Here is a 144,179-nt window from a genome sequence, read left to right on the forward strand (position 1 = left end):
GTCACACCATCCATTATCAATAAGTACATGATAGTTGTATTGTCACACCATCCAGATATCAATAAGTACATGATAGTTGTATTGTCACACCATGCATTATGAATAAGTACATGATAGTTGTATTGTCTCACCATCCATTATCACTAAGTACATGATAGTTGTATTGTCACACCATCCATTATCAATAAGTACATTATAGTTGTATTGCCACTCCATCTATTATCAATAAGTACATCATAGTTTTATTGTCACACCATCCATTATCAATAAGTACATCATAGTTGTATTGTCACACCATCCATTATCAATAAGTACATGATAGCTGTATTGTCACACCATCCATTATAAATAAGTACATGATAGTTGTATTGTCACACCATCCATTATCAATAAGTACATGGTAGTTGTATTGTCACACCATCCACATATCAATAAGTACATGATAGTTGTATTGTCACACCACCCATTATAAATAGGTACATGATAGTTATATGGTCACACCGTCCATTATCAATTAGTACATGATAGTTGTATTGTCACACCATCCATTATCAATAAGTACATGATAGGTGTATTGTCACAAAATCCATTATCAATAAGTACATCATAGTTGTATTGTCAAACCATCCATTATCAATAAGTACATCATAGCTGTATTGTCACACCATCCATTATCAATAAGTACATCATAGTTGTATTGTCACACCATCCATTATCAATAAGTACATCATAGCTGTATTGTCAAAACATCCATTATAAATAAGTACATGGTAGTTGTATTGTCACACGATCCATTATAAATAAGTACATGATAGTTGTATTGTCACACCATCCGTTATCAATAAGTACATGGTAGTTGTATTGTCATACCATCCATTATCAATAAGTACATGATAGTTGAATTGTCACACCATCCATTATCAATAAGTACATGAGAGTTGTGTTGTCATACCATCCACATATCAATAAGTACATGATAGTTGTATTGTCACACCATCCTTTATCAATAAGTACATGACAGTTGTATTGTCACAGCATCCATTATCAATAAGTACATCATAGCTGTATTGTCACCCCATTCATTATAAATAAGTACATGATAGTTGTATTGTCACACCATACATTATCAATAAGTAGATGGTAGTTGTATTGTCACACTATCTATTATCAATAAGTACATCATAGTTGTATTGTCACACCATCTATCATCAATAAGTATATTGTAGTTGTATTGTCACACCATCCATTATGAATAAGTGCATCATAGCTGTATTGTCACACCATCCATTATAAATAAGTACATGATATCTGTATTGTCACACCATCCATTATCAATAAGTACATGGTAGTTGTATTGTCACACCATCCACATATCAATAAGTGCATGATAGTTGTATTCTCACACCATTCATTATGAATAAGTACACGATAGTTGTATTGTCACACCATCCACATATCAATAAGTACATGATAGTTGTATTCTCACACCATCCATTATGAATAAGTACATGGTAGTTGTATTGTCACACCATCCATTATCAATAAGTGCATGATAGTTGTATTGTCACACCATCCATTATCAATAAGTACATCATAGCTGTATTGTCAGACCATCCATTATAAATAAGTACATCATAGTTGTATTGTCACACCATCTATCATCAATAAGTATATTGTAGTTGTATTGTCACACCATCCATTATGAATAAGAACATCATAGCTGTATTGTCACACCATCCATTATAAATAAGTACATGATATCTGTATTGTCACACCATCCATTATTAATAAGTACATGGTAGTTGTATTGTCACACCATCCACATATCAATAAGTACATGATAGTTGTATTCTCACACCATCCTTTATGAATAAGTACACGATAGTTGTATTGTCACACCATCCACATATCAATAAGTACATGGTAGTTGTATTGTCACACCATCCACATATCAATAAGTACATGGTAGTTGTATTGTCACACCATCCACATATCAATAAGTACATGGTAGTTGTATTGTCACACCATCTATTATCAATAAGTACATGGTAGTAGTGTACTCACTCCATCTATTATAGATAAGTACATCATAGTTGTATTGTCACACCATCCACATATCAATAAGTACATGATAGTTGTATTGTCACACCATCCATTATCAATAAGTACATCATAGCTGTATTGTCAGACCATCCATTATAAATAAGTACATGATAGTTGTATTGTCACACCATCCATTATCAATAAGTACATGATAGTTGTATTGTCACACCACCCATTATAAATAGGTACATGATAGTTATATGGTCACACCGTCCATTATCAATTAGTACATGATAGTTGTATTGTCACACCATCCATTATCTATAAGTACATGATAGTTGTATTGTCACACCATCCATTATCAATAAGTACATGATACTTGTATTGTCACACCATCCATTATCAATAAGTACATCGTAGCTGTATTGTCACACCATCCACATATCAATAAATACATGATATTTGTATTGTCACACCATCCATTATCAATAAGTACGTCATAGCTGTATTGTCACACCATCCATTATCAATAAGGACATCATAGTTGTATTATCACACTATCCATTATCAATAAGTACATGATAGTTGTATTGTCACACCATCCACATATCAATAAGTACATGATAGTTGTATTGTCACACCATCCACATATCAATAAGTACATGAGAGTTGTATTGTCACACCATCCATTATCAATAAGTACATGATATTTGTATTGTCACACCATCCATATGAATAAGTACATGATAGTTGTATTGTTACACCATCCACATATCAATAAGTACATTATATTTGTATTGTCACACCATCCATTATGAACAAGTACATGGTAGTTGTATTGTCACACCATCCACATATCAATAAGTACATGATAGTTGTATTGTCACAGCATCCATTATCAATAAGTACATGGCAGTTGTATTGTCACGCCATCCATTATGAATAAGTACATCATAGCTGTATTGTTACACCATCCATTATCAATAAGTACATGGTAGTTGTATTGTCACACCATCCATTATCAATAAGTACATCATAGTTGTATTGTCACACCATCCATTATCAATAAGTACATGATAGTTGTATTGTCACACCATCCACATATCAATAAGTACATGATAGTTGTATTGTCACACCATGCATTATGAATAAGTACATGATAGTTGTATTGTCTCACCATCCATTATCAATAAGTACATGGTAGTTGTATTGTCACTCCATCTATTATCAATAAGAACATCATAGTTTTATTGTCACACCATCCATTATCAATAAGTACATCATAGTTGTATTGTCACACCATCCACATATCAATAGGTACATGAGAGTTGTATTGTCGCACCATCCATTATCAATAAGTACATGATAGTTGTATTGTCACACCATCCATTATCAATAAGTACATGATAGCTGTATTGTCGCACCATCCATTATAAATAAGTACATGATAGTTGTATTGTCACACCATCCATTATCAATAAAGACATGGTAGTTGTATTGTCACACCATCCACATATCAATAAGAACATGATAGTTGTATTGTCACACCACCCATTACAAATAGGTACATGATAGTTATATGGTCACACCGTCCATTATCAATTAGTACATGATAGTTGTATTGTCACACCATCCATTATCAATAAGTACATGATAGTTGTATTGTCACAAAATCCATTATCAATAAGTACATCATAGTTGTATTGTCAAACCATCCATTATCAATAAGTACATCATAGCTGTATTGTCACACCATCCATTATCAATAAGTACATCATAGTTGTATTGTCACACCATCCATTATCAATAAGTACATCATAGCTGTATTGTCACACCATCCATTATCAATAAGTACATGATAGCTGTATTGTCACACCATCCATTATCAATAAGTACATGATACTTGTTTTGTCACACCATCCATTCTCAATAAGTACATGGTAGTTGTATTGTCACACCATCCACATATCAATAAGTACATGATAGTTGTATTGTCAGACCACCCATTATAAATAGGTACATGATAGTTATACGGTCACACCGTCCATTATCAATTAGTACATGATAGTTGTATTGTCACACCATCCATTATCAATAAGCACATGATAGTTGTATTGTCACATCATCCATTATCAATAAGTACATCATAGTTGTATTGTCAAACCATCCATTATCAATAAGTACATCATAGTTGTATTGTCACACCATCCATTATAAATAAGTACATGATAGCTGTATTGTCACACCATCCGTTATTAATAAGTACATGATAGTTGTATTGTCACACCATCCACATATCAATAAGTACATGATAGTTGTATTGTCACACCATCCATTATCAATAAGTACATGATAGTTGTATTGTAACACCATCCGTTATCAATAAGTACATGGTAGTTGTATTGTCATACCATCCATTATCAATAAGTATATGATAGTTGTATTGTCACACCATCCATTATCAATAAGTACATGATAGTTGTATTGTCATACCATCCACATATCAATAAGTACATGATAGTTGTATTGTCACACCATCCATTATCAATAAGTACATGGTAGTTGTATTGTCACACCATCCATTATCAATAAGTACATGATAGTTGTATTGTCACACCATGGATTAAAAATAAGTACATGATAGTTATATGGTCACACCGTCCATTATCAATTAGTACATGATAGTTGTAATGTCACACCATCCATTATCAATAAGTACATGATACTTGTATTGTCACACCATCCATTATCAATAAGTACATCGTAGCTGTATTGTCACACCATCCACATATCAATAAATACATGATAGTTGTATTGTCACACCATCCATTATCAATAAGTACATCATAGCTGTATTGTCACACCATCCATTATCAATAAGGACATCATAGTTGTATTATCACACCATCCATTATCAATAAGTACATGGTAGTTGTATTGTCACACCATCCATTATCAATAAGTACATGATATTTGTATTGTCACGCCATCCATTATGAATAAGTACATGATAGTTGTATTGTCACACCATCCACATAGCAATAAGTACATTATATTTGTATTGTCACACCATCCATTATGAAGAAGTACATGGTAGTTGTATTGTCACACCATCCACATATCAATAAGTACATGATAGTTGTATTGTCACAGCATCCATTATCAATAAGTACATGGCAGTTGTATTGTCACGCCATCCATTATGAATAAGTACATCATAGCTGTATTGTTACACCATCCATTATCAATAAGTACATGGTAGTTGTATTTTCACACCATCCATTATCAATAAGTACATCATAGCTGTATTGTCACACCATCCATTATCAATAAGTACATGATAGTTGTATTGTCACACCATCCAGATATCAATAAGTACATGATAGTTGTATTGTCACACCATGCATTATGAATAAGTACATGATAGTTGTATTGTCTCACCATCCATTATCACTAAGTACATGATAGTTGTATTGTCACACCATCCATTATCAATAAGTACATTATAGTTGTATTGCCACTCCATCTATTATCAATAAGTACATCATAGTTTTATTGTCACACCATCCATTATCAATAAGTACATCATAGTTGTATTGTCACACCATCCATTATCAATAAGTACATGATAGCTGTATTGTCACACCATCCATTATAAATAAGTACATGATAGTTGTATTGTCACACCATCCATTATCAATAAGTACATGGTAGTTGTATTGTCACACCATCCACATATCAATAAGTACATGATAGTTGTATTGTCACACCACCCATTATAAATAGGTACATGATAGTTATATGGTCACACCGTCCATTATCAATTAGTACATGATAGTTGTATTGTCACACCATCCATTATCAATAAGTACATGATAGGTGTATTGTCACAAAATCCATTATCAATAAGTACATCATAGTTGTATTGTCAAACCATCCATTATCAATAAGTACATCATAGCTGTATTGTCACACCATCCATTATCAATAAGTACATCATAGTTGTATTGTCACACCATCCATTATCAATAAGTACATCATAGCTGTATTGTCAAAACATCCATTATAAATAAGTACATGGTAGTTGTATTGTCACACGATCCATTATAAATAAGTACATGATAGTTGTATTGTCACACCATCCGTTATCAATAAGTACATGGTAGTTGTATTGTCATACCATCCATTATCAATAAGTACATGATAGTTGAATTGTCACACCATCCATTATCAATAAGTACATGAGAGTTGTGTTGTCATACCATCCACATATCAATAAGTACATGATAGTTGTATTGTCACACCATCCTTTATCAATAAGTACATGACAGTTGTATTGTCACAGCATCCATTATCAATAAGTACATCATAGCTGTATTGTCACCCCATTCATTATAAATAAGTACATGATAGTTGTATTGTCACACCATACATTATCAATAAGTAGATGGTAGTTGTATTGTCACACTATCTATTATCAATAAGTACATCATAGTTGTATTGTCACACCATCTATCATCAATAAGTATATTGTAGTTGTATTGTCACACCATCCATTATGAATAAGTGCATCATAGCTGTATTGTCACACCATCCATTATAAATAAGTACATGATATCTGTATTGTCACACCATCCATTATCAATAAGTACATGGTAGTTGTATTGTCACACCATCCACATATCAATAAGTGCATGATAGTTGTATTCTCACACCATTCATTATGAATAAGTACACGATAGTTGTATTGTCACACCATCCACATATCAATAAGTACATGATAGTTGTATTCTCACACCATCCATTATGAATAAGTACATGGTAGTTGTATTGTCACACCATCCATTATCAATAAGTGCATGATAGTTGTATTGTCACACCATCCATTATCAATAAGTACATCATAGCTGTATTGTCAGACCATCCATTATAAATAAGTACATCATAGTTGTATTGTCACACCATCTATCATCAATAAGTATATTGTAGTTGTATTGTCACACCATCCATTATGAATAAGAACATCATAGCTGTATTGTCACACCATCCATTATAAATAAGTACATGATATCTGTATTGTCACACCATCCATTATTAATAAGTACATGGTAGTTGTATTGTCACACCATCCACATATCAATAAGTACATGATAGTTGTATTCTCACACCATCCTTTATGAATAAGTACACGATAGTTGTATTGTCACACCATCCACATATCAATAAGTACATGGTAGTTGTATTGTCACACCATCCACATATCAATAAGTACATGGTAGTTGTATTGTCACACCATCCACATATCAATAAGTACATGGTAGTTGTATTGTCACACCATCTATTATCAATAAGTACATGGTAGTAGTGTACTCACTCCATCTATTATAGATAAGTACATCATAGTTGTATTGTCACACCATCCACATATCAATAAGTACATGATAGTTGTATTGTCACACCATCCATTATCAATAAGTACATCATAGCTGTATTGTCAGACCATCCATTATAAATAAGTACATGATAGTTGTATTGTCACACCATCCATTATCAATAAGTACATGATAGTTGTATTGTCACACCACCCATTATAAATAGGTACATGATAGTTATATGGTCACACCGTCCATTATCAATTAGTACATGATAGTTGTATTGTCACACCATCCATTATCTATAAGTACATGATAGTTGTATTGTCACACCATCCATTATCAATAAGTACATGATACTTGTATTGTCACACCATCCATTATCAATAAGTACATCGTAGCTGTATTGTCACACCATCCACATATCAATAAATACATGATATTTGTATTGTCACACCATCCATTATCAATAAGTACGTCATAGCTGTATTGTCACACCATCCATTATCAATAAGGACATCATAGTTGTATTATCACACTATCCATTATCAATAAGTACATGATAGTTGTATTGTCACACCATCCACATATCAATAAGTACATGATAGTTGTATTGTCACACCATCCACATATCAATAAGTACATGAGAGTTGTATTGTCACACCATCCATTATCAATAAGTACATGATATTTGTATTGTCACACCATCCATATGAATAAGTACATGATAGTTGTATTGTTACACCATCCACATATCAATAAGTACATTATATTTGTATTGTCACACCATCCATTATGAACAAGTACATGGTAGTTGTATTGTCACACCATCCACATATCAATAAGTACATGATAGTTGTATTGTCACAGCATCCATTATCAATAAGTACATGGCAGTTGTATTGTCACGCCATCCATTATGAATAAGTACATCATAGCTGTATTGTTACACCATCCATTATCAATAAGTACATGGTAGTTGTATTGTCACACCATCCATTATCAATAAGTACATCATAGTTGTATTGTCACACCATCCATTATCAATAAGTACATGATAGTTGTATTGTCACACCATCCACATATCAATAAGTACATGATAGTTGTATTGTCACACCATGCATTATGAATAAGTACATGATAGTTGTATTGTCTCACCATCCATTATCAATAAGTACATGGTAGTTGTATTGTCACTCCATCTATTATCAATAAGAACATCATAGTTTTATTGTCACACCATCCATTATCAATAAGTACATCATAGTTGTATTGTCACACCATCCACATATCAATAGGTACATGAGAGTTGTATTGTCGCACCATCCATTATCAATAAGTACATGATAGTTGTATTGTCACACCATCCATTATCAATAAGTACATGATAGCTGTATTGTCGCACCATCCATTATAAATAAGTACATGATAGTTGTATTGTCACACCATCCATTATCAATAAAGACATGGTAGTTGTATTGTCACACCATCCACATATCAATAAGAACATGATAGTTGTATTGTCACACCACCCATTACAAATAGGTACATGATAGTTATATGGTCACACCGTCCATTATCAATTAGTACATGATAGTTGTATTGTCACACCATCCATTATCAATAAGTACATGATAGTTGTATTGTCACAAAATCCATTATCAATAAGTACATCATAGTTGTATTGTCAAACCATCCATTATCAATAAGTACATCATAGCTGTATTGTCACACCATCCATTATCAATAAGTACATCATAGTTGTATTGTCACACCATCCATTATCAATAAGTACATCATAGCTGTATTGTCACAACATCCATTATAAATAAGTACATGATAGTTGTATTGTCTCACCATCCATTATCAATAAGTACATGATAGTTGTATTGTCACACCATCCACATATCAATAAGTACATGGTAGTTGTATTGTCACACCATCCACATATCAATAAGTACATGATAGTTGTATTGTCACACCATCTATTATCAATAAGTACATGGTAGTTGTGTACTCACTCCATCTATTATAGATAAGTACATCATAGTTGTATTGTCACACCATCCACATATCAATAAGTACATGAGAGTTGTATTGTCACACCATCCATTATCAATAAGTGCATGATAGTTGTATTGTCACACCATCCATTATCAATAAGTACATCATAGCTGTATTGTCAGACCATCCATTATAAATAAGTACATCATAGTTGTATTGTCACACCATCTATCATCAATAAGTATATTGTAGTTGTATTGTCACACCATCCATTATGAATAAGAACATCATAGCTGTATTGTCACACCATCCATTATAAATAAGTACATGATATCTGTATTGTCACACCATCCATTATTAATAAGTACATGGTAGTTGTATTGTCACACCATCCACATATCAATAAGTACATGATAGTTGTATTCTCACACCATCCATTATGAATAAGTACACGATAGTTGTATTGTCACACCATCCACATATCAATAAGTACATGGTAGTTGTATTGTCACACCATCTATTATCAATAAGTACATGGTAGTTGTGTACTCACTCCATCTATTATAGATAAGTACATCATAGTTGTATTGTCACACCATCCACATATCAATAAGTACATGAGAGTTGTATTGTCACACCATCCATTATCAATAAGTACATGATAGTTGTATTGTCACACCATCCATTATCAATAAGTACATCATAGCTGTATTGTCAGACCATCCATTATAAATAAGTACATGATAGTTGTATTGTCACACCATCCATTATCAATAAGTACATGATAGTTGTATTGTCACACCACCCATTATAAATAGGTACATGATAGTTATATGGTCACACCGTCCATTATCAATTAGTACATGATAGTTGTATTGTCACACCATCCATTATCTATAAGTACATGATAGTTGTATTGTCACACCATCCATTATCAATAAGTACATCATAGTTGTATTGTCAAGCCATCCATTATCAATAAGTATATCATAGCTGTATTGTCACACCATCCATTATCAATAAATACATCATAGTTGTATTGTCAAACCATCCATTATCAATAAGTACATCACAGCTGTATTGTCACAACATCCATTATAAATAAGTACATGATAGCTGTATTGTCACACGATCCATTATAAATAAGTACATGATAGTTGTATTGTCACACCATCCGTTATCAATAAGTACATGGTAGTTGTATTGTCATACCATCCATTATCAATAAGTACATGATAGTTGTATTGGCACACCATCCATTATCAATAAGTACATGATAGTTGTATTGTCATACCATCCACATATCAATAAGTACATGATAGTTGTATTGTCACACCATCCGTTATCAATAAGTACAGGACAGTTGTATTGTCACAGCATCCATTATCAATAAGTACATCATAGCTGTATTGACACCTCATTCATTATAAATAAGTACATGATAGTTGTATTGTCACACCATCCATTATCAATAAGTACATGGTAGTTGTATTGTCACACCATCCATTATCAATAAGTACATGATAGTTGTATTGTCACACCATGCATTAAAAATAAGTGCATGATAGTTATATGGTCACACCGTCCATTATCAATTAGTACATGATAGTTGTATTGTCACACTATCCATTATCAATAAGTACATGATACTTGTATTGTCACACCATAAATTATCAATAAATACATCGTAGCTGTATTGTCACACCATCCACATATCAATAAATACATGATAGTTGTATTGTCACACCATCCATTATCAATAAGTACATCATACCTGTATTGTCACACCATCCATTATCAATAAGTACATCATGGTTGTATTGTCACACCATCCATTATCAATAAGTACATGGTAGTTGTATTGTCACACCATCCATTATCAATAAGTACATGATAGTTGTATTGTCACACCATCCATTATCAATAAGTACATGATAGTTGTATTGCCACACCATCCACATATCAATATATACATGATAGTTGTATTGTCACACCATGCATTATCAATAAGTACATGATAGTTGTATTGTCACACTATCTATTATCAATAAGTACATCATAGTTGTATTGTCACACCATCTATCATCAATAAGTTTATTGTAGTTGTATTGTCACACCATCCATTATCAATAAGTATATCATAGCTGTATTGTCACACCATCCATTATAATTAAGTACATGATAGCTGTATTGTCACACCATCCATTATTAATAAGTACATGGTAGTTGTATTGTCACACCATCCACATATCAATAAGTACATGATAGTTGTATTGTCACACCATCCATTATGAATAAGTACATGATAGTTGTATTGTCACACCATCCATTATCAATAAGTACATGGTATTTGTGTACTCACTCCATCCATTATCAATAAGTACATCATAGCTGTATTGTCACACCATCCATTATAAATAAGTATATGATAGTTGTATTGTCACACCATCCATTATCAATAAGTACATGGTAGTTGTATTGTCACGCAATCCACATATCAATAAGTACATGATAGTTGTATTGTCACACGATCCATTATAAATAGGTAGATGATAGTTTATGGTCACACCATCCATTATCAATTAGTACATGATAGTTGTATTGTCACACCATCCATTATCAATAAGTACATGATAGTTGTATTGTCATACCATCCACATATCAATAAGTACATGATAGTTGTATTGTCAAGCCATCCATTATCAATAAGTACATGACAGTTGTATTGTCACAGCATCCATTATCAATAAGTACATCATAGCTGTATTGTCACCCCCTTCATTATAAATAAGTACATGATAGTTGTATTGTCACACCATCCATTATCAATAAGTACATGCTAGTTGTATTGTCACACCATCCTTTATCAATAAATACATGATAGTTGTATTGTCACACCATGCATTATAAATAAGTACATGATAGTTATATGGTCACACCGTCCATTATCAATTAGTACATGATAGTTCTATTGTCACACCATCCATTATCAATAAGTACATGATACTTGTAATGTCACACCATCCATTATCAATAAGTACATCGTAGCTGTATTGTCACACCATCCATTATCAATAAGTACATGATAGTTGTATTGTCACACAATCCATTATCAATAAGTACATCATAGCTGTATTGTTACACCATCCATTATCAATAAGTACATCATAGTTGTATTGTCACACCATCCATTATCAATAAGTACATCATAGTTGTATTGTCACCCCATCCATTATCAATAAATACATGGTAGTTGTATTGTCATACCATCCATTATCAATAAGTACATGATAGTTGTATTGTCACACGATCCACATGTCAATAAGTACATGATAGTTGTATTGTCACACCATCCACATATCAATAAATACATGATAGTTGTATTGTCACACCATGCATTATCAATAAGTACATGATAGTTGTATTGTCACACCATCTATCATCAATGAGTATATTGTAGTTGTATTGTCACAAATCCATTATCAATAAGTACATCATAGCTGTATTGTCACACCATCCACATATCAATAAATACACGATAGTTGTATTGTCACACCATCCATTATCAATAAGTACATCATAGCTGTATTGTCACACCATCCATTATCAATAAGCACATGATAGTTGTATTGTCACACCATCCATTATCAATAAGTACATGGTAGTTGTATTGTCACACCATCCATTATCAATAAGTGCATGATAGTTGTATTGTCACACCATCCATTATCAATACGTTCATGATAGTTGTATTGTCACACCATCCACATATCAATAAGTACATGATAGTTGTACTGTCACACCATCCACATATCAATAAGTACATGATAGTTGTATTGTCACACCATCCACATATCAATAAATACATGATAGTTGTATTGTCACACCATGCATTATCAATAGTACATGATAGTTGTATTGTCACACTATCTATTATCAATAAGTACATCATAGTTGTATTGTCACACCATCTATCATCAATAAGTATTTTGTAGTTGTATTGTCACACCATCCATTATCAATTAGTACATGACAGTTGTATTGTCACACTATCTATTATCAATAAGAATATTGTAGTTGTACTGTCACACCATCCACATATCAATAAGTACATGATAGTTGTATTGTCACACCATCCATTATCAATAAGTACATGGTAGTTGTATTGTCACACCATCCATTATCAATAAGTACATCATAGTTGTATTGTCATAATGTCCACATATCAATGTATATAACTTTTACTAACTAAAAGGTATGTTTGCTCATAATCCAGAGTACAAAGTATGTCAAGATCCGATAGGAATAATTAGAGAAAATTATGATAGAAAAAAAGTATTTTTAGTGCATTATATGTAATACCGGTACTTAAATATTTTTAAAATTATTTTATTGTTATTATTATGTATAGTGTACGCAGTGTTTTTGCTAAAATTTAGATTTTTTAAAAAAAAAACATTTTATGCTTGTAAAAAGATCAGGTTTTTCACTGATATTCGGTACAGTATTTCTCCAGAGATAATCCCATACTGAAAAGTACCTCACCCCCCTTTTTTTTAAACATGTAGCAAAGGGGGGAGTCTCACAAAATAGGCCTACCATATTTCTGACCCAAGTATAAGCAGGAATGTCAGCAAACATTTATGATATTTTGCAAAAGATTGGACATTTTATTTTCTATTTTTATCATCTCAACAGCTTGAAAAATGTCATTCATTCAAAAATCCTTCATACTATTCTTACAATTTTGTTTTTTAAAGTTAAGTTTGGTTGCTCAGTGAAAATCAGTTATTAATGGATATTAATTCAGAACCTTTAAATTGTCCAGGATTTCTAAAAATTGAATGAAATATTGATTACTATTAAAAAAAATTCTGGAGAAGAGTAATGTGTCAGACTAAACCCATATTGCTGTGCCAGCAAAAGTTCAGCATCATTTCCAGTTCAAGCAGGAATTGAAGAATCACACAAACTTAACAATTCTTGCAGTCAGATAGTGTAAGCTTTTTTTGAAGAATAGTTTTAAAAAAAATGTTTCCCCATGTGTAGAATGTCAGATCGATACAATTGCTAGGTGTAACGACTTTGAGAACACTGTTTTCATGGTTAATATGCTGTCCTGTACTATGGAGTTGGAATGTTTGTTGAGAACACTGTTTTCATTGTTACTATGCTATCCTGTTCTATGGAGTTGGAATGTTTGTTGAGAACACTGTTTTCATGGTTACTATGCTATCCTGTTCTATGGAGTTGGAATGTTTGATGAGAACACTGTTTTCATGGTTACTATGCTATCCTGTTCTATGGAGATGGAATGTTTGTTGAGAACACTGTTTTCATGGTTAATATGCTATCCTGTTCTATGGAGTTGGAATGTTTGTTGAGAACACTGTTTTCATGGTAACTATGCTATCCTGTTCTATGGAGTTGGAATGTTTGTTGAGAACACTGTTTTCATGGTTACTATGCTATCCTGTTCTATGGAGTTGGAATGTTTGTTGAGAACACTGTTTTCATGGTCAATATGCTATCCTGTTCTATGGAGATGGAATGTTTGTTGAGAACAATGTTTTCATGGTTACTATGCTATCCTGTTCTATGGAGTTGGAATGTTTGTTGAGAACACTGTTCTCATGGTGAATATGCTATCCTGTTCTATGGAGTTGGAATGTTTGTTGAGAACACTGTTTTCATGGTTAATATGCTATCCTGTTCTATGGAGTTGGAATGTTTGTTGAGAACACTGTTTTCATGGTTAATATGCTCATAATCCTGTTCTGTGGAGTTGGAATGTTTGATGAGAACACTGTTTTCATGGTTAATATGCTATCCTGTTCTATGGAGTTGGAATGTTTGTTGAGAACACTGTTTTCATGGTTAATATGCTATCCTGTTCTATGGAGTTGGAATGTTTGTTGAGAACACTGTTTTCATGGTTAATATGCTATCCTGTTCTATGGAGTTGGAATGTTTGTTGAGAACACTGTTTTCATGGTGAATATGCTATCTTGTTCTATGGAGTTGGAATGTTTGTTGAGAACACTACTTTCATGGTCAATATGCTATCCTGTTCTATGGAGTTGGAATGTTTGTTGAGAATACTGTTCTCATGGTTAATATGATATCCTGTTCTATGGAGTTGGAATGTTTGTTGAGAATACTGTTTTCATGGTTACTATGCTATCCTGTTCTATGGAGTTGGAATGTTTGTTGAGAATACTGTTTTCATGGTTACTATGCTATCCTGTTCTATGGAGTTGGAATGTTTGTTGAGAATACTGTTTTCATGGTTAATATGATATCCTGTTCTATGGAGTTGGAATGTTTGTTGAGAATACTGTTTTCATGGTTACTATGCTATCCTGTTCTATGGAGTTGGAATGTTTGTTGAGAACACTGTTTTCATGGTTAATATGCTATCTTGTTCTATGGAGTTGGAATGTTTGTTGAAAACACTGTTTTCATGGTCAATATGCTATCCTGTTCTATGGAGTTGGAATGTGTGTTGAGAACACTGTTTTCATGGTTACTATGCAATCATGTTCTATGGAGTTGGAATGTTTGTTGAGAACACTGTTTTCATGGTTAATATGTTATCCTGTTCTATGCAGTTGGAATGTATGTTGAAAACACTGCTTTCATGGTCAATATGCTATCCTGTTCTATGGAGTTGGAATGTTTGTTGAGAACACTCTTTTCATGGTTACTATGCTATCATGTTCTATGGAGTTGGAATGTTTGTTGAGAATACTGTTTTCATGGTTACTATGCTATCCTGTTTTATGGAGTTGGAATGTTTGTTGAGAACACTGTTTTCATGGTTAATATGCTATCCTGTTCTGTGGAGTTGGAATGTTTGTTGAAAACACTGTTTTCATGGTTAATATGCTTATGATCCTGTTCTATGGAGCTGGAATGTTTGTTGAGAACACTGTTTTCATGGTTAATATGCTTATGATCCTGTTCTATGGAGCTGGAATGTTTGTTGAGAACACTGTTTTCATGGTTAATATGCTATCCTGTTCTATGGAGTTGGAATGTTTGTTGAAAACACTGTTTTCATGGTTAATATGCTTATGATCCTGTTCTATGGAGCTGGAATGTTTGTTGAGAATACTGTTTTCATGGTTAATATGCTATCCTGTTCTATGGAGTTGGAATGTTTGTTGAGAACACTGTTTTCATGGTTAATATGCTATCCTGTTCTATGGAGTTGGAATGTTTGTTGAAAACACTGTTTTCATGGTTAATATGCTTATGATCCTGTTCTATGGAGTTGGAATGTTTGTTGAGAATACTGTTTTCATGGTTAATATGCTATCCTGTTCTATGGAGTTGGAATGTTTGTTGAGAACACTGTTTTCATGGTTAATATGCTATCCTGTTCTATGGAGTTGGAATGTTTGTTGAGAATACTGTTTTCATGGTTAATATGCTATCTTGTTCTATGGAGTTGGAATGTTTGTTGATAACACTGTTTTCATGTTTAATATGCTATCTTGTTCTATGGAGTTGGAATGTTTGTTGAGAATACTGTTTTCATGGTTAATATGCTATCTTGTTCTATGGAGTTGGATTGTTTGTTGAGAACACTGTTTTCATGGTTAATATGCTATCTTGTTCTATGGAATTGGAATATTTGTTGAAAACACTGTTTTCATGGTGAATATGCTATCCTATTCTATGGAGTTCGAATGTTTGTTGACAACACTGTTTTCATGTTTAATATGCTATCCTGTTCTATGGAGTTGGAATGTTTGTTGAGAATACTGTTTTCATGGTTAATATGCTATCTTGTTCTATGGAGTTGGATTGTTTGTTGAGAACACTGTTTTCATGGTTAATATGCTATCTTGTTCTATGGAATTGGAATATTTGTTGAAAACACTGTTTTCATGGTGAATATGCTATCCTATTCTATGGAGTTCGAATGTTTGTTGACAACACTGTTTTCATGGTTAATATGCTATCTTGTTCTATGGAGTTGGAATGTTTGTTGAAAACACTGTTTTCATGGTCAACATGCTATCCTGTTCTGTGGAGTTGGAATGTTTGTTGAGAACACTGTTTTCATGGTTAATATGCTATCCTGTTCTATGGAGTTGGAATGTTTGTTGAGAACACTGTTTTCATGGTTAATATGCTATCTTGTCCTATGGAGTTGGAATGTTTGTTGAGAACACTGTTTTCATGGTTAATATGCTATCTTGTTCTATGGAGTTGGAATGTTTGTTGAGAACACTGTTTTCATGGTTAATATGCTATCTTGTTCTATGGAGTTGGAATGTTTGTTGAGAATACTGTTTTCATGGTTAATATTCTATCTTGCTCTACTGAGTTGGAATGTTTGTTGAGAACACTGTTTTCATGGTTAATATTCTATCTTGCTCTATGGAGTTGGAATGTTTGTTGAGAACACTGTTTTCATGGTTAATATGCTATCCTGTTCTATGGAGTTGGAATGTTTGTTGAGAACACTGTTTTCATGGTTAATATGCTATCCTGTTCTGTGGAGCTGGAATGTCTGATGAGAACACTGTTTTCATGGTTAATATGCTATCACGTTCTATGGAGTTGGAATGTTTGTTGAGAACACTGTTTTCATGGTTAATATGCTATCCTGTTCTATGGAGTTGGAATGTTTGTTGAGAACACTGTTTTCATAGTTAATATGCTATCCTGTTCTGTGGAGTTGGAATGTTTGATGAGAACACTGTTTTCATGGTTAATATGCTATCCTGTTCTATGGAGTTGGAATGTTTGTTGAGAACACTGTTTTTATGGTTAATATGCTATCCTGTTCTATGGAGTTGGAATGTTTGTTGAGAACACTGTTTTCATGGTTACTATGCTATCCTGTTCTATGGAGTTGGAATGTTTGTTGAGAATACTGTTTTCATGGTTAATATGCTATCCTGTTCTATGGAGTTGGAATGTTTGTTGAGAACACTGTTCTCATGGTGAATATGCTATCCTGTTCTATGGAGTTGGAATGTTTGTTGAGAACACTGTTTTCATGGTTAATATGCTATCCTGTTCTATGGAGTTGGAATGTTTGTTGAGAACACTGTTTTCATGGTCAATATGCTATCCTGTTCTATGGAGTTGGAATGTTTGTTGAGAATACTGTTTTCATGGTTAATATGCTATCCTGTTCTATGGAGTTGGAATGTTTGATGAGAACACTGTTTTCACGGTCAATATGCTATCCTGTTCTATGGAGTTGGAATGTTTGTTGAGAGCACTGTTTTCATGGTGAATATGCTATCTTCCTCTATGGAGTTGGAATGTTTGTTGAGAACACTATTTTCATGGTCAATATGTTATCCTGTTCTATGGAGTTGGAATGTTTGTTGAGAACACTGTTTTCATGGTTACTATGCTATCCTGTTCTATGGAGTTGGAATGTTTGTTGAGAACACTGTTTTCATGGTTAATATGCTATCCTGTTCTATGGAGTTGGAATGTTTGTTGAGAACACTGTTTTCATGGTTAATATGCTATCCTGTTCTATGGAGTTGGAATGTTTGTTGAGAACACTGTTTTCATGGTTAATATGCTATCCTGTTCTATGGAGTTGGAATGTTTGTTGAGAACACTGTTTTCATGGTTAATATGCTATCTTGTTCTATGGAGTTGGAATGTTTGTTGAGAACACTGTTTTCATGGTTAATATGCTATCCTGTTCTATGGAGTTGGAATGTTTGTTGAGAACACTGTTTTCATGGTTAATATGCTTATAATCCTGTTCTATGGAGTTGGAATGTTTGTTGAGAACACTGTTTTCATGGTTAATATGCTTATAATCCTGTTCTATGGAGTTGGAATGTTTGTTGAGAACACTGTTTTCATGGTTAATATGCTATCCTGTTCTATGGAGTTGGAATGTTTGTTGAGAACACTGTTTTCATGGTTAATATGCTATCTTGTTCTATGGAGTTGGAATGTTTGTTGAGAACACTGTTTTCATGGTTAATACGCTATCTTGTTCTATGGAGTTGGAATGTTTGTTGAGAACACTGTTTTCATGGTTCATATGCTATCTTGTTCTATGGAGTTGGAATGTTTGTTGAAAACACTGTTTTCATGGTCAATATGCTATCCTGTTCTGTGGAGTTGGAATGTTTGTTGAGAACACTGTTTTCATGGTTAATATGCTATCATGATCTATGGAGTTGGAATGTTTGTTGAGAACACTGTTTTCATGGTTAATATGCTATCTTGTTCTATGGAGTTGGAATGTTTGTTGAGAACACTGTTTTCATGGTTAATATGCTATCTTGTTCTATGGAGTTGGAATGTTTGTTGAGAACACTGTTTTCATGGTTAATATGCTATCTTGTTCTATGGAGTTGGAATGTTTGTTGAGAACACTGTTTTCATGGTTAATATGCTATCTTGTTCTATGGAGTTGGAATGTTTGTTGAGAACACTGTTTTCATAGTGAATATGCTATCTTGTTCTATGGAGTTGGAATGTTTGTTGAGAACACTATTTTCATGGTCAATATGTTATCCTGTTCTATGGAGTTGGAATGTTTGTTGAGAACACTGTTTTCATGGTTAATATGCTATCCTGTTCTGTGGAGTTGGAATGTTTGTTGAGAACACTGTTTTCATGGTGAATATGCTATCTTGCTCTATGGAGTTGGAATGTTAGTTGAGAACACTGTTTTCATGGTTAATATGCTATCCTGTTCTATGGAGTTGGAATGTTTGTTGAGAACACTGTTTTCATTGTTAATATGCTATCTTGTTCTATGGATTTGGAATGTTTGTTGAGAACACTGTTTTCATGGTTAATATGCTATCTTGTTCTATGGAGTTGGAATGTGTGTTGAGAACACTGTTTTCATAGTGAATATGCTATCTTGTTTTATGGAGTTGGAATGTTTGTTGAGAACACTATTTTCATGGTCAATATGTTATCCTGTTCTATGGAGTTGGAATGTTTGTTGAGAACACTGTTTTCATGGTTAATATGCTATCCTGTTCTGTGGAGTTGGAATGTTTGATGAGAACACTGTTTTCATGGTTAATATGCTATTATGTTCTATGGAGTTGGAATGTTTGTTGAGAACACTGTTTTCATGGTGAATATGCTATCTTGCTCTATGGAGTTGGAATGTTTGTTGAGAACACTGTTTTCATGGTTACTATGCTATCCTGTTCTATGGAGTTGGAATGTTTGTTGAGAACACTGTTTTCATGGTTAATATGCTATCCTGTTCTATGGAGTTGGAATGTTTTCTGAGAACACTGTTTTCATGGTTAATATGCTATCCTGTTCTATGGAGTTGGAATGTTTGTTGAGAACACTGTTTTCATGGTTAATATTCTATCTTGCTCTACTGAGTTGGAATGTTTGTTGAGAACACTGTTTTCATGGTTAATATTCTATCTTGCTCTATGGAGTTGGAATGTTTGTTGAGAACACTGTTTTCATGGTTAATATGCTATCCTGTTCTATGGAGTTGGAATGTTTTTGAGAACACTGTTTTCATAGTTACTATGCTATCCTGTTCTGTGGAGTTGGAATGTTTGATGAGAACACTGTTTTCATGGTTAATATGCTATCCTGTTCTATGGAGTTGGAATGTTTGTTGAGAACACTGGTTTCATGGTTAATATGTTATCCTGTTCTATGGAGTTGGAATGTTTGTTGAGAACACTGTTTTCATGGTTACTATGCTATCCTGTTCTATGGAGTTGGAATGTTTGTTGAAAACACTGTTTTCATGGTCAATATGCTATCCTGTTCTGTGGAGTTGGAATGTTTGTTGAGAACACTGTTTTCATGGTTAATATGCTATCCTGTTCTATGGAGTTGGAATCTTTGTTGAGAACACTGTTTTCATGGTTACTATGCTATCCTGTTCTATGGAGTTGGAATGTTTGTTGAGAACACTGTTTTCATGGTTAATATGCTATTCTGTTCTATGGAGTTGGAATCTTTGTTGAGAACACTGTTTTCATGGTTTCATGGTGAATATGCTATCCTGTTCTATGGAGTTGGAATGTTTGTTGAGAACAATGTTTTCATGGTTAATATGCTATCCTGTTCTGTGGAGTTGGAATGTTTGTTGAGAACAATGTTTTCATGGTTAATATGCTATCCTGTTCTGTGGAGTTGGAATGTTTGTTGAGAACACTGTTTTCATGGTTAATATGCTATCCTGTTCTATGGAGTTGGAATGTTTGTTGAGAACACTGTTTTCATGGTTAATATGCTATCTTGTTCTATGGAGTTGGAATGTTTGTTGAGAACACTGTTTTCATGATGAATATGCTATCTTGTTCTATGGAGTTGGAATGTTTGTTGAGAACACTATTTTCATGGTCAATATGTTATCCTGTTCTATGGAGTTGGAATGTTTGTTGAGAACACTGTTTTCATGGTTACTATGCTATCCTGTTCTATGGAGTTGGAATGTTTGTTGAGAACACTGTTTTCATGGTTAATATGCTATCCTGTTCTGTGGATTTGGAATGTTTGATGAGAACACTGTTTTCATGGTTAATATGCTATCCTGTTCTATGGAGTTGGAATGTTTGTTGAGAACACTGTTTTCATGGTGAATATGCTATCTTGCTCTATGGAGTTGGAATGTTAGTTGAGAACACTGTTTTCATGGTTACTATGCTATCCTGTTCTATGGAGTTGGAATGTTTGCTGAGAACACTGTTTTCATGGTTAATATGCTATCCTGTTCTATGGAGTTGGAATGTTTGTTGAGAACACTGTTTTCATGGTTAATATTCTATCTTGCTCTACTGAGTTGGAATGTTTGTTGAGAACACTGTTTTCATGGTTAATATTCTATCTTGCTCTATGGAGTTGGAATGTTTGTTGAGAACACTGTTTTCATGGTTAATATTCTATCCTGTTCTATGGAGTTGGAATGTTTGATGAGAACACTGTTTTCATGGTTAATATGCTATCCTGTTCTGTGGAGTTGGAATGTTTGTTGAGAACACTGTTTTCATGGTTGATATGCTATCCTGTTCTATGGAGTTGGAATGTTTGATGAGAACACTGTTTTCATGGTTAATATGCTATCCTGTTCTGTGGAGTTGGAATGTTTGATGAGAACACTGTTTTCATGGTTAATATGCTATCCTGTTCTATGGAGTTGGAATGTTTGTTGAGAAAAATGTTTTCATGGTTAATATGCTATCCTGTTCTATGGAGTTGGAATGTTTGTTGAGAACACTGTTTTCATGGTTAATATGCTATCCTGTTCTGTGGGGTTGGAATGTTTGATGAGAACACTGTTTTCATGGTTAATATGCTATCCTGTTCTATGGAGTTGGAATGTTTGTTGAGAACACTGTTTTCATGGTTAATATGCTATCCTGTTCTGTGGAGTTGGAATGTTTGATGAGAACACTGTTTTCATGGTTAATATGCTATCCTGTTCTATGGAGTTGGAATGTTTGTTGAGAACACTGTTTTCATGGTTAATATGCTATCCTGTTCTATGGAGTTGGAATGTTTGTTGAGAACACTGTTTTCATGGTTACTATGCTATCCTGTTCTATGGAGTTGGAATGTTTGTTGAAAACACTGTTTTCATGGTTAATATGCTATCCTGTTGTATGGAGTTGGAATGTTTGTTGAGAACACTGTTTTCATGGTTAATATGCTATCCTGTTCTATGGAGTTGGATTGTTTGTTGAAAACACTGTTTTCATGGTTAATATTCTATCCTGTTCTATGGAGTTGGAATGTTTGTTGAAAACACTGTTTTCATGGTTAATATGCTATCCTGTTCTATGGAGTTGGAATGTTTGTTGAGAACACTGTTTTCATGGTTAATATGCTATCCTGTTCTGTGGAGTTGGAATGTTTGATGAGAACACTGTTTTCATGGTTAATATGCTATCCTGTTCTATGGAGTTGGAATGTTTGTTGAGAACACTGTTTTCATGGTTACTATGCTATCCTGTTCTATGGAGTTGGAATGTTTGTTGAAAACACTGTTTTCATGGTTAATATGCTATCCTGTTCTATGGAGTTGGAATGTTTGTTGAGAACACTGTTTTCATGGTTAATATGCTATCCTGTTCTATGGAGTTGGAATGTTTGTTGAGAACACTGTTTTCATGGTTACTATGCTATCCTGTTCTGTGGAGTTGGAATGTTTGATGAGAACACTGTTTTCATGGTTAATATGCTATCCTGTTCTATGGAGTTGGAATGTTTGTTGAGAACACTGTTTTCATGGTTAATATGCTATCCTGTTCTGTGGAGTTGGAATGTTTGATGAGAACACTGTTTTCATGGTTAATATGCTATCCTGTTCTATGGAGTTGGAATGTTTGTTGAGAACACTGTTTTCATGGTTAATATGCTATCCTGTTCTATGGAGTTGGAATGTTTGTTGAGAACACTGTTTTCATGGTTACTATGCTATCCTGTTCTATGGAGTTGGAATGTTTGTTGAAAACACTGTTTTCATGGTTAATATGCTATCCTGTTGTATGGAGTTGGAATGTTTGTTGAGAACACTGTTTTCATGGTTAATATGCTATCCTGTTCTATGGAGTTGGAATGTTTGTTGAGAATACTGTTTTCATGGTTAATATTCTATCCTGTTCTATGGAGTTGGAATGTTTGTTGAGAACACTGTTTTCATGGTTAATATTCTATCCTGTTCTGTGGAGTTGGAATGTTTGTTGAGAACACTGTTTTCATGGTTAATATGCTTATAATCCTGTTCTATGGAGTTGGAATGTTTGTTGAGAACACTGTTTTCATGGTTACTATGCTATCCTGTTGTATGGAGTTGGAATGTTTGTTGAGAACACTGTTTTCATGGTCAATATGCTATCCTGTTCTATGGAGTTGGAATGTTTGTAACAATAAGTAAACTGATTTCAATTTGTTTGGTCCAATGCTGAAAACTTGCATAAAAATCCCACAACAGAACATTAAAAAAACAATGCAATGAATATATACAAATGTAACTCGACTCCCTATTATATAAACATACATTAAATGAGAATATTTTCCTAATTTATTAAAAGATCATTTTCAGGTGACTTGTTTGTTTTCATCCAGCCTTCCTTGAAATAGACTCTTATTAATAAATAAATAAATCTTCAAAACATGCCACCCTACAAACTAACAAACAGACACCAATACAAATAAATAAAAGATCAATAAAAGAAGAAGCCATTTTTAAACAATGATTAAATAATGTCTAAACATCAAATAGTCCTTGAAGAAAATTTAGAACTGCAGACATCACGTAGCGTCAACAATACCTACGTTAAATCACTGGCGTTATTTGTCACCAGGAAGAAACCAGTGAGTGTAAACGACTTCAGTCAAGCGCTAAATCCTTTCCTACTTAATTTTCAATTTATCCTTTTGATAATCATAAAGTAGAAAAGATTGCGATGGCTTTCCAACTTAAAAAAGTTTGTTAGGTATAATCACTGCTGGTGGATCAGGAAAACGAATGAACTGAAGCAAGAGATTGACATAAAAATTGAATTAAGTTAATATGTACCTTTGTGTGTGTGTGTGTGTGTGTGTGTGTGTGTGTGTGTGTTTGAGAGAGAGATCTTATTATTCTATTATATATTTTCTCACAATGAATTTATGAAGTGGTGTTAATCATTAAAACCAGGCTATTATATCAAAAGCCACACGGGAGAAATCTATCAAAAGCCCCATTATTCAGGATTAGTGACTTATTAAAGACACAAAACTCACGACAGAGCTAAAATCTCGACAATACTGCTATTATTATTATTAGTATTAGTAGTCGTAGTAGCAGCAGTATTGTTGTCGTTCTCTTTTCTAGATAAATACAGGGTTTTCCCGTACCAACATAGTTCAAATCAAGATGATAGTTTAAATTATTTTAATTCTTAAATACACTGCTTAGTTACATACTTAAATCTGTTATTGTTTATCATGATTAAATTAGCTTTGCAATAAACTGAGGAACATAAAATCAGAGTTTGTTTATTCAATTAATTTTAAGATTCGTATGCACACACACACACACACACACACACACGCATGCCTTCATTTGTAAGCAATACAGTTAGAAATAATCACATACATCCACAATATTGGCAGTCAGTTATACACACGCCACCCGAAGGACGTCACATTACCATCACATAATAATTCCACATGTACTTACTGGGATTTTTCTTTTTACCGAGTTCCACTTACAGATAATGGATTCACGGTTTCAGTCATTTACCTCATTTCAGCAGATAATGGGCTCACGTGTGTAGTGCTTTTTACCTCATTCCGATAACACTGGACAACAAATTTTTACAAAAGTCATGTTACTGAAATAAAATTAGTCAATTCTTATCAATTTTTATGTGCTGAACACGAATATGACAGTCAAATTGCAAAATTGGCTCTAGTTTTTTTGTAATCTGCAAGAAATTAATGTTTACATAACGAAATGCATTCCAATAGTAAAAGGTCAACTGTAATAGCCTACCTATAAAAAATCAAGTCATTGACTACATCTTAGATTTCTTCGCCTGTCTCTTGTACAGCTGTTCGGGAGCATCTCTGAGGAGTGTCCAGCAGTAGTCAGCCAGCATTGTAGTGGACCATTTTCCCTGGTATCTTTGTTCCATTGTTGCGATATCTTGATGAAAACGTTCGCCGTGTTCATCACTAACAATACCACAGTTGCTAGGAAAGAAATCCAAATGGGAATGAAGGAAGTGAATCTTTAGAGACATATTGCAGCCAAGTTTCTTATACTTCATCAACATGTCTTCTACTAGTTCCTTACAGTTTTCTGCCCTAACATTTCCGAGGAAGTTTGTAGAAACTAGGCGAAAAGCATTCCATGCTTGTTTTGCGTCACCTTCCAGCAAGTTGTTGAACCGGTCATCTTTGAAAAGCTCTCGAATCTGAGGACCCACAAAAACTCCCTCTTTAATCTTTGCTTCGCTGAGTCGAGGGAATTTTTCATGCAGGTATCGGAATGCTGGCAAAGTCCGGTCAATGGCTTTCACGAAGTTCTTCATCAAACCTAGTTTGATGTGAAGGGGTGGTAGCAAGATTTTCTGAGCCTCAACCAGAGCTGGGTGTTGGATATTCTTCTCTCCAATGGCTACATTCTGCCTGTGAGTCCATTCCTTCCTCATGTAGTGCATTTCCCTTGCTCGGCTATCCCACTCGCATAAGAAACACATGTATTTTGTATATCCTTGCTGCAGTCCCATTAAAAGGGCAACTACCTTCAAATCACCACAGAGGTGCCAGCTGTACTTGTTATACTCAATGGAATTCAGTAGCTGCCTTAAGTTATCGTATGTCTCTTTCATGTGGACAGCATACGCTACTGGAATAGATGGAAGAATGTTTCCATTGTGCAAAAGCACAGCCTTGAGACTCAGTTTCGAAGAGTCCACAAATAGTCTCCATTCTTGTGGGTCATGAGTGATTTTTAAAGCATTCATGAGGCCCTCAATATCGGAACAGAATATCAGATTACTTTCCTTTCTGAAGAAAGGCTCCAATTGCTGGTGGCGCTTTCGATATGCAGTAATTGTGACATCTTCTTCTAGAAGATTCCATTGTTGGAGTCTTGATCCTAGCAATTCTGCCTTGTTCTTTGATAAGTCCAAATCACGAATCAGGTCATTTAGTTCTTCCTGTGTTATTCTGTGTGGGGTTGATGATGCACCACAGTGAAAATCTGGATCACTGCATGCTGATGGACCAGGAGAAGAACAGGTCGACTCACCTTTGTCTTTGTCAGATGAATCAAGAGAATATTCTGCTGGAGGTTCTGGAATAGGAAGTCCCTCACCATGTGGAACTGGTCTCAATGCAGACGGAATGTTTGGGTAGACTATTCTCGACTTCTTTCGCTTCGTTATTCCGCCGGAAAGAGGAGGAACCAAGCAGAAGTAACAGTCATTTAGGTGGTTGCTTGGCTCTCTCCACACCATTGGGACTGCAAACGGCATTGATGACCTTTTGCAATTCAACCACTGTGAAAGCTGTGTTGTACATGTAGCACAGCATATATGCGGAGCCCAAGGCTTGTCTTGGTCACCAACCTTGCATCCGAAGTAAAGATGATATGCCTTCTTCACTTGAGAATTGATACTTTTCTTCTGGTTGGCAAATGTCACTTCCCCACAAATATAGCAAAAATTGTCCGCGGTATTAACACACTTTCGAGGCATTACTGTTCTTTATTGTACGTAAATGGATAAAATAATAAGTTTTATGTAACAGTAGCTTGTACTGTCTCGCACAACGTCTAAAATATTTTAAATGCTGAACCTATCTGATTGGGCTTTATATAGTACACTGCTTACGTCAGCTTCAGCAGCCGCCTGGCATTAGTATAATAGGCCTACACATGTATAGTACACTGCTGACGTCAACTTACTTCAGCAGCCGCATGGCATTAGTATTGCATTGCATCAGAAAATGATGCAATCAACTGTGGATGATGTGAGCATGATGGTATTATGCAATGTTACATCATTATTCCGGATGTTGCTGCAGTCCTACTGGAGAAATTTACACAGTGAAACATAGAAAATGAGGTATATGAATATCTTCAAAACGAGAGCCAATACAAATTTTTCACGGTTATATTCGTGTTCGGCACACCAAAATACTACAGATTAGGGCCTTTTCAAGTCAGTAATGATTTCACTGTTGACCAGTGTAATGGGAGCTACATTGAGTCCTCAACACTAGAAAATTCTTGGATACAGTTTACTTTCTTTCTTCAGGGATTTTATCTGAAAAAGTTGTATTACATATAAGGATATTATGTTCTTGACTGACTTACTGGTTTGTTCTTGTTTCTTTTCTAGGTTACTGATGGTAGCATTTGGAAAAAGGCGAGCTGAGAGTTTTTAAAAATACTGATTTACCTTCCATGTTGAATTCGAAAACTGTTTCTCAGATAGAAAATATAAACACAGATGTATCCTTTGCAGAAGAATAGAAAGGCGTCCATGTGTATAGTAGATTGATTGATTTCTTTTAGCAAGGAATGAACGTTTGATGAGACTTTACTGGAAGATGAAAATATACTGTCCACGAACATTTACATTGGATCTGTTTAACACAAAAACATACAATGCTTAAATCTTAACAGGTAATGTCAAATCCAATCGCTTCCTACCCGCAGGAATCTGTTTTTCATATCCTTCTTCTTACACATGAAAGTCCATAAGGCAGACCAAAAGAGCTATGACATGGTGCTGCGTCCAATGAGTGTCATCCATCCATCTGTCCATTATCATTTACTATTTTCGAATTGTCTCCAAACCCAAGGAGTCAGTTTCAAGTAATTTTAAAAGGAGAGTCATGTCCTACATGCCTTTTGAATTCTTTGCAAATTATGCCGCTCCGCCATTAAACATGGTCGAAGTTACTAAAAATACCAAAATCTTTCAGCAAGAGTCCCTCGAAAGGATTAATGCTCTACTGTCTGAAAGAATTTACAGGAATTCAATATTATATAAGATCATGTTTTCCATTTAGCCGCTCAGTTTTGACACATCTGATATTCTTGACTGATAAGACTTTCCACTTAGTTGCTGTCCCTGACATATTGAATATAAGACAGCACCATTTTCATTTGAGACAAATTATGCATCATTAAAGGACTATTGGTGAAATCCCCATCCCAATAGGACAATATATTCTGAAGGAGTGGCAGTAAGATTTTTATGATGGCCTTCGTCACAGCCATAATGAATGTCCACAAGGCATCATTTTCTCTTAAATACAAAACATCATACAATGTTCTCTGGTGAAAACTCCATGTCAATGTGACTTTTCATTCAGAAGGAGTAGTGATAACAAGATTTGAAATGGCGTCTGTATTACATGTCAGACTGCCACAATTTTCATTAAGGATCAATTTGATGATATCCGAAGTCTTTTCCTGAAAATTCCATATTGATGTGACCATCATTCAGGCGAAATAGCGATCATTTTGACATAACACCCACAGATTTTTAAAGATAATTCAAAAATAATCTTCCATCAAATATATCTGCCACTACTAAAAAGTAAACGTTTTAAAGCGTAATAAAAATGCGCAATTTAATTTGACAGAAAGTGTCCTGGCATAAAGATTTTTCAATCACGTGCAAAATATAACTAAGCCTCTACTAAGTATGACCCCCTTTACTAACCAATATAAAACCTAAAATTGGTATTTGTTTGAAAGAACTGGTCGGCAAATCCGACCTACTTTTACCGAAAATGTTCTCAAAAGAAACTTTTTCAGTTGGAATAAATAATACAAGTGGTTCTATCTGTGACCCTGTATGGTTGTCATGGCTAAGATACAAAAATAAAATCTAAGTTACTTTGCCTCTAACACCGTTCAATTAAAATCTTATGAAGAATTTGATGTGAAGTGTTCTTGTAAGAAAGCGTTAATTTGTAAGAATAATATAAAATCTGGTATTCAATATTATTTCTAAAGATCGATTATCTCTTTAAATGACTTCTTATGACTGCAGGCAGCCAGTCTAAGAGAAGGAAAACTCTGACTCCAAACCTGGGCAGATGGAGCTCGTTAACCTTGTCAGGTAGTTCATCTAGGAGAAGGAAACACTGATTCCAAACCCACCAAGTCCCATCCACTGGATGATGGCTCCGCTGCCTTGTGAATATCTTCGGGAGAAGGAAAGGCTACGGGAGTAAACCCAGACAGAAAATCCGGAGTGGAGCCCCTAAAGCGGCTGGGTGCTAATTACGACTTCCTTCCGGCAGTTCCTGCATCCGAACTGGTACCAAATGTCATGCTCAGCATTCCTTTGGACCCCACCAGCAAGAACAAGAGGAAGAGCCTGACGTCTGGGCAACCCAGGATCTCCATACTCCACGCCAAGGCTTGCGCCCTGGAGAGGTCAATCCAGTCTCGCTACTGAGTGAGGAAACAACACGGAAGCTGGCAGTTTACGGGTTATAAGTCCCACCCGATTGGCGTAGGGAAGGGGCACCACAGGTCACCTTCGACGGTGGGAGGGATCATCGTGTCCCACTGACCGACTACTGCCCGCCTCAAGCCGGGCAGCCCCGTCAGCAAGGTATTGACCCGCCATCGTCTGCCTGCTCCAGTGGGTGTCTGCAGTTCAGTGTGTTGCTCAGCATGACAAGCAGATGGTAATTCCACACCAGACAAAAGAAACAAGAAACCAATAAAGAAGACTTCAGCTCTTCGATTCGCAAGCTGGAACGTGCGCACCATGTGCACAGGCATATCTGACAACCTCAGGGAGGTGGACGACACCAGGAAGACGGCCAGCAGAGATAGAGAACTCACCAGACTAAATATCAGCATAGCTGCAGGAAACCAGGCTCGCCTGCAGCAGCTCCCTCAGAAAGGAAAAAATACACCTAATGGAAGGGTCGAGAACCTGAGGATCCCTGCCAGCACGGAGTGGGGTTTGCCATCAAAATCAACCTCCTGTCCTCGGTTGAGCCTCCCACATGGGGAACTTAGCGTCTCTTGTGTATCCGCCTCACCACTGCTGCAGGTCCTGTCGACATCCTCAGTGTCTACGCCCCAACTCTCACATCTTTAGAGGACACAAAGGATCAGTTCTATGGGCAACTGGATGAACAGATCAAAGCACGCCCCAAAGACGAACCACTATTCCTCCTCGGCAACTTTAATGTCAGAGTAGGTGCGGACCACGAGTCATGGCCTACCTGCCTCGGACATCATGGCACTGGAAAGACCAACGAAAACGGTCCGAGACTGCTTGAGCTGTGCACCTACCATGACCTGTGCGTCACAAACACCTTTAATTGTAAGCCACAACAGAAAGTGTCATGGAAACACCCCAGATCTCATCGCTGGCACCAGCTTGACTTGGTCATCACCAGGCGCTCTGCCCATCATCTCCACCAGAACATACCACAGTGCATACTGCGACTCCGACCACGCCCTCATGAGAAGCAGGGTGCGCCTACAGCCACACACACTACACCGCTCAAAATTAAAAGGACGCCCCTTCGCATAAACACTGCGTAGATGTCGGTCTCCTCCAAGGTGAAGGAGTAGGCGTCCACCCTGGACCAGGCTCTCCAGGACCTGCCAGAGCACGATGCCACAGCCAAGTGGAACATCATGAAGGTTGCCGCACAGCCATGTCCACCTTTGGCAAGAAGGAACGGCCCAGCCAGGACTGGTTCAACGCACACCTATCAAGGATGGAACCAATAATCGAGGACAAACGAAAAGCCTTCATAGCTTACAAAAAAATGCTCTAATAAATGGACGCTTGCTGCTTTCATTAGTGCCCGAAGCAACACCCAACGCATCGTTAGACAGTGCGCGAATGAGTACTGGCAACAACTGTGTGAAGGAATCCAGCGCAGCGCCGAGTCCGGAAACATCCAAGGTATGTACAGTGGCATCAAGAAGGCTCTAGGCCATACAGTGGATTGGGTTGCCCCGCTGAAACCTCTGACGCGAGAGAAGATCACTGACCGTGAGCAACAGATGGCCAGATGGGTGGAGCACTAATCAGAGCTATACTCCCGGGAAACGTCAGTCACCGATACGGCCCTTAGCAGCATAAAGAAACTGCTCACCATGGAGAAGCTTGACAAAGTGCCCATCTTAGAGGAGCTCAGCAAAGCAACTGACTCCCTCCCAAACGACAAAGCACCAGGTAGTGACAGCATCCCGCCCGAAGCTATCAAATGTGGGAAACCAACAATGCCTCAGCCGCTACATGAGCTACTTTGCCTCTGCTGGGAGGAAGAAGCAGTCCCCCAAGACATGCGCAATGCCACAATTGTGTCCCTTTACAAAAACAAGGACAACCGCAGTGACTGTAATAATTACAGAGGGATCTGCAGCTACTGGCGGACCGTGTGTACCCGGAATCCCAGTGCGGCTTCAGAGCAGGCATGTCGACGACAGGTATGATCTTCTCCCTACAACTCCAAGAGAAGAGCAGAGAGCAAGGTCAACCACTCTACATGATGTTCATCAACCTCACCAAGGCCTTGACCTGGTCAGCAGGAAGGACCTTTTTGAACTTCTCAGTAAGATCGGTTGGCCCCCAAAACTCCACAGCATGATAATCTCTTTCCATGTCGATATGAAGGGAACAGTCCTGTATGATGGATCCTCCTCAGCCTCCTTCCAAATCAACAGTGGCGTGAAGCAGGGCTGCGTGCTAGCGCCAACCCTTTTCGGGATTTTCTTCTCCCTGTTCCTGTCCCACGCCTTCGACTTGTCCACTGATGACGTATATCTACACACTAGGTCCGACGGAAGGCTGTTCAACCTGGCACGACTGCGCTCTAAGACCAAAGTGACGTCGGTGCTCCTCAGGGAGATTCCTTTTGCAGATGATGCGGCTCTTGTGACCCACATCGAGGATGCCCTCCAGAGACTGGGAGGCCGTTTCGCTGATGCCTGCAAGCAGTCTGGGCTCACCATCAGCCTGGAAAAGACAAACGTCAGCGTTCAAGATACCACCATTGCCCCTTCCATCAAAATTGATAGTGTCACTCTGGAAGCAGTCAACAACTTTATGTACCTGGGGTCAACCATCAGCAAAACTCTCTCGCTTGTCGTGGAGCTGGACAGAAGGCTTGGAAAGGCAAACACCATCATGGCACAACTAACGAAGAATGTGGGGGAAAACAACATGCTGACAGAGCACACCAAGATCCAAGTCTACCAGGCCTGTGTTCTCAGCACCCTTCTATATGGAAGTGAGACCTGGAGCACTTACATAAGGCAAGAATGGCGGCTCAACTCCTTCCATATACGGTGCCTAAAACGCATCCTGAAAATCAACTGGTAAGACTGTGTCCCACACAGCGAAATCCTGCAGTGTGCAAGTACCCCCAGCATGTACTCCCTGCTGAGCAAACACCGCCTTCGATGACTGGGACACGTCCGATGCATGGAGGATGGGAGGCTGCCAAAGGACATCCTATATGGACAGCAGACCACTGGCACTAGAAGAGTTGGCCGCCCCACATTCCGTTTCAAGGATGTGTGCAAGAGGGACATGAAGTAATGCGACATTTCATCCGATGGCTGGGAAGTGCTGGCCGAGGACCAAGGCACCTGGAGACTGATGTTAAGCAAGGGCATAGCAGTTGCTGATGCGAGGAGAGGCCAGTTGGCAGCAGAGAAATGTGAGAGAAAGAAGAGCATGGCAGCAATCCCAGTAACTCAGACTTCCCAGTATGTCTGCACCAACTGCAATAGGGACTGTTATTCATGCATAGGCCTGCACAGCCACAGCAGAGGATGCCAACACCCCAGAGACAGACAACACTTCAAGGGCGCTATTCGCATGGTCTCTCGAGACTGAGCCACCAATGATGATATAACTGCCTAAAAGAAACTGGACCAAATCTGACACCAGTCTTTGAACGTCAAGCACATGGTGCTGTTCTAACATCAAATTTGGATGTGAACTGCAAAAGAAAACCGTCAACAATTTATTTCACAAATTAAAATATATGAAGAAATTTGGAAAGAAACCAACAGTTATTCCAGATTTCTTTGCCACCCGATTTTTACCTGGCAGATACATGTCAGCCAGATGAACGATCTCAGGCCCCTATAGGTTTCCTTATAATAACAAATTTGCATTTTCAAATTTTTTCATTTGCAGTTGTAATATACTATAAATCAGTTACTGTTTAAGTTATTACTAGCTTTCATTAAAGTCTCTTTTCTCTGTCTACTCATTCATATACTTTGTAATTTTAATAAACACTTATCTACTTCATAAGCTTAGTTCAATGTGTCTGATGCCATGCCCCTTGCTTTCAGCGACCAAAATATGGAAATCCTGCAAGTGTCATTAGTCTTACTAAATGTGTGCATAGGTGAATATATATGAAAATTATCATTGGGTGCTATGATAATTGTGCCACTGAATGGAGTTTAAATAACTTGCATGGAGATAATTTTAGACTTGATGTTTGTTATTAAGCATGTACATACTTAAGTATACATGTTACAGTATTCTTCGATGAAAATTATCAATTAAAACCCATACACATACATACAGTAATCAATGCAGCCTCTAAGTGAAAGGATCAACAATTATATAAAAATGTTAATAACATATATCCGTGATGACGTTCTCTTACTTTAACAATTTGTATAAATTTGGATAATTTATATGTCGCCGTTTGTACAACCAGTGCAAAAGATTATGTTGTCCACATATAAATCTGAAAGTATGTGTATGTACTTCAATTCATATGAGAGAGAGAGAGAGAGAATTGAATTACTATTCAAAACATACTGCTGTGTTTCCAGTTCTTAACTATGAAGTGTGTGTGAACAGAACATGCAATACTGTTCTCCATGAATTTTATGTAATTAAATCATTGGAAAGTTTTTCGAAGGAGAGAAAATAGTTTGATAAGTGTTGTGAAGGACATTTGTCAAGTGATATGAACCAAGAAATGCTGAGTTCTATGCTTGACCACATAACTAACTGCAGGTATCGTATTGCATACTCACTTCCACGCATTTATAGCTGATGAAATGTTTAAGAAAAATGAATTAATTTGATATATTTAAATATCTGCACTGAAATATATCTTGCATTCTACATTCGGGGTTGGTTTTCAAATTGAAGGTCACCCAGATATCTTTCATAAATGCTTTTCTTTCACATTCCATCTTAACAGCTGTTTGATGTCTACAGCTGAACCATGGTACATTTATGTGCATCAAATTTATGCCAGCTATAATGTACCACAGTGAAAATTTTTTCTTGAGGCTAATGTCGCCCATCAGTTCCATTTCCTGCAATTTGACTGTAATACACTTCAAAATTCAGACATGAAACTTACTTTTCTTGTCTGCCTGCTCTGTCATAAGTGTCATGGTCAGATATCATCTGATGATCTCAAGCGTCATGGTCAGATATGATCATTGTATACCTCTGATGATCTCAAGAGTCATGGTCAGATATCATCATTGTATACCTCTGATGATCTCAAGAGTCATGGTCAGATATCATCATTGTATACCTCTGATGATCTCAAGAGTCATGGTCAGATATCATCATTGTATACCTCTGATGATCTCAACAGAGTAGGTGAAGGACCAATATATTTTATTTTAGCAATAGAAATAGCACAAACCATTTTTACATTTTGTTTTAGATACAGTGCTATAGTCATTGCAACACCTTAGCTAATTGTGGTTACTTCTACCTGGATGGTTTTAAATAACTATCCATTTAATGTAGAATGCAAATACCAAAGTAATGAAAAACTTGTTTTGGTGAATCTGGTTGTTGGATTGTGTGCGTGTGATTTGGATTTTTAACATAGCTTTCAAAAACATTCAGTGATGTGTAATTTTCTACAGCAAATAGGTAATCTTTTGCCATGGCAATATTTTTCAGAAGGATCTTGATTTTCAGGGACAAGTGCGGACATTTAAGAATACTGTAGTTACTTCATTTGGTAAATATGATACAGTCAGTTTCCTAATATTGAAGTGAATCAGTATCTAACATTTACTTGCATGTATATCAGTATATATGTTTCATTATCGGTAGGTTTGTAGCTGCATTTTCATCTGTATATGACGATCTTTTTCAACACCCAGAAATGCATTAACCTAACAAATCATAGAAAACATTATTCTTTATCTTTTCAATTAAAGTTAAAAATCATCATGCAGATTTGGTTATACATCCAGGTGTTAAACAAAGTAAAAATAAGTCCATCACTAAAATAGTCACAAAATTGTGAATGATTTCACTATATCATGTTCTTTTGAGGTTTGTCTGCTTTCGCTTAATTGTCCATTATGGAAAATGGATTTGCTATTCTGGTTTACCCTTTAGCAGTTTTGGGATATTTTATTTTTATTTTTCTTCATCCTTAGATATAATTAAAATATGCAATAAAGAATAGAATCAGTATCACACCCTACTTTGACTTCAAAGAATAAATTCCTGCTTTTAAATATGAAATATTACTGCATATGATACCATTTTCTATATATGAGCTCAAATGATATACACAATACAGGTCAAAATATACTAAATGCTATTTATGTCACACAAAAAATATGTCAGTACACTTTACTACATTTTTACATTAGGAAATGAAATTGGAGTTTGTGAAATAAATATACCTGTTTAATTTAGATATCTAATCAGTAAGTGGAATGAAATGAGATTTAATCACTGTATAGTATCTTCTTTTTATTAAGTAAGGATATTATAATATTTGACAGGTACAATTTTAAAAATATATCATTATCTACTTTAAAAATGGAGAAAAATGAAACCTAATGACATACATAATTTATAAGTCGTATAAATATGTAAAGAAATAAATCATTTCCAATCAGATCCACTCTTACCTGTTGTTATAATATCAAAGTATCTAAGCCGATGCAACATATATAATATCGTATAAAATGGGTGATATTCTGAGTCAAAGTAAAATTGGCAAAATACTTCACTTCATTTTAAGTAAGGGACATTATGAGCTCAAATGTTCATGAACAAAACTGTGTTGACGATAAACTGAAAGTGGAAGCTTGAAGAAATTTGTCAAAAACTGGTTTACAAATATGACCACAATATCAAAATATATTAATATGCATAAAATCTATCACATGTAAAATCATTTTACTATCAGAAGTAAACACCTAAGTTACAAATGAAATGGAATAAAAGAAATAACTCATAATGTATTAGTTATTTCATTAATTAAGAATAATAATAATAATAATATCTTACTGGGTTTTTCCTAAGATGTATCTGCTTTTTTAGAGCTTTAATTTTAATTGGCACCATATGGCCAGTATTGTGCTGATGTGCTGTTAGACCTCGGTATATATACATTTACATGCTTTCCACTAATTTCCTTTATGATGTCAACATCTCATAGTGGCAATTATCCGGAATGTAAAAACTAGAAGCAAACAATACACTGCTTTATATGGTGTCATACAACACATGATATCCTCACAAAGACGTTGATAACTAGGGCATACTGCTATTGTGCTAGTAACCTTCATGAAGTGTCACTTGCTTTTTTTCACAGATAATAAATCTGTTTACTAACATATAGCTATTTCTTGTTATTTCATATAGCTTAAACCTTTTCATTGTTCTGGAAAGATTTTTCTCCTCCATGTAAAAAAATGTAAATATTTATTGTTCTTGTGTGTGTTTGTCTATGTATAGTTATTTCATCATCCCCTAATCAAGACTTTGCTTTAGGTCAAAAGAATTAGCAAAACCGTATTTTTTCCCCTGTGCTGCTTTTTAATTTTTGTGTCATGATATAATACTTATACTGATTGTTTACATTCCCATTTTGTTTCTTTTGAACTTCTTGATAATATGGTGCCTATCAGTGCCTAGGTCGTTAGATGTGTTGGTGTCAAAAGATATACTTTTTCACTGGAGTTCAAACAAATATTAGAATGATATCCACTAATTTTAAATACTGTTTCTAACAGATCCATACTGATCTAAAGTTTCATAATTTTTACCTTTTCCTTTGTGTGTGTTGTTCGTCTTGTTAGTCTGTTTTGTAATCTTGCCTTTGAGAATGACTCCATATTAGTTGTACACTGTTAGTCATTGTTAGTATATATATAGTATATAAATTGTGATTATTTTGTGAGCAGCTTTCACATATTATGTTACTTGGATAGTTTAAGGGAGGTAACTTTGATGTGTTTGGTACTTGTTTTGTTTACAGAATGGAATGGCAAAACTGATGCTGGCACATGTCAAGGAACAAAGTTACATAATTGAACACTATTGAAATATTTAAAAAAAAATGCAGCTCAATTTCAAATTCAATTTTCCTCAATAAAAGTAACTAGATGACATTATTAAAATGATAAAAGACAGGAACATATATTTATATATACATTTCCTAGTTTATAACAAGAGTTTTCATAGAGACAACTTAGCTCAAATGTACACTAGTGAATAGTGTAAAAAAGAAAGACAATGTGACCTACTTTCCCTTGGGAGAAAGGCATAATGAGGCCAGGAACATCCTGGTCAAGTTACACATAGATACCATGCATACAAACTAAAGATTTGCCAGGTAGACTAAAATTTACACTGGAGTTAAACCTTTATTAACAAAGTCATAACGTAGAATATTAGGTCATTGTGGCCAGGTTGGCTAAAATAATTTAAGGAATGCAGTGACCAAGTTCATTACACAAAGACACAAAAAATAGAGATTTTTCATCAACAAACTTTTATACTGGAGTTAACCTGTAATGTTGTCATTAATAGATCAATGTAACCTCATCCACGGTGGTTCAGAATGATGCAAAAAAAGTTGGAGATTTGTTGGAAAGACCAATCTGTTATGTTGGGATCAAAAGACTGAATAACAAAGGTATGAATGAAGTGTTCACTGTGACCTGTTTAGGATATTTTTTAAATGACACCCTTACCACATTCTATGTTGATACCATACCTAAAGCAGGCAGCAAGAATGGTGGAGAAGAACATTATACTGGAGCTAACCTTAAAAAGAACAAAGCCATTGGTGTAAGAAAAGTACGTTTAGACCAGTTCTTATCTAGGGTGTTTTACTTGATGCAGTATACACCCTGACCAAGTTGCAAGATCAGAAGGTAATGACAGCTGGATATTTGCTTGTAACATAAACACTTCTACTGGGTTAACTTTCAGACAAAAGTGTAAGAAAAGTAGGTCACTATGAACTTTATATGAAGTACATCCCACAAGGAGTGTTTCATAGTGATGTAAAAATCCTGAAAAAAATTAAATGAACAGATCACTCCTAAAAGTCAAGATTTGTCGGAAAGATAAAACTTTCACACTGGGTTTAACCTTGAAAAACATGACCAGATGTGCAAAATTTCAATCTATCTCGCCAAATAAATAATATTATAAAAGTTATAGAGTTTTTTTATTTGTATTCTATGTAGATTCAAACTCGGGTCAGTGGGTTAAGGCACTCATTGCCTTGGCTGCATGCACCAACCCCTATACCATCTCAACCATACACACATCACCAAATAATGATGCTACAGTGGAACCCCGCTATAACGTGATAATTGGGGTCCACAAAATTGAATCGCGTTAATATCGGGGTCGAGCTAATGCGTGGTTTTACAGTATTTTACTTTTTTGAGAGAACAACTCATTGGCACATATATGTGTATTCATGTCTAATGTATATGAGGAATAGGGTATCAACACCATTTACTATAGTGCCATCGTGGCATTCATTTCATCTATAATGCATGTAATTCCATTGAAAAATTGCACACAGATTTACAATATTCAGTATCTGAATTCAACGTCTAACATATAGCATTAACATAGTATCAACATCATTTACTTGCCGTCTGATATCGTACCGTCGGGGCTTGAAATTAATCAATAAAATATGTAATTCCATCGCAAAAATTGCAAACATATTTAAACTATTCAATAATTTTGTCACACATCATTGTGTCTGAATTCAATGGGGGAAAATTAACAACAAAATTAGGTTAAGAAAGACGAAGCACGTGTATGGTTAATTACGTTCCAGGGTCTATGAACGGTGTCTGTACAAATTTCATACTGCTAAAATTTTCTCATGCGTTTCCATGTACACTTATCCATCGCAAATTTCCACTAATTAACGCTTGTACGCCTATTTGGTTGAACGACTTCAACAAGAATAATTACCAAGCAACGCATGCTTTCAGCGTGCATATAACTTTTACTTCAGATCTTGTGAATATTGAAAGAAACGTGTGAAAACTACTATACTAATCATGGCGCAAAGTACAAAGAACGATTTGCGTTTGTGAACTTGCTTTTCCATAAGGGTAAAATATTTTTATAAAAAATAGTATATTAATAAAGAGTTCATAAACAAACACTATACCCATGTAAAACCTGAGAACTAAGTGCAGTAGGCCTGCAATGGTCATGAGTCACTTTTGAAATAAAAATGTGAAGATGAACGCACGTACAATTTCATACCCTTTCAATTTCCAGCTAATAAAGCGGACATTATTTACTGGTCAACTGATTGCATCTAATAACACTGCCAAGCCCAGCAAACATGTTGGCGGCTTTCGTTTTTTCATGTTTATTAAATTGTGAGAATCTTTAATCAACCACCGCATTGTCTGCTGCTTGTTTGTATATGCTGTTAAAGAAACACATGTCGGCTATTGTTTGAGCAACAATGGTATACAAAATTAATTGAAGACAATCACTAAGACAACTTACTGGCTTTACTCATAGATCAGTAACAAGTAACATTTCCGATAAAGTTTGTTTTGGCATTACACTTCAAAAACCTGGTGAAACTGTTAAATTTCAGAAGCCAAGCCACGATCATATTATATTTGAATTCATACTCGAACTCTTCCCTAAAATGATAATAAACTTTTACACATTACTTCTCGTACTTTAAAAAAGTCTTTTTCCGGGTACGAGAAAAATACACGTACATGTATTTAAAATTTCAGGAAAAACGCTACGATCGCATTATATATCGTATTATATTCAATTCATACACGATCTCTTCCCCAAAATGATATTTTTTTTGGCGCAAAGTGCAGAGAACGAATTGCGTTTGTGAACCTGCATTACCATAACAGTAAAATATTTTTATAAAAAATAGGAAATCAATACCAAGTTCATAAGTAAACCCCATAAACATGTAAAACCTGAGAACTAAGTGCAGTAGGCCTGCAATGGCCACGAGTCACTTTTATATATTTTTTTAAAGCTGAATGCATGTACAATTTCATACCATTTCAATTTCCAGCTAATAAAGCAGACATTATTTACTGGTAACATGTCCGATAATGTTTATTTTGAGATAACACTTCAAGAACCTGGTGATATTGTTCAATTTTAGAAGCTACGCCACGATAGTATTATATTAAAATTCATATGCGAACTTTTCCCTAAAATGATAATAAATGTTTTACACACTAATTATCGTACTTAAAAAATATATTTTTTCCCAGTACGAGAATTATACACATATATTTAAAATTTCAGGAACCACGCCACGATCATATTAAATTCGAATTCATACGCGATCTCTTCCCCATAATGATGCTAAATCATTTTTCCATTATTTCATGCACTTTGAACAAAAAATATTTTTTCATGAGCGAATGAATAATATGAAATTTCGGGAGCCACGCCACGACCGCATTATATCTGAATTTGCGTCATAGCGGGGCATGTTATAGCGGGGTTGCAATGTACTAAGTCACTGGTACTGGCATTCATGTGTATTGGACACTCTAACATTTAAACATACTAGTAAATGTAATATTCTTAATAGCTGTTAAAATTTGCGGTAGTATAATCAAAGATATATAATAAATAACATTTTGATCTGTATTTCTATGATATAGCCCAATGAAAGATCACACATTTCTGCTGCTGTTTGATGCCAAGAACCGCACTAAGGCTGTTGTATTGTGTTTGAGGTATTGAGGTGCAGGATGGTTTCCAATAACAGTCTTTAGTCTTAATGGTGTTGCATCAAGGTTATCCCTAATTATAGTTAACAAGATTGCCATGGAATCCAAATAATTACAAGAGACACCATCAGAATGACCATACACCAATGCATGACAAATCCAGGGAAAAATATCTGTGAACATCTTATCTATGCTGGCCCTGCAAATTTTTAGGTGATGCCAGTCCTGTATAAATAATCTTCTGTAATGATGTAACTTCAGCCTTGTAACACATGACTAAGCTACCCTTGTCACCTCTGACTTTTTAACCATTTCATTCCCTTAATAACAAAATATTAACTGCGGCCTTGATCTTTGTTTGAATTCCACAGAAGTAAAGATACAGCTCTCTTTCACCAACGCATCTTTTAATCTAACAGTCTTCATTACAAAATAATTCCAGATAAAATGTGATAATGCTATGGACCCCAAGACCTAAATGATAAAAATTAAAAATATAACTTACTTTTAATCTCCAACTTCCATCAGGCCAATTATTTACATAAAAAACAATCATACATGTATACAAGACACTGCCAAAGCTTTTGTCTCTAATAAGCTACTACTGCATTCAGTCAGAATTCCCAACATGTACACTGGAAATAAACCTGTCTCTAATTAGGCACTACTGTAATTGAGCTGTGTCAACTATTGCATTTAAGTTAGAAATTTGTCATTTTATAACAAATTTGTGCTGCATTAAATGTGTGACATTATTCAGTCACAAATCATCACTGATACATAACCTTTACTTTGTATTAGTAACAAGACATTTAAATGACAAAATAGTCCTTGACCTAAATTCAACCAATCTTTTACCTAGTTTTAGTAATGGCAGCCATGTTTGATGCCAGTTTGTCATTATTTACACATATTTGCATGCCCTTCATGCAAGGATGATGGTATTCTATCAATTTAAACCATCTTGCAATTGTAAATGAACAAATATGCATGATGGACACATCGTCATGTGACAAGTTCATTCTGGCCATATGAGCTAAAAATAAATACCTATCTTGAACTGAAATGTTTGCATCCTTACATTAGTGACAATAATAATCCATCTCCATTTGTGTTATCTCCCAGATCATCAAAGAGACTAATATAGACTATAACATTTGCTACAAAAGTAGAAAGAAATACAAGAACAACCTGAAAAGACTGATGTTCCATTGAGCAAAAAGAATATAAGATCATTCTTCCTTTTCACTGCTGAGTATTAGAACCATCAATGATATTGTTCACTGATAACACAAGCTTCAAATTGGCTGATGTGATGGAGTCATACTGGATGTCAGATTGGAGCCATTTTCATCAGGACCCCAATTTGAAGTCTTTGCTTGAAAACCTAATGTCAATATGACCATCCATTGAAGGGGAATAGTGACAGCACGATTTTCAAGACATATGTCATGGCAGCCATACTGGATGTCAGATTGGCACCATTTTCATTTATGACCAACTTGGTATCATAAGAGGTCTACTGGTGTAAACTTGATTTCTGATCCATTTGGGAATGAGTACAAATAATAATAATTTCAAGATGGCCACCCAGTGGTTTACGAGGCAGTGTGATTATGGATAGAGATGTCAACAGTGTCATAATATCCTCCAGCTAATGCACTGGGTTAATTGGATAGAGTAGGAGATGATATGTACAGTATTTCCTGTCCAGTTACAGACAGACAATTAGTTAATTTTATCACAATATCCCCTGGTGTAGTATTAGGTTAATACACAGTAAGATATAATATATACTGTGTTTAAAATCCAGATGAATGAACTCCATTTCAACACAAATTAAGAGTCCTCTTTAAAGTACTTCTCAACCAGATCATTTCTTCCCATATTCTGAAGAGGCAGAATTATGCTGGACTTATTTAATCGGCCTCGCTGGTTCAGATGACACAGAAGCTGATATATCTGCTCACGTACATTCCCATGGTAGTCAGTTGCAACCTGGACCAGTTCATTATCTGAAACTGAAGTAAACTGAACGAATCAATCCATATCTTGCACAGCAATCTCACTGTATGCTAAATGTTTAAGAACGTATATCCTGCTCTAGGGTTAATCTTAAGAAAAATGTCATTTATATGCTGCTTAGTTTGTTTCAATCAGATTGCTGCTATTAAGCATTTTTAATATACTATAATGATACATATATCAAAATGTATTAGTATAACAAATTCGTCATAGAGTCTTTTGTGGATGTGCTCCTATATATTATAAGCAGTCTTTAGAACAACATAAATGCTGGCCATGGCCTGCATGTTGAACCCATCCCAGTATTTGCTGTCATGGCCTGCATGTTGAACCCATCCTAGTTATTTGCTGTCATGGCCTGCATGTTGAACCCATCCCAGTATTTGCTGTTATGGCCTGCATGTTGAACCCATCCCAGTATTTGCTGTCATGGCCTGCATGTTGAACCCACCCCAGTATTTGCTGTCAGGCCTGCATGTTGAACCTGCCCCAGTATTTGCTGTCATGGCCTGCATGTTGAACCCATCCTAGTTATTTGCTGTCTTGGCCTGCATGTTGAACCCATCCCAGAATTTGTTGGCATGGCCTGCATGCTGAACCCATCCCAGTATTTGCTGGCATGGCCTGCATGTTGAACCCATCCCAGTATTTGCTGGCATGGCCTGCATGTTGAACCCATCCCAGTATTTGCTGGCATGGCCTGCATGTTGAACCCATCCCAGTATTTGCTGGCATGGCCTGCATGTTGAATCCATCCCAGTATTCGCTGTCATGGCCTGCATGTTGAACCTGCCCCAGTATTTGCTGTCATGGCCTGCATGTTGAACCCATCCCAGTATTTGCTGTCATGGCCTGCATGTTGAACCCATCCTAGTTATTTGCTGTCATGGCTTGCATGTTGAACCAATCCCAGTATTTGCTGTCATGGCCTGCATGTTGAACAGACTTTCTGGCATGTAGTGACCTAGTTACTCTGTAGAGTGTACACCTAGATGAGCGTAACCAATGCCACACAGCACGATCTTTCATTTATGAAATCACACACACACGCATTGGTAATATATTCATCTTTTACTCCTTTAAGATCATGATCATTATGAATGTTCTTCAGGCAGATACATTGTCAACCTGAACACCATCCATTATCACGATATGAAAATGCTTGAATGAATAAAGGATGAACATATTACTTACATCCTGTTGAATTAACACACACAGACATATGTAGTCAATGTAACATGTCTGAAGACATGAGCATTAAGTCAGTGTACCATATATGGGGGGTAATTAGCAGTAAACAAGTCAATGGACCATGTCTGAGTAGTATTGACAATAAACAAGTCAATGTACCATGCATGCATTGTATTAGCAATAAACAAGTCAATGTACCACGTCTGAGTGGTATTAGCAATAAACAAGTCAATGTACCACGTCTGAGTGGTATTAGCAATAAACAAGTCCATATACCATGTATGTGGCATTAGCAATAAACAAGTCCATGTACCATGTATGAGTGGTATTAGCAATAAACAAGTCCATGTGCCATGTCTGAGTAGTATTAGCAATAAACGAGTCCATGTACCATGTATGAGTGGTATAAGCAATAAACAAGTCAATGTACTATGTCTTATTAAACAAGTCAATGTACCATGTTTGAAAGGTATTAGCATTAAGCAAATCAATATGTCTGAGGTGAATTAGTATTAAACATATTGTACCATTTCTAAGATGTATTAACACTAAACCAGTAAATGTCTGAGAAAGATTAGCATTAATATGATAGAGAAACAGACCTGATAATTCTCGGAAGAAGAATTCCCAATTATGAATGATGAGATCTTTTGACAGTTTTCTCAATAATGAATCGCAGATGCCTGAAATGGAAACAATTGATATATCAAAGATATGGTTAATTCATTAACTCAAAACCATGAAAACTGATGCATTGGCAATCAAAAATAGAGCAACTTAGAAAAGGCTCACTATCCCCAATCCCCAACCTTTTACTGCGTATTCCAAAATCTCCCTCATTCTCCCATCATGTCACTCATCTCTACCCACAGAAAATGAACTAGGAGTCATAAAGCATAATTCACCATATATATGATGTGCATTTCTGATATGATGGTATACATAAAACGTGGTCAGAATATAGTTGAAAATGTAATTGTGATTGAAATTTCTGCACAGATGACCTCTCACCCCCTTTTATGGTCCTCAGGGGTTGGAGTCAAGGATGACATCACTCTTGTCGATGGTTACCACAACTACAACATACCTATAACAGGTGATCAGTGAAATACTGTTGTTTCCTTGTAACATGTTCTAAATAATGTTTCCTTGCAACAAGTTCTAAATAATGTTTCCTTGCAACATGTTCTAAAAAATGTTGTTTCCCTGTTACAGTATGATTTAAATATTGTTGTTTCTTTGTAACATGTTTTAATAATGTTGCTTTATTGTAACACTCTAAATACTGTTTCCTTGTAATATGTTCTAAATACTGTTGGTTCCTTGGAACACATTCTAAATAATATTGTTTCCTTTTAACATGTTCTAAATACTAGTTTCCTTTTAACATGTTCTAAATAATGTTGTTTCCTTGTAACATGTTCTAAATAATTTTTCCTTGCACCATGTTCTAAAAATATTGTTTCCTTGTAACATGTCCCAAATAATATTATTTCCTTGTAACATCCTAAATACTGTTTTCTCCTTGTTACATGTTCTAAGTAAATAAATGTTGTTTCATTGTAAACGTTCTTGATACTATTGTTTCTTTGTAACATTGTCAAAATTTGTAGTCTATTGTTGCCCGGTAACATGCTTTAAATACTGTTGTTTCCTTGCAACATTTATTAAAATATATTGTTTCCTTGTAATGTGTTCTAAATACTCGTTTCCTTGTAACATATTCTAAATATTTATGTCTGTTATTTCCTTGTAACATGCTCTAAATAATGATGTTTCCTTGTAACATGTTCTAAACACTATTGTTTCCTTGTAACAGTCTAAATATTTAGTCTGCTGTTTTCTTGTAACATGCTTTTAATACTATTATTTCCTTGCAACATGTCCTAAATAATTGTTTCATTGTAACATGCTCTTAATAATGTTGTTTTCTTTTAATAAATTCCAAATATTAAGTCATTGTTTCCTTGTAACATGCTCTAAATACTGTTGTTTCATGGTAACATGTTCTAAATAATGTTGTTTTCTTTTAATATATTCCAAATATTAAATCTATTGTTTCCTTGTAACATGCTCTAAATACTGTTGTTTCCTTGTAATATGCACTAAATACTGTTGTTTCCTTGTAACATGTTCTAGATACTGTTGTTTCCTAGTAACATGTTCTAGATACTGTTGTTTCCTTGTAACATGTTCTAGATACTGTTGGTAATGAACAGATTGATGGAAATGTAGACATAGTGAAAGCTACATTAAAAATAAAAGAACCCCACAAGACTACCGTCCAAACCTTGTAGTCTGAAAGCAACTTTCATTGCACCTTTTTTGCCCATGAATTCAACCTCTGAAATCTTCTAGCTGTACAAAATTCCCTATGCTATACACCACCTTGTTTATTATATCCCCACAATAATGTCTTATCATTTCCATTAAAAGTAGTCATCTACCAATTTTATTTTTTTAAAAGAGTAAATGCAAATAAAGTCTGATTATAGCTTTTTTCTGAATGAAAATGGTGTGATTGGACTGGCCCCCCACCCCATGGGTACACATTTTAATTTGCACCTTATCCTGGTTATTTGAACACGTCACATTTTTTTCAAACTGCTCTCCAGTGATGTATGTTAAAGTTAATTTTTGCATTGAATTTTGATGATAAAGATGAAAAATTTAAAAATAGCAGATCTCAAGTTGCTGGCTATAGGCTTGATATTTCTATACTGTTTGCATTACTTTTTATGAGTCTTTGAAAAATGAGGCAAAAGCAAGAGAAGGCATGACATGTAGATGTCCTAAAGAAAAATATGCTGATTTGACATCCAACACAGCTGCCAAGGCAGCCAATATTAGAATAGATAGTGATATCAGCATCAGGCTTTCATTAAAGATATAGCATGTAGATGGTACTAAATGAGATTGGTGCCAGTCTGACATCCAGTCTTTCATTAAAGATATAGCATGAAGATGGTACTAAATGAGAATGGTGCCAGTCTGACATCCAATCTTTCATTAAAGATATGGCATGTAGATGGTATTAAAGGAGAATGGTGCCAGTCTGACATCCAGTCTTTCATTAAAGATATGGCATGTAGATGGTACTAAATGAGAATGGTGCCAGTCTGACATCCAATCTTTCATTAAAGATATGGCATGTAGATAAGTACTAAATGAGAATGGTGCCACTCTGACATCCAATCTTTCATTAAAGATATGGCATGTAGATAAGTACTAAATGAGAATTGTGCCAGTCTGACATCCAATCTTTCATTAAAGATATAGCATGTAGATGGTACGAAATGAGATTGGTGCCAGTCTGACATCCAATCTTTCGTTAAAGATATGGCATGTAGATAAGTACTAAATGAGAATGGTGCCTGTCTGACATCCAATCTTTCATTAAAGATATAGCATGTAGATGGTACTAAATGAGGTTGGTGCCAGTCTGACATCCAATCTTTCATTAAAGATATGGCATGTAGATAAGTACTAAATGAGAATGGTGCCAGTCTGACATCCAATCTTTCATTAAAGATATGGCATGTAGATAAGTACTAAATGAGAATGGTGCCAGTCTGACATCCAATCTTTCATTAAAGATATGGCATGTAGATAAGTACTAAATGAGAATGGTGCCAGTCTGACATCCAATCTTTCATTAAAGATATAGCATGTAGATGGTAATAAATGAGAATGGTGCCAGTCTGACATCCAATCTTTCATTAAAGATATGACATGTAGATAGTACTAAATGAGAATGGTGCCAGTCTGACATCCAAACTTTCATTAAAGATATGGCATGTAGATAAGTACTAAATGAGAATGGTGCCAGTCTGACATCCAATCTTTCATTAAAGATATGGCATGTAGATAAATACTAAATGAGAATGGTGCCAGTCTGACATCCAATCTTTCATTAAAGCTATGGCATGTAGATGGTATTAAAGGAGAATGGTGCCAGTCTGACATCCAATCTTTCATTAAAGATATGGCATGTAGATAGTACTAAATGAGAATGGTGCCAGTCTGACATCCAGTCTTTCATTAAAGATATAGCATGTAGATGGTACTAAATGAGATTGGTGCCAGTCTGACATCCAATCTTTCATTAAAGATATGGCATGTGAATAGTACTAAATGAGAATGGTGCCAGTCTGACATCCAGTCTTTCATTAAAGATATAGCATGTAGATGGTACTAAATGAGATTGGTGCCAGTCTGACATCCAATCTTTCATTAAAGATATGGCATGTAGATAAGAACTAAATGAGAATGGTGCCAGTCTGACATCCAATCTTTCATTAAAGATATAGCATGTAGATGGTACTAAATGAGATTGGTGCCAGTCTGACATCCAATCTTTCATTAAAGATATGGCATGTAGATAAGTACTAAATGAGAATGGTGCCAGTCTGACATCCAATCTTTCATTAAAGATATGGCATGTAGATGGTGTTAAATGAGAATGGTGCCAGTCTGACATCCAGTCTTGTTATTTATCCTTCTTCTGAACAGATGGTTATATCAACATCAAGTTTTCACTGAAAGACTCTTATAGAGTCAGTCTAATGTTCAACATGCTGCCATACTGGTCATCTTGAAAATCATGTTGTTGCTTCTCTTCCTGAATTGATGGTCATTTGACATGGGGGGTGGGTTCAAAAGTGACTTTTAATAACTAGTGGATGGTCCTAAATAAATATAATGACCTCTGTGGTCATTCTTCTCTTAGATGGTCATATCTCCATGGTGTTTGTACAGAAGAACTTACTAACTGGCTTGCAGATAGTCCTAAAAAAAATGTGTAATGATGTAATAACCATTATGGCTGCCATGGTAGCCATTTTGAAAATGTTTATAAAAATATGCAGGTCCACAAGCAAATATGGATAGAATTTCAGAAAATCATTAGAATGGACTTGTAATCCAATGGTTTTGGGTTTTGGGTTTGAAACCTACTAGTGTCACTCCAGAATGACAGCTTTGGTGTGATCTTGGGAACAGCAATAGATCCCATTTAGCCATTATGACATAACCAATAATAATATATTCCTTGTAAAACAGCCATATAAAACTAGAAAACTAAAATTTCAATAACTTTTCAAAACCTGTTAACAGAATTTAAACTTTAGAGAAAGCATTCTGTACTTAAGATGTTCAAATTTATAGATGATGCAGATCTGCCATAAAATAGAAACATATCAAAGGGTTGCTGTAAAGCACTGCTAAATATCATTTGACCAAATTTGACAGAAAGCATAGTGGCATGGAGACCTTTGAAGTTTGCACAAGTGATGATGTTACTAAATATATAAAAACTTTAAAATGACTGCTTGAAATAGCTGAACAAGTTTTTGACTACATTTGATTGAATGCATCTTGATATCAAAACCTTACAAGATGAACAAATGATGTTAATTTGCCAAATATGGCTTACATTTCCAAGAATAGAAAGACTTCTTCTCAGTGTGCAAATTTAGACCAGACTTTGATTTACACAAAGCATTCTGTCACGGAGGCCTTTCTAACTAGTATAAATGATAATGATATGCAATCAAGTATGGTTGCCATTATGATATATAGAAAACTATTTCAAGGACTTCTAGAAGAAAAGCCTTGACCAGAATTTGACAACAGTTTAGAAATCATCTTTTCTTGAAGCCCTTTAATTTTTAAAATCACAGCTGTCAGTCATCAAATATTACTGATGTTACCAAATATAGAAAAACTTTAATAATCATGAAGTACCCTAAAAGCAAAGATTTCTTTTTCATTATTTTCAGAAGTGGACATTGTGATATCCCCAGTCTGTCTCCATGTCCATCAAGCTGTGTTACTGTGCTTCCTTTCTTATAATCTTCAAGTATTAGCAGTGGACCTCATGATACCCTCTGTCTGTCTGTCTGTCTGTCCATCAGTCTGTTCATTAACATGTCTCCTCCCTGTTTATAATCTTCAAGTATTAGCAGTGGACCTGGTGATACCCTCTGTCTGTCTGTCTGTCCATCAGTCTGTCCGTTAACATGTCTCCTCCCTGTTTGTTATCCTCAGTCTTTAGCAGTGTATATTGTGATAAGTCTCACTATGTCTACATTTCCATCAATCTGTTCATTACCAACAGTATCTAGAACACATTACAAGGAAACAACAGTATCTAGAACATGTTACAAGGAAACAACAGTATCTAGAACATGTTACAAGGAAACAACAGTATCTAGAACATGTTACAAGGAAACAACAGTATCTAGAACATGTTACAAGGAAACAACAGTATCTAGAACATGTTACAAGGAAACAACAGTATCTAGAACACGTTACAAGGAAACAACAGTATTTAGTGCATATTACAAGGAAACAACAGTATTTAGAGCATGTTACAAGGAAACAACAGGTTTAATATTTGGAATATATTAAAACATTATTTAGAACATGTTACAATGAAACAACAGTATTTAGAGCATGTAACAAGGAAACAATGACTTAATATTTGGAATATATTAAAAGAAAACAAAATTATTTAGGACATGTTGCAAGGAAATAATAGTATTAATAGCATGTTACAAGAAAACAGGGGCCCTAAGTGGCTGAGTGGTCTAAAGCGCTCTCCGTTACGGATCACTGCCATCTCACCTCTGTCTGCGTGGGTTCGAGTCTCGGATTCAGCCAATGTGGGTATGTGAGAAAGCTTGCCAGTAGCTTCTCATGGGTCGGTGGTTCTTTCCGGGGTTTTCCCAGGTTCTTCCTCCACCATGAATACTGGCTGCCATGTATAGCCTATCGTGTGCTGAAAAATGGCGTTAAACCCTAAAACAACAACAACAACAAGAACACAGCAGACTAAATATTTAGACTGTTTCAAGGAAACAATAGTGTTTAGAACATGTTACAATGAAACATCATTATTTAGAGCATGTTACAAGGAAATAACAGACATAAATATTTAGAGTATGTTACAAGGAAACGAGCATTTAGAACACATTACAAGGAAACAACATTTTTTAGAAAATGTTGCAAGGAAACAACAGTATTTAAAGCATGTTACAGGGAAAACAGAAAATAGATTCTGAGTCTCCACATCAAACTTTTATTATGGATGTGTGCTGGCCATTAATCAACTGTGGGTGTGTGTGCATTTTTTTTTGTGATCTTGCTGCACAATTCACCTACGTTCAATTGCAGTTTTCAATAGATTTCGGGGCCCTGAGTGGCCGAGTGGTCTAAAGCGCTCTTCGTTACGGATCACTGCCATCTCACCTATGTCTGCGGCGGTTCGAGTCTAAGATTCAGCCAATGTGGGCATGTGAGAAAGCTTGCCAGTAGCTTCTCGTGGGTCGGTGGTTCTTTCCGGGGTTTTCCGGGTTCTTCCTCCACCATTAATACTGGCCGCCATATATAGCCCTATCGTGCTGAAAAATGGCGTTAAACCCCACAACAACAACAACAACAACAATAGATTTCATAAATTGTATGATTGAAGAGTTACTGACAGAAACACCCACGTATGACAGTGAAGCCAAGGAAATACAATCAGAGGACATTTTCAAGGAACAGACAATCTGCAATCACTATACTTCTACTAAAGAGGATTTCAGAACTTTGTCTGACAGAGGACAAATTCTTAGACTTTTAACCAGATGACATTAGATACCGACATTTAATGAATACGTTAAATCACAAAAATGTGGACTTAACTTTCGCTGTTTATTTGTCAGAAATGTGGATTTAACATATTATGGGATATTGTGAATCTGATCATTGTGAACTATCTTTATACTGGTATATGACTGATAATTAAATTCATGGATTTATCATACAGATCAATTTAAAATGGCAAGCATTATGGCTTTTAATGGGACAAATTTATGGAAGACACACAGATAAGTGGCTACATGTAAATGTATGTTGTCTTCAAGACACACAGATAATTACCAGGACCATACATTGAACGAAAATGGTAATGACCAGAGATCTACAATTGAGACAGCACCCAGAGGATCTGTTTGATGATCAGGCATTCATTTCAGCCTGGGAGTAACGAAATCTCGTTAATTCCTTTGTTCAGGGAATGTAGCAGCAACGGTGTTAATGATAATCAAACAGTTCTTGGAACAAACAAGTTCACCCATGTGCAACCGGAAGTGCCTTCAACACATCCTAATATTTCAACAGTGACCCACTTGTCAGGAATGGTGGTGGCATTGCAAAATGATCTGGCTACATTATCTTAAAGTGTTTCACTCCTCAACTGACTCTAGGAATGGTGGCACGAGGCAAGCACGGACCAATCTGACATGCTATTCTTTAGGGCATGCAGAATCATTGCCGCCAGATGTCCTCGTCATGGACAACAATGCAACCCTTGGGAAGACTACTACTATCCCTTCAGTAACGGTTGCAAAATATGAGGCAGAATTCTTGCCATTCGTGGAGACAGTGCATCATAATCTTTGCCAACAAATTCAAGAAGGTGTAGAGATTCCTCCAGCACTCACCTTATGCAGAGGAAATTCCAGTACAGGTCTCGGAACATCCAACATTAAGGGCTGGGAGTAATGAAAGTGTCCATTTTGGTAAAAAGTGCTCTTTTCTCCATTTACCATGGAAGCTTACAGGTGCAGTTGGAAACACTACATAGATTTTTTCAACAACTTTTACAACTCCACAGTGCTTTCCTTTTTCTTTTTTTGTGTTCTCCATGTACCAGTTTGGCAATTTTATTTCATATCCTTTTGAAAAACACTGCGATATCTACCTATGTCTTGGCTATTGGCTATGTACAGAAACTAAACAATATCCTGGACTAAATTAATTTCTTTTTTTTTCTCTTTTTGTTTCCTTCCTCAAAAACATTTGCCGCGGACTACCACTGATAAATGCATTCTACAAAAAACTCATTATAGTCCTGCCTAGATTCACTCACAACGCCATCAGTGCGGCTCTATTTTATTCCATGTTTCTTCTTGCACTTCATGCACTCTTGTGGATACTTTTAAGATTAGGGCAGCATCAGGGTGCTAAGCATTGTCTATCAGACAATACTATTTGAGTCTTGGGTAGGTGACAGTCATATCCCTTTGAGAAATATATCTGCCTGAGCGATAAAATTTCAAGTTTGTAATTTTGTGCTGACTTCAGGTTGTTTTTGCATATCACCATAGCACTTCCTACTGCCTGGTTATGCTTTTCAATTTTCTTCTTTCAGGTCTTGTAGATGCACAGACCGGTACCAATGTCCACATCATATGGACACAGCAATTCAGATGGGTACATTGGAGAGCACTTCACTTCATATGGGTTCATGCAAGACATGACCATCTTACAACACAAATTTACCAAGTAAATTCTTCCACTGGCATTCTGTGACAGGAAAATACAAACATGTATTGGATAGTGTGTTCGCAGCTCAGCAGTCTCGTGGGTGCGCAGACTGATACAGCCGCCCGCATCATATGGCACTGCTCTTCACACAGGTTTATTGGAGAGGACTTCATATGGCTATTTTGAAAGCATGACCGTCTCACAACTCCATTGTCGTTCAGTAACATGGAATACAAACATTTCTGGATATTGTGTGCCATTTTGACACGAGCATGTGCAGGACTGGTGGTGTTAATGGGGAAATCAGTGGACAAAGAATGAATTCTGGCAAACCGTGATAATTCTGCAACTGCTAAAATCATTAACTAAGGCTGATGTATCTGGTGGGATTTTTTAGATTATTGCGATGTGGTAAATTCACAGTTTGATCACTGCAGAGCATTTCTTCAAGCAATTACCTGAGAATTCCGGATGAGACATTTTCAACAGACAAATCTGTTTATACTGATATTGCCATCTTCAAAAATGGACCCATTTTGTGCTGGTGTCAAGATTTCTTTCTTTCGGAACTCGTGCATATGTCCTGTGCCCTGTAAGGGGCAGTATTTGAGTCAGCGGCGGCAAGGGCTTTGGTTGGAAGTCATGGGGCAAATGCTCCTTTATTTGTGGATTCCATGGGCTGTCCGTTTAGTAGGGAACTTTTTCTGCCGTACTTGAAGCTCCTGCTGGCATGCATGGGCTATGATGAGCAAAACTTTTTTGTTCATTCGTTTCACATTTGAGCAGCCACAAATGCAGCTGCAGTGGGTATGGAGGACCATCTAATTCAGACTTTAGGAAGATGGTCTTTGTCATGTTACACGTGCTACATCAGAGTTCACCATAACCGACTTCCTTATGCTCAGGAACAATTGTGATTTCCACATTCCAAACTAGCATCCTCTTGGGGGCTCTCATTTGATATATTAATATCAAATTCAATTTGGCATTTTTCCCCCAATCAGACACTCATAAACTATCAGCCTAGCATAGATTTAGTTAAGATGGGATCAGCCCATAATAAACTAGCATGCTTGGATCAGCCTAGCACATAGTCTATTTAAGCTGCGATCAGCCCAGAGTACACTTGAATGCTGGGATCAGCCTAGCACAGATTTTACTGGAGCTGGGATCAGCCCAGAATACACAATCATGCTGGCATCAGCCTAGCATAGATTTGCTTGAAGATAAGATCAGCCCAGAATATACTCAAGTGGTGGTATCAGCCTAGCAAAGATTTTACTTGAGCTGGGATCAGCCTAGCGCCAATTCTACTTAAGCTGGGATCAGTACGTACTGTAATGATGGGATACGCCTAGCACTGATTGGGAATTAGTCTTTACATTCTGATTTTAGCCCATGAGTAGTCCCCACAGAGAGAGCCAAATATTGTTTAAATATTTTATTTAAGTGTTGATGTTATTTTAGTTATGAGTTGATGTTATAGAATATTTGTAAAAATGAAAAGTGACATCTTTGAGAGAGAAAGAGATAGAGTGAGTGAGAGAAGAGAATAAATACATTTACTCACGTATCCTGTAATTCTTACAATGCCTGTATTAAATCACTTTTTTCAAATACTTCAGTACTATTATGTTGTGTATGTACCATATTTTAGGTTTGTTTTGAGAGCAGTTTGAAGGTTTTTCTCAACTTCATCTTAATTGCTTTCAGAATAAGACAAAAGGCAGAGTCATCAGCATGCATGTGTTTCATGTCAGTTGATTAGACTGTATCTCCTAAGTTTAGGTCATTTATGAACAGAACAAATAATAAGGACTGTAAGACAGAACCTTGTCATACTCCACAACTTATCATTTTATTTTCAGATAGGTGTCCATTTAATGTTGCCTGTTCAGACCTACTGCTTGTGTAGGATGTGAACCACATAAGAGTATCTTCAATACTTTGATAGATTTTTAACATTTTAAGATGAATTACATGACATACTTGGCCAATGCCTTTGGAAAATCAATCATGGTGCTAACTTTCCTTCTTCTAAGCCTTAAGCTTTCAGCCATTTGTCAGATATAGAGATACTGCAATTTTGTAAGATAGATTAGTTTTTCAGTTCATTATGTTACCCTCTTTAAAAAAAAATCATTATTATTATTATTATTATACATTTATCTTTCTGTATTATCTGCATGCACGTGTCATTTACAATATGACATGCTCTTAATAAATTTAAAAGCCTAAATGTTTCTGAATTATATAATTTTCTTTATATTTTATATAATACAGATGACACTGTGAAACATATAATTTCCAAAAACGTATTGTTTTAGAATACATTCTTTACAAGAATAAATTTATATTTTAAAAAGTGCAAAATATTAGAAATTAGTATAGGTTTTTTGCCCAAAGGTTAATTTTTTTAGTTGATCAGTAATCAGTACAAACAGAAAATAGTCTACATAGATACATATGTACATACATGCATAAATACATAAAACCAGACATACACACAAATACACACACACACAAATACCTACCTGCTCCTGTCTCTTTTGTTGCACGGCTTTGCTGGGGTAGCACATTATCAGGGACTGAAATATTTATTTTTGATTTAAATATGCTATCCTCATTCAATAAACTTTCAGGAATCTATGTGAATTTTAAAACTCCAATTAGTCAAACAATAGGTTTGGATTGTAAAATGATCTTTGTTTATGCACATACTGCAGTTTTGTCCAATTTGTGAAGACTCCACGTTTTTACAATGATAACATAGAGAGGATAACTATTACACAGTAATAGAACATTGCACAGAGTTACGTATAACATATCATGCAAGTGATTAATGCAATGATATAACTACACCAGTAATGTAAACCTGTGTCCGATTCTCAAAAACTGCAAATATTGCATTGAAGACCTGTATTTGAAGGCAACGAATGTAATTTGTGATTCTACTGCTGGATATTGAGTTTTACCATCAACAGATTAATGGAAAAAACACAACTGATATTTGCAACAGTTAAACAACCACTAAAGTCCTTAGATCCTCGAACACAATTCTCATTCTCATACTAACACACCTGTTTGAACATTTTGTCCAAAGGTTGTTTGCACTTCACAACTGGAGTCATGATGTCATAATTGTGTCAGTATGTCTGATATTATTGACAGTACGTCATTTATGTTTTACTGCACTTTACATTCATAAGAACCATATTTGAATTATTACAGTGGACTGTTGTGAAGGCTCACTTTTCCTCTGCCCCAATGACCTCCCCATAACATCATATGGCTTTTCATCAGTATGCCATATACCGCAAGAATTAATGTAAAAAATTATAATTATAATTATAATTATAAAAAAGGATGTGTCTTTTCAATTTACTTAAAAAGAACATTTGCGTCTCTTCTAAGGGAAAGAACTATTGTTTATAAATAGTACCACCGGATACAGTATTTGATATACACATATATAATTTTATAAATGGTATTCAATGCAAATATTTATTCTGTGCCGATGTTCAAGTGTCTTCAATACAGATTTTATTCAGATGGAAATGGATACAGTAATAGATTTCAAAGTAGTAAAATGTTTGAAATGATGATCAAGTTAACGTAAACAAAGAACAAATGGCAAGCTTAACATTCAAGAGGAAAAATTAAGTTCAAGAGTAGGATTCTATGCTTTGTGTCTTTATTGCAAGGAACAGCTAGCTGTTTATAAACTCATCTGAGAAATAAATATGTTAATGTATTGGATATGCTGTTCATAAGGTTTAGCATGTGAATTATAAATACTCACTCTGTTTCTTGACCTCCTGAATAAAAGAATAAAATAAAGAAAAATGAATGGAACATGTAACTTTCTTTATGCTAGAAATATAGAAAACAGAAGTTAGATCAAAGTACTCTGAGCTAAGAAAAATATTTTAAAGGCACTATCATTTCTGAAAGAAAAGTTGCTGCTAGTTTCCATGGGAAGTGCTATAAAATAAAAGGCATTACAAATATTTTAACAAGTGAATTCCTCAACCAGGATAAATTCTAGCAATGTAACTGTGTTGAAATAATAAATTAATGAAACCAAGTAACTTCTACCTGTTGAACACTCTCAAAATGAACAGCAGATAAGATAACAGATGTGATCAAAGAAAATAAGGAAAATATTTGTATATAACCTGGTGCAGTCTGCAGTGGAATGAGACTGGAATATTTAACTAAAAATTTTCTTTCTCTTTTCTTACTGTGTGCACATGAACAGTAATGAATATATCTCGTTCGAAAAAATGAGATTACATAAATTTTTCTTTTAAGAAAATTATATTTCTACGATAATACTTGCCTATCACATTACATTACGGATGACTTTCTCTAAAAGATGAAAATCACCTTTCTGTTCATAGCTTATACAGATAAAGGGAAGCAATTTTTACATGTTATCTCCCATTTCTGCCCGTTATTTGGCTACCTTTATACCCAGATGTAAACCAGTCTTTGCTTGAGCAAAACATTATAGGATGCTTGCATTTCAGTTAAGGGTGGGAGGGATTATTTGTATCGTGATCAGGTAAGTATTAGTGGAGAGACATGATTTACTAAAATACAATTTCTTCCTACATCAAATAAATTAATGGCTTCATCATACTATCACAGAATAAGGCAAGAAATAACTTGGTTTTGCCTTAGAATGATTAGATCATTTTCGTCATACATGCATACAATGTTATATAGGGTGAATAATTGTTTTTCTAGGTAAGCAACTGAACTAACATGTACCTCATTGTAGATAAGATTGCGGCGCAATTCACTAAAAGCACAGGTATTTTACCCTGACTAATACTCACTGTCCTGTTTATTTAAGGCAAGTTCCATTTCTAACCGACACACTGGGTATGGATCTTGTCAAGGAGTGAACGTTCTCCATTTGTGTTCTCCAGCCATAGAGGCATGTGTTACATTTGCATTTTATTTGATATGTGAAGCCTATTCAGTATTTAATGTCGTATCGTGAAATAATGCCTTTACTACTATGCTGATTTAAAATGTTGTGAACTTTTGAATTACAAGTTGCTATTAGAGTTTAATTTAGTACCACATATCTATAGATATTAATTCCGAACCTATTATTATGACCAGTTTGGTTTTATTGTAGCTGTTTAGGGCTGTCTGAAGCTGTCTGTTTGTATGTCTGTGCGCATGGTGGATCCATGAAGGGAGGCTGTAGCCAATACAAGTGGGCCAATCAAATCTAGGAGAACTGTGTGCTGATGGTGCATATATGTGTGGGGCTATCTGTCTGGCAGTCTGTGTGTCGATATGGAAGATGATGTAACCATCAAGGCCATACAAAGACGAAACCGCTAGTTTGTAAGCTTGTGCACATGGTGGATCCATGAAGGGTGTGTAGGCCAATACAAGGGCCAACCGAAAAAATTCGGGAGAGCTGTGTGGTTTGTCGGTGGACACATTGTGCAAGTTTTGTGTGTGATGTGTGTGATGTGATTTTGATTTTTAACGTAGCTTTAACAATTTTTCAGTCATATCACTACGATGTCTGCAATGTGGTAGTTTATAGTGATGTCTAGCACTGGGGCATCATGCCGCAGACATGTAACATGATGTCCCACCTAGTCACATTATCCTGACATCGGGCCGACCAGTCCTAACACTAACCTCTTAATGCTGAACGCCAAGCGAGGCAGCTGTTAGTACAATTTTTTAAGTCTCTGGTATGACTCAGCCGGGGATCGAACCCACGACCTCCCGCATCCAAGGCGGATGCTCTAACCACTAGGCCACCGGATCGGTGTGCAAGTTTTGTAAATATATATAAATCATATGGCTGTAAAAATGACTGAGTCATGTTTTTTCAATTGGTTGTTTCAATTGAGTACAACTGAGTCATTTTGTTTACATAAGATTATATGAATCTTTACATGAGATTATGTAAATCTCACTTACATTCCAGGAGATTATCTGAATCTCACTTTCATTTGAATCATTTTTTGTTTTCCTACTTGTGAATGTTTGGATAGAGTATCTGAATGAGATGTACGTTTGGAGCATGAAAGAATCACTGCATTTTATATATATATATATATGGTCATTAATGCTGACTTTCTGGGTACATCGTTCACTAGGGCGAGCAGGTCGTTGATACAGAACTGATGGAGGGAAGGCATGCCTCACATTCTTTGAGCTAATAGTAGAACATTGATGGTCCATACATCTAGGTTCAGAAGAGGGGAGACAAAGGAGAGCAATTTGTTGTACCACCTCGTCGCAAATAGATCGTAGAGAGTATACTCGAATGGTAGATGGAGAGACCGCTTTGTGTGAATCAGTTGTCATCTGTTTGACAGGAAAAGCATTGAACCGTCCTGGTATGCTGCAGATCTTTATATTCATCAGGCATAGCGCATACTGCCGAAGGTAATTCCATACTTTGACGCAAAACTCCAGTGAGTTCGTCCTTCCCTGTTTCAGGAGGTACATTACCACAATTGGATTGTCCAACAGTATCAGGAACGTATGTCAGCACATACATTCCACTTGAGCGTGTGTGTGGGGGGGGGGGAGAGAGGGGGCGTTGAGAACGGCTTCTTGAGGTGCCTCTTGAAGCATCTGTTGCCACTGACTGTTGAAAGGTTTGGTAGCAAGTGTGTTTCCTATTTCTACAAACTGGCCTCTGTTCAACCCATTATTACTGGTTGTGGATTTTTAAGGAGTATTCCTTGCTTGAGCCACTTCCTGTCTTGCAATTAGAGAAGTAAGTTTTTGATTGTTGTTGTTGTTTTTGTAGTGTTTAACGCCATTTTTCAGCACAAGATAGGCTATACACGGTAGCCAGTTTAACTGGTGGAGGAAGAACCCTGGAAAACCCCAGGAAGAACCACCAACCCACGAGAAGCTACCGGCAGGTTTTCTCACATACCCATGTTAGCCGAATCTGAGACTCGAACCCAAGCAGATAGGTGAGATGGCAGTGATCCTGTTTTAGAGAAGAATAGTGCAAGAGTGCATCTCTTCTGACTAAGACCAAGTTGCAAGAGGCTGTCAGACCGTTAGTTATAATGTGGTGAGATGCCTTGGCCTTGGCAAAGTGGCTCACCGAATCCCAGGCATGATCGTTTCTGGTCTTCTCGGCAAGGTGCAAAATTGCCAAGGACATACGTCAGATAGTGAGGAAGCTCATATAATGTTCCTCACAAGCTTGAAGGTGGCACAGAAGACTTGACAATCCAACTCGTAAGAAAGCGAGGAAATCAAGCCAAACGCAGAAATATCCTTGTCGACATTAGCATGCCCGCACAGTGCCTGGAAAATTCCACTGGTGAGAATGTATGCTACTTTTCGATATCAGCTGTGACAAAGATGAACAGCACAATAATGGCAAATTATTAATAAATTCAAAGAATTTTATCAAAATGTTATATCCACCATATAAAACACCATTTGGACTTTAATATATCACTGAAAATAAAAGATGGCTAATGAGAATTAAGTATAAATAAAATGGATTCTCAAAAGAAATTCTTTAGAGCATGAAAGTGGAAGTGATTACATCTGGGTATAATGGCATATTATAGACCCCTAGAGCATAGAAAGGGTAGTTAGTCTGTAAGAGTTGTTTATCCTGTGTATAATATATTGACTGAAAGATGGTTTTCTACTTTTTGGGGTGGCTGGATTCAAAGGAAGCAGAGAAAGTTATCACTAATGTAGTGGGACCAGGTATATACACACACACACACACACACACACACACCACACATCAAAACCTATATGCAATATATGCTTACTGTAATTGTATTTTTCTAACTCCTAAGAGAATGTTAACTAAAAGGTATATTTGACTGTGTGGTCCATAACCCTTTATATTAATCTGCTTTGTACGGACCATTGGTGCATGTAGAACCATAGTACCTTTCTGATATTAGATTTTGAAGCTCATTATGACAATTATATTTGGCATGGTAAAATCCACACTTGTGTTTAAAAATGGAGATGTTTTCATTATTTGAAACAACTGTATTGAGCTAAGATAATGAACCTAAATTACCTCCCAAAATCCTAAAAGTTTCCCTGATTCCACACAGTGAGTTTCTTTGTGATAGCTACATTTTAACTCATCCTTAGTTCGCAGAGTAATGATTGAATGCAAGCCTTCATTTGTCAGTGGAGAGCATTCTTCGCACTGAACACAGATCTCGAACATAGAGCCTGGGCACAAATAGTCTGAAATCTCAGACAGTGCATTGTGCAGGTTGTCCCGTACAGTAATGCAGAGAGAGAGACTGGGGATCCGTCCTTGTTTGGTAAATCGAATCACAGTAGCACGGATGACAAAGTCGTTTAAGGACAGAAACAGTTGGTGCTGTTCATCAAGATCAAATACACAAAGTCCTTGAAAGAGGAGGTATGTATTCCTTTCCTTTGCTGGTGCCCATTTCGACAAGCATGTAGCAAGAAGGCGGTGGAACACTCCTACATGGATGAAGTTGGTCTTGGACCGGAAACACAGTGTAGATGTCTTGGTTGTATCTTTGTTCTGTTGTAGTTTCTTCATATAATCGGGTGCAGGTATGCTGACCATACAGGGCACCCAATAGTACTCTTCCTAAGTTAATACAAAAGAAAACCAAACATATTTAGAATCTAATCATACAAGTTATCTCAGATCAATGGAATTATCAGCAAGATTTCGTGTCAAATTATCAAAAGTTTACTTAAAGCAATATAACTTCTTAGAAAGTATGTTCTATAAATATGTCAAAATTATTGCCCCTATAAGCTATGATCAGGGTACTGAATAGTGCAGTTACAGTGAGCAAGCTTAGTTTGCCCCTCTGTAGTCTCGATTTCAATACAATAATACAGTAGGTACAAGTTACCCATCCAAGGTTAGTAGTAATATCAAAGTTATCCATTTTTTTCCACCATAAAAGACTACATTACACCAATATCTGAGGTGTCAAAATTGTACAGATATAACTGAAATCAACTTGTTGTGCGATCGATGTTAAGAACATAAAGCTTACTTAGCTAACTATTTCATACACTTGCATAATGTTAGTAAAGAGTCAACAAATGCATAACAGGAAATCATTAAAGTTTATATAAAAATTATATATCAATATACATTCATTGCATTCCAAATGGACCGCTCCAGTGGCCTAGTAGTTAGAGCGTCTGCCTTGGATGCGGGAGGTTGTGGGATCGATCCCCGGCCGAGTCATACCAAAGACTTACAAAAATGGTACAAACAGCTTCCTCGCTTGGCGCTCAGCATTAAGAGGTTAGTGTTAGGACTGGTTGGCCTGGTGTCAGGATAATGTGACTAGGTGGGACATCATGCTACATGTCTGCGGCATGATGCCCCAGTGCTGGACATCACTATAAACTGTCACACTGCAGACATCGTAGCGATATGACTAAAAAATTGTTAAAGCTACGTTAAAAATCCAAATCACACACACAGATACGCATCCCAAATGATTAAGATAAAGTGCTCTTTGATCCCCCCAAAACCCTGTCTTGTAGAAAAATTCAACATTTTTAAAGTCTTGCCAAAAGAGCTAAGACTAAATTTGTATGCTGAAGGCTAACAACAGCAGTAAAGTCATACCCATCACCAGATAGTATCTGGAACCTAAGTAAAAGTAAAATGAGATTTAATCATCACGCATGAATACATACTTGTATCCTGATTGGCAGTAGTTCATAAGAGCAACTTGATGTTTGAATACACATTTTGTTTTACCACGTTCAAGAATCCCCAAGACAGATTATATCTTGAAGTGCTTTACCACATTTACCAATGTTCGAGACAGATTATATCTTGAAGTGTGTTACTTTGTTTACCAATGCTTTGAACAGGTTATATCTTGAAGTGCTTTGCCACGTTTCCCAATGCTCTAGACAGGTTAGATCTTGAAGTGCTTTACCACGTTTACCGCTGATTTAGACAGGTTTTTCTTGAAGTGCTATACCATGATTACCAGTGCATTGGAGAAGCTTTTCTTGAAGTGTTTAACCATGTTTACCGCTGATTTGGACAGATTTTTCTTGAAGGTCTTTACATATTTACCAGTGCTTTGGACAGGTATTTCTTGGAGTGTTTTGCTGTGCTTACTAGAACTTTGGTGTTATGTATATTTATTTTTCATTGTTTGTTAGTTAATGTTTTTAAATGTTCTTTTTATTTCATTACATGATATTGTAATATAACATGATATGCTGGACATAACCTTGTCCAAAATAAAGCCTGTTTTCTACTTGACATGAATTATTGATTTTTTAATTCTTCAAACCAATGCAGAGCTAAAATAGTATATATGTGTCTGGATTTAATATCAGGATCATTATTAATGGAAGCAAACAGGTTTATTTGATCTGGGTCTAGGTTATTGGAATTCCCCAACAATTTACCTGGCACACATTACATAGCCCATGGTATATAATTAAAATTTGTGTATATATATGTGTCTGGATTTAATATCAGGATCATTATTAATGGAAGCAAGCATGTTTATTTGATCAGGGTCTAGGTTACTGGAATTCCCCAACAATTTACCTGGCACACATTACATAGCCCATGTTATATAATTAAAATCTGTGTTACAGACTTTATAATTATAACTAACATTTTATTTTGTAAACATTATGAAGTTTCTAAAAGATTATTTTCCATTATGTAATGTTTTTTCTTAGAAAATGTTAACTGTAACCTGTGGTCAAGTAGAGGACTATATAATCTTATATAATCTTGTCACTAGAAAGATTATTCATTCATGCTTTAACATCTGAGCAGAATCAAATTATTGTTGTCTACAGTATTTGATTTGGAATTATTAAAATTATTCTCCGGTGCCCTAGTGGTTAGTGGAATTTATAGCGACATTTCAAATATGGATTTCGTCTTGGATTGTATTATTGTGATCCAGCAAAAGACTTGTTTGCATATCAACACTATACGAACCATCACTGGCACATTAACACTTTCAGTGTTAAACTTAATTTGGATTTCCACTAAAGTTTATTCAAACTTTTATAATTATGACATGTGTCTGTAATTCTACAATAATTTTGGGATTTAATTCATGATACTATAGGTTCTTTTTTCATTTTCACTTTGCATTCTAGGGAAATAAATTATTTGTTAAATTTTACAAAACGTCTTGCTTTTCACTCTTTTCTGTTGTCTATTTTAAGAGCATAGACTTGTAACATTTGGGCAGATTTTTTGTGTTGTACTTTACCACGTTTACCATTACCTTGGACATACTTTTCTTGAAGTGCTATGCTTTGTTTACCATTGCTTTGGACAAATAGTGCCAGGTTTACCACTATGTTGGACAAATTCTTCTTGAAGTCCTTTACCATGTTTACCAGTGCTTTGGACATGTTTTCTTGAAGTGTTTTGACACATTTACTATTGATTTGGAAATATGTTGCTTGAAGTGGATTACCACATTTACCGGTGCCTTGGACAGCTTCTTCATGAAATGCTTTACCGTGTTTACCAATGCTCTAGACAGATTTTTCTTGAAGTGGTTTACCCTGTAGACCAGTGCTTTGAATAAGCCTTTCTTGAAGGTCTTTACCATGTTTACCAGTGCTTTGGACAGTTTTTACTTTAAAATGTTTACCAGTGCTTTGGACAGGTTTTTCTTGACATGCTTTACCATGTTTACCTGTGCTTTGGATAGGTTTTTCTTGACATGCTTTACCATGTTTACCTGTGCTTTGGATAGGTTTTTCTTGACATGCTTTACCATGTTTACCTGTGCATTGAACAGATCTGTCTAAAGCATTGGTAAAACATAACAAAACACTTCAAGATTTCTTGAAGTGCTGTCCTGCATTTACCAATGCTTTCAACAAGTTTTTCTTTAAGTGCTTTACCATGTTTAACTGTATTTTTTATAGAGGTTATTGCTGAAGTGCTTTACCATGTTCACAAGAGCCTTAAACATGATTTTCTTGAAGTTCGTTACAATGTTTACAAGTGCTTTGGACAGGTTTTTGTTATGTGCCTTATTAGTGCATTGGACAGGCTTTTCCTGAAGTATTTATCCATGTTTACCAATGATTTGGACATATTTTTCAGGAGGTGCTTTACCATGTTTACAAGTGTATTCGACAGGCTTTTCTTGACGTGCTTTGCCATGTTTATGGACAGAAATCTTTTCAAGTGGTTTACCACGTTAACTAGTGAATTGGATAGCTTCTTCTTGAAGTATGTTACCATGTTTACCAGTGCTCTCAACAGATTTTTCTTGAAGTGCTGTACAATAATTTTCCAGTGTTTTGGACAGGTTTTTCATTTCGTGTCATACCATGCTTGCCAGTGCATTGGAGAGGCATTTCTTGAAGTGTTTAACTGTGTTTATCACTGATTTGGACAGATGTTTTCTGAAGTGCTTTACCATGTTGTCAGTGCTTTGGACAGATTTTTTCTTTCAGTGCTTAACCATGTTTAACATGTTATTAAAAGTGCTTTATAATGCTTACATGTGCTTTGTCTTGCTGTACATTACCGTGTTTAAAATTTCTTTGGAAAGGCTTTTTTGAAGTGGTTTACCATGTTTACAAGTGCTTTGAACGACTTTTTCTCTAAGTGCTTTAGTACTTATACCAATGCTTTTGACTATTTTTTCTTGAGGAGCTTTGCCACGTTTACTACTGGCTTTGGACAGATTTTTTCTTGGAGTGTTTGCCAGTTAGGTCAGTTATACCAAGTCCAAATGTTATGTTAGAGATTTTCTCTTTAGCAAGGTGATAATGCAAAAATTATATTCTTGCATAAAACAGAAAACAAATTTCCAGTCCCCTTGATTGAAACTAAGACCTTCATAAAATGTCATACATTTTGAATTTAATGTATTTCTTACCTTACACAATGATGCAAGATGTACCTCTAAGGCACACAAACAAGTTATTTTATACGTTTTATGACCATTTACATGTAACATCTGAGCATAAGAGAGAGAGCAAGAGAGACCTAGAGACAGAGGGAGGGAAGGAGAAATGGAGAGATTACACTTACTTCCATATGCAGTGGCTTCGCGATTATATTTAGCTTTTCCATTACATCCAAAAGATGTTCTTTATGTTGATGAATTTCAGAGTGAGATGACCATAGTTTTTCTGAAATGACACAATTTCCAAAACAACTAATTATAACCATGACCCAAAAAACAATGTTCACCTCATGGCTAAATAAGATACAGACCAAGTAAACTTCATCAGTTGAGACAAGTTAAAAAAACAAGTTTAGCCAATCATACCATGTCAACTCATTAATAGGCATTATCAGGCTTGTTACCTTGACCTTGCTTAGATATATATATATATATATATATATATATATATATATATATATATATATATATATATTAAAAATAACATGTCTTTTAAAGTGTTGGTATAAAGCAATTTTATATACCAATACTACTGGTCAATGATAAATTTCCACTCACTAATAATCAGTGAGGTATGAAAATAACGATAAAATGTAATAATAATCCCCATTTTCTAAATGAATTTAGCATGGTACCCAGTTTGATTTCAATCCCTTCTTTTACCATTTTCCCCTCCCCTCTCATGCACAAGGGACAAAATATGAGAAATTTGGAGTGAGAGAGAAAAAGAAATTGGGCTGGATAAAAAACCTTGAAACTGAAATTGCACCAAGTAAACTACAACATCGTTCTTCATAATGGTATGTTTACACTTCCCTTGGGACCTATCAAAAGTATTTATATAATCAATGATACAAAGTTGCAATTGCTGGTCGACACAGTAAGGTAAATGTCTTGGTTATGGGACACACATATGTAACGTATTTAAGGCTTTGTTGATGTTGTTGTTTTTTTTAAACCTTTTACAAGGTTTAAAAATTGTTTATTATTAAGTAAATATGAAAATATCCAAAGGCCGCCCCCTTCTCTCTCTCTCTCTCTTTTTCTCTCTGTTGACCATCTTATCAAGATAAGGGTGAAAATCCATGAAAATACAATAAAGGATTTTTGCTTATGTAATACCACAACGTCTCTGGACCTACAAAGAATGATGGTAAATGTTAAGTCAAACCAACCAAAGGGGGAGAGAGAGAGAGAGTTGTTGTTGTTGTAGGGTTTAACGCCATTTTTCAGCACACAATAGGCCAGTATTAATGGTGAGGAAGAACTCGGGAAATCCCCAGAAAGAACCACCGACCCTCAAAAAGCTACTGGCAAGCTTTCTCACATAACCACACTGGCCAAATCCGAGACTCAAACCCACGCAGACAGAGATGAGATGGCAGTGATCCAAAATGGAAACCACTTTAAGACCACTTGGGGCCCAGAGAGAGAGAGAGAGAGAAACATATTTATGGATGGTAGTAATGTTAATTAAAGCAGAATAATGACTTAGATCAACTTTAAATATATTAAAATATTTTAATAACCTCTTGTTGGTTTGTCGTTTTGCTTAGATTCTATTCCACGCTAATTTCCTTGCGCCTGTACGTCAATGCATTGTTGAGCATTCAGTATTCAAGCATCAATGTGTCTGTAGGCCTAGTGCTCTACTGTCTTCATTAAAACTATCTTTCATGTATAAATCTTAAGTGTAACTTATATTGATTTAATCAATGTAAATAAAAACAGAAACTCAAAAATGAAAACAATCAACTTATCAATATAAAGAGGTGATTGTGAATAGACACACAAAGACAGAACTTTGTAGCGGACATACTCGGCAGGAATGTGAGTTCATTCATTCAGTCAATACACAGTTGCCTCTCGTCAATCTAACTCCGTTCAAACGGCAAATATATGTATTTTTATGTCATATAAATAAAATATATGTATAGTATGTATGCTGTATCAATGATATACCACTTGCTGTATAAATTTTTCATTAAAGGAAAATCGGCAAGCTTCGTTTCCTTTTAATAAAAAATTTATACGTCTCGTGGTATATCACTGATACAGCATACATGCTATATATATATATATATATATATATATATATATATATATATATATATATATATTTCAGTTGTATAAAAATTTTGTAAATTAAATAAAATCTACTTCATTAATTGACGTGGATTATTCTGTGGACTGAGCTCTTTTCATATAATTCCATCGTGTAACCTCATTATACAGTTAGAGCCTTAGTTACTCCATCAGTATGTGTCTTTTTAACACGTCATGAGTCTTGAAACTTCGCTAATAAGTGAAGCTTCCATTGCATCCACAAGGGTTATTCGTTATTCCCCTAAACGAATCAAAGCTTTGTTTGTTTTGCTGATTTTGTTCATGATAAAAGCTACATTTAAGTTTGGTAAAAAAAATGTTTATACACAAAGTTTATACAACATACACAAGAGATTGTTGACACGATGCATGATGGACACGAGTCATGCCACAAGCTCGTTTGGCCTTCAGTTAGCAAAGTTAAAAATACTGCTTAAAAATGAAAAAAATTGTTGTAGCTGAATACTTTTTACTTCTTCCAGAAATAAACACTTTAATGTTTGCTACTAAAAATGTAATACGTACACTTTTTCTCTTCACTAACCATTTTACTTTTGAATAGAAATAATCTACATAAAATGAAAATATTTAATGTGATACCTATGAGTGTATGTGTGAGCTGTCCAGTTTTCTTAAAATGATCCCATTGTGCTGTGACATCTGGATGCCTCTTTATGACCTGGTCAGACGTAATCCAGGTTCTCACGCCATATATGAGCCACTCAGGATCAAGCACAACTTTATTTCTCAGCCTTTCAGTGCTGAAGAGGTAATGAGATAAACTAGAGACTACAGTAAAGGCCCCGACATCGGCGATTTTGGCATGTACAGTATCATAATTTGCAAAACCTGTCAAATTTTTTTTTATAAAACGTTTAGGATCATATTTATATAGTGCTTTATAATTTCAAATGAAAATAGTTATCCCCATCTCAAGTATTCTTTATTATTAGCGCTTGTCACAAAGTGTCAAAATAGTTATTGGAAAGTAACCCTATTTGAAAGACTCATCTCGAACTGCATGCAGAGAAATACTTTTGAAACATGTACTTGCTAGATCAGATATCAAATTTTATGAGCTTTCATCCTCACTGGTATGTTCTACTAACATCTGGCAAAGCATTATCTGCAAAGTTTGAACCATGTGACTGTACTAAATGGAATATTAACTACTGTGTCGGCCTAATAACTCTTGGATAAAATATTGCAAGCTTCTGGATGAAATGTCTGTGGACAACTGTAAATACTGTCATGTTAAATTTAATGGATAATGAAGATCTTGTATGGATCATGACACATATCTGCATATTTTTTATCCATTTTATTTTCAAACTATTGTTTTATCCTTTTTGTACTGCACTTTCTCTACACTCGCTAAATCTTTATCTGATGGGCATGAGCACCGTTTGAAAAACTGAATTTGACTCTTTGAATTATGTAGCAGCATGTAGGAAGAATTCTCCACCATCTTAATTCCTAACCTATGAACATTACCAATGATCTTTTATTAGGACAATATTAAGACCTAAAACAAATGCAAGGTAGATTTAATAATCAGTGAAACTTTTCGGAGAATTACTCATGGTAATCTAGTTAACAGGCGAGTAAAGGTTAAGCATTTTTTAGTTTGTGTTCCTATTTTTTACATTTTTCTTTTAGGTTTCCTAGGCTGTATAGCATAAGCATTTGATGACCAGAAATTGTAAGCAATATGGGAAATTATTACTAATTTTTTTAAAAATAGGGCCCGGAAAATTAAATGTTCTGGTTATTTAGATTAATTACAGTACTTACTTGAAGAAAACAATGTTTCCCATGTTGTGCTCAAACCTGAGAAATAGATCAAGCTCTTCCGGACGTTCAATTCGTACTTGAAGGGTCTCATTGAGGCTTTTCACATCGGCATATTCCATAACCTGCCGATAAAAACATCGATATGCATCTACAAAATCTTACATTATATTTGGGCTCCATAAAAATTAAAACTTCATGGAAGTAGTATAAATACTAATACAATCGGGAGTGTATTATAAATGGAGCTTATGCACAGACTTTTCATATTTTTCCTCTTACAAAAAGTTTGAATAAGAGGCATCATAGGCAATATAAAACTGCACATAGAAAGTCAAATTAACATTGCATTATCTCATCTCATTAGTGTTTATGATTCTGCTTCTGGTATTTTATCCAAACTTAAAATTTTCAATTGGCCACATGTAACAACCAACTGTAAGTCTATATAAGCATAAAATATTCAAGTTACTAGGATTGTTGCAACTACAAAATATAACTTTTCAACATTTTAAAATGACAATGAAATATTAGAATGTCATTTTGACTTTTCTTTGGAACCCATAACTGTTTGTGCCAGTAGTCTTTTCATATTAATCACCACCTGTTCCTTAGGCATGTGTGATCCAATACCAAACTTGTTTACCTTTGAACCCAGCAATATTTACCCTTAAAAAGTCAGTTGGTCTCAGTCTCAAATGAATCATGTAACATGTATTTAGCTGAGGATATAGGCTGTAGGCATAAAAGAAAAATGAGCCAGTGCAATCAAACAGAAAAACTTGAATACTATTTTAACCAAGTTTTGCATATAAAATGTACTGCATTGATGACTTCAATGATGTGTCATATGATAGGACCAAGCATAGATTCCATTAAAAACTCCTGGTCCATGGGTAAGAAAACAACAACAAGCAAAAAACCTACAAAATAAACAAAAAAACCAAAAACATATCAGTCCTGGCAAAATCGTATATCTGCACTATGCATACTTGTGCTTTTAAGGAGACATATTGCGAATTTGTACATAATAATACATATAGAATATTCTAATTCCAAGGCTGATGCTAAAGATTGAGAATTTAGCACAGTCCTGTATTTGTTTTAATTTGTATTATTAATAATGAATTCTGATATTTTTGTGTTATATTTGCTACCTAATGAACATATACTTTGTATATTATTGGGTGTCTCTTGTTATCTGTTTAAAGGGCGGGGGAAGTGAGGATCAAGGCAATTCCTACTGCACCAGTGATATTCAATATCCCAGTTCACATCCTAAACACTGGAAATGGACCTCCTCTTAGCCAAGGTGATACAACTTGCAAGTTCGCTCAAAAACATGTCCAGATAGATTGATTGCTTGATATGAGCCAATCATGAAAGTTGGGAATCATCGGGCCTGCCTAAAGCAGAGACCCCCTGTGTTGTGACACTATGTCCATCCTCTGTGTTCAGCTACTGGGCTCATCTACCATCATATCAAGGAGATCACTAAGCAACACCACTGAGGCCACAGAAGGGATAACAGAATGTACCAACTGGTGGAGGACCTGACTTAGGAGTATTTACAAAATCATTGTGAAAGGTGTAAGTTTACAAATGATGACAATGTACACTAAAAGCTTCCACTTTGCAGGCCCTCTGACCCAGGACTGGAGAGATGAAAAAGGGGAGCTTACTGTTTAGCATTATCGCATCCATGTCCAATACGGGTCTCCACCACAGCTGGAAAAGTGACTTTGCTACATCCAGGTGTAGGGACTATCCTGTAAAGACCGGTCGGCCCCTCCTAGATAAACTGTCCACCGTGATATTCCTCTTGATGGGAATATATCGGACTCAGAGCATGATCTTCTTGAAGGTTGCCCGACAGAGAAGGCTCCAACTCCATGAACAGAAATGGCATGTGACCTTATCATGCAATTTGAATTGGGGTTGATTCTAGGATTGATAAGGCTGCATCCTCTTTAAAAATAAACTTTGAAGAACCAAAGGGGTGGTCTGCAGGAGACTGCTTCTTGGTCTGTTTTGACTCACTAGGTGTGGCTGGGAGGAACCTGTGTTGTTGGACTTTCAGATCCTGGGATGCCATTGAAGAAGATATAATCAAAATAGCGTCTCTGTCTCCAGAGGAGCAGCCATCAGAAGGTTCTTACTGTGATCTAGCAAGACCTTAAAAATATCCCAGGCAGCATCCCTGCATAAGTGGAGCAAGTCACCAAAAGCACCATTGATATGGACAAGGTGTACCTCAACATCTTTGCAACGCCTCCAGCAGACAATGAAGCATTTTTACAAGCTGAGGCATTACCAGAGACAAAGTTGTCTCTTTCAGAAGTCTGAAGGAGGCTGTCATAGAAAGACCAGCATGGAAAATTACAGTTACAAGCCTTAAGTGCCAGTGCTGCCAAGGTCCAAGAGGTGAGTCAAGATCCCTGCTGAAATCCACAGCTGTGACACACCAGCATCCATGACAGGGGGAAAGCAGGAAAGTAAACTCTATAGTCCAATACCAAGACCATGATCACAATGTAGGGGGCTGGGGATGGGATTGGACAAAGCACCACTCATTTTATTAACTGGCAAATTCCTCTCATCTAGCAACCATTTCGTACAGTTCTCATTCCATCATGGAATGGTGTAGCAGAAGGAAAACTTTGTGCGATGATCTCCCAGAAATCTCACCTAATTGGAAAAAGATCTTCTTGTCTTCCATCTCTGGACAGATTTAGTCTTCTTCCACTGCCTGAGCCATCAGGTGACAAACAACAGACACTAAGAGAGTTGGATGGACCATTCCAGCTGGTTCCTCATCAAATGTATTAGAGTTCTCCAGCATCGAAAGCACTTTCCATCTGCAGGGCTCCCTCCCTTGAGGAGGGGGACTTGGGAATAGAAATATCTTCCTTGCCCCTTAACCCCACCAAGGAAGTAATGTGGTTGAGTTTACTAGAGGAGCTTTCATGAGGAAGGGAACTTCTCTTATCCTTTGTGGTTCATCTAGGGAGAGAGGAGCGGTGCTGGTTTTTTGGTAAGCCCCACCTGAGCAAACAAAGCAGGCCTACAACCAGTAAGATCCAATCTGATCTGAGGTTAAGGCATGGGCATTCCTGGGGTCATGAACAGAAAGAAAGATTTGCCACATCCCATAGGAATTGAAAAGAAACATAGGAAAGGGAGGGAATATTGATCTGGGACCCTACCTTATAGTGGGATGTTGATAGGCCAACCCTCGATCCCCATCAGTAGCACACAGACAGAGAGGGGCCACTGATCATGAGAGAAGGATGCTCTACCCCAGTCTGGGAGTATGATTCTACAGAGACATTGCTTCATTATAACTGAGAGAGAGAGATCTTATTACCACTTCGGAAAGAAGGAATGAGAGGTCCCATACTCTCCTAGGATAGAGGAGTTTCATTCTAAGAACTGGCTGACTCAGAACATACTTGTGACACTGAGGCAGTCCCCTTCTCTAAGGAAGGGAAGGATCCCATCCTCTCCTAGGATAGAGGAGTTTCATTCTAAGAACTGGCTGACTCAGAACATACTCGTGACACTGAGGCAGTCCCCTTCTCTAAGGAAGGGAAGGATCCCATACTCTCCTAGGATAGAGGAGTTTCATTCTAAGAACTGGCTGACTCAGAACATACTTGTGACACTGAGGCAGTCCCCTTCTCTAAGGAAGGGAAGGATCCCATACTCTCCTAGGATAGAGGAGTTTCATTCTAAGAACTGGCTGACTCAGAACATACTCGTGACACTGAGGCAGTCCCCTTCTCTAAGGAAGGGAAGGATCCCATACTCTCCTAGGATAGAGGAATTTCATTCTAAGAACTGGCTGACTCAGAACATACTCGTGACACTGAGGCAGTCCCCTTCTCTAAGGAAGGGAAGGATCCCATACTCTCCTAGGATAGAGGAGTTTCATTCTAAGAACTGGCTGACTCAGAAAATACTCGTGACACTGAGGCAGTCCCCTTCTCTAAGGAAGGGAAGGATCCCATACTATCGTATGAAAAAGTAGTTTCATTCTAAGAACTGGCTGACTCAGAACATACTCGTGACACTGAGGCAGTCCCCTTCTCTAAGGAAGGGAAGGATCCCATACTTCCCTAGGATAGAGGAGTTTCATTCTAAGAACTGGCTGACTCAGAACATACTCGTGACACTGAGGCAGTCCCCTTCTCAAAGGAAGGTAAGGATCTCATACTCGCCTGGGATTGAGAAGGTGCCCACACATTCCTGAGACTGAGGAGGCAAAGTGAAAGAAAGGTTTTTCTTTCCCTCCTTATAAGTACACCTACTGTCGGCAACGTCCCAAACGCATTTTGTGCTAGATAAACATGTAGGGTAATTATCCCAGGTGGCATTTTTGCATCCACATTCCCTGACACTTTGCAACATGTCACCTGAAATGAAAAGCACATACTGCTAAAGCAAATACTGCCTGAAATGAAAAAATATTAAACAAACATTGAGATTTAGAAAATGTACTTCCAACTCAGTATCATAAAAGTATATTCTAATGCTACAATTATAATTGTACTGCCTAAGCAAGTGCATATACAATTATTCAATGGTAAGAACTGATGAAAAGGAAGTCAGATTCTGGAACTACAAAGGAGAAGCAATACTTACCTTAAGTAAGAATCAATAGCATACTTCTAAAGCAAGTATTTTCAATAAAATTTGAGAACTAAAACAAGAGAGCAAGTATTTACCCTAAAACCGGATAAGGGAAGGAGAAAAAACTATTACGGCATCACTAAATTAGCATGGCGCAACCAAATTCCTCTGAAGTAACAAGAGAGCTAGAATTACACTAAAAATAGCAAGAACTGAGTGGATTATCACTTGAAAAATATGTATAAGGAGAATAAAATGTCTATGTCTTTAGACGCATAAACGAAGGCAAATTTGCACAAGCAAACTCCACATTTAGGATGTGTGCAAAAGTGTCCAACAAAAATAGGAAGTGTAATCCATATGGGCCTATGACTTGGGAGTCAGACTGGGTCTGCGTTCTTTTTGTTCTAGGTATTCTAGAGCTTTCCATACTAATACTTAAGTTGGAATTATGAGCTTGGATGAGACAAGAGTTCCAGAAGAGGTAATCAAGGCAGTGACAGGTATTGTACCACTGCCATTACAGACTAAAAGTTTGCATGAAGGCATAACCTGAGACAATGCATGATAATGTAAAAATAACATACAGTTAAAAACAGTATGGCAAAATATATATCAATACCGGGATTCTTTTTTTCAACTCCATAAGTGCTCTTTCGAGAAGTATCCATCGAGCAGGAATTTCTTCTCCCCAGTACAGTTGGTTTTGAGCTGTCTCAAATATTTTTGACTTCAATTCATTTATATTGGGATCAGATCCTAAATTACTAATGGCGAAGTCTTCATCAACAAGATGAGAAAGAAATGGCCTGTCCTTCATGTCAACCCGAATGTCATTAAAATATGACTTCTTCTTCTGGTCTAGTAATTTCTACAAATAGAAGAAAATAACATAATTAAGTCTCCCATAATGTACATCTTGCTAAAGATAGAGTAATATAATTTACCAGGTTAAAATTAATTAACTAGTGCTACAATAAAACAATTATAATTTATGCGAAGAACAACAATATCATCTAAAAACTGCAAATGTATTTGAATCTCTTATCATTTTGTATTACTGTTTGCATTACTTGATCCAAATATCTCAATATGTTCGGCATGGCATATTGTATTACAAATGATAATTTTTATTGTGACTGTTATCTGAATAATGGTGGGATTGTTCATATCATGCATGCACATGAGCTTTTTATTAGAAACCAGTTATATGGCATAATAGATTCATCTAGACGTCAACTGACAATTATGATTTATTTGAAGTGTCTTCTTTTACCTCTGGAATTTTATCTGAGTGCGTTCCTATAAGAATTACAAAAGGTCGATTGCTTGTGGTACCCTGAGCACCACTTTCTTCTCTTCCGGTACTCTTTTCTTCTCTGTGAATCCTGTCATCTTCAGGTATCAGGACGTGAGAATGAATTGAATTTAGCCAATAAGTGACGTATTCTGAAAATATTCAAAAGTTTGGGCATATTGCCTTATAGCAGAATGTACTATTACCACTACTGCTTATTATTATTATTGTTTTGTAAATATTATTCTCACCATCGTTATGTATTTATAAACATCATATTTAGAAATAATGTTGAATTCTTTACCAAAAACACTACTTTATATTAAATACATAAGGAAAGAGAATTTAAAAGATCATAATCTCAGCATATCATTGATTAGGTCGTACCCTGTATACTGCATCAGTTTATCACATATTAGGTCTTACCCTTTGTACAACACGTTCTTTTCCCACTTATATTAATGCTGTATGCCCCCTCCTCAACTGCATCTGTCAATGGCAGACTCATGTCTGTCACAAGCAGGTATAATGTTCTCCATGACATAAATGCCTGATGTGTTGTGTAGAAAAGGGATTGGCCAGCAAAATCCAGGAATGTAACATAAGATGATTCACTCTTTAGGATGGGCAAAGATTGTGACCTTTCAACAAGATTCTTAATTTCCTCTGGACAAGTTCTTTCCTGTGCCTCATCCTGTACATTTTCTATTGGCACCATGTTGTTTAATTGAGAGATTGGTGCACTACCATCTGTCTTTGTAATATGGACATCTTCTGTACCCTGGCTAATTGTACCTACAGTAGGTGTGCTAGGGGCTACATCATTTACTGGGTCAGTCACCAACACTTCAACTTCAGCCTGACTGTTTCGTGGACTCACATATTTGCTGAGTATATTGGCTATTCGTTGATCACTCAAGGAAAGTTCATCTGAAAACAGACGCAATATAACAATATCTTTAAAATCAGAAAAAATCAAATAAGCATTTAAAAGTAACAAAGAACAACTGCATCGTGAATAGCACATTATAAAGTGACCCATGTGTAGCAGTCTTCGACATGACATTTTTGAGCAGAAGCCAATAGCTGCTTCTTTCGGTCAGAGTAATCTTGACCTTTTACATTTTGGCCCCTAAATCAATAACCTACTTCGTCACCCTAAGAGTATATATATATATATATATATATATATATATATATATATATATATATATATATAAGATTTGGGCCTGTTCTTTGATAGAAAACAAATGCTACAGTGTAAAAATCTTTTTTTTTTCATTTGGTGGCACTGTCATTCAATCAATAAACCCAAACATTGATAGTTTTCTTCTGTACCCCAAGTGAAAGCCATGAAGAAAGAATGGTATGTAGAGTAGAACAACATTATTGTGTGGCAACCATTTTTGGTCATGTAGATTTTAACCTTTGACTCCACACCAACATTGTATGTCAGTAAATCAAATGCAGGCCATCAACAAATGATGGAAAACTGAAGGTATTCTGTAAAAACTACTACAATGTAGGCAGATTAAAAGATAAACTGGGTAAATTCGAAAGAAACAAGAAACTAAGTCCGACACATTCAATCATTGTAATGACAATTATTTACTACTCGTTGGATTTAAAGTTTTGTTTTGTTTATATTCTAACATTTTTAATTGTTAGTTTGGTTTCAGTTTTGTAATTTCACATGGTGTGGATATGAAGAAGCAGATTGTGAACACAGTCAGCTTGAGTGTTGTTCTTTTTTATAACTGACAAACCTGTCTTAACTTTCAAATGCCATTCTTGTGTAGGATGATCTATTTGGCAGCACCTGGCATGCACCTCAATTCCCTCTGTTGACTCTGTCTCATTTTCCTTAACTTCTTCTCCAAGCAAGCGTCGGGTGAGAGACGTTTTCCCCACGCCTTGATGCCCTACAATCATCACTCTAATGTTGTAGACTTTTTCCATTCCAGCTGCAAGAGCCTCTCTGTATAGCTTTTGAGACATTTCATCCATTTTTAGAATTTCAGGAGGTAACACTGTTAGCAGGAAAATAAAATATGTGTGGATCATTATTATTCAGTTCAACTGCATGTCCAAATATTGCAAACATTTCTTATCAGATGCAATGTAGAACAGTGTGTTTCTTTTGTTCTTCTTTGATATTAAATTCAATTTATATCAAAGACACTGTCTTAATTGTATATTAAGAAATTGAGTGCATACAGTTTGTATACAATTACATTAATATAATGTCTTTTGCAGGGAAAGTGCACCTGTGTTACAACCTGTCTGGTTACCCTATGAAAGGAACTGGGCTTGAAATACAAGGCCAAGACCTTCAAATACCATTATTAAAATATTCATTAACTCTTATCTGTTCAAAGAAATGGCTAATTTTACTGTACGTTGCAAAGTAATTACCGTGGTCTTCAGCTTTGGAACTCCCTTGCCTCATATACATAATTTCATCTCTCACCTCTTCAGTCTCCTACAAACAAACAAAAACTGAAACTTATGCACAAATACTCTCATAATGCAGTAAAGGTTTGCGCTTATCTTCCATAACGATGCTATTTTAACTTTTTAATTCTGCATTACGGTATTTTGCACTTTATTGATTTTCTTAGCAATTTCTACAATATATTTTCATACTTCTATTAAAATAGTATTGATGCTTAGATTTGGATTATTCCTACATATATTTCTATTCTGGATGGTATGGCACTGAATACGCCTTCTTTATATTTCTACTCTGGTGGATGACATCGACTCTGATTACATTACACCTCTCCTCGACAACTCGCACACAACGGGGTCCACAAACATAGACCGCACTATAAGTGAGGGCGCAAGTTACTGAGGGACCTCAAAAATTGAAAAAATCTGCTTATACATCGAGAAATCCGGGGGGGGGGGGGGGGGGGACTGGGTTGTTTAATGACTGAACCCTTGTTTTACAATCACGTCGATAATAATTGTTAATAACGTGCTTTTTGTAACGTAGTTGTTCGTTATTCTGTATAAATAACATTTATTTTCAAAATGTGAAAGATCATTCCAACTGGTTTCAACAACCTTCATGTGAACGTGAAAACATCTGTGCATTATGTCACTGCTTTTTGTTTTGTTGATTAGCCTGGTTCCTGGAATGGTATTAAATAGTGTAATACAATTCGAGAGTCACAGCAGCTGGGAACTAGGCTAACTTTGGATATACCACCAAACAAGGTTCCTTTTTTTCAAAAATCCATGACATTTATTTTGTCATACAAAGATCACTGTCAAAACTCAATTTTTGTACTATTCAATTAGTACAATATTGATGTTGTAATTTCATTAAAAGTAATAGTGAAACTTCTTATCATCCTTAAGGATATCTAAGTTCCAGTTCAGGAATTCTCTGTAACCAATTATATGACTTCTTATTAAATGCTGGTAATTTTAAAATGTTGATTAAAATGCCCATGTCATATCTACCATTTTTGACCATAAAACGAGCATTATATCAATGTTTCAGTTACCAATTTTGATCGTGATTTTTTTTCAAGTTCAAGAAATAGGGATCAATTTTTGGGGGCATTTTCTGGTTTAAAAAAATGGGATCCATGCCTGACCCCGCATTATAAGCAGGTTCGCAAGTTATCAGGGCATGAGTTTTCGAGGGAGTGGTGTATTTATGAAATTCGTTTTAGCTTAGAACATCATTAAGACTGTTCTTGCAATTCTTATATTTTCCTTTTAAGTCCCAAACTGATAAACCAATTAAAACAAAGATCATAAGATTCTCAATGATGACTTTTCTTAGCTGTAATGGTTCACATAAGTCAACAGTATATAATCAATAATCCAATCCAAATCTGTTTCAGAAGTAAAATCTAAACTGTACTTAGTTGCACAGTTGATTCCCAAGCTATCATGGTTTCAAAATTGCTTAGAATCTTAGTGGCAAATGGGTCATACATACATACATACATACATACATACATACAGACACACAGACACACACACACATACAGCTCTGGTTGGTAAATGGTTAGAGTGTCTGCCTCGGATGCGGAGGTCATGGGTTCGAACTCTGGCCGAATTATACCAAAGACTTATAAAAATGGTACTAGTGCCTCGCTTGGCTCTCAGCATTAAGAGGTTAGTGTTAGGACTGGTGGGTCTGGTGTCAGGATATTGTGACTGGGTGGTAGATATCACTATAAACTGCCAAACCGCAGGCATCATAGCAATATGACTGAAACATTGTTAAAGCTACATTAAAAATCCAAATCATACATACATACATACTTACAATTTAATCATGCTTATATTAGAAGTAACTAGACTGATCAGATCAGTAACCCTGAATGAAGCAATTGGCATATGCTATCTACATGAATTCATCATTACCCTTTGACTTGTTTCATTTGTACAAAATAGTCATTCAAATTTTTTTGACTAGAAGCAAATTAATCTCTGGTCTGCTGAAGCTAATATTGTGTCTTTTATATATTGGTTACCTGACTGTTCTTCGTGCTAGGGAGGGAGTTTCATACTAAAATTGTTGGGAATGTACTTTTCCCCAAGTTCAAATATTTTTTTATATTGCACGATATGTTATATAGCACCATGGCACTCTGTGGACCCTCATCATCATGTTATAGAAGGGGTTAACTGTACAATGTGATAGCTTAAGTCCTTTGTTGTCAAAAGTGATTTTTTTTCGAGAAACAGGCCTGGTGCTAAATAAATTATATATACACACACACACATACATTTTTCATTTCCTTTGATAAATATGCAACAGTATGATTCACTTCAGTATCATATGCTTAATACTGTATGCATCTTCCTATCATGACATCCACTGCAAAACTTTACATATATTGACAAGGGCTGGATCAGTATACCAATAAACCTGTATAGGTCAATCTTACCAGTCGATACGATAACCAATTATTGTTACATGTACTGCCTGGGGTATACCATTAATCTTGTACAGATCAATATACCGGTAACCAGTATGACAGGTCAATCAACCATACTTTTTCAGTAAGTCAATTTTCTAAAAAATGCTCAGCTTATTGAAATATTGTGATTACTTAAAGGTGTAAATCAATACAACTGCCAATATATGTATGAATCAGTCAACCAGTCACTCAAACAGTCAACCAGTGAATCAGTCACTCAGTCAACCAGTTAACCACACACATAATGTTGTGAACATAACTGACTATGTAAGCTACATGATATTTTGTCTAAATTTAATTTAGTATCTGTCTGCATAATGCAGTTAAAAGTGTTTCCATACTGTCACAGAATTAGGCAAAGAAAAAACTTGGTTTTGCCTTAGAACTATTTGACTATTTCTCGTTGTACATGCGTACAACGTTATCTAGGGTGAATAAGTGTTTTTCCAGGTAAGCGACTGTATTAACATGTACATTGCCAGAAATTACTTGTGATGAAGGAACATTAATTTCATGATATGCACGGGTATTTTACCCTGAATTTTGCTCACTCTCCTATGGATTTAAGTAAGATCAATTTCTAAAACCAACACTGGTCGTTTTGGATCACGTCAAGGAGTGTACGCTCTCCATTGTTCTCCAGCCATAGGGGTAAGTGTTAAATTTACATTTCATCTGAAATGCGAAGCTTATTCGGTTTGTAATGTCTTATCGTGTAATAATGCATTTATTACAACGCAGATTTGAACTTTGAATTACAAGTCACTATTAGAGGTTAAAGTATTATCATATATCTAGAGATTATACAGAAACTATTATTTTGACCAATTTGGTTTTATTGTAGCTGATTGTGGCCATGATTCTGATTGTGACTGTCACTGTGATTGTGACTGTGAATATGACAAAGCTGTCTGAAGTTGTCTAAAGTTGCTTAGAGCTGTCTGGAGTTTCCAGAGTATTTAAGGCTGCGTGCTGTTGATATGTATGTATGTATGTATGTCTGTGCCATGGACGTAGACGTAGCAAATTAAAAAGGGTGCTGTATGCTGTCTGTACATGTGTATATGTATGACTGTACATGTGGTGGATCCATAAAGGGTGCGAGCGGCCGATAAGAGTGTGGGCCAACCCAAGGAATCGTGCAACTGTACAAGGGGTCTAGAAATGTACGTTTAGTTTAATTGTTGTTCCAATTGCATTTTTATGTTCATAAGATTATTTTGAATCTTAGTTGTGTTCATAAGATTATTTTGAATCTTCATTGTGTTCTTAAGATTATTTTGAATCTTAATAGAGTTCATATTCGAGATTATGTGAATCTCTCTTGTAGTGTAAAATACTGTTTGAAGCGTATCTGCAGTCCATGAGGTTTCTTGGATCTGTACTTCATACTGACTTAATATTTTTGGTTTATTTTCGATGTGTGAATGCTGTGTAGAGTGATTTGAGTCAATCATATGTTGAGAGCGTGAGAGAATCATTGTATTTTTACATCATATATTTTTCTTTATTAATTCATTCATAAATTTCCATCTTTCTCACATTGTGTTTGTTTTATTCATTTAGTCCAAAGACCCACTCAGTTTCTGTTCTGCGACACATACCCATGGTAAATTGAACATTTCAGAGTAATGCGATCTAAGTTAGACAAAAGAAATTAAATAAAAAGTAGTAAGTATTAATTTACCAGGGCTCAGAGTTTATCCTATTATCCCAAGGGCAGGGGAAAGTTTCCATCATTCTCCAAATTTGAGGACACACAACATTTTAAAGGACTAAAAAACTGTAGTATATAATGAACCAGCAGATAAGTTCCCCGTTTTTCCACCTTTAACTTTGTGGTCTGCTATATATTATCATATTTTCCTTGAACAATTACATTACTGCACTAAAAGTTTTATCTTATTCTCAAGGAAGTCATGAAAGCCTTAACATATTCAATATCAGACTAACCTGAAATGAGTTGACAGGTTGCTGTATTTCATTTGACACTACGATTTCTGGAGCTTCATGATCCCCTACAAAAAAATCACAGCTTTGGCAATACTAAGAAGATATTAAATTAGAATTAAGTATTAATTAAAATGTGTAGGAAAAAAACTACAAACTACATTAAAATATGCATGTTCAATGACAAAAATGAGAACATAAATAATTGTTGACAGGTCCCCATTATGTGGACCTCTTATTCGTATTGCTGTCCCATACAATATAAAATCAAACCTTCACTGCAAAAAAGTAAATAAAACACTAAAGAGATAATAACTAACTTTATCAACGTGAAGTACATGATTGCCCATTTGATAGTAAAAGAAAATGTTGGTTAGTTTTAAGGATTTTGTACCCATTTTGGCCATCAAACTATGCATTTGGGTCATATGATAACAGAATCTGAGTCAGATCTATGCCAAGGATCCCTCTAAACTTATCAGCTTCTTTTGCTTGTGGAAGAAACAGTATGTTCTAATTTGCCTGATGCAACATGGAATGCTCAAGGTAAATGTGATATCTAATCAATGGGACAGCACTCTACTTAGTACATCATGTTTTCTTTTTTTTTTTAAATTATCACATTGGGACATGACATGCATTTACATTGTGAACATTACTGTGTCAAAAATGACCTTTGATCATGAAAAATGCTTATATGAACTTGTGGCTTTAGTCAATAAACTTCATTCCAGATATTGAGCATCCACTGGCTTATATTATATGTATGAATAAAAGCTATCAATTGTATCCATAGGTGGTTAAGAAGGCACGGAACAGCGGAAGAGAACAATGTTACAAAAAGGAACAACGGAACATTCATACATTTAAGCACAAGGATTGATTGATTGATTGTTTATTTTTTAACGGCGCATCAGCACTTTTAGGCTATTTAGCGCCAAACAAAGTGTTATTTGTATAATCTTTTAAAACTTATAAAAGGTCCTATCTCGACCAGCGATATAAAAGAACAAATGGTTGAAATTAAAAACGGTAAGATGGTAACGGTGCAAAATAAAGCTTCCCGATCAACGGGAGATGTAAAAAAGATGAATAGGTATTAAAATGGGACGGTATATATATTGCATAAAACTGCACAAGGTGATAGCATAAAAGTCAGAGTTTAGAGTAAATATTTACGGCTTTCAAGAACTCGATAATACGAGTGATATTTATATTATCAAAAAGTTCTTTCATGTCATGCACAACGTAATAACGATCGCGCGTAGGTTGTAGGTCAAAGCACTCTATCATAAAGTGCTTGACAGTGAATGGTTCATTGCAAGAAACGCACTCTGGTGGGTCTTCACCTTTTAGTATGTGGGTGTGGGTGATATAAGTATGACCAATTCGGATTCTTGCAATGACTACCTCCTCCCTACGAATGGTTCTGTAGGAAGGAGTCCATTCTCCTAGAGTTGACTTGATTGCATGAAGTTTGTTATTTACAGCATCATTCCATGATGCCTGCCACTTCTGACATAAGAACTTTCTGATACAAGGCTTAAAATCAGTATATGGTATTTTAAAATCAGATGGTTCTTGAGAAAGGGCCATTTTAGCAGCGCGATCTGCTTTTTCGTTACCTTTAATACCAATGTGGCTAGGTAACCAACAGTATATTATATTGTGGGAGACACTCAGCTCGGTATTTTTTATGAGTATGTTTTTCAATAATGGGTTCTCCAGTTTTCTATTGTGTAGCGACTGGAGTACTGATAGAGAGTCGGAGAAGATGATACTGTTTAAAAACGGTTCTTTTCTATATGTTGCAGAGCAAGGTCTATTGCTCTGATTTCGGCTGTAAAAATTGATGCTCCATTTGGTAAGCGAACTTGCGTTAGGTGATTTCCACAAACAAAGGCTGCAGCAGCCTTTTCCTCATCCTTTGATCCATCAGTGTAAATTCTGGTGTAGTTTTTAAATTCGGTGAGAAGTTCATGGTAAGAGTTGTGGAAGATAGAAGGGTTTGTTTTGGATTTTTTTCCATCGTGTAGCGTAAAACGTACTTTTGGTTGTTTAATTAGCCAGGGTGGTGTTTCAGAGATGGATGTTTTCTGAATTTTTTAAAGATCTATATTTGTAGTGTCAAGGCTGGATGATATTCTAATGCCAAAGGAAGGTATGGCGTTTGGTTTATTTTCGTATAAAGTTTTGTATTTGGGTTGAAAAACAGCCGAAAAAGCAGGATTCAGAGGGTTTGATTTTAATTTGAGAGCATACTGTGCGGAAAGCATTTCTCTACGATGCGATAACGGTGGTTCATTCGCCTCAGCTAGAAGGCTTTCACACGGGGATGTTTTAAATGCTCCCAGAGCCAGTCTTATTCCCTGATGATGAATTGGATCAAGCATTTTAAGATACGATTTTCTGGCTGAACCATACACAACGCAACCATAGTCCAGTTTGGAGCGAATAAACGTTCTGTATAAATTTAAGATGACTTTTCTATCAGCACCCCAGTCAGTGTGCGCTACTACTTTCAGTAGGTTAAGTGCTTTTAAGCATTTAGCTTTTAAGTTCTTTAGGTGTGGAATAAAGGTCAGTTTTCTGTCAAAGATTATACCTAAAAATTTGGTTTCCTCAACAACTGGAATAGGTGTTCCATCCAGTGTGAGGTTCGGTTCATCGTGATGTTTTCGTAACTGACAGAAATGCATGCATACCGTTTTTGATTTCGAGAATTTGAAACCGTTTGCATTGGCCCAATTTTGAATTTTGTTTATATTTTGCTGCAGTTGTCTTTCAATTGTATGCATGTGCTTTGACTGATAACATATTAGAAAATCATCAACGTATAACGAGCAATCCAAACCAGGAGTCAAACACTTGGTGATGCTATTAATTTTGATGTTAAAGAGCGTCACAGATAAAATACTGCCCTGGGGCACACCCATCTCTTGTTCGTGCAGATCTGAGAGGGTAGAGCCCACTCGTACTTTGAATTCTCTGTCGGAGAGAAAGTTGGATATGAAATAGGGCAGACGGCCTTTTAGACCTAGATCGTTCAGGTCATTTAGTATCCCGTACTTCCATGTCGTATCATAGGCCTTTTCTAAATCAAAGAAAACCGCTACTAAATGTTCTTTCTTAACAAATGCATCGCGAATGAATGTTTCTAGTCTAACCAGATGATCATTGGTGCTCCGGCCATATCGAAAGCCACTTTGGAAAGGAGATATTAAATTGTTAGTTTCCAAATACCAGACAAGCCGAGAATTGATCATTCGTTCCATTGTTTTGCACACACAGCTTGTGAGTGCAATTGGTCGATAGCTATTGGGGTCTTCGCTATCTTTACCGGGTTTGGGGACTGGTATTACAGTTGCTTCTTTCCAGATTTTTGGCATATTACCAGTAATCCATAAATCATTGAAGAGTTTCAAAAGAGATGTTAATGATGATTCTGGAAGGTGTTTCAGAAACTGGTAATGTATCTCGTCAGGCCCAGCGGATGTATCATGGGCCTTGTCTAAAGCCTCCCTAAGCTCCGATAGTGAGAACAATTGATTATAACTTTCCGAGTTGTTGGATGTGAATTTTAAACGTGACTTTTCTTTTTGAGTTTTAAGTTTTTGGAAGGCTTCTGAATAATTAGATGATGAGGAATTTTTCGAGAAACTGTCAGCAAGAATATTTGCAATGTCACGTTTTAAACTAAAGTTGTTATTGTTCAGTGTCAGATGTCGGAGAGGGTTTTGCTTTCTCTTTCCGTTTATTTTGCGTATAGTGTCCCAAACTTTTTTAACAGAGGAACGAGAGTTTAAAGAAGAAACATACTTCTTCCATGATGCTCTTTTACTTTCTTTGATTATGCGGCGAGCTTTGGCCCGGGTAATGCGATATATATTTAAGTTTTCGGGCGTCGGTTGATTATTAAATTTCTATAATGCTTCTCGGCGTAGTTTAATGGCTTCCTTACATTCCTTAGTGACCCAAGGTTTTTGGGTTCTTTTACAATATGGCGAGGACTTGGGAACGGATTCTTCTGTAATCTCTATTAAAATAGATGTAAAATGCTGAATGGTGTCGTCAACATTGAAAACTGTATCCTCATTCAGCCTAGTTTTACAGAGTGTTTCGAACTTGGCCCAGTCGGCCTTCTTTAAATTCCATTGTGGAATTACTTCATCGACTGTAGAGTTAAGATTTACAAGAAAGACTGGGAAGTGATCGCTGCTGTGAAGGTCATCAGTGACCTTCCATTCATAGTCCAAAAGCAGAGAAGGAGAACAAATTGTCAAATCGATGCTTGTGTATGTACCCGTGCCTGGGTGTAAATATGTAGGTGTTTTGGTATTATATAGACACAGATCGTGTCTAGAAATAAAGTCTTCAACTTTGTGACCTCTGTCACTTATATGATTTGATCCCCATAAAATGTTATGGGCATTAAAATCCCCGAGTAAAACAAAGGGTGCGGGAAGCTGTTGAACAAGATTGTCGAGTTCGTTTGGTACTAGGTTAGTGTTTGGTGGTAAGTAAATAGAGCAAAATGTAATCACTCGATGAAGAGTGACGCTTACAGCAATGGCTGGTAAATTGGTATTTAAATGAATGAAGCTATGAGGAGCTCTGTTGTTCACAATAACAGAAACTCCTCCTGATGCCCTATCAACATTTGGAGAGCAGGTGTTAAACAGGGAGTAGTTTTTAAATGTGATATTGTCCGTATCTTTCAAGAATGTTTCTTGAAGGCATAGTACCGCAGGATCATGTTCGTTTAAAAGCAGGAGAAGATCATGGTAGTTGGTTTTAAGTCCTCTACAGTTCCATTGTAAAATGGTGTTCTTCATTACAACTTTATATTTAAGATTCTGGAGCTAGGTTGGACCTTTCGCGGAGACAATCTGTTTGGTTATTTATCTGGAGGAAGTACGGGGGTGTATTTTTTGTTGTTAGGTCTGGAGCTACCTTGAGTACATGGAGCAGATTCTTCTGCATCCATGTCCTCCAAGTCTCCAAACCTATTGTGCAGCTTTATGGGGTCATCAGACCCCTTTTGCTGCCTATTTGTTTGTGACTTTTTCTTGCTATTTGGTGATCTTGGTGGTGGAGTATTGTTGAATGTCGTTTGTGTCGATGTTGAGTTTTTCTGGGGTTTGTAGTGCGGGATGTTTGAGTCGGAATGGGATTCAGGTGGGTTTGTTTGAGTTTGAGCGTCTTTCATTGCTTTTTGGCTGCTCTTCACTACAGTTGAGAAGGATGGGCCGGGGAGTGATCTAGCTTGAACAAGCTTCCTGGCCTCTGGATAGGGGATGTTGGACGTGTATTTAACCCTCTGGATTTCCTTCTCCTGTTTCCATGTGTCGCAGTCCTTTGAACTAGCATGGTGTTCTTTGCCGCAGTTGACGCAATGCGGAGTGGCTTTGCACTCTGATTCCCGATGGGAGGGATCGCCGCATCGGCCGCATATTTGACTTCTAGAGCATCTGTCTTCATGATGACCGTATTTTTGACATTTGTTACATCGGAGGGGATTTGGTATGTATACCTCAACCTTAACTTGTAGGAATCCAACCTTGACCACTTTAGGTACTGTTGGCTTATTAAAGGTGAGTATAATAGTGTTGGTGTCCTGCAGATTGTTGTTTCGTTTGATACGAATTCTGCGGACTGCAGTGACACCTTCATTTTTCATACCCTCGACGATTTCTTTGTCGGTGACTCCTGCTAGGTCACGGCAACGAATGACGCCTTTTGATGTGTTAAGTGTAGAGTGGGCGAAACGGTTTACTGAAATATCGTGAAAGGTCTTAATTTTTAGGATATTTTCAGTGTGTGCTTTGCGCTCACACTCTACAAGTAGGCCGCCTGATTTTAGTTTTTTTACACTTTTCGGCTTGCCAACTAATCCAAGTATAGTCTTTTCGACTATAAATGGCGATAGTGCAGCAAGTGGTTTAGCCTAGTCTTTCGATTGGATGACCATGAAGCGAGGAAAGGATTCCACACTACATGGCTCATCATCCGACTCTGATCCTGTTTTGGTACGTTTGTGTTGGTTTTTTTTTTAATTATCCATGATGGCTTGAATAAAATTTCAGCACCCGTGCTCCACACCCACCAAGGAGCCCAACAAGGGGACACTTTTCAAGTGCCAGGGATACACAGATGCCATACTCAGTTGATAAAATTACCTTTGATTGACCTTGAAGTCGCCAATTTCTAAGGTCGGTAAAATTACCCCCCGATTGACCCGTTAAGCCACCGCCTTCTAGGAAGTCTTCTAAGACTTGGAAAAGGGAAAGATAGGGAAATAGAATATAGGGGCAACGGTGGTATCAAGAGAGATACAAGGAGAAAGATAAAAAGGTGAGAAAGTTAATAAAGACCTCCTAGGGCTCGGCGTGACCAGCCGATTTGTCGGAACCGGGCCCATCCCGACCACCCGTCTAAGAGAAGTAGAGGCCAAAGTAGTGTGTTGCAGGGAAAGCCTCTGCTCAACTACCAGGATCCTTTCCTCCCCCGACACGGGACGCAACCCACGGCAAACAGGTTGCCTCTACTTAGTCGCCTTTTACGACACGTAGCGAGGCACGTCGGGCCAATTCTACAACCCCGGACCCGCAGGTGGATTAAGCACAAGGAAATGACAGAATAGATACATACACTAACAGGCAGATTTTGCCACTGAATCTATGGACTGTTTATAGATGAAACGGTGTTTGTTTTAATAACTGTTATGGTATTAATTTAAAGTTAACTTTGAAGGATTTATATATGGATTTTGAGGGATAATTTAAGCTAACTTGTTCAGAAATAAGCTTTTTTAATAATCAGCAACTACTTTAGATGAATGTAATATACATGTTTTTTATGCAGATAAGTAAATGCAGTATCACATATTCTTTTTATAAAGCTAGACTGGATATTACAGTTCTTTTTCTTCACTCTTCAAAATGGACGTTAAGGTTTAAAAGATACAATTATTGCATTAAAAAAATCAAAATGTATGCAGTTTGTCATATTTTTTCCTTCAGTATTTAGTGTCTCTAACCTTTACTCCTTCCCTCTCCCCCCATCAATGTTTAAATGTTTTTGTTGTCATCAATTGTTACAAGGATGATGCCAGGTCAGAATTACTTATGTATATTTTATTTTCATTGTTTGTTTGTTAGTTTTTGTAATTTTTATTTCATTATATGCTATTGATAGTGTGACATTGTATGTCAGACTTGACCTTGTCCAAAATCAATCTCTTTTTCTACCTGACATGAGCAAGGATCTATAATTCCTTGCGAACAACAGGCAGATCAGAAACTTCTATTGAAAGGTCTTAAAAATGTTTCAAAAACATATTTAGAATTAATTTGAATGATTTCTACATGCCATTTAATCTTTGTAAAATTCCTGTTTCTTTGTTAACTGTTGTTTTTTTGTTAATGCGTATTGATGCCTTTTATGTATTAAACATGGATCGTATTACCAGAGTAAGATAAAGACTCGATAGCAAAGACATAACACTAAAATATTTTTTTTTATCAAGATAAATGCATGTAGACTGCAAGAAAGTAGACAAGGGCATTAACAGAGACTACACAACCCTTTACCTCATAGAGCAAAGTTACCCAGTGCGGTGCGCTATAAATAGAACACCTGTTACCTATTCAACTCCATAAGCATAGGCCTGCCTGTTAAATGTTAAGCAATGCAGCGTATGTTACGTTTAAGAGCAATTTTAACCATTTTACATTTTTGTTACATATTTATTATGTGTGGAAAAATGTAAGAGTCAAGTCCGATTGTTATAGCTGTGTAATTATTTTTCACAGAAGAATTTTTTATGCTTTAAAATTTTGAGAGAACTTGTTCACCGGCAAGTCAGTGAAGCCGCGGGGCCAACCATAGCTGCCATTTCTCATGTGTCTACATCACTAAGTCATCTGAATTTGATAATTTATAAAAACTAATTGCTGCCTACATCAATTTCAGAGCCTTTACCTAAGTTATTCAAGCTTTCATAGTTGTGATTCTAATCGTGAAAACTTTGTACGTACTGAATGAAATCCGCGACCTCCATTTTGGAGAGAGAAGATTATGACCCAGTTACTTTAAATAGCAGATTTCGACCACAGCATAAACAGTGACCACGTGATTTGACGTAATTGTCATTCACCGAAATGAATGCAGTATCTAATGGGGGTTTTCCCCGAAGGTGGTGCTACGAAAATGCGCTTAAAATGGCTGATGTTTACAGCAGGCGTCAAAAGGTGCTTCCATGTGAATGGAGTAGAGGCGTCAAAAGGTGCTTCCATGTGAATGGAATAGAGGCGTCAAAAGGCGCTTGCATGAGGTAAAGGGATAAAGTTGCATTCTAATATAGCTATCCTTGTTAAATAAGTAATAACACCACTATTAGTATTGTCAATAATAATACAATTAATAATAATAATGATCAGTATTATCATTATATGAAAGGTTAGCTTAAAAAATATGAATCATTTTCATCCATGTTTAACCACTACTGTGTTTTTGCTTTCTCGGATATAGTTCAGATTTCAGTCAATACCTTTAGACCCGAATTGACTAATTCATATTTGATATTCCAGATCAATCGCCATGCGTCAAGATTTATGCATTAAGATCATAATCATATAGTCTGAAAATTTCGCATTAACATGTTCTTTTTGCTTTTAGTTACATCTGCTGTGTAATCAAATTAATCTTTTTAATCAGGCCAAATGGAACCAAGTTATTTTTTTCACTTGCTCACGCCTTGTCAGCCTTTGCATTTTATCTAATTTTGGTTATATATTATATGTTTCAATCATTTTCTTACCCTGATCATGAAGTTAATATACTAAAATTCAAAGCAAAACAAATGTTCACCAAGTGAAGAAAAATAAAAATTCTCCAAAATTTAAGCTGTTCTTCTTACCATAATGGTTACTGCTTATATTTACTTTTACTGATTTTGCTATCTTTAAAATTTCAAAGGTTATGTGCAAGGAAATCACCATAAATATCATTTCATGTGAAATACAGTCATGTGAAATACAGTCATGCAGTTTTACTTTTTCTAAGAGATGAAGGCTTATCTTAATAAAATGAAAAATAGTGATAACCTTGTTGCTCAATCCACTCAAGATGGAATCTCCAAACCTTCTTATTTCGCCCACTTATGACATAAAAGTCTCCATGCTGTTCATCCCAGCAAATCACCCGTGGCCATGGTGGCATACCCTCCTTGTGTATTGTCACTGTTTCACCACTCGCTGTAAGTTGATGGATGCAGGGAGGGTCACAGTTACACAAGTATATATACCCTCTTCTATCCACAGATATATCCGTGGGCTTAGGCAAGTCACTATGGCAGTACACAAACTTTTTCCTGCCATCCATAACAAAAAATATGTGCACACCATTGTCAGGGGAATCATTGGAAGTGTAACACGAGATGTAGACCATGGAGTCGTCAGGACTTGTAGCCAAGTAACTCCCACAAACAGGTGTTACACATTTACTGATCTTATGAATTTTGCCGACTTGTCCCTCAAGAGATACTAGACACCAGCAAAACCATTCCTTTTGGGTATCCTTATTGTACATCACACCACTCACTAAAAGTTTGTCCACAGACTTCAATGCGCTCACACCATTACAGCATTTAAATTTTTTTTTTAGATCTAATATCCTCACCGTTGTTATGGATACTGACTCAACTGACATAATTTCTATCTGACCTCCTAACAGTGTCACTGCCACTTGGGTCCCTTTCCTGTCCACCACACAAACATCCCAGGGCTCTGACGTCAGTCTTTGTGATGTCGCCAGTAACTTACCGTCAGGGAGACAGTGGAGCCGGAGTTTATTGACATCTCTTTCTAACACCGCCAACAGCTTTGCAGACAAAAATACAAGACTTCTGAAGCTTGGGTTAGCTGCGGCTGAAGAAGAAAGCAAAAAAACTTGAATTGACAATTTCCGAATTGTTTCTATTGGACAATATCCTTGAAACCCATGTAAATGAAAAGTGAAATTTCATGGGTCCAGACACCAGGATGTCACTACCAATCATGTTTATTTATAAATTAACTATTTCTGTATGGACTAACCTTAATTGCATTTTATTTTTAATCCCACACCAAACACTCCAGAAAACAAAAATAAATAAATAGCCACCACTGTTAGAACACTAGTACCAATTCTGTATTCTGTTTCATAAACCAACACCTTATCCTGCACTTCTATGTTCACTTAATTTAGGTTTTTGGACACACTGTTAGTGGACCATTGAAGTTATTAAAAGTTTACCTTCTTTCCAATGAGGATTCAAAGATTAATCTTCTTGACTATTTCTCTGATTTCAAACAGAAGTTGTCAAATGCTTGTGAAGTTGCAGAAACTAATCTTCACTCAACTCAGACAAAACTAAACCTAATGTATGAATGATATATACAGGAAAAGAGTTGGTGATAAGTTCTGGCTCTCTTCGGGTCTTTATACAATTGAAAAGCAAGTGACTTAAACTATATCGTTAACACTCATGAGAGGTGGAAACAAACAATTCTGTCATATAAATATGTTAAAGGAGTATGTTGAAAGCGAAAGCACCATTAATTATTCAATCAATTTAGTTATACATGTACCTATATAAATTCCCACGGGAATGAAAAACTCTTTGCAAACATTCCAGCGTTTAATGAAAATGCTAATATCTGGACTAGATGACTGTTACACATACATCGATTACATCATCACCACAATGACACCTGGGAAGATCAATTGGAAGTTATTCAGAATTCAGAAATTCTTTGATCGACTCAGTGATGCAAATCTGACAGTTAAGGTAGATAAAAGTTTTGCCATACCATACCTGTATCAAGTTTTTAGGATATGTAGTGGGACAAGTTCAAGTTAAACCTGTAGAAGTTAAAGGCAAGCCTATCTTTGAATTCCCAATGCCTATTAGTAAAAAGCAACTCTTGCGAGGTTTGGATATTATTGGAAATTTTTAATGCCTGTTGATGCAAATGATGCAGTGGTCATTTGATTTCAGAAATATAAAAATGGTATCAATCATCCAGTGTGCTATTTTCTAAAAATGCTGAACAAGCATCGGAAAAAATATTCAACAATTAAGAAGATATGTTTGGCTCTTTTGTTTCTGCAAAATTCTGAAGTGTGTTTTAGTTCACCTTCTCTGATTATTGTAGTCAGTGATCACAAACCCCTTACTTTCATTAACAAAATGAAAAAACAAAAATCAGAGATTGTTAAGCTGGAGTTTGGTGTTGCGAGAATACAAGATTAACATTAGACACATCAAAGGGAAATATAATGTGATTGCAGATGCACTCTCACATGTATAGAAACCCTATATTGCTTTTATTTTCTGTTTATTGTGTGTAATTGTTATTCACAAGACATCTTACTCTGTAATTTTAATTAGTATATGGTTATTTGACAATTATGTAAAAGAAAACTTTATTGTGCTTTTTCTTTCTTTTTCTCTGGGGGGTATTATATTGCATTTATACTGTGTATTTAACTTTTATCCATGGTTGAAAGTTGTAAATAACATGTTTACATAGCTAACTTTTGTCCATGATTGTAGGTCGTAGACAGCATGTTTATATAGCAAGAGTTCAAGATCAGTCTTGTTTACAGTTAGACTAGGTTTTTCCGCTGGAAATCTTCACATTCTATTACATCATGTGAAAATGTATATTAATAAGGATTTCATTTTTGTTTTTGAATAATCTCTTGGAATCTATCTGTGTTGAAATAATTTGAGAGGAATATTTTATTTAAAATATTCTTTTGGCATTACTAAAGTTCTCATTGATTTAATTTTCAGAAAAATATATTTTTTGTTGAGTTTACTTAAAATTATCCATTCCACTTTCTTTCTGCCACATAATTTAAGATCTGTAGTCATAACACATCAAAAATCCAATGGAGTCAGTATCTTGGAGTATATCAATACTGATGCCTAGTCCTACAATGTAAGACATAGCACGTTTTTGTTTTAGTGCTATGTCTTACTACCCAAATAACAGCCTTGTATAGCATGTTCCGATGTCGGTTGACATCAGAATGAGTAGTCAAACTTTCAGGAATATCTCACACACTTGGCAGCCTATATGTGTAATTAATATACTTAATGTGCTGTCTTTATCCTGGTGGAATGAAAACATGACACAACAAATGGTCACATTTTCATGTTCCATTGACATACATTTGAATTTTTTGCAATGCAACGGTAGTCGAGGTATGCCAAAGTATGTTTAAGTAGGTTCATGTGGGGGATATGTTTCTTGAACGAAATGAAATGTTGCCTACAGGCCCAATAGGCATATAATTTATATTTCTTTCGTTGAAGAATAATATTTCAACTTAACCCGATTTTGGCATTCCCGGCTTTCATCGCTTTCCAGCCAACTGAAATGTAGGCCACCGAAACTTGAAAACAGGTCCATTTCTTTTGTGAGAATTTGAATTTATTAGAGAAAAGACATCAGAGTAAGTAAAGTCTGAAAAAAGCATTATAACTTTACTTTGTGGAAAAGCATCATTATTGGTGGCCAGTGTGTGTAATATTCCTGAAAATTTGACTTTCCTTACACTGTTAGTCGACATCAAAACAATCTACACAGCACCATTAGTTAGGCAGTGAGACCCATCACCCCCACCCGAAAAAAAATATCAGGTGATGTGTTTTACGATGTAGGACTATACTGGTGCCGCACTTGGGGTTAGAGATGCAGAAAATATTGAGGCTTTCTGTAAACATAGTACATGTATATGGAACCAGCTACACTGGATTCCGATATAGCCAAAGCTGTGAAAGCAATGTTAAAGAAAGTATCCAAGTTAGAAACCACCATTATGGGTGTAATGGATGAGCTGCAAGCAACTTTTGTAGACAACAGGAAAGATCGAAGAGATCGAGAGACTGTGTTTCACTTAACTATTGAGAATAAGGTGATGACAATAATGTCTCTGCGCCATGGAAGACGAGTCACAGAGAAAATATAAAGAACCTGAGAAATATGCGAATGTCATCAGAGAATGTTAGTAAATCCTTTTAAACATCTAGTGCAAGTTATCACAGATGCATTGGGCAAAGAACCAGGAAAAGAAACAGCCCCCAATGTTACCACCCTTTAGTGGAAAAGAGAGGTGGAAAGTGTGCTTTAATAGATTTGAAGTTGTCAACCATCAGAGGTGGGTATTGGAAGAAAAGCTATAGGAAGTACTTCCAAGGTTACAAAGTGCTGCACGTGAATTTGTGCATGGGCAATTGTCTCACAGAGTACGCGTAGATTATGAAGTATAAAATGCAAAGAATTAGTTTAGTCAGCCTAGTTAGGACTGTTGGTACTGCAAAAACATATGGCCCTCAGTTTAGCCACCAAGACTAGAAATATGGTGAGACTGTCGAAAGGTATGCAACTGAATTGAAGAGGTTGAATTACAAAGCGTATGCCAAGCGCAATGAAGGGACCATACAAGATTTTCTGAGAGAGTTCCTTGATTAGTTGTTGCTAAATATTATAGATTGTTAATGTGGGATCAGTTATACATGGCATCATGTTATGATGTAGTCAGAATTTTAGAATGTTTCCAGAGTTCACACAGGAGCTGTATAGTTTCAATATTATTGACTTAATTGGTGCAACATACCAGAATCTGATTGTAACGTTTTAGCTGGTCGTAAAAGTGTCAAGACAAACTGCTCTGGAAATCTCACAATGAGCTTCGAACAAATGTTTGCACCACTATTCAAACAAATGCCTGAAATCGCAGAAGAAGCAACAAAAGTAGCGAAAACCACTGTCGAGATGATGGGTCCTGTTGCCACGACAGTCCTAACCATTGAACAGTTGCCATTTCAGATGGAGAAATTTCAGTTTGGTGCAAAGTAACTTGATAAAGACTTCTGAGCAGCACTTGAGAATCTTTCACACACCCCAACCAATACCAACCATATATCAATATTATGCTAAAACAAAACCGCAAAATTTCATTGAACCAGGCCATCAATGGATCTTCGAAAATCCTTTAAGGGTCGCTGTTGGGATGCATTCCACCCAATGGAAAGATTACTTGAAAAGACAACCACCAATGAATATAAATGACGTATGGTCAAAGTGGATGTACAGGGAAGATAGTATAGTTAAAATACATGCCTGCTGATTGTTATTACAGAATGCATTAAACAGTTGCAGGTGGAAATGTTGATGAAAGCACAATACTGCAAACATTGATGCAAGAAGTAGACAATGAAAGACACTGGCACCCTCAGGCAAATATTTGCCAGTTCCTTCTGAGGCAATACCACCTGCAGCCCGAGAGAAAAGAAAATCCTGTATCAACCACACTGCAACAGTCACAGAAATAGGTAAGATTACAAGAGAAATAAATAGGCAGCGACCAGAACAATCCACACGACCGAAAACAATAAAAAAGAAATGGCAAAATGGGTAAGAGAACACAAAGAAGTCAAACAAAGACGTGCACATAAGCAAGAGTAACAGAGACCTTCTTCACTCACACCGGAATAAATAAGACATGTGTTACCCCAAACCCGAGAACAATGTGCACCTATACACAAACCAAGACGTGTATCACCATATGAGGCCCAACCAATTGTATTCACACAAGACGAAGTGCACAGGCTGCTAGGAGAACAAAACATGCATATGAGCAATAAAGACGGGAAGATGATGAGGCACTCAGAATCCGGAAACATCCACCATCATACAAACCCCACAAGAGTGTGAATTTCAAAGACAGCACACCAAGCGTCAGTCATACATGCATACTAGCAAGAGATTAAAGGAGAAACTTTTTTTGAACTGAGTGACCCCCATAACCTTGCGGATCAGTTGGAAGCACTTGTAGGCTTGGTTCGCTGGGCAACAAAAAATCAGAAGTCATTGATGAGGATGCATCAATTTGTCTGGAGCTACTCAGCAATGACATATTTCACCTGGGGATGTGTCGCATGTTGATGTGTGAATTTGCTGAAGACATTGATGATGAATATAACGAACGAAGTACGCACACCAGTGATGAGTTCTGAGTCAATTTATTGCAAAATCAGTGCGGCAATACAGCATGTAGTTGCAAACACAAACCCAATCGGTAACTCGATGATCGCGATCTCATCAAAGGAAACTGAATTATATGTGACTTATTCTACAACAGTCACCATAGGTCAATCCTGCACACTCGAGTTCACACAAGGATCATTGTGGATTTATCACAGTTGGTCTTATATTTGATTATGGTCATTTGGGGGATTTCCCACAAATAAATCGCGTGTATTTTGCCAGACGGTTGCTACCACTGGCATGTACGAGGTTGAATCAATAAATAATAAGATACAACCAAGGATCACATTGGTGACTGATAAAGTTTCTAAAATTTACACACGTGTACACCAGCCCAGACTATGCTCTGTTATCTCGAAAGAATCAACATCATATTTTGCACAATTGATGCTGAAAAAATTATTGGTTGGCCTGAAGATATTAATGAGGCTTTCACAAGCAATGAATTTTGTGTGCAGGACCAGATGGTACCAGTTATATTGCTGGGATCACCATTATGACTCACGTAAATCTGACCATGGCACCATCATTAGTAGTTATGAAGATTTAGCCTCAACAACCAAAGCTTCACAGGGTTATATATTATTTGTGCTTGCCATGACCAGATGATCTGTTATCGATTACTCCCACTGCGCCTGTGCATTTTCCATGTCATATTGGTCAGGTGGCACATATTCGTTGTACCCCTGTGGACCAGGGCGGGCATACGTTAGACATGCGCGTGGAGACCTTAGCAATACAACTGAACAATAGAGATCAACCTGATGTTCAAATATAATGACAGGCATATGCGGACGTATCATATCAGTGTGAGTTGTCAAGGTGAAAACACGTTCATATGACATATTACAGATATGGCCTTTATGATGTCTGGGATTACTTACAGATGTAAAAATGTGCCCATGGCCCTGACCACAGGCGTGGCACCAACTGCTAAACAAGTTGCAATGCGAGTCATTGACAGTATCTTAAATTTTGATGCAGACTGTTAAAAAAAATCTAGGATTGCAGGCGGTTCAATCGATTTGACAATTAGTGAATTGGTCATCATGAAAGACAGTTACACTTCCACTGATAGCAACAGTGCCAGTTCCAGTTAGTAAAATCACCAATGAAGCCGCTGCACAATGTATAGGGGTGATTGGGATGGTTTCAAATATGATAATGAGAAGTGGATTACTGTTGTCTTGCAAAGGGTATTAGATGAAATTAATAATGTATAAGTGATAAGGAAAATAAATCCACAAAATATCCGATTATGGGTCAGAAAAAAATGGGTGTGCTTGTGAAGGTTGATCGCATTACCAATGATTTTCAGTATTTATCATATATGGTTAGAGACATTATTTTCTACCATGCGGGACCATCTTAAAAGTCGATAGTAAGCTGATACAGTCTGGAAAAAAAACTTATTAGGTCAATATCACAGTTGGATTTGGTACAATGTCACAATGACTTTGTTCGACAACACACTTTATTAAATCAACGGAAAAGATTCTTTTTTTAAAACTTCTTGACAATATCGACATTGCCATGATAATCATCGGATTCATTACCACAGCGATGACAACGAGAAGTTGCCTGACCCAACAATGAAGTTTTATAAGGACTCAAACAAACATGCATATCATAAGTATATTGAGCATTAATTTACTTAATGTATTTTCATGGCCAACCAATCCGCTAATTGCACCTATACAAAGTACAAACCCTAATTTAAACCTTGGCGTGCACAATGCTGATTACAACTTCATGGACCCCAATTGCTATTTTCGTGTGTGATCCCCCTCAGTCACATATTCAGGTTTTTGCAAATATGTCTGGAGGGTCATTTTTGGGGCCAACACAGTTATGTTAACTCGGAAAGGTACCTCTAACAATGCAACTGATAACATTAACATTGCTCATTTATCAAGTTTGTTCTTAACGGTGTAATGTCTTGCACTCACCACAGACTTTAAGATACAGATTACTGAACAGGGTCAGTTTACAATTCAGTATCTAACATAGCCTCAACACATCAAAAACACTAATTAGTAACTAACACCGCCTCACGGCACCGAACACGTTTGTAGCGTTTTAAGATTCTAGTTGGGTTAACAATCAAACCCGTCATGTGATGATATTTTATTGGGAAGGAGTATCTGAAGCTTCCCTGCACCTTGCTAACATTATAGTTCTCAAAGTCAAAGGCGGCACACATGCAAAAGACGGTGGAAGATTTCCATTCCTCACAGCCACTCAATCATTGCAAGCATTTCTGCTGTGTCTTTATTCTTAATGAATTCGCATCCTGTACACCTGAAACTGCATCATCAACCTGGATTCATCAGCAAGACCTGGCACTCATTGGCTTGCATACATGGTGTGGCCTCAACAACTGTTACGTTTTGACTCATACGGGTTTGCCCTGATACTTGAAGTTCTTGAGTATTTAACCCAAAGCTGTAGTGACAACCACTGTTTTATTGGACTCTGCCTTTGCAAACTATCCTAGATGAACCTATATACAGATATCTTATTGTTATCAATAGTAACCGGCATGTCTGGAGGCGCTGGCAAATTTATCTCGTCATGGCTGCATCCGCGATACTTGTTTATTCAAAACCTATCTTGGCAGCACAAAGCAGTTTCAACACACTTAACGAGATGTTCTCTGTGGCTATTGAGGATAAAACAATTAGCATAAATTACTTTGATAAATCAGTGAAAATCAGGTAAATTTTAAAATGTTTGCCAGAACACTTTTGTTATGTTCAATAGTCACAACTGGTATGATTTTGCAATCGAATGATTGACAATAGTAGTATAATAATAAAGGTTTTGTTGTTACTGATCTATGTTGAAGTTCTCTACCGCACATGAATTTTCATCTTGCAGTATGCCTGTTATTGACTTTCACGCCTGGGCATATGTGCATGCTGTGAAGACAAGACAAAGTAATAGAGGGGTGGGTGGGTTAAATGGCTTTGTCCTAGAATGGTAATAAAATCTGGTGGAGTGGGGATAGGGGAGCGGTGTATGTTGCAATTTAGATCCTCTTGAACTTTTCCACACACACACACACACACACACACACACACACACATATATATATATATATATAAAAGACTTTTAAACAATATGTTGTACGTGTGCTACATTTTATATGCTAAGATTAAATAATCACATTTGGAGATGCAAAGAGCAAAGAATTCATTTTACATTATAACTATTTGAGCATAATGAAGTATATGTAAAAGAACTATCCTGTTCTAAAATGTTGAATGCAGTTTGAATGTTTCTTTGCTTGTGCATGACATAGTTGCAAATACCCATCATTTTTCAAAACTGCCATTGTAAAGCCTCTGCTGAAGAAACCAACACTAGACCATAACGATTTAAAGAACTACTGCCCAGTTTGTAATCTCCCATTCATATAAAAAATCTTAGAAAAAGTTGTTCTATCCCAGCTTGTATCTCAACTAAATTCAAACAGTCTTTTTAGCAATGTACAATCTGCATATCACCCTTGCCACAGTACTGAAACTACTCTTCTAAAAGTAGTTAACGACATTCTCTCTGCATTGGATAGTGGAAAGATTACAGTCCTCACCCTCCTTGATTTGTCTGCAGCATTTGACACAATAGACCATGATATATTACTTCACCGTCTCCAGCATGTATTTGGCATTCATGATACAGCCTTACTGTGGTTCGAGTCCTACTTGGTCAACAGGACACAAATTGTATCTGCAAATGGAATACACTCCAGCCCAGTTGATCTATGTTGTGGTGTTCCACAGGGGTCTGTTCTTGTACCTGTTCTCTTCATTCTAATACACTCAGCAGCTCTCAAGTGTCATAGATCATCATCCAGTGTCTCACCAATTGTACGCTGATGACACCCATATATACAAATCTAACCACCCAACTGAAGTTGATGCTACTATCCAAGGTGTAGACAGGTACATTTCTGATGTGAAATCATGGATGACATGTAACAAGCTGCAGATGAATGATGATAAAACTGAGGCCATTCAGATCACAACACAAAAACTTTCTCATTCACATCCTTTACCTCAAACAATAAATAACAGCAACGCCAACATTAAATTCGCACAATCAGTACGAAACCTAGGTGTTACTCTGGACAGTACTCTCATATTGCACCAACCTGTCATGAACATATGCAAGGCTGCATATCTTAAGCTGAGACACATCAGCTCAATTCGCAAATATCTTTCAGTTGATGCCCCTAAAACTCTTGTGTGTTCATTAGTACTTTCAAGACTGGACTATTGTAACTCAATTCTGTCTGGTTCATCTCAATATCTACTCGAGAAACTTCAAAAAGTTCAAAACACAGCTGCTGGGATCATACTTATAGTACCACGATCAGAGCACACCTCCCCGCTGCTCTGTACCCTACACTGGCTATCCATTCAATCCAGAAACAAAATTTGTTCTCTGTGCTTTTTTCACTGTCGGAGTCTAGTCCAACATACCTATCCGATCTCACCCATGTGTACACACCATCGAGATACTTACGCTCATCTTCTGACAATCGTATACTCATTATTCCCACTATGAAAACAAAGTCATATGGACAGCGTTCTTTTGCATACCAAGGCCCAGCAACGTGGAATGAATTGGCCACTGAACTCAGACACAAAGGCACAGTGATCACATTCAAGAGTGCTCTCAAAACCCACTTATTTCGACTGCAAGAACAAACTTAAAGACCTAATAATGTTTCCTACCTGAAATACTCTCAGCATGTTATTTTATTTTTTAATGTTTTTCTAATTTCATCGTGTTTGTTTTTGTAATAATATTATTATATGTTTTTTATCTTATAGGTTTTGTCTAATGTTGTAAAGCACTTAGAGCTTCTAAAGATTAGGCGCTACACAAAATCCTCATTACTATTATTATTATCTTCTGATATCGATTTGCAAAACTTAACACCACCGTTTCTGAACTTCAACAAAACTTCCAATAAAGAAAGAAAATACTTTTGGCATGTTTCATTGGCATTTAAATAGTTGTGACAATGTGTTAGTGGGTGTGTATTCAAGAGAGAAAATAATGATGACATAGAGACTACCATGGACTCTGCATAAAACCGGGCACATTATGTCCATGCAAGTGTATCAGCAACTAAATATGCCTTGCCAATAACTGTAGTGTTCTGTGGGTTACAACTCTACCATGAAGGATGAAGCTGAGTGAAAAAATACTATATTTTGTAGAAAGCAGACATTTTAAACATAATTTTACTTTGTTTTCTGTATAAACGAGCATGAGACCTTATGTCAAATTTAAAACTTGATAGAGTTTATGAAATGAAATAGCATTAAATGGAATAAACTTTAATATCTAAACATTGTTTGCAATTGTGTTCATATAATAAGGTCAGACATCCTATAGCTAAATTAAAAACAGAACTGGAATCTTAATATAGTACAATGTACATATAAATGCTGCATTTGGCAAACTGAATCATTTTTTGCTTGGCCATTGTCCAAAAAGATGTTGATAAACTAGAATAGGTGCTGGTCAGTTAAAATAGGTTAGGTCAGTCTGAATAGGTATTGGTCATTAAAATATAATGTTGGTCTGTTACAATATGCATTGGTAAGTAATTAGAGTATAGGAAAGCTCGGGGATTTGAAGCTTGTGCGAGCTCGAGCTTGATAGTTTGTTTCGAGCTTTCAAGCTTGAGTAGTACGAAAAATAATTTTCTTTATAATTTATTTAAAAATCATTCTTGTTAATATAATAGTATTTCAAAAAGACAAGAGCATGCAGAGATTTATCAGATAACTTTGATCGCAATTTTGTACAGAAATCAGTAGCAACTGAAAAAGCTCTTTCTGAATCAATTGAAGTCGGTTTGATTGTTCTGATGGCATCTGATAATCGCCTCAAATTTTCAGTCAGTTCACCATTACTTTTTGACAAGGAAAATTCTTGGTGTAATTTCTTAAATCGATTGGTTTGAAGAGATCCCCGAGTGCTAGAAGCTTCCAATCGAAATCTAAGTTCATCTTCAAGTGAGAGCTCGTTATGGTTAATTGTTACTTTCTCATCATGTGCTTCTTCATTTGCAATATTTGCCGATGGAAATAGCCGCTTCATCAAATTTGTTGCTAATTTAATAGAAGTTTTGGATGGAACATTATCCAAATGGTGCAGAGAAATCATAAGATCCATAAGTTGTTGATTAACTCTACCGTCGATGTAATGATCAATATTTTCTAAAAGAGTACGACTGATCTCTGTTCCTTGTGCAGACAATTTTTCCCTCATGAAGCTAATAGCAACATAAGCGGTTCTCAGAGAAGCCTTTTTTCGCTCATAGCATTAAGAGTAACCTCAACCAGTTTCAATGCCAAAACTATGGATTTCAATAATTCTATGTTCAAATTAGTTAAGAGATGCTCGGATCCGATTTCACTCAGCACTTCATTGGTGACATCGTATAATTTAATCAAGATTTCCAGCATTTTTAGCATGGAATTCCATCTAGTTTTGCAGTCAAGGGACAGTTGTTGTTCTACGTTAAATTTTTCTGAGCTTTTAGCTTTAAATGCATCCGATCCTATGGCTGTGCCTTTGAAAAATTTAAAGATTTCTCTCACAGTGTTTATATTTTCCTTCCATGATTTGCTTTGTATCTCAACTTCTTCAGCACTCAATTCATCGTTGCTTTCATCGAAATCATCAGTCTGTCCAGTTTCTTCGCATGAAAAAACTGAAATTCCTTGACCTGGGCAATTTTCTCTGTAAAAAGTTTTTGTAACACCCAAATGCATCCGTGATTAAGGCAGGCTTGATACAGAGCGGGTGATTCTTCTCCGAGCTTGATCATGACACTTGCTCCATCACCGGTAGAGGCAACATTATCCTGTTTGAATGAGACACCAAAAGAATTAAGATGTTCCTCAACAAGCTCGTTCATTCTTTCAGCATTACAACTTCCGTAAATTCTGACAAGACCAAGATTGATACATTTTGACGAGACCGTATGAAGGTTGATGTTGAGAAATCGACAATTTCCGATACTTGTCCATTTGTCCAATGATATTGAAAATCTCTTTGATTCTGAGAGTTCTTTCTTAAAATCCTGTATGACTTGTTGCTTCACTTTTTCTTCAAAATCGCAAATAAGGGCCATCACCAATCTTTCATCAGCAGGTAGCTTCATTCCTCTTAATGACAGCGACTGACGAATAAATTCTGAATGAGTGATTTTCTGAATCGAGAATCCATCAACTGCAGTGAATTTCGAAACTATTTCTTCCAGTGAAGTTTTGACAACAAAGTTATACATTGTTCTCATTTTCTTCGGCTCTATTTCAGACTCATCCTTGTTGACGTCAATATGATGAATGCTAAGCAGATGTCGATGCATTGTTGAAGTGTTTCCATGTGGTCATGAAATTGTCTGCTTACATTCATTACAAGCTGCGAAATTATCCTTTTCGTGGGTGTTAAAATAAGTCCAAACAGCTGATTTCTTATTTTTTGACATCACTACTGCTTTAGAAATAAAATATAAGTAAAAATTAACAAACAAAGAGCAGATACAATATGAAAAATCGCTGATAACATGTTTATGTTGCTTGAACTGTTCAAAAATCAGTTTTAAAAGAAATCCCTCGGGCGTCAGTTGTGCGCCTACTGCCCCTCCGGCACCACTCATCGTCAGGCCAAACGCTTGAGAAGTTCACCGGTTCTCGCGCTTGCAGAAGTTGAAAAACCCCTTCTCCCCGTCAGCCGCAATCATAATAGTCGGAATTGTTACCTTAGCAGCACCCAGCGATGACCGTTGCAAGGTCGACCAACACACGGGGATGCGTAGGCCGTGTAAATCTGTAAAGCCGCTCATTCCCACAGTCAATTAATTATCGCACGGGTTTATCCGATCCGATAATATCAAAAAACGGAGAATTTTTCTAGGCGTAAGCTTGAAGCTCGTCGAACTTCGACCTCAAGCTTCGAGCCCCCGAAAATGCTCCATAACTATCGAGCCTCGAGCTCGAGCCTAGGCTCGTCCCAAACTCTAGTAAGTAATAATAGTATTGATCAGTTGGAATAGGTGTTAGTAAGTCCAGGTAAGTATTGCCAGCAAGAAAAGGTGTTGGCCAGTGAGGATATATCCTTGCATGTCCCTAGGTGTGTCTAACATACTCTGTTCAAATTTCATAAACCCTAGAGTGCTAAATTCCCAAAGTCACATAGTGGTAAATGTACTATAAAAATTTCTTTATGCCATAAGACTCATTATGTCATACCTAATATAAAATATTCATAACTCCCAAAGGGTCATTTTAAAACATGACTGTATAATGTTACATTCCTATACCACCTAATCAGGCCCATCTATGTTAAATTCCCTTACTGCCCAAGAGCAATGTTAATTCTTGACTGGCCCAATACTGTCCAAAACAGGGGAGCCACAGTGGCTCAGTGGCTTGATTCCCAAACTTACAACCAAAAGGGAGTGGGTTTGCATCCTACCATCAGACCAGTCCAGGTCAGCTACTGGGGTGTATTCTTGTGCAAGTAACTTTATTCCAATTACCTCAGCACTAAATAACCTGCTTTGTCATTGTACCCTAAAGCACCAAACCATAAAACTGTCCAAAACATGACCATAAGGTTAGATTTTCAGAGATCCTATACCATCCCAAATTTTGCCATAATGTTAAATTCCCAAATGCCCCATAGCATCCCACCCCAGTTTCCAGGTAATGCATTTCCCATGCTAGGCTATTTTGTTTCCTATACTGCCCACATATTATATGCTACTGTATGATATTTTTGCACTGCACATAGTGAAAGGAATATATTATACGTGCAAATTATGTTATAAAAAAGCACAGAAAATCACAAAAATCCAATAAAAATATACAAATATTGTTTTAAGTATATTTGTCATGGGGGCCCCGAGTGGCCGAGTGGTCTAAAGCACTCACCATTCCAGATTACTGCCATCTCACCTCTGTCTGCGTGGGTTCAAGTCCAAGGCTCGGCTAGGGTGGGTACATGGGAAAGCCTGCCTGTAGCTTCTCGTGGGTTGGTGGTTCTTCCCTGGGTTTTCCAGGGTTCTTCCTCCACCAGTTATACTGACCGCCATGTATGGCCTATCTTGTGCTGAAAAATGGCGTTAAACCCTAGAACAACAACAAAAACATTTGTCATGTCTTTCTTGTGTACTGTCTTTTGGTTGTCAAGATTCATTTCTATTTCCTTTATTCAATGGAATAAGCAAGGCCATGATGCCATTGTTAAAAAAAATTCACCCTTAGCATTGCAACAAATTTAATTCAATGTACCTGCAAATTTCACATTCATTACATTCTAACAATATATCTTCATGACAACATTATCTTACTGTAAAGCTTAGTATGCGAATATTTGTTAAAACAATTTTAAAATAAATTACATCATCTGGATTTATGTGATTCCATTAAATCAGGGTTGACAGTCAAAGACTTTTTTGTCGCAAGTAAGAAAGAATTGTTATGTCTGGTCAAGTTATATTTTTTATTATATTTTCTTGAGTAAATTCATATATACTGCTGGAAATAGTGTCTCTCGCAGATTTTTGAGACACTGAAATAGATTCATTTCTGAAATATTTTTACAAATATTCAGCGAATACTTTTTTATGCATTTCAGACCATAAGGAGATCTGCAAATGGAGTTACAAGTAGTAGAGGGTAGCACTAGTGGGACAAACTGTGCGAAGGTCAGTGGCTGTGTTTTATTTCCCACACACCCATCCACACGCGCACATGTGTGAGTGCTTTAGTTTGGTGGTTTATATCAATGGAAAACCAAACTTAACTTCAGCACATTCCATTTTGCCAAACCACTCTGTACCTAGATTTTAAACAATAAATTCCAACTGTTACAGGTGATGTACCACAGCCAGTGAAGATGTCCAGTTGTAACTTTGTATTAATTTTGATCAATGAAACTTTGACCTCACATGACGCTAACAGAATTCTACCTTTTAAAATCTGAAATACAGAGAGAATTTGCTGAGTATTGAGGAACACTACTTTGAAACAGGCCAGCTCTTAAAAATATAATTAAGAGTGTAGAAAAAGTCAGATTTTGTTGCAACCAAAATATAACAAATTGAAAGACCTGAATGTGAGTAATATGTATCTTTATGCTGGCAGTAGATACTTAGCTGGTCGATAGTATATATAGTCTGGGCTCTGGATATTAGATAACTAGGTATTAGATAGGAGATAACTGATTAGTGAATAGTAGATAACTGGGGTGTTGGTAGGATATAATTTTTTGGCAGAATAGCATATTACAGGGTACTAGATAGTAGAAAATTGGTTTGTTGATAGTAAATAACTTGGTTCTGGATAGCAATTAAAGTACTTGGCAATTACTAATTGACTGATGATTAGTAGATCACCAGTACAAGCACTAAAACAATTTGATATAATCACCCAATGACCACACATCACAAAATCTGAATAATTTCATTCCTGGATTGTTTGTTTTTGTTTCATGTTTGTATGATTCACCAAAAAGCCTTACTAAGGCGAATATTAGAACTTCAGTGCAATACAAAACACTAACAAACACCTATAAAAAATCATTACTATCTCAATTTACAACAAAAAAATTGCAAAAAAAATCCTGAGAATTTAGGAAGGATCCAGTTTATGAAATCAACCCATGTTATCATAAAATCATGAAATCAATCCATGTTATCATAAAATCATGAAATCAATCCATGCTATCATAAAATCATGAAATCAATCCATGTTATCATAAAATCATGAAATCCATCCATGTTATCATAAAATCATGAAATCAATCCATGTTATCATAAAATCATGAAATCAATCCATGTTATCATAAAATCAATCCATGTTATCATAAAATCATGAAATCAATCCATGTTATCATAAAATCATGAAATCAATCCATGCTATCAAAAAATCATGAAATCTATCCATGTTATCATAAAATCATGTGAATGCTGTACATTATGATGTATGTTCCCTGAAACTGCCTAATTAATCTGGTTGAGAAATATCTTCCTGGCACCGACTCTGCATTAACTTTCTTGGTGTTCATGTGCACATTCTCTCCCACACAGTTCCTTTAGTTTATTGGTTTTCAACAATGGGAAACTAGATATAACTTAAGCAGGAGAGTAGGGGCATTATAGGTGGTAACAGAGATTATGGTTAGGGGTAGAGTTTTAAAAACAGATGCGAATGGGATGGTAATTTTCATTAAAATGGGAGGTTACGGTCATTATAGGTGGAAATAAATTTTAGGGTTAGGGGTATTAGCTTTATTTAGAAGGGATTTAAATTCTACTTTATACCCCTTCTTTCACACGGTCAGTACATAGCTGAATGTCAAGTCATTACAAAAGGTGTCTATAGATATATTTAACGTTTCATGTTTTTAGGCAAAATGAACCCTATATATGATAGAACTAAAGACGAGTTTATGAAATTAATACATTAATTAATTAATCATCGTTCAGGGCATCTGTTAAGATACACGACCTCAGTGTATTTATATGTCCCTGCCTTTATCAAGTAAAATGTAATACAGCCTTTTATTTAAATTTTAGAGGTTAAACCAAACTCGCGTGTCTTTTCCAAACACGAGAAACACTGTTACAAAATAGACAATTGCACCTGATGTCGTACAACATTTGTCTGCAGACCGTCACTTTATATTACACTATTACAATGTAGCTATGAATCAAGATGGCGCCTATGTTAAATTTCATGTTTGTTCCCAGAATCTTTTGACCCTATTTAACAGTCCCCAACCCATTCGTCCCTCAAGTGCCATCCTTTACTACTGCTAAACCATCTTATTTTCATTGCATTGAATATTAAGATGGTACATTTTGTCCTTATCGAATTCAGTAAGTTATAAAACACAATTTAAGCATAGAAAATAGCCAGATATCATGTCTTATCTATCTCATACGATTTTCCAGTTCCAGAGTCCCATTACAAACCAGTCTGAAGTCCGCTGGTTTTGCATTTGCTGTGGCCATTGAATCATTCTTAAAGGACTCTAAGGTTTACGGTTTACTGGCTCCAACTGAAGTGGCTTGTCCACCTAACGCAAGACACACTTCAATCTCGGTCTGCAAAGGATAAAGCAAAACAATTCAGATTAGACCCTTCTTGCTGTTGAATTCTTTGCGCAAAAAATATTATTGGTGGATAGAAGCTCACTCGTATAGCTCGTATACTGAAAATTTACTTTTTCCTTTAGATAGGTTCCCCAACCACATTAACGTTAGGCGAATATGTAATAGGTTGAGGTATTGTTGAGCATCGTACCTATATCTCGGAGACCATTTGTGAGAGGAAATGATGGATTATCTAAACGACAGATAACACTCTCTCTCAACTTGGAGCAGCACAACCCAGGGAGATATAGTCTGCGTCTTAGGAAAGGAAACGTATGAAACTCACCAACAAACATTTTCCTTGCGAATCCAGCGAAAGCTGCAGAGGGGTAAGAGCAGTTCTCATGCTGTATTGACATCAACAGGATAAGAAAATCGTATGTGCAACCTTCACTAGACCTACAAGACTGAGAATTCGTCTCTGCGAACCTAAATTCTGTATAGATCATTTTCAGATACTATTTTTAGCTGGCCAAACCTATCCCATAGCCTTATCCGGTACGGTCATGCGCATTTGACGTAGAGCATCTCGACTGACCTACACTTCTTACATGAATAAAACATTTATCATTATAGATCGCGGCAGATCTTAGTAAACAATATATGCCAGCCCACAAGTATAAGAGTTGAACTGTACGTTTTCATCAAGTATTTTTTTTTAACGATAAATGAGTATCTATTGCTTTATATTACTGCATCGTGACTATCATCTTAACTCCGCCCCGCCTTCTTATGACTGTATGGTAATGAATAATCCGAAAATAAGCAAGTTAACTTGTCTAATTAGCAGCAAACAATGAACACCAAAGGCGGCACATCACATATTAAGCAGATTCTTCAAAGATTTGCCATTTAGTCAATAAATTAAATGGGAATGAATGTGAATACCAAACCTGCTTATGATACATTGGATTGGCTAAGGAATTTTTACTCTCTCTCTCTCTCTCTCTCTCTCTCTCTCAGTTTGCTAACTCCTTGAACAAATATGGATAATAATGATGAGTTAACTCATCCTGCGATACATTTGCAATGGCCAGTTACAGTACTATCAGCTATGTGTTACTCGTGTGGCTTCTCGGACTGGGCTTGGAATCGGATTACGTTGGCATTGATAATGCTGTGTTTACCTGAATGCATCTATCTACTATGAAATTAATTATATGCAACAAAGAGATTTGTAAGCCATCGTGTTTTCGCGAGTGTATAGTCTTCATGAGTCATCTAAATACAGGTAAATTTGTACAAATTGTAATTCTGGTCACACAGGAAAATCGTCCATCCACCCATTTTCTTTCAGAAATGGATCATTTAGTTTTGTAAGTCCTATCCAGGACCGCGGACAGGGTAGGACAAATTCCGGGGGACCACAACGGTCATGGGGTCCACCGTTGTTTCAATTTGTGATTCACTGGGGCCTTCTGGACAGTTTTTCCTAGGGCCCACAAATCATGTCCACTGCCCTGTTCCTCTCTGATACTTTTTGTACTCATATTTACTTTTCTGTTTTAGGCAGATTACTGAACTATTCACTCATGATTTTTAAACATACTATTTTTGTGAAGGTTGTACAGATGTCAAACCTTTAAAAATTTGTTTGAAACTTTCTTCACGAACATACACCATGTTAAAGTTGCCCTACGTTGATTGCGCATGCGTTAAATATTGACGTGGAAAAACCCAAATTCGACTTCCTGAAAAAGGTCTATATCAAAAGTCGAGGACGTGGACTGTTTATGTTTATAATGCACTCAAAATGAACATCGTTTAATTATTTACATTATTCATTAAGTTTTGATTATGAAATTCATCGTTACTATATAGCAATCAATACATTCTCCTAATAAACGCAATTAAGGACCATTTGGTAATCGTAAGCACAAAAGGTCAAAATGATTAAGGCCTGCTGAACCATAGTCTTTATAAATTTATAAAAGAGATATTATTGATTCGCTTTACTTCAAATGTTTTCTTTCACAATTAGTATTTGCCTTCTTTTAACTTTCTCACATTCAGTCACTTGCGTTATTTTCTTTTTGGCACCGGTCCCTTTTTACACTGCTCACCTCTCCCATACACATTTCTAGTGTACTGATATGAAGGCATATCGAGATGCAATTGCGGGGGATAATATGGCCGTATTGGCATGTTTGCAGTCGGGACATATCTATGTGCTATTTCAGAATACGAATTAATGACAATAGCATGTTTCTTCGTATAAAAATGTTTAAACTCCGTAAATCTTTGGTAAGTTGGTTATGTTCATTAGTCAATCATGATAGATGGCTGAATTTCCCTGTGGCAAGTGTAAATTGGAATTTGACCATGATACCATTCAGTGCTCAGATTGTTGTAAATGGTACCATAGGAGATGTATTGAAATGTCTCAGCAAGAACTTAAATCTTGGTCTTTAAAATCACTACAATTGCTTTGCAAATCCGGTGCATTTGAAGGTGAAGACTATGATGCAGGAGCGGCTTTATAAAGGTAAGAGGATTTAAAAAATTTTATTTAGTATGTTATTAGTCTTCATTTTAGTAAATGTTTTCAATGAAGTTAAGTTTCAAACTATTTTGAATGTAGTTTGCATTAAAAATTATTGTCTTCATTTATACAAGATAATATTTTCCTCAGATTAAGTCAGTAACAACTGCTTCTTTAATTCAATCAATAAACGAAATTAAAATATATTCTTATAATAAAAAAAATCAATCAACATAAATAATGACACAATTTTCATTCCGTTTTCATTATTTTTATTATCATGTATAGGAGGCCGTGTGCGTCATTTTATTTAAATACACTCAAAAGTAGTGAATGGGGTGAGATTAGCGACAATGTGAATTAGCATTAAAAACACCCCCTGGGTAAGATTAGCGACAATGGAAATTTAACATTAACCACCCTGGGTAAGATTAGCGACAATGGAAATTTAACATGGGCAAAAACCCTGGGTAAGATTAGCGACAATGGAATTTAACATTGGAGAAAGGAAAAAAAAGGAAATATTGATTTTAGCGACAAAGGCATTCGAACAATGGAAAAAAATATCGATTCTAGGGACAAAGGTAATTGAACATGGGGAATAGAGTTTGGGTCTGTCTAGGGACAAGGGGAATTGAACATGGGAATAGAGTTTGGGTTTGTCTAGGGACAAAGGGAAATTGAACATGTTAGAAAAAAAAACTACTTTAGGGACAAGGGAAATTTAACATGGGACAAGGGAAATTGAACATGGGATTTCTAAAAAATAAATTAAAAAAGGGGTAGGCAATCGAAAGGCTATCTCTTTTCGAGAAATGTGGGTGGCCCTGAAAAGGGTCTTTGGGTTTCTTCTTCTAATTTCTTCTATTTCTCCACCAACTTCTTATTTTTCCTTCTACACTCTTTCTCTTCTTTTCTTTCTTTTCTTCCTTCTTTTTCTCTTCTTTCTGCTTCTCCTCCTCTTCTTTCTTCCTCTTCTCATTTTCTTCTTCCTTTTCAATTTTCTCGTTCCATACTCTCATCCTTATCCTTTCCTCTTCATCCTCCTTCTCCTCCTTTATTTCTTTCATCACAGCACTTATCATTTCCTTTACTTTTCTAAAGTTGTTAATCTCCATCTTCACTCTATGTGGGCTATAAGAATAGTGATCCTCGTTTAACCTCAGTAACATTTGCTCCATCATACCTAAATTGTCCAGGACGTCTTGCAATGTTTTCATTTTATCGAGCTGGTTCGAAGCCATCTTCTTTTTTTATTCTTTGTAGAATGGTTTGAACGACGAATACTGTGGGTTATTATAGTGAAAGCGCGGACGTGAAGGAAATCATCCCCCTACTTTCTCATTTCATATAATATACTATTCACATAAGTGAATCAGCAATAAACTAACCCCAAATCTACTATCCACACAATCGTACGTGATCGGTTACAAAACCCAAACTATACTCTCCGCATACGCTAAGAAACAATAAACAAAATCCATAATCTACTATCCACACAATCGTACGTGAGCGGTTACAAAACCCAAACTATACTCTTCACATACGCTAAGAAACAATAAACAAAATCCATAATCTACTATCCACACAATCGTGCGTGAGCGGTTACAAAACCCAAACTATACTCTCCACATACGCTAAGAAACAATAAACAAACCCAGATCTACTATCCACACAATCGTACGTGAGCGGTTACAAAACCCAAACTATACTCTCCACATACGCTAAGAAACAATAAACAAAATCCATAATCTACTATCCACACAATCGTACGTGAGCGGTTACAAAACCCAAACTATACTCTCCACATACGCTAAGAAACAATAAACAAACCCAAATCTACTATCCACACAATCGTACGTGAGCGGTTACAAAACCCAAACTATACTCTCCACATACGCTAAGAAACAATAAACAAAATCCATAATCTACTATCCACACAATCGTACGTGAGCGGTTACAAAACCCAAACTATACTCTCCACATACGCTAAGAAACAATAAACAAAATCCGTAATCTACTATCCTCACAATCGTACGTGAGCGGTTACAAAACCCAAACTATACTCTCCACATACGCTAAGAAACAATAAACAAACCCATAATCTACTATTCACACAAACTTACGTGAGCGGTTACAAACACAAACACACAAACACATACACTCGCACTATGAAAAAAGAGTCAGTGTTTATATTCACACTACTCTACCTACACACATTGGCAAATTGATGGTTATTTCTTTTCTAGAGTATTGGGTAGCCCTGAAAAGGGCTGTTTTTTGGAACTTCATGGACACCTGGTTAATGATGGCACCTTCCAGGCCTGGCGCCACATACACATCTTGTTCTCCAGTTGCTTTTTACTTTTTTGGGGGAGAGAGCAGAGGGAGGATAAATAGCTTCAGAATCCCAATTTTCTGTCTCTGGGATTCTGAAATTTCTTCTCTCCTTTTCCTCCTCTTCTTTGTTTCTTCTCTCCTCCTCCTCTTCTTTGTATCTTCTCTCCGCTTCTTCTTTGTATCTTCTCTCCTCCTCTTCTTTGTTTCTTCTCTCCTCCTCTTTCATCCTTCCCTCTTCCACAATGGCTTCCGCGGCCAGTTCGTTCAACAGGCGCCTGGCATAATCCAGATACACATGAAGTTCCAACAGTTTCGCTAGTCTGGTGTTCATTCTGGTGTTGATCAATCAACAAGGGTAGCTGGACTACCGAACGAGTTTCAATTTATACTAAAAGTGCGGACGTGAAGGAAAACATCCCCCTAAAAACATAAAATTGATCTTACCTATATCATGACCAAACAACGCGCGGACCAAAAAGAAACACTCACTCACTTTTTTATACTACCCATTCCTATTCTAAAAATTTTTTTCATTAATCACTTCAATATACTATTCACATACGCAAAGCAATCCAATCAAACCCCCAAATCTACTCTCTCCACACCTCAAACAGCCAAAAAAAACCATGATCTTAATCTACTATCCACACCAACGTACGTGAGATGTTACAAACACAAACACACAAACACATACACTCGCACTATTAAAAAAAAGAGTCAGTGTTTATATTCACACTACTCTACCTACACATATTGGCAAATTGATGGTTATTTCTTTTCTAGAGTATTGGGTAGCCCTGAAAAGGGCTGCTTTTTTTGTTTTTTTGTTTGCTATGGCAATCTTTTAGTTTCTAAGAATGCGATGTCCTCTGAGGATAGACTTTCTGGCGATAGGTCTGCTTCTTCGGAAAGAGAAGAAGAACTCTTTGGTGTCGATACGACAATAGACAAAGCCTCTCTCAGGTTCAGGTTGCTGCTGCTGCTGCTGCTGTTGCTGTTGTTGTTGCTGTTGCTGCTGCTGTCTCTGAAGTCTGTACTTCTCTGTCCATTCTTCTTTCTCCCTGTTCACTTCTTCTCTGAAGAGCTCTTCTATCAGGTCTTCAGTAACTTTTAACATTCTCACATTCTCTATCTCTTCTGGCTTCGGTATCAGACTGTGTCTGACCCTATGTAAATTCACGTAGGCTTCGATTAGCTTAGCTAGTTTGGAGCACATCTTCGTAGGAGGATGAGTCGACAATGGATGGTTAGACTGGAAACTGCCCCGGTTCTTAAAGTCAAAGCGCGGACGTGAAGGAAAACATCCCTCTACGGTTTTCGAGCCGCAACGTTCAATGAGTGTCATGAGAGGGATAGTAAGAAGTCAAAGAGCATAAATCAACATTCTTATAGCCAAACAAACCACAAAGGCATTTTTTTTCAAAACACAACATTTTTTATTCAAAATCACTTAACATTAACCAACAACTCTAACATTTTTTAACAATAATCCAACAATATAACATCAAACATTTTTTTCAAATGACAAACATTTTTTTCAATTTACACTCTACTTTAAACAGGGTTGGCAACGTTGTGAATGAAATTGTGATTTCCACTGTTGCAAGTCATTGAGTCATGGATGGAAACTACGTTTCCTAGCTGAAGACAACAAAATAAACATACTAGTCACAAAATCAACGATTTACTTTCTCATCGTTTCTAGAAAAATCATGATCAAAATAAGTCACTAAATGTTCTTTTGCTGATAATAAGTGATCAATTTCGATCTCGACTTTCTCTTTGAATTTGTCAAAGAGGGCTTTGATATAATGGATTTCTTGAATCGTTAATGGAGGACAGAAATGTTCACGCAAGTCTTTATACCACCAACGTAACACGTCTTTTTTAAACAGACTCCAAGCTTCGTCCATATATTCGTTGAATTTTTCTTCTTGACTGATGTTTTGACATTCATAGTAATCATGCTTCATCCATATCGTAACTGTGTCTGCCAGGTATGTAGCACAGTAGGAGACCAATTGCTGTTCTTGTTCTGGACATCTCGACTTGATCATGATGTCCTTTTCGTCTTTGTCTTGGGATTCTCCTTCCACGGTCTCCTCACATTTCATGTCTAAAGTTTCTCCACTAGGCAAAGAGGGATAACAGTCTTCCATGGCTTCTAATAGTCTATTATGACTTCTCTCAAACTGTTGATTTCTATGGTATTGTCGAATTCTGCATACAGGAGGACGTTCACTGTGTGATCTGGAGGTGGATGTGCAAACTGAAGTTCCACACGAATCTGGCCCGATTTTATAGGGTGGAAATGTCCCTCGTCGCTGCCTTGGTCTGGAGTGAAATCAAAACCCCACAAAGCATAGCCTCCTGCATAATCGTCGTACGAAATACCGTGACTGGTGTTGGTTCCTAACTGTCCCGTGGCTTCGTACAGGGACAAGTACGATCTCAAATAATTCTTTGCGACACCAAAGTTGGGCTCAAAGGGTCGGGTACACAAGGTCTTGCCGTCGCGACTGACTTCGATCTTGGACACATTGTAATGTTGAAACTCAAAAGGATTTTGATCGTGGGTTCCGTTGAAGGCTGAATTCCTGACGATACCAACAATCAAACGCTTGGGTAACTGTCCTTGGAACAGATGATCTTCGATCATAGATCGCTGTCCAGCGGGAATGGTGAATGTTTTCACTTCTACGCGTCGTATCGGATACTTGGCGGTCGTTCTGCTCAACGTCTGACTGACGTCGTTTCCCACTTTAGGTAACACTTCCACACGACGCACGTAAAGTCGGGCTTCTTGAATGATAGTTTTGTATTCGTTGGCTTGGGCCATCAAATGGAAAGCGGCACTGCTACGATTCAGTCTCAGACGGATATCCACCCCGTTCAGCAAATACTTTTCTTGTAACCACATGTCCAAATGCAAACGATCCATCAGTTCTAAACTTCGTCCTTGCAGAATTTTCTTACGATGGTCGTTAAACCCCACATTGTGAGGATTGTCATCTTCTGTCAGGACTGTGTCGCTAAACGTGCCTACACCTGCCGTGTCAGGTTTCCATACCACGCAAGCATCCAGATGAGTATTCTTGGCTTCTTTTCCGTACGTCAAGAGATTTTCCAAGTAGGCACGATATGGGTAAGTATCCATGCTGCTGCTGACCAGTTTGTTATTCAAGTACAAGTCCACTTCGCTGAACAAGGAATGCATGAAATTGTTGACTGAGCTACTCTAGCATCGCCTCCTGGATTGGTGTTGTCCGTTTTGATCACTTTCACTTTCAAATACAGGTAACTGCTATTCAGGTCGATGTAATCTTCAAGTTGTCCTTTGATTTCAAACTCGATGGGAGCGGAATCCGTCAAAGAGGAGACGGGATGAAATTCCACCCATTGGGATTCTTGCATCGTCATCACGGTAGGGGGCATGGCAAAGAGATCCAGTTCCGACTTGGAACAAGCACAAGACTCTCGGTGCATAATTTTGTTCTGTGTCTCAATGATCGGAAACGTCTAAATCTCGAACGGTTCTTCTTTTCTTTGTCTTTCTCGCTTTAGACGTGTGAAGTCTGGTGAAAGGCTGTTTTCTTCGTCGTCTCTTTCTGCCTTGTCCTTGCTGAATGCCTGACTCGGTAGCGTGCAGGGCATTTATAGGTGTTTCGTGTCGGTCCAAAAGGTCTTTGCCCGTTTGCAGCAAGACATTTTTTGCCTGCCCTCATGAAGGCTTCTTTAGGGTTTTGTTTGTCGATGATGACATTTTGGAGAAATTCTTTGCCTTTCGTCAGTGACGCATCTTTCAAGGCGTGCAATCCGCGTGTCACCATCGGTTTCAACACCGGGGCCACCGAACGAAAGGCCGATTTTAACATATCTCCTAAACCGTGTCCTCGCTGTCGAGCAACCCCTCGGTACACTGGATACATGACTTAAGAGTCGTGAGAGAACCGTTTTCGAAAATGGAGTTTCACCGTGACTTTTCCTTTGGTGAATGGAATATTTTGTCCCCAATCTCCTTTTATAGTAATGTTGACCGTGTCCAAATACGACTTGCTGACAGGCAAATAGTGAGGATGGACAAATTCGCGGTGAACGTGGTAAGTGTTTCCACCTTCCTCGTCAGTGACCGTGGCAGAATCCACTTTGAAAGGAATGACACGCAGTAACAGTGCGGAGGTGTGTCCCACCACGTTGTACTCCACCACATCGGAGTACACAAACATCAAATTCAGTCCTTGGTTCAGTTCTACCGGGGCACGAAATAACTTGCTAAAAGACTCGTTGACGTAAACGATTGGTAATTCGTTTTTCTTGAGCATGGCCATTCTCATGTCCATGTCTCCGCCCAACATGTCAAACAATTCAGGACAAAATAAAATGGACAGGATTTTACTTCCGTCAAATTTCATCAAGAAGCGACGAGCTGCTTTGTGGTATTCCATGGTGACACTTTTTTGACACTCTCCAAAGCTTTCAGAAACACGACATTAAATCTGGAGGTTATCGTGCTCACCAAATGTTGACCACTAAAATAATAGCCTGGAGGAATGAACAAGTGATAGGTGGTGTACTTTTGATTTTTTGTGCCAGGGGTTTTCTTGTCATATTTGCCATAGGTATCCAAGTACTGTTGCAATTGTTCGTCATGAACTTCTACATCAAAAAAATTTTGATTGGGAAGGACATTGAGGACTTGGGTCGGGTGAATGATTTCTACTAAAGCCACCTCCCAATGGGCTTCGTGATCTAATGGGATGGTCTGAGGTAATTTGGCCGCGTAACAGCACAACGTGTTCTTGGGAAACACCTTCATGGAACTGTCACTGGGTAAGGTTAAGTAAAATTGGTTTTGGTGACTCATAATTCCAGAGTTCTGTGGCTGTCCGAGGGGTTACTGGACGTCAGAGGCGTGTCTCCGCCCAAAACGGGGTTCAAGTTGTGGTTGTTGTTTGAGTGGTGACTGGCACTGGCACTGGACACAAGGTTCCCGTGGTTCCCGTTCGAAGAGAATTTCAGGAAGGGATTAGGAAGCAGGTAACCAATGCAACTGCTCAATAAAATGGTCCACAATTGTTTGTCTCCTTGTTGCAAACTCAAATTGGCAATGGCTGCCCCGATGACACAATACACCACGAAGATTTGGCAGAAAAAGACGATTTGCGTTTTAGGCACACGTTCTCCACACCATACCCACAAGGGTTGTTTTTGTAAATCTTGCAGAGAAGAACTAGGTGAAGGAGTGGTCGACGTAGCTGCGTCTGTGTGAAAGGACATGATGGTCACTTCTTTTTATAGTCGATGACTTGCGAAGCGTCGATCCAAGAATCAAAACTGGGTGGATATCCTTTCCAACGTACTTTGACTTCTTTGACACGTCGTTTGCCCACTTTACGGGTTCTGCGTTCGAGAATGCGTTCGATGTCGTACACGTCGTCTTCTATTTTGGTGACACGTTGTAACTCGGGCAAATAAAACGTTCCTTTGAGTACTTCTCCGTTCATGTCTTCCAATTTATAGACGGCAGGATGACGGCCATGCACTCGTCCAGTGACACGAAACAATTCGGTCGTCCAGTTAGGTAAGTAACCTTTGTCGAAAGTGCGTTTGGTTTTGCCAATGCGCACCCAATCTCCTACGGTCAACTCTCCACTTTTCTTGGGGACAGCCCTCGTCGGGGACATACCAAACAGACGCTCAAACACCACCACTTCGTTGTCGGGAGTCACTTCTTGCGGGGCACGTCCGATGCTTCGATGGTAAGATTGGTTGTACGCTTGCACCAGGTGTGGTAAGATGTCGATGTACTTCAGAGTGTGGTGATGCGTAAAATATTTCCACATGCGTTCTTTCAAAGTGCGTTGAAAACGTTCCACGATGCTGGCTTTGGTTTCGGGATTCTCGGTGGTAAAAAAATGAATGTCACGTTTCTTTAATTCTTTTTGGAAAGCTTGGTTCAGAAATTCGGTGCCTTTGTCCGTTTGCCATCGAAGAGGGTGACGACCACTTTGTTTCAACACCCGTTGCAGGGCTCGCACTAACTCGCTGCTCGATTTGGAAGTCAAGGGCACGACCCAGGCAAATTTGGAAAAGACGTCGATGACACAAAACAAATATTTGTAGCCACGATTGTAGCTGGCCAAATGAGAGATATCGGCTAAATCGGCTTGCCATTGATGATCAATGCCTTCCACTCGGGTGCGACTTCTGGCAAACTTGCGTCGAATGGGTTTGTGTAAAGTGTAGGTAGCTTGTTCTTGTAACCATCGTTGCACTTGAGGTAAACGGAGACTTTTCAGTCGCGTTTTGTCAGCACGATACAATGTTTGAACTCCTGCATAACCTGCAGGATGGGAGGGATCGTAGTAAATGCTGGCTAAGACTTTTTCCATTTTTTTTGTGTTTGTGTGTTAATAAGACACCCACTCTTGGAGGATGCTACTCTTTTTCTCTTGGGATATTTTCTTGGATTGCAATGCTTTGCGTGTGCGACCGGCAATAGGTGTTGAAGAGGAGGATGTGTGAGCGGGGGATATCGGTTCTTGTTTCACTTCTGTCTTCACTTTCTTTTTCTCTTGTGTTAAGAAGGGTTGGCCATCATCTTTTTAATCCATCCAATTCTGGAGGTAGGTGGTGTTGTTAACTTGCGTACTTTTTCTGGTGGAGTTTGAAACCCTTCTTCTTCTTCTTCTCCTTTTTCTGTCTTGGTCACTGGTAGTGGTGGTACTGGTACTGGTACTGGTGATGGTGCTGGACTTTTCATCAAGGTCTTAAAATCTTTCAGAGTGGGTAGAGCTGTTTCGTCTAAAGCTTTCTGGTGAAAGAGTTGCAGTCGTTGCAAGAGTTGACCGTACTTTTTGCGATTTTTCTGTTTCGGACAAATCTTGGCGATCCATCAAGGACTGCAATTCGTGTTGCAACTGGGACATCTCGCTCAAATGGGGATTGGGAGGTAAATGCGGGGTGCGTTGTTCTTGCCAACGATGGTATTCCATCCATCGTTTGTAAGGCACTAAATCTAGTTTTCGTCCTTCCATGGGGTTGTCAGGGGTCAATTCTGAGATCTTGGGACTTCCGAGGGCCTTTTTATCTTGCTCCCACCAGTCCTCCCAACATGGTTCCCAAGACTCCTTTCAGTAAGGGACCTAACAAGAGGGGTAAAATGCCTCCACGTTGGACCAACATCTTCTTCTTTTGACGAATGGGAATTTTCTTTTGAACTATTTGGCGAAGAACGTGACGATGTTTACCTAAGCATTGTTTCTGGTGTTTGGACAAAGGGATCGTGCCTTTCAAGACGTTCAAACAGCATTCGCACACGGTATCGATGACCTCTTTTGAGGCCGTTTGAATGAGTTTTTTTCGTAGAGGTGGAGAAGCTTTGGACAGGACAGATAACATGTCCCCATGTTTAACTAAACGAGGAGGCAGACCTTTTCTTTTCTTTCCTTGGGGCTGTTTAGCAGAGGGATGTTTTCTGGAGGGTGACATCTTTGAGTCTTCAGCACCAAAAACACTGATACCCCTACTTGGTCACAGACCTTTTTTATACTGGAACGCGTCGCCACTGATTGTCTTTACGTCGTATCAGTTTGAGGACAGACATGACACGTCGTGCAGGGGTACGCAACGGACTAAATCGAGCCAGTTCTTGCTTGGACAAATCCAGTAAACTTTGTAACATGCCCGATCTTTCATGGACTTTGATTTTGGGAGACGGCACTTTGTGAGCAGCAGCCACTGCCACTAAATTGGAGGGTCCTGCCACTGGGGAAGTTCTTCTTGGGGTCATCAACGGAGATGTTCTTGGTGTGATCAACGTCTCCAAGTACTCTTCAGTTCTTGGTGTCATCAACGGAGAAGTGGATGAACTTGAGGATGCTGAAGACGCAGTCACCGCCGTGGCAGGTCGTGGTTTGCGAGTGTAAAGTTGCGTCCTGGCCGAAGTGCCTCTCTTGCGACTAGTTTTCTTCTGTGGACTTTTCTTTTTCTGGGGGCTTCTTGTCTTTTTCCGGGGTGGCGTCTGGTAAGAGGAGGGTCCCGCCACTGGAGAAGTTCTCCTTGGGGACCTGGTCTTTTTCTTCTTCTTGGAGCTTCGTTTGACTTTTTTCTTGGGGAGAACTTTGGGGGCATTAGGATCGCATCTTAAGAGAGAGAGCGAATGATGACCCCTCCTAGAGTACCGCTTCCGCCAGGTTTCAAAATGATTTGTTTTTTGGTTTGAGTGTCGATGTGGGGATCGGCCAGTTGGGTCAAAGCGACTTTGTTTCGATCAAAAAAGCGTTTGGTTTGATGAGGAATCTGAATGATTCCTTGGAGTAATTGACGTGCCGTCACCGTGAACCATCATAAGACTTCTTTGAGACTAGCTTCTTAGACACGAGCTCGTGTTTGTGGATTTTTTTTCTCGACTGATGCCATACAAGGCACGAATCAATTTGACGGGAAGATGTGACTGAAGGGACGTCATGTTCAAAATGTGTGTGAGACAGACGAAAAGGGTCTGATGTTTTTATAGATTTTTTATGTGGAGTGAAATTAAGTCGAGGACGGAGACGTGTACAGGACAGGCCCTCCGTCTTGGCACCAGTGGTGAAACAAGTGGGTACGAAATCGCAAATCCTCGGGGGTCGTAGGTTTCAAATCGACGAGTAAATAGGCGTGCGGAGTTTGAGTGGCATCGTCGTACGCCTGAGTCAGCCAAGGTGTCCCTAACTGTTTGGCTAAGACTTGCACTTGCGATTTATCTCGAGGGTTTTTAAACAAGACCACGTAATTCGCATTGAGACTGATGGTGCGATGGGCTTTACTTTGTTGAAACAAATTTTTGGTGATGTAAACGACACTGGCATTACGGTGATGCCCTTTGCGCGTGAACCACAGTTTAATTTCTTCTTCGTCTTCTCCTAACATGTCGTCGAAAATGACCAAATGGGTTTGACGGGAGTCAGAGACGATGCCGTCGTCTTCTTTAGGAATGCCTTCCACAAACACGATGGAATCGCCTTGACTTTCTCGCAAGAGGCTGTACGCCGATTGCCACTCTTTGTAACACTACACGATCCGTTGAGGTGGCCGATCGATCAAATGATGTTTATATTCGATCAAACGTTTGACGAATTCGGTTTTGCCTGAACCGCTAGGTCCGGCAATGAGCATGTTAAAAGGATGGCGAAGATACAAAGCCTCCCAACTCGCACGATCTAAGTGTTCGTCGATGACTTTGACAGTGGAGGAAGAGGGAGCAGAGACAGCAGAGGTAGCCATAGTGTCTGGAATGTCACTTGTGACACGAAAACAAACAAGACGAGAGTTTATATACTTTTTTTTCAGAACACGTTTATTGAATGTTTCAAACATGAATACGAAAGACAAAAAAATACATAAAATCCAAAGGCTTAAGTACAAGGATAAAAGGCACATGATAACCATCAACGTGGAATAAAAACAAGTGTCTGTACAACATGTTTTGGGTAATGTTCTGACCAGTTCTATAGGGGGTAAGGTCACACAAGTGTCCTCCCGAAAGGGTCTTTCAGGCCTGTCCACGACAGTCCTGTCCTGGGTGACGGGTTCTTCTGGCAACGTCACTAACACAGGTTGAAAAGTCGCAAGGCTCACAATCGCATTCCAATTCAGAAGCCCCACACTTGAATTGTGCCTGTCTAAACTTGTTTTGTGTTTCTCTGAAAGTATTCATCTTGTTCGCTCGGTCTTGGTAGTCACAATGAACTATTGATCTTGCCTAGGGTTCCTTTTTATATACAGACCAATACCGACGTGTCCATACGGTAAGGTGAAATGATTGGAAAGTCGCACTCGCTTCTGGTACATGATTTGATAGACTTTTTCCAAGGGTCCACTGACGATTTGGTGAATGGGTAAACGTACAATCTTGTTGGGTTGATAGGTGGTCACTTTAAAGTTTCCATCCTCTCCCGATTGCAAGGCTTCTTTCAATATCCCAAAGTTCACCACACGACCGGTACGATAATTCAGAGTCAATCTTTTCACTTTACACGTCGTGTGCAATTCTCCTTGTGGGTCCCGGTATTCGTAGCCGTAATTTTTGGGACCACCACTGACGAAACTTAGAATCTTGTCGTCGGGATGTTCGTCTGTCCAGGCTCCTAAACGGTCTCCTTCGATGTCAGGGTGCTGTTGACTCGGGTGATGGATGTAAATGCAACTGTCCGTGTCAAAGTACAGGACACGTTCCCCTAACAGTTCTAAAGCTTCGTACAATTTTAAGCGAGCATGAGCTGTCACGTAAGCCGCAATGATGACATTTCCAAAAGGGTCGTCTTGTACAAAGTCCAGATCTTCTTCGTAATTGACCAAGATCAAATCCTCGCGAACGACGTCCACGTGTTTCATGTATTTGGTTTTTGTCGTGAATCATCTGAAAGTAGCGGGAAGGTTCTGTCAAATATTCCGTCTTGGGTAAACACGGTCGTTGTGCCATTTTACCCCACAAGCAATTTAACATCAGTTTGGCAAACGACCGCCTGCCTTCGTTTTTCTCGATGTGGTCTAAAGAGATGCCTTCTTGTTCATAGTATTTCTCTTTGAATGTCTTTTCGTCTTCGGAAGTGTGACACCAGGAAGGATAGCCGCTGGCTTCTTGCTTCAGTTTCAAAAAGGCATCCACGTAGTCTGCGAAAATGCCTTTCTGCGTGGGGTCACCCTTGTGGTATTGTTGTGTCTTGGGAAAGTGGCAAATTTCGTACACTTCTAACAGTTGGTATCCCATGTCCAGAGCTTTGAACAATTCTACGCTGACCCAGGTTCCCGTCAAGGCCCGTTCTTCCTGCGTGTGCTGACAAGGTTGGTCTTGGTTGCACGTTTCGGCACAAGTACGGCACAAAGGAAACATCAGTTTGCCTTGGCAATGGTGAGGTAAGAAGGGATGGTATAGGTTCGTGGGAGGCAAAACTTTACACTTGATCAAGCCTTCGTATTGTCGAATGTTTTTTAGGTCGATGTGTTCCGTGAACAATTGTGGGTGCCCTGCAGGAAAGCGACAATATTTGCACACGTAAGGATACAGCGAACACACGTCCAAGTATTTGATTTCTTCTCCTTTCTCATCGTCGGCTTGGTACAGCAAACAGGTGGCATTGGTCCTTCCTCCGTACAAACTATCCCTTGGGTTTAGGGGGTCCATCAGCTTGTAACTTTCCACGGCACGTTTAAACTCGGGATCGGTTTTCATACGGTGATCGTACTCGTGTTCCCACATTTCCACCACTTGGTATCCTTGCTGTTCTAACTTTAGGCGTCGCTGACAAGTGTCCTGGTACAAGTCTTCCATGGTTCGTTGTAAAAACTGATTTTTAGTACTACGATCAGGGTAACAGACGGGACATCCGTGAAATAAGCAACCGTTAAACTCGTACACGATCTTGGGGTTTTCTAAGTCCCAGCCATCGACCGAATACGTTCCGATGGTCTTTTCGCCTCCTCCGTTGCGGGCATGCTGAATCCATTTGTCTTCCTTGTCGCACAAGTAATGTAACCAACGTAGGGCTTTAACCGAGTATTGACGTTTGACATAGTGGGTCGTTTGAGGACTGATGACAGCCACGGTGTTTTCAGGCATGAATCGTTGTCGATACACTAAGGAACACGCTTTGGCAATGGTGCAAGCTTCTTTCAAAGGATCGACCCCTCCGTGTTCCATGAACAGTTCTCGAAATTTTCCACAGCAACGTCGTAAAATGTCCACGTCGGAACGACAATACTTTAGCATTTCTTCCTGAAAGTCGAAAGGGTCGGAGGCGTGAGTCTGGTACCAAGCGTAGAAAGCTTCTCGTTGTTCGGTATGCATGTTGTCGGGGTCGTAATAGTGAGCCTCAGGCAAATGGGGTAGAACGGCGTGTTGATTGGCTTCCGTATTGAAAAAGTGAGGAAAATAACCTTTAGCCATTTCTGTCATTCCAAACGTTTTAGGCATTCGACTCAAAGGCATGGCCAAGTAACTCATCGAATCTTTAAACTGCACTTGTCCCACTTGCATGAAAATGATTTTGGCTCCGTTCAAAGTGACTTTAGGACGTTCGGTGCCATGTTCCGTATAGTACCTCAAAAGAAACTGTCCATCGTATCCGGAGAAATTGTGAGCCATCACCGTGGCATGACGATGTCAATCTCCGTAACGTTCGATGTCCTCTTGGCTCCACGTCTTGTCGATGGGATCTAAGACCCATTGGGCAAAATCGGCTAACGTGTTCTGTCCTCGGAAGATTTTTTCACGCCCTCCAGGAATCTTGCTGCAGTGAGGGCAATGACTGAAGATAGGTTCTTGAATGCACTTCTCGCACGCTCGTTGAGCCACGCAGAAATTAGGAATGTGAATGCCAGTCTCTTGCATGCATTCGAAATCGAAAAAGATGAAATTGCCTTTCTTCTTGTGACCGTCCTCTTTCTCTGGTTGGGGTTGGTATTTTTGCACGTAGCATTCGTGTTGCAGGTCCACGATGTGGTGACAAATGTGACATTTTTTTTCCCCTGAACATACGTGTGTCTTGGTACTGTTGGTACGTAGGCCTTGTCGACACGTAGGGCACAATCGCAGCAGTTGACAAGCACATTTCTGCTGTGAAACTTGCGTCTTCAGATGTTGTTGGTAACAGGCAGCGCTGACAAACGTGCGCAGACAAGCAGGACAATGTACTCTTTCTTGTCCTTCGCTCAGACAGGGTGGAGAGGCCAAACATCCTGGGCATTTCCATCCGCAATGTTTGTGTTGCTCTCGATTGTTATAGCCATAGTCACATTTCTCACAGTAATAACTGTATCCCAGGAATCCAGTGATAGTGGTAATGGTATCGAAATGGTCATCATGATAATAGACATGAATGTATTTTGTGTCCTTAAAGTCTTTCCCTCGAAACAACAGAGGTCCGCGCATTTCTTGAGGGTGCACTTTCAAGATGTAGAGTGGAGCTAGGACATCTTGCAATTTCTGCATCTCAGGAATGCCACAGGGTGTGTCTTTGGACAGTCCGGCTTGTTGTAACAGGAGTTCTGCTTCGTTTCATTGTTTGGCTCGGTCGGATCGTTGAATAGTTTTCCAGGCTCTTTTCCATTCTACCATGTCGTTCTTGTTGGCATAGGTTCGTCCCACAACGGTGGCTCGGGCTAAACACATCTGGTCTTGAGAATTGTGAATTTGGACGAGACTCTTTTTGGTGTTGCGAAGGTCGTTCACCAATAACACCTTATTGCGTTGTCCGGTCCCTTGAGGAGGAGAGACGTGGGCCATTTTCAGTGTGGCTTTACCATCGGTGATGTCAAACTGGTCATTAGATTGATAGTACGTGTTGAATCTTGTCCATGACTTTGGAAGGGGTTAGTTCTGCGGGTCTGCTAAACTCGATCCAAACAGGGGATTTCAAGCTGTCGTGATCTATGGATAGTGTCAAGCGACATTGTCGCTTGAGTGCGGTGAGCAAAGAATCCCACATCTCGGTGATAAACCCTTCTGCTTTCTCCAATGGTACGTCGGACTTGAAATCTTTAAACTTCACTGTGTAGGTGTAAGCCGTGGTTCTAAATTTTCTAGAGGAGCGCTTTTCCGTCTCTCGAATGGAATAGTACTTTTCAGGGTTGACTAAGGGTGGTGAACTTGGTTTAGAGGGTTCGGATTCTGGTTCACTCATGTCCTCTTCAAAATCACTGGCATGAATTTGTGCCAAGACTTCAGCTCTGGTACGAGGCGATAGATCACGTTTCTGCCTCTTACTTTCTTCTTCTTTCTTCTCGAATGAATAGGATCGTTTCATCTTGAGTGCAAAACGTCAAATGACTCAAGTTTAAACACCATAGACTAATTTATAGTCATGGCAAACCAGCGTATATAAAAAGGGTGTGTGTCTTGTCCTTTCACTATTCATTTCACTCTCAAACCGAGCACAACGATGGAAGAGACTACCCAGATGGAACGTTTCATCAGAGCTTTGCGAGCGGTCATTAGAAAATTCTCTTCAGACCAGCCCACGGACTACTCTCCTTCCTTTCGAGATAAAAGTCAAGATACTTGCTATATCTGTCAGAAGAAAGGGCATTGGTCTTCAGAGTGTCCAGACCGTCAAAAAAGAACAAAAACAGGGGCTAGAAAAGACAAAAATCAAGATACCTGTTATTATTGTCAAGAAAAAGGACATTGGTCTCCAGATTGCCCAAAAAAGAAACAAGAGGAGTCGGAAGAAAAGAGGAATTCTTCAGAAGAAGAGAGAGATTCTTCAGAGGAAGAAAGCAGCCAGGTGAAGAAAAAGAAACAGGAGAAGAAAAGAAGAAGGGAAGAAAGTGAGGAGGAAGAGGAGGAAAAGACTGTGACGGTGAAGAAATTGAAAAAAAAAGAGAGAGTAAAAAAAAGAAACAGAAGAAGTGAATGTAATTTATAAAGTGTTCTGTTGTGAATTGTGAATTGGATTGTAACTATGGAGAAAAGAATACATTAATTATATAAGGTAAGTGTCTTTGAGTTTTGATTTTAAATAAGAAGCTACACTCACGCACTCATACACAGACATGTACTATAAGGGTAAAATGTTTTTTTTTTTCTTGATTTTTGAGTTATTGGCAAATTGAAAGGCTATCTCTTTTCGAGAGAAGTGGGTGGCCCTGAAAAGGGCCTTTTTTGGTGTAGGGGTGAGTTTAAGCAATCAACTTTAACTGCCTTAAGCCTTTGCCACGGCCGAGGCCTACTTCTGATGATGATGATTGGGTTGAAATCACTAAGGGTGGTACGATAGGCTTAGTCACAGGGTTGGCGTGTTTAGCTCGGGAAGGTCGTATTCTCTTCGGTCGTGATAAAGAAGTCTGATACATTTGTTTCAGACTTCTTAACTCCGCTAAAATGTCCAACAGTACCGTGGCCGTTTGATTTTCACCCTCTTGTTTCTTTGCTGCTACTTCTTGTTGTTGTTTTTTCTTTCTTACCTCTTCTTGTTGCTGTTGCTGTTGCTGTAGGGGAAAAGCTTGTTCCGCTTCCTTTTGTCGTTGCATAAATTTCTCCAATTCTTCTTTCTGTCTCTGTCTAAAATTCTCCACTTGCGGTAATGAAGAATGAGACGAAGGTTCCGGAGCAAATTCTTGCGAGGTAAGAAAATCCACACAATCCCAATGTACCTCTTCTGAAAGTAAGTCCGGGTTCCCTTGGGCGGTCTCCACTGCTGGTGCACCCCAGTGAATCGTTTTCTGAGTTTCCGTCATGTTGAATCACTGTCTCGCATCGATTGACTGCACACAGGCGCTAGCGAATCTATATAGACCACGTGACGTCACAGACTGCTCTCTTCGGATTGGATGCGGGCTGACTGAATTTTGTCACGCGTGTTTGGATTGGTCAATGAACTCAATCCGTTTCAATCCTTCCTCTCCCTATAAATAAGCGCAGTTCAGTGCATTGATTCACCTGTTCTCGGAGTCTCACGATGTGGACCACAGTTGAATCATCCACCCTTGTGTCTTCAATGATGTTTAGGACGGACATACCCATGTATGTCCGATCCAAGTGGACTGTTGTTGATAGGACAGATACTAGTCTATGGATGAGAAGAGTTTACATAGAAAGACAAGGATGCCTCAAGAGGGTACTTGTGTATGGACCTGCAGTTAGAAGGAGTTTAAGAAGAAGAAGATGTGACAGATGCCGTCTATGTTAATATTAATATTAACATAAAACCAAAGGCCCTTTTCAGGGCCACCCACATTTCTCGAAAAGAGATAGCCTTTCGATTGCCTACCCCTTTTTTAATTTTTTTTTAAAAAAAAATCCCATGTTCAATTTACCTTGTCCCTAAAGTAGTATTTTTTTCTTTTTCTAACATGTTCAATTCCCCTTTGTCCCTAGACAAACCCAAACTCTATTCCCATGTTCAATTCCCCTTGTCCCTAGACAGACCCAAACTCTATTCCCCATGTTCAATTACCTTTGTCCCTAGAATCGATATTTTTTTTTTCCATTGTTCGAATGCCTTTGTCGCTAAAATCAATATTTCCTTTTTTTTCCTTTCTCCAATGTTAAATTCCATTGTCGCTAATCTTACCCAGGGTTTTTTGCCCATGTTAAATTTCCATTGTCGCTAATCTTACCCAGGGTGGTTAATGTTAAATTTCCATTGTCGCTAATCTTACCCAGGGGGTGTTTTTAATGCTAATTCCCATTGTCGCTAATCTCACCCAATTCACTACTCTCAAATATATTGAGTTATACTCAAATACACTCAAATATATTGAGTTACACTCAAATACACTAAAATATATTGAGTTACACTCAAACATGCTCAAAGACACTCAAACACGTAATTTTTAATATTAAAAGTCTCGGGATTTTACTGATAGCCATTGAACAAAAATGAGCATTACATCAATCTTACTATCATAGAAATCGTAAACCGAAAGAGAAGACCGAACATCAGAGGCGTAGCTATGATATTTTGCGCCCGGGGACGAACTATAAAATTGGCGCCCCAGCCCCCTCCCCGTTTAATCACATTTTTGAATATTACCCTTGTTTACTTATTATAATGTAACGTTGTAAGCCTCATTTTGGCGCCCCTGTACCTTGGCGCCCGGGGACATATGTACCCCCCTGCACCCACCCACCCCCCCCGCTACGCCTCTGCCGAACATATAATGGACCTAGTACGTAATGTTGTATACTGTCCAGTAGACTCGACAATGGCAACATCTCTGTTCATTAAACCGTCCACGCACGTGACCCGCTTCCTATAAGATGGTTGACGTTTTAATGCTGTGTAGTTCCCATCTAATTTTTTTAACAGTTAATTATGCACAAAGTTGTAAACAAAATGTATAACATAAAAAAAGATGTATACTTTCAATTCGCTACTTTTTTACATTAAGCATAACGGACATCAATTTCTTTACATAAATGTATAGAAGCATGCAAGTATACAGAAATAATAAAAAAAATTATTCAGACTTTGTCTAACATTTCGGTGTTTAGTTGGACCGGAATGCAAAAGACGCTAAGGATCTACAACAGGGAAAATGGCCGATTTATAATCATCAATTACTGAGAAAAGAAAAACATACCACCAAAAAATATATTTAATGGATATATCTTTTGAGTATATTGGAGTGCATGTCAGTAAAATGACGCGCAGTACAAGTGCGCATGATTAGCGGATTAAATAGGATAATATGATAATGTATTGAACTCCAATGGCTACTGGTTAAATAATCTTTATTCAATGCAGGAAGGCAAGAATGAATGCTGGCTGATTTTTAAAGGTTGAATTTCAGTGATTAGTGGAAGAAAGCGAACATAATATAGGATTTATCAAACAGTCATTTCTTGTACCACGTGGAAGACACGCTTTTTAATATGTAGATTTCGTTGGACACTATTAGTGTTTAATAAAATATTCATGATAAAGATACATTATCATAAATCTAACAAAGCATTTTCATACTACGACTAATACTCTCTCTCTCTCTGTGTATATATATATATATATATATATATATATATATATATATATATATATATATATATATATATATATATGATATACATTTTGTTCCTTTACGAACTGTCTCAAAAATGCGCAAATTCCAGCTTCTTTTTAGTTTGATGTTGCATCACTTGCAGAAAAGAAAGTACACAATAATTTATTATATAACTAATATTAAATGTCACAAATATGAATTATACATTTATAACCAATATACACTATGGTATATACAATATAATTGAAGTGCGTTTCGGTGTTTCGGTGCGTTCCGGCTTTTCGGTGTTTCTATGCACCCATTTTTAGATGGAGAGGTTTTCGTAATTTAATCACTCACTTTAATATAGCTTCATTACAACAGTCAATTAACATGATTGCAAACTTATGGGGTTTTTTTATTTGTCTACGTACTTGTAGTAATTTTAGGCAATGGTTAAATAGTATCTGATTTGCTTTTATCCCTATTTTCGCAAATAGTCTCAAGTCAGTAAACAGCTTATATCTTAAAGCGCATCTAGCGAATTCCACAACACAGAATCGTCCCATAAGTTTCTGACCTACATAGTTTGCATTTTAAAGTTAAATCTTTAATGAAATAAGACCTAGGCTTTACTTTCAAGGATTTGTATATTTTCTGAATATATTTGCCCGATGATTTACGAAAACAATCAAATTAACCTGTCCGCATTATTTCCCGTTAAGCCTACTGGTTCACTTACGGTTTCAAACTAATTTTATGACGAAATAGTGTACAAGAGGCAGATAATATATATCCAAATCACCGATTCTGTTCTTAAAACACATGTTCGTATGTTTTATCATCAAAGGATATCATGCTTGAAATTGATAGTTGCTACCTTACTCGGAAAAGTGTTATTGGCCAATCAGCTATCAAAACATATGATTGTAAATAGGCAAGAGTTTGTTTGTCAACGTAATTGATATCAATACTAGGCCTAGCTACTGATATATTGATGACTACATTTTGCTACAACACTAGAATTAACTGGGCTAAGGAGAGGGGCATTTTAAAAAATGTATGGTCAGTCAATGTACCTCTTAAATAATCACAGGGCGAAGTCGTTTTCGCTTTCCTAACAGAAGGCGGCGAAGTTTACATTTTTAGGCGACTTAGTCACCCACTTCTCCTGGTAGCGTGACCCCTGGTCCTCCCAAAAAAACTATGAAAATTAGAAGAACTATTGGTTGCCATTGAGTTTAATTTCTACTTTCTTCATAACACAGACACAGCTCTTGTTCGTCTATCAGAGTGAGACTGAATTTTGTCAATCCAAGTAAGGACTTATTCTAAACACTAAGCTAGGCATCACACACTTTCTTACACTTAGCTACTGTCCCATCCAAACTATCAATTATAGCAGCTTTAGCACTCTTCTCAATCTCGTTACAATCTTCGTAAGTTTACCGTTTAACCCCAAAATACTTATCCAAATTTATGAATGCCATTTTGTCTAAGTCTCAACATGTCTTGATTCTGAGGTCACTTGCACTGCTTAATCCGCTACATTCGGAAATGAACACAATAACGAAAGCTAAAGTTGTTTATTTGATGTACTTTTATAAATGACCACATGTAAACGCCAAACAGCTTTGATATAAATATTTAACTGACCAGCCGAGGTAAGGCAAGGTTGTGTTTTATCACATATTTTATTTTGATTATTTATAAATGATTCAAAGACACATATTTCTGACCATAATAACGGTGTGTCAGCAGAACCTATGTATAGTATGTATGCTGTATCAATGATATACCACGAAATGTATAAATTTTTCATTAAAAGGAAACGGGGCTTGCACAACGAGTGGTATATTGTGGATAGAGCGTACATACCATGCGTGTATTTTATTTATATCACATACAAATACACATATTTGCCTTTTGAACAGAGTTTAGACTTATTACTGGTAACTGTATATTGATCGCGTCAATGAACTCGCATCCCAGCCGAGTGTGTCCACTACAAAATGTAATGTCCTTTTGTGCCTATTCACAATCACCTTTGCATATTTATAAGTTGATTGTTTACATTTTTGAGTTTCTATTTTTTTTATTCACATTGATTAAATCGATACAAGTCACACTTATGATTTATACATGAAAGATGGTTTTTATGAAGAAAGTATGGCATTACAAACACATAGATTCTTGAATAATGAACGCTCATCAATGCATTGACGTGCAGGTCCATGGATATTAGCGTGGAATAGAATCTAAGCGAAATAACGAGCCAACAATAGGTAATTAAAATATTTTAATATATTTAAAGTTGATCTAAGTCATTATTCTACCTTAATTAACATCACAACCGACCATAAAATTCTCTCTCTCTCTCTCTCTCTCTCTCTCTCTCTCTCTTGCTTTGGTCGGTTTGACTTAACATTTACCATCATCCTTCATAGGTCCAGAGATATTGTGGTATTTCACAACACAATCGAAAATCCTCTATTCTCGCCTTTTCATCGATTTTCGCCCTTATCTTGATACGATGGTCAACAGAGAGAGAGAGAGAGAGAGAGAGAGAGAGAAGGAGGTCTTTGGATATTTCACAATTTTATTGAAGAAAAATCGACTTTTAGAACCATATAATAGGTTTAAGATACAACAACATCAACAAAGCCTTAATACTTTACACATGTGTGCCCAAGACATTTACCTTACTGTGTCGACCGGCAATTGAAACTCTGTATCATTGATTATACAAACACTTTAGATAGGTCCCACGGGAAGTGTACACATACATTTATGACGAATGATATTCTTGTCGGTTACTTGGTGCAATTTTTTTTTTTTTTTTTTTTTTATACAGCCCAATTTATTTTTCTCTCTCGGGACCGTGATCGTCTTTTAGATGAAATATTTTCTTTTCTGATTCTCAAGATAATTATCTTTTCCTCCAAATAATAGCAAGGAGATAATATTTTGTTTTGGTATACCCCTTTACAAAAGTTTTCGCGGTTACCAGCTCTAATTATTATCGCGTTGTTTCTTTGACTACGGACAATTTCGCCCCCAGTAAGTTTCGTCCACAAGACGTATCGGTCCTACCGAACACAGCAAAGATGCGCAAAGACATATATAACTATTGTGAACTACGCTAAATATTAATTCATGCACTTTCTCGAACATTTTCTTCATATCATTATTTGTACAATATTGTAACAAACTTAAAATAGTTAATTACGGTTAGTGTAAGTTTATACAAATATCTTCCCACATGGAGGCTGAATTTTCTTATTTGTTAATTCAACTCTTTCTCCTCTTGTTTGACAGTGAAACATCCTCGTGTCAATTAATAAAATATTTAGTTACGTTAGGTGCTGGGAGAAAAAAAAAATGACAGGATCACGATCGGCAAATGCATGGCAATTACTTACAATATTCGAAAATATATAGTGTTGATACAAAATTTATATCAATAAATATAACAGATTTAGAAAATGTTTGCTTTGTCTACGGTCATTTTTTTATTATCTATTTAACTCGGTACAAGGATAGAAATGTTTTTAAACTTACAATACTGGAAATTATTTACTGTTCATATAAAATTTACGGCATATGGTAGTGAAGTGCTAATGTATTCCATTAACACGCGTCAACGCCTGTTACAATCACAAGTAGGTGAGTAGGACCGTGCTACCTTTAACTCAATTAATACATTTATATTATGCCATTTTATGACAATGTGTGCCTGTGTAAAAAATAGCCATTTATGTCGACAGTTTATCGTATACAGACATTTTGAAAGAATAAACATTCCAGTTAAGATTTTGTCAGGCACCGTATGCCTTTTTTGAGATGCAGTGAAGATGGAATTTGTCTCCCAATTCCCAGTCATTCATTATGGTGTGCGTAGTAAGTCCAACATTTTTCTTTTGTAATTTATGCGACAAAAACACCATATAGCAATAGTACACATTTTTATTATCACTTTGTTTGACTTTGTCAGGATAACCATGCCTTTCTTATGAAACATCAAAAGGTTTGTTGAGTTGGTCAACCTATGTTTCGATAATCAGTCATATGAACAGTTAATAAAATAACAAACATTTCAAACATGTTTATTCAGACTTTATCATTATTTACAATTATGTTGAAACTAGTCCTTCCGTTAATTTATTCCTCAATATAATTTACTTTGTATGACTTTGTCAGGCTTTGTATAATTAGGGCATATTGAAATATTGTATTTTATTTCGATGATAATTCAGATGAACAATTTATCAAATAATAAATATTATACGTACGATTTTCTTATTTTTCGAATTCGAAATTTGCCGCCAAATTTCTGTTATTTAATTTGGCATGATTGTGTTGAAAACTAATCCTTGAGTTTGGTTAATTTATTCGTCAATATAATTTACAATATAAATACACTGGTCTAATATGATTCTATGACTCTGTCAGGCTTTTTGAGGATTTGTCAGGCTTTGTATGTCTTTGTCTGGCTTTGTGTGATTATGATATATTGAAAAATTGACTTTTATTTCGATAACAAGTTTAATGAACAATTTATGAAGTAATAAACAGTTTACATATGATTTTGTCAGACTTTATTATTACTTTGTCATTATTAGATTCGAATTTGAACTCTGTCACCCAATTTTCGGTCATTTAATTCTGCCTAAATATCTTGACAACTAGTCTTTTGGCTTCGTTAATTTATTCATCAATATAATTAACAATATAAATACACTTTTTTAGTTTGACTTTGCGTGGCTTTGTGGGGATTTGTCGGGCTTTGTCAGGCTTAGCAGTATTTAGTAGGACCATTCTTGCACACACCGTTGTGTTTGATTTTATATGCACTAAAGACATGAGTGCCCAAAGTGAAATAAAAATGCTACTTCTCTGTGTCAAACCATTCGGGTGGACCTTGTCATCTTAGACATGCTAAGCAAAATAGGTGGAATTATGCATGGGTATAAACGTTGCCAATGAAAATATATCATAGTGGCCAATTGGCCAATTGGCCAATATCCTATGACGTCATGCAAACATAGTTCAACGTCTGACTTCTTATTTTTGATGATGCAAAACAAATGAAAACCAAATTCTGGTACAAAATAGTATGGTGTTCCTGACTCGTAAAAGAAGAACTATGCCTTTGGCATGATAGTCCATGTGTTCCCTCCTCAAAAGTACCGTTACCGGAAATTTTTCCAGTATTTCATAAATAATTGCAGGTTACTGCATTTGTATGGAAAAAATATGAACAAGTGTTTACGGACGGATATTGTACGACCTGTGGGAGTACAGTAACCATCCGAGAAAACGAGTTCATATTTTCCCATACCAATGCTGTAACGTTTTGTTATGTACGACCTGTGGGAGTACAGTAACCATCCGAGAAAACGAGTTCATATTTTCCTATACCAATGCTGTAACGTTTTATAATGTACCCTTTTTCTTATTCTACCATAAGCTTAATTATAAAAATATACTCTACGAGAAACAAAGTAATTAAATGTATGTTTTATTCCGAAATAAATACACGACCGTAGATTCATCAATACACAATAACATTATTAATGCGCACATAGTGCCACCCAGCTACATTTGAACTTAATTGCACGCTCGACATCATTTTCAAACAAATTCTCTTTTTGGTCTACTTTAAACTGACTCAGCTACACGTGTGTTTCTGTTCTGTCATTAAATGCTTGGAATCATAATGTGGGAAAAATATAAACTCTGTCAATTGTAATTAATTATCAAATAGATGCTTTAGAACATCAAGTTCATTTCATTTTGTGTGCAGTAAGGATACTGTTATTGCAGTTGGAAATGTTATCAAAATTACAATACAATTTCGAAATGTGTAATCAAGCTTTAGAACCCATGACATATCTCATTCAATTTGGATTTGAGGAACTAAGAATGTACATTTTAAGGAATTTCAACATGCAAAAATGTAAGTATATTTGTTACCATTCTTATTACCAGCTAAAGAAAAGTTTGTGCCCGGTCACTTGCATGCTCTTTGTAAGGACCGCAGCTATGTTAGGACCTTTATGGTGTCTATTGCTGGCCTAAATCCGAAACATTGTATCAACAAAGTTAACACGAAATATTGCAATGCAGCTGGTGCGTGACAGTCCATTCAGCCAGCGGAAATAATAATTTTTCGTCGTCTTTGCTTATTGGCTCTGAGACCCTTGTTTTTCTACGCAAACCTTTAGTTGCATTTTGTTCCAACGAATTTAGCACTTTCACTTATAAAATGGTACTTCTCTGATATATATGTGATAGCCCTTACCTTCAGTATGCTTTTCTATGCTATTTTTATATACCCCTAAATAACGTTAAATGATAAGAATGGTAGTTTTTATGCTCTGTCTCTCGCGTTTGTTGTGGACATAGCAAATATCTCGTTCATTCGTTTGCTTGTTTGAAAGTTACATTTGTGGCTTAGTAAACTCGTCCACACCATTCATTTTATTGTCTCAACTTTCAAACAGACGAAACAGGTTCTTTAGTTCATCCACAAACAAATGTAATAAACTAAAACCTAAAGCGATACTACATGAGTGTACATGGTTTGTTTACAAAGTAGTTCCTAATACACTATACTATTTTAGGCACGCGCGTCGTTGACATACGTGCAATATCACGGTGTTCAGGATCGTAAAATACAATGTAAAGTAAACGGTGAAAAAGGAGTACAGCAGCAGAGACGGCGAACAGACCTTTTTCTAGAACATCATTTAAAAAAATAAAGCTTTCTACGAAAATGAAAAAATAAGGTCATTAACGTTAAACAAAAGCCTCTAACTTACCAAGAGTTTCTCTAATTGTGTTAGTTTATTTTGTTACTTTATTTTTTTTTTTTGTTTTCACCAAAATTTGTACGCGAGTTTTCGTTTACCAGGCGGACGTTTCATTGAGGTCGCGCTCTCTCTGCTGCTATAATTAAATTATTATTCTATCAGTCTCTCAACAAAATATTTTATCGAGACCTATACTATATCGCGATCGAGGATCATGTAAATTAATTTTTATAAATCCATGTGGGGTAGTTTGTGCTTTTGAAAAGAAATTTCTAAATCTGATTATATCCATATCTCCGCTGCACCAAGTTTGATGAATATTTCTCAGAGTATGTGTATCAACTCCATTAAACACAACTAAAATATTACAAGGCAGAAATTATTCGCCACTGCTCTTACTTTCATAAGTGACAGCGCTTTCATTTTCACTGCATGATCTGACTAATAAAACTTTGATTAATAGAATTTATGACGCCAAGAAAGAAGATCATCTACCGATGAAGCTTCATCAATATCGGTGATAAATCAATAATATCCTCGTCCAACAAATTTGCATTTTCATTAAAATCTTTAAGTACTTCGAAGCATCTCTGATCATCAACTGACGGAGCTACTAAATACAACTTATCCCATTTGAACCATCTCATTATCAAATTAAGTAATAATTGCGTATTACCAGACCCAGATGGACCATTGATAATTGCTCTGATAGAATTTGGTAGCGCTGGATGATGTTTTACAGGCTCTTGCTTTCGTGTCACTGTGAAATCAATGATATCCATTTTATACAAATATAATAAATACCATGACTTTATATTGTGTTCGATGTAGAGCATCCATCCCACAAGTGGATTAACAACAATAATAACAAAATATAAAAAACGTGCACTTACAGGTAAATGTGTAAAATGTGGTACAAAGAATATAAATTTATTTCTAATAATAAAATTGGTGGTGATATCGCTACTTCATTAGGAAAATTACCAGGAACCCCTTATTTAAATAACCAGGAGAATATAATTATTGCGGTCCTGGAACTCGACTTGATATACGACTTGATAACCAAAATCAACCAAAACCTGGTGGATATCCAATAAATGAAATTGATAAAGCATGTCATGCTCATGATGCAGCTTATAAAAGTAATGATTTACAACAAAGGCATATTGCAGACGTAAAACTAATTCATGCATTAAATTCTATAAAAATAAATCATTTAAAGAATCATTAGCTATCTGGTTGATAAAATCTGCGGTGAAAGGTACGCTATTATTCGGAGCTGGTAATTAATCAACCGATCATTATTATAATGGAATCGATTTATTATAGCCCAAGAGGATATTGGAAAGTTAAAGCAGCGATTAGTAAACTTGCTTATGCAGCAAATGTTAACGTTCTGTTGCTGCAAAATGGTTAGCACGAATGGCAATATGGAAAATAACTACCACCACCTAAACGAAATCAGCACGCACATTTTGATGTCAGCACTCCTAATGAAGTTCATCAGGCATATATTTTATTTTTACGTCACGATACTATCAAAATTGGTAGACGTCAGTCAACATACAAATACGCATTAACTGTCGTTGACGTTCCAAGTAGATATAAAGAAGCAGAACCACTATCAACTAAAACCGCTGCTAAAGTTATATCTGCTTTTGAACGAATTTATCAACGAGGAGAGGACCTTGCGATGGCCACAACTATTATAGGTTGATCCTAACAAGGAATTTCTTGGTGCAGTATTATGCTGGTGGTGATATTTTTCTCCATGATTCAACGATTTTAGGAAAGTTTCATTGATAAGACCGTTGAAAGATGTTATTAGTTCGGCGGTTTTAAATTCTGGTATTACAAATGCTTGTAATTCCGCTTCAGTTATTTTATAATAATTGAGAAGCAGTTGTTTAAGACGTCCTCTTTGATACGTATATTCTTTTCCAAAAATTACAGATTCAATAATAACTGAATTGATTAGTTCAAGATCGGATACAATTAGATTTAGCTGTTGTATCGTTTCAATTATTTGTTGTTTTACGTCGTTTATGTAATATTGTTTAATATTGTGTTATACTGGAAAATAAATTTCGTAGACTTGTAAATGTAGTTTGATGTTCATTTTTAATTCTGTTAGAACATAAATTAAAAAACTTTTTGTTAGGAATTTTAAAATAATCTTCAACATCAAATAATTTTGTAAATCCAAGAATATCAGAAATTGAAATATAATTACCATCACCAGAAATAATCAATATTTCTGGTGGTTTCATAAATTTTTTCTATTATAAGTAACTGAGTAATACACCCCTTCCCATTGATATTCTTTTCGAGATTTCGGAGTTGTAATTAAATAAAATCGTTAATAGAAAAATCATTCCGTTTCGGTTCTGTTATTTTTTGAAATTATATAGGAATTTATGGCCATCCTAAAATACTTCGGATTGATGAAGAATAAATATCAATGACGTAATCTTGCGAATTTATTTAAATCGCAGCTGATAATGTTGGTTCGTGAACTGTTATAGCTATGTTTGATTCTCTTATAGATTTTATTCTGCGCTGGAATTCATCATTGATTTGTTCAATCTAATTAGTGCCTGCAAAAATAGCGATAACCTGCCAATCGGGGGTTCCATTTGGTTTATTTATATTTGCAGATAGAAGCGAATTATTTGCTGCTAGTCCACCTTATGATTTTGATCTGATTTTTGGCCAACTGCTATATACTCGTAATTGTGCAAGCGATATTTTTTTTTACTGGAATAGCAGTTGGAAAGTTGTCTCTGAATTCAGGTTTGGTTGAGCTTACTGATTTCCTTGTAGTTTTTGACGGAGTTGTATTTTTTGCAATTTGCTGAAGTAACTAGCCTGTCGATGTCAGTGGAGTTGACATTATTATTTAAATTCCTATTATCTAAATCAGGCGTGGATTATATCACAGTCATTACTTCTTTGTAAATTTTAATCATCTATGCAAAGTCAAAATCTGATATTTTTCCATTGTTAAGACTTGCTGATATTGACATGGATAATTTAGAGTATGCTAGCGTTGATGTGTTATATACTCATGCCATTTTTCATTTGTGCATGTACAGATTCTTTTTTGCAATGATATTAAGAAAAGCAGCAATTGTTACAGCTCAAACACAAATCGTTGCAACTGCTGGCGATTTCATTGTTAATAATAATGCACCGGTTCCAGCGATAACAGTATAAGCTGAATACACAGTTATGTCGACAACAACTACATGTCTACGGTTTATTTTACTTTTACTGTTAACGATAATTTTTTAGTTTTGTTTGCCATTCTCGTGCTTGATTATAGAAAAAATTCTGACCATTGATTGAAGTGCTCATTATATTATAATTACTTAGCAATCAATTGAGGTGTTTCAGCAAATATTTCAGACACCACCAGTAAGATGCTGCGATAAATCTTTTATCGGACGGTTCCAGCAAAAATGTTTCTTCGTACCCTTTATTTAACACAACAGACACAACTCCAGAATAATTATGGGCTGAATGACACCAGGGATACATGGCAAATATACTAAATTTTGTACCGCTAAATACAGACAGCCTGTACACACCAGTAATTTCTGCGGTATGTTTTACAGTGTTACTCGGCTGTGACCATGTTGATGATCCTGATGACGCTGTGTATACCCCGTTGATATTCTGTTTGTGGGGAATTTGAATCAGATTAATTTTTTTTAACGA

The 144,179-nt window shown here is 36.8% G+C and overlaps 1 protein-coding gene across 1 annotated transcript; it reads right to left on the minus strand.

The window, feature by feature from the left end:
- Nucleotides 1-36,610: 36,610 nt before the first annotated feature.
- LOC149804077 (uncharacterized) lies at nt 36,611-111,822 on the minus strand. The gene is made up of 17 exons (XM_089953995.1): nt 111,646-111,822; nt 111,149-111,311; nt 93,170-93,991; nt 84,066-84,130; nt 79,579-79,645; nt 78,930-79,193; nt 77,590-78,093; nt 77,143-77,315; nt 76,489-76,737; nt 71,238-71,359; nt 70,044-70,204; nt 67,463-67,563; nt 62,474-63,031; nt 58,214-58,229; nt 56,946-56,999; nt 45,699-45,779; nt 36,611-43,901 (listed from the first exon to the last, which is right to left on the minus strand). The coding sequence occupies exons 2-17, from the start codon at nt 111,216-111,218 to the stop codon at nt 43,720-43,722; spliced, it is 3,489 nt and encodes a 1,162-aa protein (XP_089810121.1). The 5' UTR covers nt 111,219-111,311; nt 111,646-111,822; the 3' UTR covers nt 36,611-43,719.
- Between the last annotated feature and the right edge of the window lie 32,357 nt (nt 111,823-144,179).

The sequence above is a fragment of the Sinohyriopsis cumingii genome, chromosome 3, assembly GCF_028554795.1.
Source record: "Sinohyriopsis cumingii isolate HCF-2022 chromosome 3, ASM2855479v2, whole genome shotgun sequence".
NCBI lineage: Eukaryota > Metazoa > Mollusca > Bivalvia > Unionida > Unionidae > Sinohyriopsis > Sinohyriopsis cumingii.

Excerpts from the sequence above, each read along its gene's own strand:
- LOC149804077 (XM_089953995.1), bottom strand. The coding sequence starts at position 111,218 with ATGGCCACAGCAAATGCAAAACCAGCGGACTTCAGACTGGTTTGTAAT. Across the intron at positions 45,780-56,945 it reads AACAAAAGAGACAGGAGCAG|GCATCTGCGATTCATTATTG; the intron begins GTAGGTATTTGT and ends TTTCCATTTCAG. Across the intron at positions 43,902-45,698 it reads CTTCTTCCGAGAATTATCAG|TTTCAGATAATGAACTGGTC; the intron begins GTCTGTTTCTCT and ends AGTTTACTTCAG.